We start from the raw sequence: 144179 nt of genomic DNA on the forward strand, positions 1-144179 counted from the left end.
AAAAACCCAACCCCTTGATTAAATTTGTTTGTATCCAATGCATTTCAGCATACCAGGTTTTCATGATACTCTTCCTGAAGTATGTTGATTTACCTAAAAAATCTAAGCCTCATAATGATTATTTTTTCGAACCCTCAAAATTAACCCAGTCAAACCACTGGAAAACAAATGATGAAGAACATCTCAGCAGAGCACAAAATATTTTTAATTTCTTAGCCAACCTTCAGGTACAGTGATTCAAACTGTAACTGTCTTCTCTCCTGGCCACATGCCCACAAGCCAAGGCAAAACACATACGTGTAGGCAGAGTGTTTATGAGTAGGATGGTCTAGTACAAGTACTTGACTCTTTCTATATCTTTGGATAATAAAATTTAATCAAAACATACATTGTTTTTGAAGGAGCTTGACTTGCAAGGGGATAAACTCTGTACTGAGAATTGATTTAAACATGGAGGTGCCAGCAGACAGCATCATTAGGTACCCAGGGTAGAGAAACATTACAATGCTGTTAGGAGCTACAGCCTCAAACTTGTGGGGGAGCAGACAGCTATGCAGTGACTGATCAAGCCACCTGATTAGAGTGTGCCAGTGGAGATGTGTTCAAGTAAGTGGTCCAATTGGCAGTGAAATTGTCAATTACAGTGTCAAGATTAAACTAGTAGTTCAATATCCTTGCAGCATCACTGGTGAGGCACAAAGCCAGTGATAATTCTATAAACATTCAAAGTAGGCAAATGGGAAATTGAGAGTGAGAAATTTACTATGGCAGGTAAATCAGAGCTGTAGAGTGGTCAGTGTATAGAGTGATTTCCACTGTTCACTCATGCATGAACTGTATCTCATTTATGAATAAGAATTGTTATACAGCATCTTTAGGGAATGCAAATCAAAATGCTCCCATAAAAATTTGTTGTGCATATCTGACAAATAATAATATTTTGGCTATATGTCCTACCACAGTGATTTATTTTTTTTTCAAATATACATTTTAATAGACCTGTTTCAAAAAGATGATTGTGTGTTCCTGTGAACATCTGAATGTTTCATGTTGTTATGACTAGGAATAAATTGTCAAAATGTCTTTCAGAGATGATGCAAATCTCAGATGTCTGAGACATCTGCAAATCTCAAAGACTTGCTCACTCTATAGCATTCCGCAAACTGGTACAAGAGTAGGCAAAAAATGTTTCGAGAATATGCAAGTGGGTAGTGCTGTATTACTGCTAATGGTTGATGTACATGCACCTTGTTTTGCACATCCACACAAAGAACATCAAAATGATGGTAAAGAAGAGAAGACAATGTAGTAGGACAACCACACTTAATGAAGGAATGTAGAACCATAGAACAGTTTGAGTTGGAAGGGAACTTAAAGATCATCCAGTTTCAACCCTCCTGACATGGGCAAGGACACCTTCCACTAGACCAAATTGCTCAAAGACACATCCAACCCCAACCAATCTGGCCTTGAAACAGATATGGAGAAAAGAACTGCTTAAGGGAAATGCTTAATAAATTCCAGAATTACAGATAATAAATAGGAAATCAAAAATTAGGTTTTTTTGCTTTTTAAAAATGTTTTATTACAAACAATGGTTAGATGAACACACTTCCACTTCAGCAAAGTCGTGCCTTCTACAACAAAGTGGCTTTCACTACTTATATTTTCCAGTTCTACTGTAGACTTACTAGAAATCTTGTTATTTGTCAGGAGGTTTTGCTGCCTCCTGACTCATGGCTTGACCCAATTGTGCATTATGTACATGTATAAGAGCTCCTCTTCTTTCCTCACTGGGTGCATCTGGAAAACTCACTGACCGCAGAACACTTGCAGTATTACCCGACACCGTCGGCTTTGCCGTCTGGATGGGATGATGTGGAGCTCAACCTAAAGGTCTTCAGCCCCCATGGTCTGGGCCATGGAAAAAAAGATTAAAGGCACTTCTGAGTTCTCAGAAACGGTAAGGTAAATATATCTCATTGGGGTTTTTGCGCTGAGGATTTTTACGTTGTCAGGTTAACTCATAAACTTGGCAAGGTTAAGAGGAAGGTCACAGAAAGTGGACAGCAAGAAAAAATATGTTTCAGCTAAGTGAAAATTTGACTGAAGCAAGTAAGGATGTATGGAATTCCCTGACTGCATGGCACATGCAAGCAGTTTGTCAGAGATGGAAAATGGAAAGTTAAGGAAGAGAACTACTGTTCCTTTCTGCTATTTGTTATTATCTCACTGTGCGTGAACATCACAAGCAGCTATCCATGTGAACAGAAATTTGTGGGTGACACACTTCCTTGGCAAATTGCAACTAGTATTTTTTTTTCTAATTTTACATTTTTAAATTAATGAAAACAGCCATGCAAAGAGGAAAATAAGTCCTGGGGAAAGAGAACACTGTTCTACAATGCACTGTCACTTCTTTCTCCTAGAACAGCTCTTACCTAGCAAAGGACAAACTTCCAGAACATAATATCCCTTATATAAGTAATAGTTTTAACATTTTTCATGGCTGTGGTATCATGATTAGCATTGGAAATAACAGAGCATAAGTGAGAAGAAGCTCTAGCAATGCACTGAGTCTGTCTGGGTAAGAGGAAGAATGCCAGAATAAAACAACCTTGGGAGAAAAAAATCATGTAAATCCATTTAATTCACCAAGCAGAAACAAGGAACTGTCAGAGAACAGTTCTTCTGCATTCCACAGACCTGACAATTATGAGAAAGGACAAAACACAAAAACTCCCCTCAGTAAAAATTTGCTTCACCCATTACTGGCGTAACAGAAATAGGAAGTGGCTTTTCTACATCTTTCCCTCAACTCAGACTACTCTTGGGCTGCCCTTTCTGTTTGAGTTCAGCACACCACAGGCTGACCTACTTCAGAACAAGTGGGTCATGGTGCAATTTTAAACCAGAAAGCCTAAACCCCACTTTTCTCTGTGTGTTTGAGTCAGAAACACTTCCTTCATCTTATCCTTAGGATGATACATTGGCTCAAGAGAGGATTTTTCAGAACCTGAGTTGGCAGGAAGAACCCAGGGTTCCCAAAGGAAGATCTTCATTGTAGCTGCACTGATTTGCTTCACATTGTCTGACAGAGTTCCCTTCAGCACTGTAGATAAATCTACACTGAAACCTTTCCAAGCCTCTTGAATACAGACCAATGACTTTTATAATATCTTAACTTTCTGCCTCTCCTGGAACCTGCTGTCATAAGCAAAAATGCACAGGGAGCAACTGATATATAAATTATCTTTCCAGGCTGATATCATCAATACTTTTGATCTCTGTACATAAAAGATGATTATCTCATCCTGGATGTCTCAGCATTTAATTTTTCTTTCCAGTGTAGATATTTTTGAACTCCCTACAGTGTGCACTCTTTGAAGTTGGCCTTTCATGACTCAGAGGCCGTGTGCACTCTTTAGACACTTAAAAAATAGCAGGGCAACAACTTTGCCCCAGCAGTCTGAAAATATTCCTTCTAAAAGTATGCACTAATTGCTTCTTTCCATGAAGAACAGTTGCATTTCTTTTAAACAGTCAAAGTTTAATGGTATGGACAGGAGCTCAGTTTGCTGTATCATCAGAATCCCTCTTATCTAATCTCCAAGTAGCAATGGAATAGCAAGTCCTTCCATTCACTCCCTCCCCACAGTTTTCCCCTTTTCTGCCTAAAGCCTCCTCAGGTGATCCTACCTGTGCTGCAGCCCTGGATCTGTTTTGTCAGAAGGACACATTGCCATCACTGTACATACATATTGCACCCAGGCCTTTCCTGGGCAGCGCTGTGGGAGAAGCTTTGTCTCGGCACAGTGTTAGCTCCTTGTCCCCACTCAGGTGGTGAGCAGTTTTTTCCAGTGACTGTACAGGAGTGGAGCAAACAAGGCACCACACCAGTGCCTCTCTGGGTCGGCCTGGAGGGCAGGCACAGGGATTGGAGGGATTGACCTCTGCCATGACTCCACTGCTCCCTAATCTTACGCTTACAGAAGCAAGGAGAGAGGTGACAGCCGAGGCCTGATTTATCATCCTCCCAGTGTCATTATTGCATCCTAACAACAGGTAATGGCAAATTCTGAGGTGTCCATGCTCAGATGAAGATTTGGAGCAAGAAAGTGAGGGCAAAACATTCTGATCAACAGGTATTGATGTCATGGAGCCTTGCAGTCTTTCCACTTCCCTCCCCTGTTTTGACTGTTTTGTTTAAATATGACTAAAACAATTAAATGTAGTACTTCCAGTTGGTGTTAAGTAATACTGAAGGTAGCAAAAAAGGCTGCATGAATCTGTCTTTATGATGAACAAATTAAGTTTTAAGGTAAGAAGCAGTGTCCATGCCATGGCTGTTTGTTCATGTCATTTAAGTTAAACAAACAGAAAAGTATTTATATTCTAAATTTATAATCTGGGTGGATAAATGTTATGCTAAACAAATACAAAAAGTTGTTAAGAAACTGGAGACCACCAACATTTGGGGTTGCTCAAAAAGTTATTTTTGAATAGGGTTGCTCCAAGTAAGTCAATTCAGTTGGAAAGCTGTTTGGATTGTTCTCAATAAAAATATTTCTTATCTGCCTCAAGACTTTCCACATACAAACAAGACAAAAGACTTAAAACAAACACATGGGAATGAAAAACTCAGAGATCATTTTGTCCCCCAGCCATGTCCTGAAGTAAGTCTGGAATTGGCCATTGTATTTTATTTCCTGGCTTTCAAAAAACCAAAGGACTGTCTTCAAAGTGAAGCTGTAGGGAGCCATATGGGTGTTTTCGAGAAAGTCACGTATTGTCAAACACTGAGTGGGGCTGTCTTGTATTGATCCAGTGTCAACAATGTGGGCTATGAGATGGGCCAAATGAGAATGTGTTTACTGCTTCCCCCTATTGATGCTCTACAGCCATTTCAGCATAAAGCTTGGCTCAAATTTTTCATGCTATTAATGCATTATCTTCTAAAGATTCCATGTTGGTTATCTCTTTTCAATTACATGTTTCCTTCCTCTTCCTGGTGAAATGCACATCCAAAGAAAGGCAGTGAAACTGATGCAGGGTCTGGAGCCTGTGAGGAGCAGCTGGGGGAGAAGTCAAGAAGGAGACTGGGGGGGACATTTTCACTTCCCCAGCTCCCTGAAAGGAGAGTTTGGCGAGGCAGGGTCGGTCTCTTCTCCTGGGTAACAAGGACGAGAGGAAATGGCCTCAAGTTGTGCCAGGGGATGGCTTAGACTGGATATGAAGATTTGCTCACCATTCCTGGCAGTGTTCTAAAGGCGTGTGGCCCTTGGGGACATGGTTTAGTGGTGACCAAGGTGGTGCTGGGTTCATGGTTGGTCTCTGCTGTAAGGCCTTTCCCAGCCTTAATGATTCCGTGATTCTAAACTGTATTTTCATAGCTGTGCTTCAGACTTGAGTACCTCTTTAAAAAAAATTAAACTGATTAGATTTTCCTTTTTTTTTTTTTTTTTTTTTAATGTAATTAATCGTTGCCCTCTTTCCTCAGTAAGCAACTATTCATTTCCAAAAAGTTTTCTCACATTTGCTACACCGTTACTAGCGGCTCTTTGGCACTTCCAATTTTACAGCTTTTTTAGCGCGCTACTTTCTAGATGCGCTTCTTTCCCCTGAGTGTCGCAGCCCAGAAGCCCTGGCAGGTCTGTGTGGGTGACGCAGTGCCAGCACCGCGGCGGTACCGCTGTCCTGGGCTGGCCGGGCCGCCCCACAGCGCCATGGCGGCTTGGCGCCCTCAGCCCCGCGGCTATGGGCCCGCCGCCCCACAGCGCCATGGCGGCCCGGCGCCCTCAGCCCCGCGGCTATGGGCCCGCCGCCCCACAGCGCCATGGCGGCCCGCCGCCCTCAGCCCCGCTGCCCCACAGCGCCATGGCGGCCCGCCGCCCTCAGCCCCGCGGCTATGGGCCCGCTGCCCCACAGCGCCATGGCGGCCCGCCGCCCTCAGCCCCGCGGCTATGGGCCCGCCGCCCCACAGCGCCATGGCGGCCCGCCGCCCTCAGCCCCGCGGCTATGGGCCCGCCGCCCCACAGCGCCATGGCGGCCCGCCGCCCTCAGCCCCGCGGCTATGGGCCCGCCGCCCCACAGCGCCATGGCGGCCCGGCGCCCTCAGCCCCGCGGCTATGGGCCCGCCGCCCACAGCGCCATGGCGGCCCGGCGCCCTCAGCCGCGCATGCGCCCCGGGCCGTTGCCATGGCCGCGGCGGACGCGCGGGCCCGGGCCGGCGGCGGCGGCGATGGCGCTGAGGCGGCTCCTGCTGCGCTACTTCCCGCCGGGTGCGGAGCGGAGCGGGGCGGCCGGGGCGCTCCGGGTGCTGTGGGGCGGGCGGCGGGGCCGTGCGGGTCATGGCGGGTCCCCTCTGCCCGGCAGGGGCTGGGCGCGGCCGGGCGGCTCCGTGGCGCACCTGCGGCCGGCTGCAGCGGAGGTGCCGCTGTTTGTCCCGGCGCCCGGGTGAGAGAGGCTGCGGCTGTAATTAGTGACTTACTGCAAAGTCAAGCCGGTCTGACTCGCATCACAGTAAGGAGTTTAAAAAGTCCACAGTGACTGTAGCTGACACGGAAAAAACAATATTTGTGTTTTTAAATAGCTGTCTAGCAAAAAAAAAAAAAAAAAAAAAAAAAAGTTGCCACTCTCTACAGCTGCCTGAAAGGAGGCTGGAGCCAGGTGAGGGTCAGTCCGTTCTGCCAGGCAGCCCGTGGGAGTTTGGAAGGACACAGTCTTTAACTGTGCCAAGGGAGGTTTAGACTGGATATTAGCAAGAAATTCTTCACTGAAACTGTGAAAAGGAGGCGGTGGAGTCACCATCACTAAGGTGTTTAAGGACTGGCACTCAGTGCCAGGGTTTGGTTGACAAGGGGGTATTTGGTCATGGGTAGGACTTAATGATCTCAGGGGCCTTTTCCAACCTAGCTGATACTAATTCTTATTTTTTGTCCTTGATTTATGAGTTTTCTGAGCAGAGCCATGCTTTGGAAAGCAGTGCTGCCAGACTGTCCTGGTATATTCAGACTGTGTATTCGGATTGTGTACTCAGGTGACTCAGTGAAATTTCAGAAGTGGAACAAGCTGGAGATGGCCAGCTCAGGATGTATATTGGAATAAAGGATCTTCCTTTCAAATTAAATACTTTTCCTATGAACTTCGTAAAATGCAGAATGACACAGAATTTCATCTCAATTATCCTTTCCCACAGAAAATCAAGGAGCAGATGAGCCCTTTATCAGCTGTTTCAAAACAGGAACTCATATGGTTAAACATTTTAATACTTCAGCGCAGTAGAAGTTGCAGAGGTGCCAGAGCAAACCTAGAAATGTAAAGTGTGGTATGATTCTTGATACATTATTGCAATCAAGCCTTTGCAAACACTAGAATAAATATAACAGATTTTGTAGAAAACATGTATAACATGTTTTCCAGGCTTCTTGGAACACCAGACTACAGCAGGTATCTTCAGGACAGCTTCTTTGAACTTAATGCTGATGAAGTGATGTGAAAAGCTGTTGGAAAAAAAGAGCTTGTTCATTTCCAGAGTAGAAAAAGCTCAGAAATAATATTGTTTAATATGTTTTTTTTCATATAAGCACATCAGAGTTGTTCATGACCATGCTTACCCATGCTTACTCTCAGCAACAGCTAACCTCCTTCCAGCTCCAAGAGCTGGCATTGTGTCTCCTGAAGTCAGTGTTGCTATCAAAGTGGAAGTGCTGCTGTGTACAGTGCACATTATAAAACTCCAGAAGTCTAATTATGACCTGTTTATCACTTGTTTTGAAGGAATTATTTTTGAATACGTAGAAGGTGGTGAGTCAAAGACCAAATCAATAGATCTGCTCGATCTTAGACCTGAGTAAGTATGACATTACTTCAGATAACAGCTACCTTTTTATAGCATGTTCATGTACAACATATTTGACTGTATTAGACATAATTGACATCAGCTATTATGCAGAGCCTATGTGCTCTACTCAGCCAGCTCTGGTAGGAAGGGCTTCAGAAAAATAACAAAGTGCCACCGTTAAATAAAGTTGCCAAATCTATGGAGTTTATTAGGCAGAAAGACATGAAGTAATATGATTGTCTTAATACTAGCATTGATATGGAAGAGGCCTTGCATGTAAGCCCAAGTCAGTAGACAGTGTAAGCTGGATATGCAGGATGAAAAATCCCAATTTAAAAAGTAATAAGTTTTGTCTACCTGGGACTGTCCAGTATAGTGCTGTGGGTAAAACCTGTCAAGTCTCTTTGTGAAAGACATAAGTTGTCTGGTGTTACTGACCAGGAGTATAAATACTGGCAGGATATTAATTTATGGGATGTGGTGGCTCCCATTTAGAAGACTGAAAAAATCCCCTTTAGACTTGAGTAATTCCCATACTAACAGAAATGCTTGGCTTTCTTGCTGAACTGATTTAAGAGTGTATTGTGATTCGACTGCTGGGTATTGTCAACCCTTAGTTTCTCACTGAAAGCCAAAAATCAGTAGTTATTTGATGACATGGAAAGATGATCCAGTTCCACTGACCAGCTGTGCCCCCCTCCCTGGGGCTCCATGGACACTGGACCACTTGGTAGTTACTGTCACAACTAAGAGTTTGTAGAAACAGGCAGAGATTTCTGAAGGCACAGACAGAGATAGGTTTAAGACTTTGCATATATAATTTATCTTGTTACTACTCTGCAGGCAATTTGTTTGGAATTTATGAAATTCCAGATTAATTCAGATGTTTAAACTGACAGTTTGGGACACACATCTCCCATGCCTGATTCTCCATGGAAATCGTTTGAAAAGATAAATTTCTTGCCAAGATACAATTTTTAAGGGTTGAATTTTACTGTACAACTTCAGGAAGAGAGGGAAGGAAGTTTAAAAACCAAGAATGATTTATCCTTATTTCTTTGGGCCTTTACAGGGTGAAATAAATGCCTACCATTTAATTGTTTACTTCAGTTTCTTGGCAAGTAAATAATATTCTTTGGTTTAAATTCATAATTATTGCCAGAGGACGGAATGTGGTGGGTTTGTGTTTGGGATGTTTCTTGAGTTTGTTTTCATTCTTCTTTCATAATTAGCACAGATGTTACTGCCTTAGTAGAAGAAATCCAAAAAAGAGAGCCTCTCATCACAGCTTCCTGCTTGGAACATGTCAAATGTCTAGTACAAAGATTGCAGGAGAAGCTAGGGGAAAAACAGATTCACAAATTCTCTCTTTTTAAGGTCAGAGGCATCTTTAAAATATTTTTGTGTGTTTGGGGGGGTTTAATTTGTGATGCTGTGAGTATGTTTTTACTGCTGTGTATTGTACTCTATGACTGATTTCTTGGAACTATTCAATACTCTCTGAGCTTTCAGAGTAACTGAGTCTGGCCTGGTTTTTCTGCCAGGAATTCTCCCCAAAAGGCTGAAGTATAACTGTTCCTAGGCATTGTTTTTACAGGCTTATGCACTAGGATGTGTTTTGGATGGAGAGAAATCAGCCCTTTATTTGTTGAATAAGAGTTTGTGGGCCAGCAACACCCATAGTTACATTTAAACAAAACCTTTAAAAATAGACTCCAAGTAAATTAACTGTTAGGAAAGGACCAAAATATTTTCGTACACGTGTCTACGTGTTCTTCATTTTGTGAAAATTGTGGAATTTATGCTGTTATTTTATGGGGCTTTATGCTACATGCAGTTGTCATTACAAATCCTGGTTTTCATTACTTTCTGTCATTACTATTATCTTTGAATGTTGATAAATGGATATTTGGTTTACAGACAGCACTTGAAATATTATTTCAAACAAATAGGATTTTTAAGACCGATGATTACAGAGTCCTTTCAGAGCTCCAAATCTAGGACTGAGTCTGTCATACGAGAATAGGTTTAATTGTATTTAATTGTGGAAATGAAAATTTCTTCCAGAGACTGCATGCTACAATCTGACATAGTTAAACGTTGTATCTTTATTATGTCAGCAGATGGCAATGTGTAGCTGTTAAACAATGTTGGTCAGTGCTATGGTGTTTTTTGTTACCTTAAATTAAAAGAGAAGTTTTTTGTGTTAGTTTGTTCAGCTAAAAAATCCCTTACATGTTCTTAGGTATTTGGTTCTTTTGACCAACAATACTCATCTGGGTGAATTCTGCAAAGAGATATGTATTTAACCTTGAAAACAGATCTATGTACCAAGGCATGTTAAATTTAAAAAGTTTCTCTTCCAAGTTATGCTCTCAACTGAGATAATGCCTTGCTTTTCAAAAGCTTGAAAAATTGTTTGTTCATCACAAATACTGACTAATCTTCAAATGCTTGTTTAAACTTGAGTGTAATTAATGTATTTGTTCATTGTTGGGTGTAGTGCTGGGTCTGAGCTTCTGTATTTGGAAATAATAGAAGCAGGCAAATCCAATCAGTGCTGGCTTATTTCCTTCACTCAAGAGTGGTTAGAAGTGTGTGAAAAGAACTTTTTTGATATTTCAGTTCCATTTAAGCCTTCTAAATGAAACACAAGTGCCAGGTCCTTCTGAGATACTAATAAAATATAGGAGATAGGTGGGAGTGAGATTTTTTCTTTTCCCTCAAAAAAATGTTCCGTGTGTGCATTGTTTGGAAACGAATGGGTTTTATTCCTGTTGGACTGGAGTTTAATCTGAAACAAGTGTATAAACTCATCTTTTTGTTATTTCCAGTAATTGTAGAGATGGTGGTGTGTTAGGCAGCCTGCAGAGAAATGGGCTTTTATAGAAATTTCTCAGGTTTTAAACTGTTCCATGGCATGAGATGCTGTAGTGATTTGCAGATTTTTATCTCAGGTACAGCTGTAGCAGATTTTGCAGAACTGAGGTGTATTTTTTCTAATATTGCCTTAGGGTTTGACTATTGTATGATTTGCACAGGCAGTTCTTGCTGGCTCAGAGTTCTGTGGATGAGGCAACTGTAGCACTGGGCATTGGAAGAACAGAAATCTGAGATTACATAAAATCCCATCTCATTTTCCTCCCTTTTTTTCATAATTTCAAAATACCTTTGTTGTTCAGAGCTTCCTGCATGTAGTCCTAAAAATGCTATGGGTGAGATTTCCATAAATTTCCATAATTATTGATTCTCCATATGAAGATGAATATTGTGGGTCTTTAAAAAAAAACCACAATATTTTTGTCATTTCCACATTTTGACTGCTCATTCCCACTTCTGTAGCTGAAAGTACAACTTGTGTTGCTTTCTCTAGAGAGCAGAAATTGCTGTTTCTGCAACATAAAATACATTTTTTGTTTCTCTCTCCCTCTCAGTCCTTCACTTATCAATAGTTATTTCCATTTTGATGAGTCCCTACTCTTATGTGTAGAAGATCTATGAGGCTTTCTCATTTTCCTTTTGGAGACAGGCAGCTTGGAAAACTTGAGATAAGAAAAAGAAGTTGAAGTTCTGGTAATATGTCAGTGATTAAATCTCACTGTTCATAAACCATTTCTTCTTCCTTCTTACACTACAGAAAAGACTGAGTTTTTTTAACATCCCTTTACTTCACTGTCAGCAATTGCTGTGATTTCCCAGTTTATGATTTCATTATGTTTTAGACTTGAGGAGAGGGCAGCTTGTAACAGGTGAAATTGTTCAAGTGCAAACCATGTTTTACAGCAGCCAGTTTATTCAACCACCAACCAGATTATATTATTTTTGGTTCTTTTTAAAGTATCATGGCATGGTGACTTCCATTGCAGTATCTGAAACTATTTTCACCTCCGTTTAATAAACCTTAGTATGTTTTATAGCTACGGGTTCATTCCTATGAGTGATCCTATAGTGCCTGATTAAAGCACTGTTAGCAAACAGTGCCCTCCACAACCTACACGATACATGCAGACATAAAAGTTGAAATTCTGTCGTGGAATTTTGTCTTGCTGAGTATCTTTGTTATGATTTTGCACATCTTGTATAACGTCATAGGACAGACTGTAGCTTATACCTCTTCTTCCTGTTTTCTTTAACAAAGACGTATGCCAGCTGCAAGCATCCCATACACTAAAAATCTCAAATTTACCTGGATTTCACTGGCTAAGGCTTATTGGTGTTGGTTGGGATTTCTTTCATAGTGATCTTACAGTCATGGTCTCCTCTTCTGGTTTTGCCCATTCAGCTCTGGTCTAGGGTTGCCTTGCTGGTCTTGGAGAAGGTGAAGAAAATGCAAACACGGGAAAAAAAAGAGTTCATTCAAATAAAGTATAAAATCGAAATCAATGTTATATAACATCTTCAGTGATAACCTGATGATTAATGTGTGATTTCTTCTCCTCTAACAAGAGGAGTAGAAAAAATTAATCTGTTGAATATTTTGAGTAATTTTGTTTATTTTGGTCGCATCAAATGTTTTTCCTCTCGCTGCCCCCTCTTCTATTTCAGGTGCTTAGAACACACATATTGCCTCTGACTAATGTTGCATTTAACAAATCTGGTTCCCGGTAAGTTGCTTTCAAAGTCAAAGTATGTAACCATTAATTGAAGTTTTGTACTTGTAAATTAAATGGTAAGGAAACTTCAGTGCTCTTATCTTGCTGCAAAAAGAATTCAGCTCTGCTGCTTATAAGCAGCTTTAGGCATAATTGGGATTATATGTCGTGCTTCTGGGAAAACCAATGGGAGATGCAAAAAAGTAGCAGGTGAGACTCAATTTATGTAATTTTTTTTCTTCTACAGCCATAGTCTGTTGACAATTATCATTTTACAGGAAGAAGCACCTTTATGGCAATAAACTAAATATTGCTAAAAGGTAAATGAGTCTTTGACATAAACTCATCTGGGAGTTTCACTGTAGTGAAAGTGTAGCTTTCTTGTTAATTGATTTCACTGTGGACATAAGTCTTACGATCTTTTCCTTCATGTGTTGAAAGCAGCAGCATGCTTTCTAGTTGAAATACATGAAATATTAGAAAAAAGATGTTTTTATGAATAAGATGTAAAAAAGAAAGAAAAAAAGGAACCTCTGTGGTCATAAATCTGTAGTTTTGAAAGAAAGAGGAGATTTAGGGTCTGAAACAATGCTAACTAAAATCTGTGGAAAGAAATAATTTGGCTGTGCATCAGGACCCCTAAGATATTTGCTGTATTCAGAAATGAATTTCTCTTTGCTTTAGCTTTATCACTGGAAGCTATGACAGGACCTGCAAACTGTGGGATACAGCATCAGGAGAAGAGCTCCGTTCACTGGAGGGACACAGAAATGTTGTCTATGCAATAGCTTTCAATAACCCCTATGGGTAAATAAATTTCCTCTGAGATTCTTCATAACTGATAATATTGTTATTTTACAAATACTCTAACAAAGAATAGACTATTTGAAATGGAAAGTGTTCACCTTCTGAGTTTGTAGAGTTCAGCTATAGCTAATCACTGTAGGATGACACTGTCATTATTTGTATGAGAGATCTATTCAAACATGTTTTCTGCTATCATTTTTTAAAATTAAATTTAGAAATTCTAACCAAAATTTAACTAGCTATTCAATCTTGAAAAATATATGAATGAGTCAGTTGAATATATTGAAACACAGTTTATTTCAGTAATATATCCATGACCAGATTGTGTTCTGAATGTTAATCACTCTCTTCTGCCTCCATATAGTTGTATATGGTGTGAGATAGAAGTACTTAGGACAATCTGTGTTGCTTCAGTTAAGGAGAAAGAAGTGGATTTCTCCATCTGCCATTACAAATTCCATATAATTTAGGATATAATTTAGAAATGTCACAGCTTTTGAGTAATTTTTGTAAAATCCACAAGGTGCTGCTGTGGGAATGTCAGATATCATTTTTGCACCTTTTGTTTTTCCCCAGTAATTGTTTGCCCTAGGCTGGAATTGCCGCCTGTTAGGTGAGGGGAATTACATGTTAGCTACTGAGGTTTCATTGTCATTTGCTTCTTGAGGAAGCTGTCATGTGTGACAAAACCATTTTTTCTGTAAAGTTGATAAATGAATTCCTATTTTTCTATTGAATCACATTACTGTTGGATGTCCTATTTATCAGTTGAACAATACAAAGTTAACATCAGGAAATGTTAAAGGATTTGCCCTTACACTATTTAAAACTTCATCTCCTTCTTCTATGTAAAAAGGAAACCTTAGACCCTGCTGTGTCAATGTCTTATATCCTGATACTATGTTTTATGTTAGAAAAGCATTTAATGAAGTTCATTTATGCAGCTTGGTGAAACTAATGACAAAAATCTCTGGAAAGATCAATAAATAGACTGTAACATAAAAGTGAAGAACCAACATACAGCAAGACAAAACCGGATGAGAACTTTGAACTACTTTGATATTAAAAATTTGATAAGAAACACCTTTTTTCTGTTTATCTTTAGGTTTTAGTACATGGTACATTTTCTGGAGACTTGACTTTAGTCTTGCTCTAACTTGCAAATGGTCACAACACTTCCAACTGACTTCAGTGGGAGTAGAGTTCAACTTCTGAAATTTGGGTGAAACTGCAATTTATAATTGCTCACAAACAGATGTATCTGATGAAATGATAGAACTTCCTAATAAATCTGTAAATGCAGCACAACATCATCTCTATAGTAGGTCAGTCATCAGCTGTGAATGTGCTAATAGATAGGCACAGTAGCTCTATTAGAAACTCACTGTGTCTGCTAATTTTTTGCCTGCTGTAACTCATGTTTGTGAAATCCTGCTGCAGGATCTTGTGCATGGGAGCTTCCAATCTGACTGTTGTTTCTCTGGATTCTTTGTCTCTGGAGTCAGAGGGTTTTTTCTACATAAACTTTAGGAATTTTTTTTTCTATTTAGTGACAAGATTGCCACTGGATCTTTTGATAAAACCTGCAAACTGTGGAGTACAGAAACAGGAAAATGTTTTTATACCTTCAGAGGACATAGTGCTGAAATAGTGAGTAGTGATGGATGTTCTTATTCCTTTATGTTTCCTCACACCATCGTTGATGACTGTGAGTTTTCAACTTCCCTGTGAGCTCCCACTGGGAAGGCACAGTTATTGTGGCCCATCTATTCATACATCCAGGTCTTGTTAACATTTCTGCACTACAAGGGAAGATAGTCTGACAGTTCTTGAGATAGAATAAACCCTCATACACAGTTTGAAAATATATTTTTATTTTTACTTTCTTCCAATTTCCCTTGTCTGTTAAATGTTAAAACATTGAAAAATACCGTATCAATTGGAATTTTCGTTTATTGTACATACTTTTTGTTTGATTACATATCACATGTTTTTCTAGCTATCTTGCATTGTGTCTCATATTTGAAGAACTAAATACACAAGAACATCATTGCTTGTGTTGTTGTCTTTCACACAGAGATCTGTACTTCATGTACAGAACTGACTGGAGCTGTGGAGGAACGAATTTCTGAAATGTAAAGTGTGTTAACTGGGAATATGTGGGATGCTGAAATGTCAAAGATCTGTGAAATTAAAACAGTTTAAGCGTAAAAATGCTTGGTTTCCTCTCTCATGCACTAGGACCCCTATCAGCAATAGCAAGTACCTTGATGCACAAATTTCAGTTTAAAAGATCAGGGCAATGACACTAAAACTCTGAATTTCAATGATGAATTGTGTTTTTTGGGATTTTTTAAAGTAGCTGTACAGTCACTGTTCAATGAAATATTGCTGTAAATTGTTTCTGAAAAAAAGAATTGAATTTAATTGTAGATTGAGTGGTTTTAACTAGAGGAAGAAAATGGTGGTTTACCATATAGGAATTTGGGGTTTGTTTCAGTGTGGTTTTGATTCTCTGGATACTCTAAATTACCCTTTAAAATGGAGAACATGCTTGTTTATTGAGAAAGGCTGCAGTGATTTTGCTTCCACAAATCAGCCAGGTAAATGTTTAAAGGCCTCTCATTTTTTTTCTGACTTCTTAGGGGTTAGATTAGTTCTGGAGTGTTATGAGTTATGCTGACAAGTAATTAGAAGAAGATAATTGCCATCAGGAAATGATGTGTTTCTCTGAATCAGACCTGTTTCTGAAAGGCTATTATTGCCTCTGATACATTGCTGGCAAGGGCATGCCCATAGTTACTCAGGATTAAAAAGCTGAGCTACTGTTTTCTTTTTTTCATGGTACCTGCTATTCTTTATTTGCAGAGCAATCACACTGGATAATTACAGAGAATGGGAGGATGACTAGATGATTTTTTAATGTGAAAAATGAATTAAAGTAGTTGTGGAGCTTTTGTTCTTGCTTTTTCTTAAATATGATGTTGTGGCAATGTCCTTGGTAAATGACATTGACAATGACACCTAATAGGGTAAGAGCCCACAGAGTGTGTTTGTGGGTCCACAGAACTGTTTGAATGATCTTTGCTCCAGTCTCATCAAGTAACAGAGAAAACCTACCAAATGATAGTGCTGGGGAGGACTGTCAGACTAGACAGTAGCTGGAGGGTTTCAAAGAGAATTTGGAAATAAAGAAAACAAAGTATGTGCTTGTAAGGAGTCCACTTGGTTTGAGTACTTACCCAGAGTTATGTGGTAAGGATTTGTTGCTGTTCTAGTGAGCTGTTGGAAGAATTCTGCAAGTTTCTGTATGCCATAAAATATTATCCAACCTTTTTCTTATTTAAATTAAGTTATTAATATTATATATTAATATATATATTAATACTGACCCTTGCTTTATTTTTTTTTTTTTTTGAAAATATATGTAAGTGGATTCCTTTGAACACTTTTTCTATCCAATATTTCTCGCTACAGGTATGTTTATCATTTAATCCTCAGAGCACACTGTTGGCAACTGGAAGCATGGATACCACTGCCAAATTATGGGATGTAGAGAAAGGAGAAGAAGTAGCCACTTTAAATGTATGTTTGCATTATGTTTTCAGAGGTATTCCTTGCTATCTTAAATAAATAACATAATAACAGTGTAACCATTACAACTGTTTCAAACCTTGGAGTTTCTTTTAGCTGGTGATCCCATAGTGACTGCAGTTACAAAACAGAGTAAGAAATCTTTAAGGGAATGAGAAAGCTATGGTATTTCATGAGTCCTATTTATCAAAAGACAGATTTTCTCATTGCAGTGACATTACTGCTATAGATTAGAATCGCTTCCATCACTTGTTAGAACCTTCTGCTCCACTGTCAGTTGTGACCTCCTCTGTGTGGGGAGGGTAAACCTGAGGAGAGGACAGCCATCCAGTTACCTCTAGATTGCCATCTCTCTGTTCTCTGCATGGCTTGCTGGCAGTCCCCAGGGTCAGATTGGCCTCTGCTGCTTCAATGCATTTCTCTCACATAAATCCTAAGTCATATGTAGTGAATAAGCTTCCTGCTTGAGTGGTGTGGTTTGTAGTTATTGGGATATTGACTATTCCACAGTCGGGTGGATCTTTCTGTCAAAATTGTGATACACTGGACAAGACAGTAAATAAAATAATGATGAGTTATGGAAGGATTATGCTGCTGAAAAAAGACTACATGTTCAACTGTATTAATTGAAAGGTAATAATTTTTATTCTCCTACTCTTTTTAAAAAATTCTCTTAGGGGCACTCAGCAGAAATTATTGCTCTGTCTTTCAATACCACTGGAGACAGGATCATCACTGGCTCCTTTGACCATACAGTAGCAGTATGGGATGTTGGCACTGGCAGGTACTAAAGCACTAAAAAATATCATTTTACTTTGTATGATTTTGGGACAAATTAAATAAAAATGTTGAGCTGCACCTTACAGAGCTTGTATTTAATTTAGAGTATATGTTCCTTCATTTTGTAATTTGTTACTCCTGTTCTCATTGTTCTTTTGAAAAGAAATGCTGCTCATGAAATGCTTTTGTATGTATTCTTTGTTTTAAATGTCTATCTTATGAGCACTAAATAGGCAGAAAGAGTGGACAGATCCTGTGCTTGTTCCTGGTGAATTCTCCAGACAGGAATATATTTTATCAACATGGAAACTCAAGACTTGCAAGGTGTCTAGGATTTCTAGACTGTTTAGGTAGAAAGTATATTTTATTTTATAAAAAATTATTCTGATTATGTTATCTTTAAAAACTATAGAGGGTGTACTTTTCCTTCTCACCATCCTTTGTCAATGTAAATTTAAAATGTATTCTCCCTTGACTGTAGAGAATAAAAAAAATGCAACAGGTAAATATGAACTTTTATAATACTGACAAATCCACTTGCTTTTTCAGTGAGAAATTCAGGGTAAGTAAAGTAATAAACTGATCCCCCTGATTACTGACAAAGTAGTTTGTGAAGACAACCATTCTATTTTGTTTACAGGAGACAGTGGTTGTGCCTTTTTTTTTTTTTGTGTGTGTGTGTGCGTGTGTGTGAGAGCAAGGGTAATATCTCTGAAATTTATATATCAAAGAAAGTGTGTGTATAGTGCTATCTTGGGATAATAGACAATATATATAAAAGTGAGACTGTGGGATTTATCAGTAGTGTACACATCGTATATAATTTAGAGCTTGATATTATAACCATTGAGTTTATTTGACACCAAAACTTATTCAGCACATCAGCCTTTGAATTCAGCTTCCTTCAGTCTGATGTTCTTGCAAATATTTTTGCTTGAAAATAACTTTTTCCAGTTTATTGTCTGAGCCTACAGTGAAATCAAAGGTGGGGGGGGATTTTCATGTTGCATTTATTTTTCTACGAAATCAATCTGGACTTTACATCAGGGCCAATACCAGGAATATGAAGAAGTGTCTCACTGGCAGCTCTGGTGATTGGCTAGTGGGCAATAGAATTGTTCCAAGGCCAGTAGTCAGCCTTTCAGATGGCACTTGGGCATCAATACCTTTAGGAATAATGGAAAGTTGCAATCAGAAAGACTGTGAGAAAATCATAATTTACTGTTTACAGGTTCAGGTAGATTTACAAAAATCTTGTAGGTGAGGTTTTGTGTGCTTGTTTTTCATCATGTGAATTAGATGAGGTGTACAGCTTTCCAAATTTGAGTTTCTTCTGATTCTGCTGGCTGACCCTGCTGAGCACATATGTTCCTGAGTTTTATTCTGGGTAGCTGTCCTGAACTGCCCTGAGGGAAGTTGATGTAGGGACAAAAAATCTGAACAAAGTTCAAGATTTTTGTCATAAAATATTACAATTAAAAAGAAAAAAGGATGAAAGGGGAAACACACTTAGGTAATTCAGGTCTGTATTTCCATGGCAGATACAGTCTGTCGTAGTTCAGTTGAAGATGTCTGCAGAGCTTCATTTGCCAAATCAACAGCCTGGCCCTGTGTCTTGGGTCAGGGGTGCTGGACACCAGCGTGCTCAGAGAGAAGCAGTTTCTCATTTGCAATTCTAGTCAAGTGCTAGAGCGTCCATAGATCAAATTTCACTTGGAAACTGAAGGCTAAGAAAATACTGTCATGACTAAAGCCGATTGCTTTTAATAAATAACTTAAATGGAATTTTTATGGCACTTCATAAGCCTGTCTTCTGTGTTCCTTCTGTGTATCTGATAATGGTTTCTGTGAGATGTTCTCCAAGTTGTTATTTATTCTGTTTCTTGATCAGATTTTTCTGTCAGACCTTGAAGCCCACATTGTCTTTTTGAAAATTGGAAGTTTAAGCTTTCAGCTTTTAAATTAAAACTTTTTTTAGGTATTACTAGGTATTTTGGGCATTAGGTTTTACAGTAACAGCAGTCTTAATGGCCAAATAATATGTTCATAAAATTAAGTTTTCCTCTGTTATCTGCTTGTTGATTTTTTGTTTTACTGTAAAAAATCTACACAATTACAATGATGTAGACCTCACAGTGTTAGAAAGTAAAAGGAATAATTCTGTAAAATGCTAAGAATGTAATCAAGTATCTGTTAATATAAACAAATAGCAAATTCAAATGGTCAGGAAATTTTCTTTGCTGTTCATTTGGCACATATATTAATTTAGCTACCCTTACATATCTTGTGCAATGAATAAAAACACTGCAGTCACCTAAACTCATTTAGTTGTTTTTCTAGTCCTTAGTTTATCTGTTATTTACAGTCTGCTTCTATTAATGATGTGGTGATATTAGCATTGTGATAATAACCCAATTGGCTAATCCTTTAATACATGTATATCTCAATTAATCTCTTTTAGGCTTTGTTTCCTTATAGGCCATTAATTAATAGGACACAGTATTGGCTAATCATAACCTCTCTACTCAGATAAAGCTGAGGAATTTAATGGGACTTGTATTGCCAGTCTTGTGCAGCAAGAAGTTCAGGATTAATGAGGATTAGAAACCATATTTCAGTTGGGCTGTCATTTGCCTGTTATTTGGGAACATGCTCGCATTAAGTACCTGATTAACTTCTATTTGATCTTCAGTGGATTTTATAAAAGGTTTGGATTATATGGAGTTTTAAAGATGTACTATTTGCAGTTCATTGAAGTAGGATAATGGGAGACTAATGTGAAAAAACTTGCTGTATCTGCTTAGCATGTAGACGAATACAAGGAATCTGTCACTGGAACTGAAAATCATTACATTTCACTGGAAATACATTCACTAAAATATTTTTGAAAGAGAAGGGAGGAATTTTCCATTTTATTCCTTACTGCCTGTTTTTGCCAAAGATAGAAAGTGGAATTGATATAGTGCTAGAATCCTAAATGGGCTGCACCACTCCATTTCATTGCTTTAATGGTGAATATACACTTTAACTATACAATTTTCTAAACTTATAATTTATATGTGTATATAAAAATACACACTATAAATATAAATGATTATTTTTAATTTTTTTGGTAGGTTGTTACATACTTTAATAGGCCACCGAGGAGAGATTAGCAGTGCCCAGTTCAACTGGGACTGTTCTCTCATTGTCACTGGATCAATGGACAAAACATGCATGGTAAGCTGGCTGAGTAGGTAGAGAATACAGCTACTTGACATATAAAATGTGTATTTTTTAAATTGAAGTGCGTTATTTTAAAGTAGTACATAGAATGAATTAGAGAATTTAAACCTAAATGTAAAACCTATAATCTTACTCATTTCAGTGAAGTCCAGTTAAGTCTTGTTTAATCAATACACTGAACTAAAAAATGTATAGGACTCCATTAAACCAACTAAAGAGTGACTCATTATTGACTTGTATTCAGCTTGCATGTCAAACATCAGGGCCTCTGAGTTGCTTTATCGATCAGCTAGATCTCTCTAAGGTAAATTAGTCTAGAGAAGTGATCAATGCCCTGTTTGTGTGTGCAGCTGTGGGACGCTGTGACAGGGACACACATAGCGACGCTGGCAGCGCACAGCAAGGAGGTGCTGGACGTGTGCTTCGACTACGCCGGGCAGCGCATTGCCACCGCCTCTGCTGACGGTGAGGGACGGGGGGAGCTGCAGCATCAAACACCTCTGTCCTTTCCCTTTGGCTCTGCTTTGAACCTAGCTTGGTGAAGAGGAGGACTGGATTCAAAACTATAGATCAAGCAATGTTTGTTGCATTACAGAAATGGGGCATTAAACTTTAAAAGTTTTCTCCAGTGACAAAGTTCTTACTCTCATACTTTAATCAGCTCCATGTGTCTTTCCCTTTTAACTTCAAACTTGGAAGGAAATATTTCACTTGTGGCTGGAAATGTGTTTTAGATGTGTACATAAATAGCTTTTGAGGGGGTTGATTTGGTGGCTCAGATTTAGGCTTAAATTAAAAACGAAGTTGGAATTTTACTAGCAGGCTTTTGCTAGCAGGCTTTTCTAATGCACAGCAAGAGGTAGTGAAAGAAGCAATTTTGTTTTGTTATTGGTATGGGGAAGCTTTGTGTGTTTACTATTTGTCTAGGAGTCACAATAAATAGTTTTCTGTATTCACCTGCTCAGTTATTTATGTTATACTGCATAATGACAATACAGTATTCGTTTTAGATACACATTTTCAGAAACAGGATACCAGACTGGATGGGGAGGACTATTTGGATGTATTTTCCTGTACTTGGTATATTAAGACAAGAGACAATGTAAAAAGTTTCCTGATATTAAATCATTAGCTTATTAAATTATTCTAGATTATGAAATAAAATGAAATTTGCATGCATTCTGAAATAACAGGCTTCAGTAAGCTGTGTTCTATGTGGACCTTTGTGTTCATATTTTAGGAATTTTCCAGGAGAATCCATTTCTGATTAGGAAAGGAAGTCAATCTTTTCCAGCCTGATTACAGATTCTTTTTAGCATACTTTACCCTTGGAGGAAACTCTGTGGAGTTTGCCTTCTATTTCTTCCAAAATTAAACCTGAGGATGAGTTCCTTCTGACCTTATTGAAATGTGCTTACTGAAATCGGTGCTTAAGCATTACAATCACATATGGCTTCTACTGCAACAGGGTCAGCAAGAGTCTATAATGCAGGAACAAAACAGTGCATTGCAAAGCTAGAAGGGCATGAAGATGAAGTCTCGAAGGTAAGTTGTGTGTGGTTTGCACCTTTTTAATCTGTGAGTGACATCCAATCCACCAGCAGTAATTCCATGATGCAGGAATACTGTTAATCATTATATCACCACATTCTTTAATATTTAAGATTGACAGGTCTGGCTAAGAAGTTATCTTTACTAAAAGAACATTCCTTTTGGCTAAAAGCTAAATAGACAATTATTGTTTGCCAATTCCCCACTTCTGAGCTAAGACAATACTGGGTGTGCTACTCCTGTGGGTTCTGAGAGCCACCTCTCTGTGCTGTCATGTCATTACCATTCGATTCCTTAGAATGGTGGCAGCCACTTGAGTCCATCCCTCCAAGGGGTGGACACCCAGCTTTGTTGCCATTGAAATGACAGTTTCCTTACCTCTCTCCTTTTCTTGAATCAGCTGGGTCTGTACACCCACTTGGTCAAGAACAGGGGAGCAAAGAGGGAAATCTCTCTAAGTGTTCTTTCAGTGTGATATTGTTAACAGAGCTCCTGTCTGACCTGTGTTATTCTGCCATTGGAGTCCCACATTCTGTGAGAGAATAAGCACCTGGTTTTTAATCTCCTGTTGATAATCTTAAGGCTGTTGCCTCTAAGGTTTTTACCATCACCCCTATTCCTTGCTTCTACCAGATGTGCTTCTCTTTTCACTTTGCCATTTCTCTGCACACCTGATTTATGGAATGGAACAGAAAAAAACATATTTCTGTGGAAAAATACATGGAGAATCTTATTTTCAAAAGTGCATAAGGAAATTGGAAATAAAAAGTCTATTTCAAGAATCACTTGGTCATGAGGAGTGTGCTCATGTGCTTTGCTTATCTGGCTCAATTTTGAATACCAAGGTTCTGTTCCAAATACATTTAGTTGCTTCCAACATTGTACAAATTTTTCAAACTTTGTTATTTATTGCTTGCAGCTTTTCATTATTCTTTCAAATAGATAATCTTCCCAGCTTCCAAGCTAGTGTGCTGTGTTTGTACTGCTTTTTTGGATGTATTTTGACTTTGAAATATTAATATTTTGAATCTAGGATGGTTCTTAATGAGCAAAACTTTCAATATTACAATATAGTCAAATAGTGACTTACAGTAGTCACTTAAAATATAGTCAAATGCTTTCATTCTGCTCATTTGTCTGTATAATCATTTTTCTGAGAGAACAGTAAGTTCAAAAGGATTGGTCCCAATCCTGAGGACAGTCTGAACCCTTGCTTCCAAGAGGATGGGTTAGAGACAGCTTCCATCAAGGCCTTAGTACCAGCATAATTTCAGTGCTGGGGGAGACAATCTACTCCTCTGGGGGCATGTGGAAAAGGCCATGTGTTTCTGCAGATATTCTATGGAGATGTGACCACTTAGGAATGTTTTTACTTGAAAATTTGATTTCTGGGGAGCAGACATTTTGCCCTCAGTGATTAAGCAATTTGGAATTATATTGAACAAACTGGTATTGTCTGGTTAGTGCTCAAAAAATGTACCCGATTGTCTGGAAATCCATGCAGTTGTGGCAGTGATTGTTTAACAAATATGAAGATTTACTATAAAATTAAGTGTTTCCAATGCAGATTCTGATAGTACAGAGATGTATGTTATTTAATGTAGAACTCTTTAAAATATGTATAAATTTTACATTGGAATAATGATAACATTTAAATAAAGCTGCTACATCTGCTACCAGTTCTGATTTTGGTGCTTGATATTTGGAAGTTATGATCCTGTAGTATGGTCATGGTATATAAGGCCTTTGTAAATACACAAAGTTTTCAGCCACAGAAGTTTGCCAGCATGACTCTAGTGGAATACTATCCTTGAGTTTGGCTAAAAACAGAATGCAAGACTTGCTGCTTTCTATTTTCATCTTTCAATTACTTTGATATGCTGCTTTCTCTAGGCATACTGACTTGCTAAGTAACATAACTAATTTCTTTTTTTTTTTTTAAAGGTATGTTTCAATCCTAAAGGCAATTGCATACTAACAGCCAGTTCTGATAAAACAGCTCGGCTCTGGGATGCTGCTACTGGACACTGCCTTCAGATATTAGAGGGTCATGCTGATGAGATCTTCTCCTGTGCTTTTAACTACAAAGGTGATATAATCATTACAGGTAACTAATATATTCTGTTTTGCTTTACTTTTTATTCCTGGGGCCAAATGCAAGTACCAGCAGTGACTTACAATATAGAACTTCACTTTAGAACTGAGATTTAAGAGAATATGGCCATGATCAAGTTTGTGCACAGGCATGGGCATGCCCTCCCATCTCTCCAGTGGGCACTGACCAGTATCAGAGCAGTGACTAAGCCATTTTCTCACAATGCATTGCTATGAGGGAGGTGTGGATGAACAAAAGGCAAAGGTTTCTAAATGGGAGAACACCTTTTGTGTATTTGGTACTGAACTCTGATCAGGTTTCCTTCATTTCAGTCATGGGATGATCCCTGCTAAAACTATTACCCTAGATTCTGCTGCCTGTTGCTAGTTGTGGAGGAAAAAAAGTATGTGTCTTCTGGGTACACTGTGATGTAGGCATTAACAAAAATGGACAGACTGTGTGAGACACCTAAATGATTCCTTCACAAAGTGTGTTTATTCCTAGGGAGCAAGGATAACTCCTGTAGAATCTGGCACTGACTGAAGAAAAGGAAGGATCCAGTTTGATGTATGCCTGCCTACTTTGTGAGTTTCAGAGTCAATAAACTCGGCCTTTTGGATCTGTTTTCTGTTACTCTTTGTTCACCTTCTGTTGAAGTAGAACAGTTATCTAGATTTGACAGGTTTGACTTACATATGGCATCATAGAACTGCAGAAGTTGGAGGCGACCACTGGAGATCATCTGGTATAACAGCCTGCCCTGCTCAGAACCCTGTCATCCAAGCAGGCTGCCCAGGACTGACCTTGAGTATCTCCAAGGATGAAGACTCCACAGTTTCTCTGCACAACCTGCTTATTATTTGATCACTTGCATAGTAAAGAAGAAAAGTAGGGTTTTTTTCTTCCCTCTTACCTTTAATGGAATAGTTCCTTATATTTCAACTACTGCATGTTCCCTCTTCACTGAGTAGCACTGAGAAGAAGCTAGCCTGTTATTTCAGTCACCAGAGAGAAATCATGATTAGTGAGAAGGAATGCATAAGTTAGCTCAATTTATGTGTAATTTTTAACTAGTAACCTTTTTAATAAACAATAGAGCATTATAGTAATCTCAGTTGTGAAAGGAATGTTGGTATGTACTTGCTTTGAGGACTTTTGTATTAATTTTTGTGCGTGTGTAATAAAATATTGATTTAAAATATGAGTTTTGATTTTTAATACAATGCCCCTTTCATATTGCTGGAGAAAACCAGCAGCCATTTTTGAGCTGCCTTGCTATTAACTATTGTATGCATGCTTGCAGTTAAACTCCCCTTTCATACTTGTCCACATCTTTCCATTCAATCCATTCCTTTCTGCTCAGTCGTCATTCTTCTACTTTGAACTGAATTGAAAAAACTTTAATATCAGTGGTGACTTTAACTTGGAATCCTTGGAATCCTCACCATGATGAAACTCTGCTTACCAAAGACTGGAAGCCAAGGATCCTGGCATAAGTTGATAAGTTGATGAGAAACTCCTGCAGGTTATTTACTAGCTGACAATGATGGCTTACCTCTCCCAAAAATAGGTTTCACCTGTGCAGAGCTTGCTCCACTTACAGAGAGCACCTGGAAGTGCAGTTGCTCTTTGCAGGCATAGTGAAGGAGCAGAATGGACTGGTCTCCTCCAGCAGATTTGAAAGGATGAAGAGGCAAAGAAGGAGAAAGGAAGTGTACAGCAGAGAAAGAACTTGGAGGTATTTTGTTTATATTCTATATCTCTGGGTGATTGTGGACTTCTAAGTGTTGTTAAATTTAGTAGGAAATTACTAAAGCTGATGTGTTGTGACTATCTCTGAGTGCTTGCCAGCATCCTTGTGTGTAAATGAAGAAACAAAAGTGCCTGTCATCACTTGGCAGATTTCCTGGTTATTTCAAGTAGTGCTGTGCTGTGGGGAAGTGAGCAGAGAGTTGCAGATAATCTAAAATGAAATGCTCACCAGTAGGCAAAGTGGCTGATCCAAATGTCTCTGTAATGCCTGTGGTGCTTCCTGGGTTTTTGTGCAAAACTTTTGGATGTCAAAAATGTATCTCAGTAAGCTGAAATTGAAAGGGCCAAGAAGGGCAGTGCTGTTCTGTGTTGGTTTAGAATTGCCTAATGGCCCTAGATTGATGGGCATCTGTGATTTGGGAGATTTCCAGCTGACAAAAATGGAGGAAAATTACTATAATGAGATGTACACAATTACTGCTACATAGTTAAAAACTGAAATTTGACTTGCTGTGAACTATCACAAAGTAGAAAATATTCTTTGGACTGTGATTAGGAGCTGGATTCTCCCCACACCCCCTTTAATCTTTTAGTTTGGTTTTCTTCTTGTTGCCTCTTCATGGTTTTTTTTCTTGTACTATGCTAGTGAATCAGATGTCTGTAATAGCTTTTGGCTTCAAGCTCTTGTCCTATTTTTGCAAGAAATTGTGAGTTGAGATTTCATACAGTAAGCATTGGACTGGCAGGCCATCTGGGTTCTATTTCTGACTCTTCCTAGATTCTTGAGTGTGTAGAAGTGCTTTTCAGGCTAAGTTATCTAAGTTTATTGCTCATATATGAAATACTTTCACATCTGGTATGGTTCACAGCACTTCTGGAAAGGGTACTGGCTTGGCACTTTGTAAGAGCTTCAGTAGTACTCTAGTTACTCTGTGAATGCTTTGATGTTAGGTTCTCTGCACCTTGGTTTACCCATATGTGGGTATACATTAGGAATACATTGCATAAATGTATGTATCTTCCTGGAACCACTCTGTGGGTCTGGAAGCAGCTTTATCCCTTTCTCTGATTCCACTTTAGTCCCTCAGCCAAAATGATGAATGTGTATGTTCTACCTCTATTACCTGACACTTTTTTAATCTGCATCCCTTACACAATCCAAGTGCTACTTCAATCTCTATGTGCTTGCATTACCCTGAAATGCTGACAAACTTGGCTCCCTTTGACCTTACTGAAAAGGATTACCTCAGGAGAGCTGTGAAGTGCTTTAATAAGGATTGTCACTGTAAATATCTTATTTGCTGTATTCTTTCTTCCTTTAGACCTTAGAAATCCTTTCAGGATAAGCCTCTCTGAATATGCAATTCTGGTTTTCTGGGAAAGAAGTTTGTGTCATGTAACTGCTCTAGGACAGAACATACACTTCACAAGGCTGGGGATTTCCATGTAAGCACATGATGCATACTTGGACTTGTGACGTGTGAGATTCAAATTCTTTCTGAATAGGTGATGACAGTAATACTCACACCCACTCATGTTTTAAAAGTCGCGTTTTGTGTGAATTTTTTTTTTTTTTTTTTGGTCTCTTTCACTGGGATCACTTACATTTTCTGGGTAGTTAGTGAAAGGACGTGGAAATATCCTGCTTCTATTTTCTACTTTGCTGCACTTTACTGTCTTATTCTCAGCTGAAGCTGGGAAGAGGATGCAATACCTATCAGCCAGCCTTGTCTTTACTGGAAATTGTTTCACTGAGTTTGCTAGACCAGCTTGTGTAATATAACTGTCTGTCCTGCTAAATGCTGCACAGCTGCAAGTTGCCTTCTGAGGGCCTGTTCCTTGTGATGACTGGGGTCAGAGCAGGTTGGGAAAACTGAAATTGTAGCATTATAGGTTTGCTTATATGCGGCAGAGGCTTAGGAATGGCTGTGACTCAAATTCTTAAATTGGCTAGGGTGGATGTGCTTTCCTTCTGAGCTGCATTTTTTTTTTTAAGTAGGTTTATGTGGGTTCTTTATTTCAATGGACTGGTGGGTTTTTCCCTCTGTCATTTTGAAATCTAGAGTCCAGGATTCACAGTGACATTCTTATGCTTGTTGGTCATGCAGCTCTGCACGAAACAGGGCAAGAGCAACTGTGAAACTGGCCTCTTCAGAAAAGCTACCTACTGAATTTTACTTTTATCACAGACCACAAATAGTTAAATTTACTTGAAGACAATAAAAATCCTCGGAGGTATGAACAAAATTGAGGTAGATGATAGTTTTTCAGCTTCTAGTAACCTCAATATGAAAAGAACCCTAAACACAGCAACATTAAAAATGGCATTTTAAAATATCTCAGTCAAATGCAGAATTGCTTTTTGAAGAGTAGCAGATCTACAGGCCAAATGTTGCTCTTCATGATGTGGGTGGTAGAATCAACCCTGGGGTGGCAATCACCTGCCCCTGAAGCCACCTTCAGGAAGGGGAACACTGCAGCTGTGGCTGCTGCTCCTGTGGGGGGACTCTGATGGCCAGGGCATCCCCTGAGACATCTCCTGCAAGAACTTCTCCAGCTTCCATTTCAATCTGTGTACAAGTCTTGCATCTTCTCATTTGATAACTTCTCATCTCTTTTTGCTTGCTTTGAATCTGGAGCATATGATTTTAATTTGCTGTATCCTAGTTTCTATCAAGAAAGATAGTGAGCAACCACCCCTGATGTTGTTAAAAACCTGCATCATGCTCACGTAGGAGATTTTTACCTAAGGCTGTGTGCTGTTTTAATTTAGGTGTATTTAATACCCACTTTTAAAAAAATGAAAAAAATTAAGAATGCACAAATGCTTTTCTTATTTAGTCAGGGAGGTGATGGCTTCCTCTTCTGTGTAGTGGTAGAAAGAAACACCTGAGGTATCTAGGCAATATTGCAGTAAATGCCCCTGCAAATTTACACAAGGAGAGAGGAAACTCCTGAACTTCTGTCTCCCCACCCTCCTCCTCACTTTTGCAGGTACTGAAAGCAGCCAGAGTAAGCACTAATAGAGGTTTGTACATTGGGAATTATTCTGGGCAATCAGGGTATCACTTCTCTTTATTTTATTGTGATGCTAAGAATGTTATATTTAGCCTTTTATCTCTTGAATGAATTGTGGAACCCAAGTAGCTTTGGCGCTGAGGTAAGACCTGAACCTTGCTCTGGCTTGTTTTGGTCAGAGCCATGGATCGGATTTGTCATTGAGAAGCAGAGTTTGAGAAGCACCAGGGAGAGCAAGCAAATATTTAATAGGTCAAAAAATCCATTGCTCATTTGTGAACTTTTTAGGAAGACAAAGCGGACACACATTATAACATAAATTTATTACTGAATAAATTGCAACATTAAGAACTACTGTACAGAGAAACTGCATCACACTGTTACAACTCTGTCATGGTATTTGTGCTTTGTAAACATTTATTCTATCACAACAAAAAAATTGTACACTGACAACTAACTGCATTTGGTTTAAAAATAAATACACTTTCCCATTTATTTACTTAAACAAAGCACTTTTAAGTCTATAATTCTCGGTGCTTTTCATTAGCTCTCAGCCTCAGAAATGCTGAGCATTCAGAGCTGCCACTGATGTTAGTGGGAGTTACAGATGCTCAGGAGTTCTTAGGGGCTGGCCCAGTGACTCCAGTTATGTTCAGCATTTGCAATAAATTGACCTTTATTTTGACTGTATAGTGACCTCTCCTGTTCTGTTTTACTGAAGAGTTAGATTGAGAATTATTCATGTTATATAATGTTCCACATTAGATTTTGATTCACTAACAATTTGTATTTTGTAACAAATAAGTGATGCAATCATGCAAGTTTTGCAATGGTTTTAAAGATAAAACTGAGAATATGGCTCTTTTTCATAAATTATTTAAAACTACTTCAAATCTTTAAAAAATATTTAGTGCAAAAGGATAGGTATATTTTTCAAGAAATATTACAGAAGTATATACTGTCATATGGAAAATAAAACTTCTCTTAAATAGTTTTTTTGGGAAAAAGCAGGCAGGTATTCTATTCCTCTATTTGGGTAGGAGAGATAAAATTAAGTATTTTCAAAAAAACAAATTGGAGAAGAGCTGTGATGTCACAAGTTGGTTTTACCTTTAAATTCACACACAGTCTCTTTGGCAGAATCGAGAGAATGTATTCCTAAGTGCATGATAGCAACAGACCATCTCAGCAGGACAATAGCAGAGTATATATTATCAAACAATTATAGAAATGTTATAGGAATGTGAACTCTCACATGTATTCCAAACAGTTATCTTTGAAATGAACACATATGTCTGCTGAAATTTTAACAAACATTTTGCTTTCTTCTAAGTTACAAAAATTAACATTGAGAGTTTTAGGACAAGATGGTGCTCTTTTCAGATATGCGTTTCTTTGCCTCATTAACAATTTATTTGATTACACTAAAATTATTAGTGTACTTTTTTCACTGCTTTTAACTGATGCGTAGATTGTTACATAGTGCTTTCAACAGAAACACTTCAGTAACAATTGTACTATCATGATTCCCTTTAGCCAGGCAGGGACACTGAGGCACAGAGGTGAAATGACTTGCCCAAGGTCACAGAGCTGGGGCAGGACAGGGCTTCAGAACTGCCCTGGCTCACAGAGCTGTCTGCAGGAATCTACCAGGTTAGCTATACTGAACTGCACTGCTTCCCAGGGAAAAGGAATCAGTTTTTTAAGGATAGTAACTGAGAAACTGGATTTTATTTCTTTGGGAAGGTTGCAGGAATCAGCTATGGAAGAGAAATAAAGACATGGGAAGAAACTAAAAGGTGTTTTCAGCAGCTTTTTATTGTGTTGTCTAACTGCAAAGGTGTTAAGTCTTCAAAAGCTTTTACCCCTTAGGAGATTATGGGGATTTCAAGAACCCATAAATACTACTTATCTAGGGACAAGGGTGTCTCTTAGTCATTCTGAAACATTCTCTGCTTCTAACAGTTAAACTGCACAAGTATTGGTGTTATTTTAAAACCGAATGTTAGGGTACTATTCCATTTACTTGACTGACTTAATCAAATTGATGAAAATTGAATATATTAGATAATTAAGCCTTTACTGTGTAGTTCATTAATTCAGAAGGCTAAAAATCCATAGTACAGTGCATCCCTAGAGCACAACATGTTAGGAGTCCCTCATGACACAGAAAGACACAATAAATTCGCGTTCACTTTGCTCCTGGGCCAGTTGTGGCATGGACTTGTGCTGTTCTTGTAGAGTTTGTACATCTTTGCACATTTTATTCAGTGATGTTCAGAAATCAGAGCATTACACAAACCACTGCTTATTTAAACTGGAATAAAACAGAAAAGCTGAACCAGCCAACTTTGCTAACCCAATTCAAGTAGCCAATCAAACAGGCTGGGTGTGATCTCTCTGCCCTCCTCGCTGAGCTTGCAGTACTGCACCACGGCTTGGAAGATATCTCCCACCTTCCAGGACTTCCTCTGAACCAACTGCACGACATCTAGAAACTAAATAAAAATAACCACAATGAAATGTACTTGGGATTTGGTGAACATTTTCTAAGGTTTTGTGGAATGCATACACACAAACCCTTGTTAGCCCACCCTTTGCACAGCTGTTATCAGAGAGCGGACACATTCAGTGCACAGAAACATCAACATTCTTGCTATTTATAAAAACTTCATTTCTCAAGTTCCACAGCTCCCCAGAGACTGATGGGCTGTCATGACATTTTCTAAATTAACTGCTTCTGTCAATTATTTAATTGCAATGAAAGTGAAAGCAGAAAAAGTCAGTCTGTTAAAGGATCACTATTTGCCATGTTATCAACAACTCGTTGTAAAATAATGCAAGTGTGATTATCCATCTTAAAAAATATTTTTGCATTACCACTAGCTATATTTTACTTTATGTTTAATTTTCTGTATTTCCATATATATATATCCCATAGTATTTAAAATATTCAAATAGTACTAGGGAGTTGGAATTCTGTGTAAAATTTTCTCAAATGAAGGCATTTATCACAGTTGTGTTTTAAACATAGATAGTATCCGTATCTGACTTTTTTTAATTTCCAGAGAAACCAGAGGTAAAAAATACGTTCTTAAGCAGCTGTAAAAAAAATTCCTGAGTTTTGTCCACTTGTTACTTAATAATGGGCTTCACAGGTCATCCATCTGGTCCCTTTTTCTTTTGAAGCACATAAATGAAAATCAAGGCTTTTCACTTCTTTGAATTTCACTATAATCAGTTTGCTCCTTCTGTTTCCAGTTTTAAGCACAAAAGAAAAGATTGTGTCTCTAGTTAGTGTAGCTGTTTGCTATTTACACACTGCAGCCTAAACTTTTAATATGTATTTTAATGTTATTTAATAGGCACGTGATTTCCAAGAACGCTGTTGTAGGCAGGATGTGCTTCATTATTCTCTAGTGTATTTTTGCAATTGAATTAACTGTTTGCCAAAGCACATGGGTAAAGCTGACAGCTGTTTCTTTAATTAGATGCAATTTGGACTGTTGCTGTTGAATGCATTTTAAATTATGTTTATGATTCCCAAATGCATGTACTCAAGAAAATCAAACAATATCTCTGCTACTCAAAATGATCTTCCCATAAGAGACCAAAATACTGATTTTTAATACTTTTTCATTAATTGACTTAAATACTGACATGTTTTTAAGTCTTAAAGCTTAAGCTCCCTTGCTGATCTTGGAAATGGGTCTCTTTTGGTGTGTCCTGAGATGCTGTGGTTGGTATTTGGTGGGGTCTACAAAGGAGCACCAGCTGATCATTCAGGAACAGAAAGAATCTGCACTTCTTGAGGCTGTTTTGGACTTCAGTGTTGCTCCTTGCTCTGGCTTGGACTAACACCTCAGAAGGTTTCTCAGTGATCTGTGTCTGGCCACTCTTTCTGGAAAGAGATTTCTGCGCTGAAAAGTTGTATCCCCCGCTGGAGCAATTTATGAACAGCCAGGCACAAGTTCAGACTGACCTGAGGCTGCTGTAATTGGTGTTACAGGCAAGGTAGAAGCAGCATAAGGACGGAAAATCTTAAGTCCAAACAATGTCTCACATTATATATCTACACACAAATGTTTTTTAATTGTTATTTTTGAAACCTTTGTACTTAAACTGCATGTAAACCATGTGCAGCCTTTCAAATGCAGCCACATAAAGGACTATGTTAATTCTGCCCTGGTCATTAGTATTTAATATATTGTTGATACATTAGACAGAAGAGAACATATTGTTGATATGAAAAAGTGAACAGATAGAGACTTTGGAGAAGGTCTCATGGTGATATTTTCTTATGCCATAGATAATCTACTACATGTTTCACATACCTTAAGTTCTGATACACCTATCCTCTCATTCCTTTCTCATAAACTGTAAGTAGTGTTGCCATCTTGCTGTAATGTAGATGTTTTTGCATCTTCTTTTAAGATCAATAACTTCAATAAATCACAACTGCTACAGTTATGTAGATGTTAATAGTATGCCCAATTCTGTAAACACTACCTTTTCAATTCTGTTTTCCTGAGATTTCTTAAAATAGATAGTTGGAATTCCAAGTTCAGAAGCAGCTATCCACTGCAGGGTGGCTCGTAGCTCCACATCAGGGCACTCTGGTTCCAGATCAAAATTTATCACCAGGAGGTCCTTTTGACAGTTGGCTGTTCCCACTGAAAGCTCAGAAGTACTTTCTGGAAAAATAATCCCACCAGTTACTGTGCAATTACTTGTGTTGTCTTCAAACTGTATGTTTTAATTGATATGGTTCAACTTACCCTCAGTGTTTTCTGTCTGTTCTTTAAGGAAAACTTTTTCTTCTACTAATTCACTTAGAAACAAAAAACAACAAAGCTTATTAGTCATACTTAGGAACAGTCTACAACATCGCTTCATGATGAATAAACTTCTCCCTCAATTCAAGACCTAGAAAACTGCAAGAAAAAGGTTACATAGGATGAAACAATAAAATGCTGAACATATTTCATTATTTAATCTGTGAATCAGGAAAAAGTGAATTGCGGCATTTTTCTGCAGCAGGATGAAGTACCTGTATTAGTTATGTCATGTATTACATTTCACCAGGATCCATGTATCTTTACAGTTCACATTATGACAAGCAAACGACATTATGGTAAGACACAGCAAGTCTCTTAACCTGGGTGGAAATGCTGAATTTCCAATGTCTGTATTTTGTTGCGACAATTTTCTGATGTCACTGACTTCAGGAAGTTCCCATGTTCAGTATGTGATGTACAGTGTGTATGTTTGTGCAGTGGGTGTGCCCTGGCTGCATAATGACATTCACCAGCTGGCAGCTTGTACCAGGATCTTTAGGCAGGATGTACTCGCACATCTCTTGATAATTGAATCGCGTGTTCAGTAGAAACATTCCCAGAAACAATAGGTAAGTTGTGCTGCGGGCCAAATTATTATTGTTTTTATTATTGCAAAAATGTTCTTGGGGTTTTTTAAGTGCTTTTAATTGATCCTTATTTGTTTGACCTTCCTTGGTACTACAGTAGAGTTTTGATGATATTTGAAGTTATTCAGAGAAGAAGGTTCAATGACAGCAAACTGATACCACAGAGAAGTGTCTTTTAGACAGGCTGGTTGATGGATCTGTGTTCTCAAGAGATCCACCTGACTAGGTTTTCTGGTCATTTTTCACTGTCTGGTGCCCTCACTCTGCACAGACACCTGCATGTACTTTTTTCTGAAACCATGGGCAGGCACAGCAGCAGGTGCAAGCAGGGCTTGGCAGGGTTTTGGTGGCATAAATGATTTGCAGTTGAAATTGGACTAAACATCAAGTCTCACTTCAGTGACTACTTACTTAATCATAGGAGGAGATGGCACGTTCTCCTGATAAATTTCCAGGTCCATAATGCCAAGACTGCTAGTTGTACTGCTGTTGCCATTGCTGACGAAGCAAAAGTTTAAGTATTAGTGCCAAGCTGTGCTGAACATGTCTCCATACATCTTCTAAAAATTTATTTCTGTACAAAGAAAAGCGGGGAGGAGCCCTGTTCCATAAAATCAATTGTGCTCAGCAAGTGGTTCCCTGAATGAAGCACATTAGTCTGCTCAAAGGCTTTTATTAAAATAGTTCTAGATTGAGCATGTATCAAGTGCATCAATGCATCAAGCGATGCTGTTAATTGGAGGAAAAAAAAGCGGACTCTCTTCTTGTGAATGGCTTATGCAATGAACACTTGGCCTCAAACAAAAACTGAGTCTGCTTGAATCCTTGAAAAGATGGACGAGCAGGTACAGAGATGCCCTGCAAGAAACCTGCAAAGATCCAGGTCCCTCTGAACTCGGGGAGTTCAAGCAAGGCACTGGCTGCCCATCATACACTTACCTGTAGGGTGAGTCCACACTGGTAACCAGCAGCAGTTTCAGTGCATTACATCATACCCCAAATACTATTTGGGATCTGATGGAACCCACAGGTACAGAGATGGCCCCTCATGTTTCTGACTACTCTGAAAGACTGAGATTTTAACCAAAGCAAATGCTCACTGAGACCACAAATACACAGAAATATTCTCTTTGGGTTCTTCACAAGGATGAAGTAGTACACTTGAGGAGATTGGAAAAAATATTACCAGTTCACTTTATAACATCACTATAAATGTGACAGTGAATGTTTATGCAGAAATTGTAATAGTCTCATGGACAGATTGTGAATTTGCTGGCTGCAAGTCAATTAGCTTGAACAAATTCTGTGTGGCAAGTCACGGTGAACCACTTAATTTTTACTGAAAAACCAACTAATAGTATTTTCCCCTATATTAGAAGGATTGATTAGACAGTTACTTTCCCCATCAAGGTGTTCTGAGACACTGTCAGCATGCCATGCATTCAGACTTGCTGTAGCAATTTCTGTTCCAGTGCAGAGCTGAAAGGTGCAATACTTCAGCTCTCTCAGACCAAGGACTTTGTTAAAAGCTGATACTATAATAACAGGATGAATGTTCAGCTGCACTGACAGCCATGTTTTGTGCAGTAATTTTGGCCAGCCAACAGTGCTCTCTGACAGAGACTTTCTTTTCCCTGCTTCATTACCATAATGTCTTCCCTCCTTGTCATCTTAATACTTAAGAGAAAGATGTCATTACTTGATAATATTTTAAAACATAGTCTAAGAGCATGTGAAGGAAAAACCTTACTCAATTTGATGCTGTAAAGGGGCTGAAGTCAAACTACCATCGCTCTATATGAACTCCAAGGACTAAATAACATTTGCAAACATTTGTCCCGATTTGAACTGGAACAAAATCAGCACATAGCAGTAGGAGCTCTTGAATTTATGTCTACTCAGGGAAAAACTGGTCATCCTATGTTAATTTGCACCCTTGTGCCAGGCTAAGCAGATCAGGGCTCAATCTTTGTTCTCAGTGCATGGATTTCTGGTGAGAATGGCAGTCTGGTCAATTTTGGCTATGGTGGTGCCTAAACAAAACATTATGCAAACAACAGCAAATAAATCAAAAGACTGTAGCCATTAACTTGTCCAGTGCCCTTTTTGCTGTAGGACTGGGACACTTCAGTGGTGCCAGGAGGTTTATTTGTCTAAAACAAGCTACACACCAACAGCAAAAAGACCTGGCTGAGAATCAGAACGTGGGTCATTTTCTTCCCTTATTAAAAACCAAAGAGATAAAGTGTGCCATCAGGCATTCTTTACAGTATTATGAGTAAATCTTGAGCTGTTGCCTCTCACTGCTGATGCAGGGTAGGCTTGGTGGGCAGACCACACTGTACAGTGAGAAGAGACAACATGGGTACCTCAGGGAGCGCTCGCTGAGCTGCAGGTAGCTGCTGGTGTCATCAGGATTGTCCTCATCGTTGGCAAGCTGGGACCAGCTGCCAGTGCTTTCTTCACTGCTGCTGAGATGGGCTGGGAATTCTTCAGCTGTTTTGGTCTCTCCTATGATTTCAGCATCTGATCTGCTCTGAGGACTGTTGCTGGCAGGGTGACAGGGAAGGCACATTGATATAGGCAAACAAACTGGTGCCACCAATCTTCAGGCCATGCTGCTCATTAAAGTCAACTAAGCTGCAGAATTATAGACATGCAGAAGATTGGACAAGCTTATAATTTATACATAGAGTCCAGTACAACATATGGCCTGAGATGCTCTTAAAAAAGGACTTTCTTATGACTGCTATAAATAAACACAATCCCTGGATTTAAGTATGCATAGAAAAGTTTTAGCTTGTACAAAAATTAGCGTGTATAAAAAACCTGATCATTGTAAAGGTTTATTGCTTAATGCACGTCAGTCAATCAGTGGTTGAAAAATGTGGTATATGTTACTGCAGAAAATATTTCTTGGAAACATATATTGGAAAATATATATTGCTGCAAAATCCCTGTCCTGCTAATGGGTGAATAAGTTTCTTGACAAGGTTTTCTACTTCATTAAAATTGTAGATCCAAAAGAAGTGAAAGTAGCAAAGTTGTGAATCACTAATGACTCTGAGCATGCTGTGTCCTTAGGATCTTCACTGCCTCGGCTGCGGAAGGACAAAATATTGCAACAGTCAGAAACCAGACTGAAGGTGGAGCCCAGAGAGAGTTTAGAAAGTACAAGGTTAAGGGAAAAATGCTTTCTAATTCTGCACACTTGACATATGTCACCATACATGTGTATGCCATATATATGTACACATGCTCCCAACAAACACACACAGAAACAATAACAAAAAAGGAACTATATTTTTGCTAAGGTTTTAGAGCTAAACTGGACTTTTGATACAAAGAAAAGTAAAAATCAATCCCTCCAATAATTATATCACTGTAATGCCAGAACAGCAAGTAAAGCAAAACTATAGTTTTGTTATATTCACTGGATAGTCTGCATTTGAAAATTAGGGATTACAGCAATGTTATGTTCTGTACTGAGAACCTTCTGCAGGATCTCTCTAGAGATCTGCCTTCAGATCTTCATCTGTAGTTATGGTTAAGGCATCTGCCTTCAGTTAAAGCAGGAGATCACACCAGAAATTCTATTGCTCCTGAGTAATTACCTTGATTAGGCATATACTGAGACAATATCATTGTGGGTATCTCTTTTTGCCAAGCTCTCGCTCTCAGAAGTTTCTGCACTAATGCTGGATGACAGAGATGCAGCCTGTGCAGGGAGAATGGGACTTGCTTGCCTGTGGCTCTGCTCCCCCTGGCAGTCAGCTCTGCCAAACCCCTGTGCCTGTCACCCCTGAGCCCAGGACTCTGCCCCTGCACTCTGTGACACGTGGGCACTGAGCAGCCAGGCCACAGGGCAGGGGTGTTCTTCAGGTTCTTAGTACAGGACAGACAGCTCCTGATACCTGGTCCAAAACACAAAAGATTTGTGTGGGTGATGTTTCTTGGCATTTTGGGTTTTGTTTGATTCATTATGCAATTACATCTCACACCAGCGATGCTTTGAACTGACAGTTCCCCACTTGTGAACAGTCACTTGGAACAGTTTCTGTGTAACTATGACAGGACTGCCTCTCTTGCACTGCCTACGTACAAGAAAGAGCTTTTTTTCATTGCTCAAGGCCTCCATGGCTTTTTTCCCCCCCTAATTGACTCTGTGTCTGCTTGATACTTTGCCTGGAGTCCTATGTGCCTGTATCTGAACTAGCAAGTAATTTCATGCAGTAGGAGTGGATCAAAGCAATCTCAACTGATGCTGTTATAGCCACATTATATCTATTTTTAGGTTTTCACCTCAGCCTAGACTTAGTCCAGATAGCCATGCCACAAATGGTTCAGATCTGTGTGGAGAACCACTGGAGGCTTTGCCTTCCCAGCAGGGATAGGGGCACATCTGGAGAGCACTTGGCAGCTTCTATTTGAGATGGCTTTGGAAGAACTCTGCATTTCATGCTGTAACTGGGGCCAGTGGACAGAAATGGAGGCAAGAACCAAAACTGCACCGCATTGCTGTACCAAGATGCTCAGGCAGGTGTAGCCTCTGATTACTAATTCTGCCCTACCAATCCTATTGCTTTAACCATATCACAGCCATGTTGGGAACTCTGCTTCAAAGGCAGACGAGAAGTTATGAAAGGGCTCGTAAACTGCAAAAATTAGTTCAAGCAGTCAAGATTCCAAATAGGTGGATTTCTAAATTTATCTTACTAAAAGCAGGTTGTATTTTAAGGAAGAGGAAGGTTAGTGCAGGAGAGTCAGTATGAAAGACTAGTGACACCATGGTAATTATCCACCTAATTGCTGCCATACACAGGAAAGTATTTACAATCTATCTACTTTCTCACTTCAAGGAGAGCTTTGTCAAATGCCAAAACACAGCATTGCCTGGAATAAAATGAGCTACAAAATGGTTTCTGATGCCAGCACCAGCACTCTTTCTGCCACTGTGAGATAATGGGGTGCTGCAGCGCTCCGAGAGACTGGCGGTTTAGATACCTCTCAAGTAACAGATACAATGAAGTACAGTGATAAAGAGGCAACGCCCTGAGAGAGTGCATTCCCTTCACCTCAGAGCACCCACAGCAATCCTCCACATTTGCACTGCACTCTCATGCTGGCTCACACTTTACCTTAACAAAAGCAAGCTGCAGATTTCCTTACAAAAGGAGTACAGCTGTAAGGAGAGGATGGTAAGCTGTGATGTAAACTCCCTGAAACGACATTAAAATGAAGTGCTCTTCTCTTCCCTATCTAAATTCTACCAGAGAAGTATTGAAATGAAGTGCTCTTCTCTTCCCTATCTAAATTCTACCAGAGAAGTATTGAAAATAGGAGGTGAGGGCTACTTTTATTCTTTTATTTCCTTCACTAAAGAGTTTTTATTACTTGTAGCTCCGGACTGTAAACACAAAACTTCAAGCTCTCAGAAGTCTGGTCTTGTTTCCAGATGCACAAAATGTTGCTCGCAAAGCATAGCAGAGAGCTACAGGTCAAATCCTGCTATCTTCTGTTATACACTAGCACCAATTTTTATTTATCTGTTTTTTAGTTCAGATATCAGCCTGTGCTAAATAAATTTTTGTCCATCTTTTCTGTCTTACGAGAGACTTCAATGTCTGTAGAGAGAGAACTTGTCTGTGCAGCATCAGATTTAAATCTTAAAACCATAATGTCATATTCAATATAATTTTTCTCCAGAAAGTACCACTGTGACACGATTGGGTGATTTTATGCCAAAAGAAACCTGTAGTCAAAACTTAGCCTGCTTATTTCTTTAAAAGTACCACTCTTATCTTCTTCCTTTATCAAAATAACTTTTACTGGGAAAATAAACCGAAGACCAAAGCAATGTGCTGATTTGCTGTTTTGTCACTTACCTATTTACTGGGGAACTGGAAACCATGTGTTTCCCATCCAAAGCTTCTGAAGGCTTTTCTTTGCTTTGATGCCCCTTTCCAGATGGGCCACATGAAGTTAAGGACTCTGAGTCTTTATCTGGCTCATCTCGTTGATCAGTTTCTATCTGAATTAAAGGCACTTCCCTGAGCTGTCCTGCAGGGAGGCTTCCAGGGCTCTTCACAAGCTCTTTTTTCTCATCCAAATTTACTTCCTCCACTTTGGGTTTTGGCTGTATCTGGGTTGTGCTTTGGGGGTGTTTGCTTTCCAGCACATGTTCTCGGCTCCCATTATCAAAGGAATCCTGCTGGACAACAATTAAACTTTTACCACTTTCAACAATATTTGCAGCCAGTCTTTTTGCATATTGTTCCACATGTGGTGGAGAATCACTGTAGAACTGGTCTGCCTCTGTAGCCTCTGCCTCATCTGCTATGATTTTGTTCTTGCGCATCAGAGACTCGATGGAACTGGCCCACGTCTCGTGGATCAGCATGTCTGTGATCTGGTCAGTCTTGCCTCTCTGGTACAGGCACGAGTCAGACTTGCAGAGCCCCGCAGAAGCCACGGTGCTGACGGGCTGGACACTTAAGGAATCTTGGCGATGGTGGGCGAACCCATCCAAGGAATTTGCTTTAATGGGGACGTTCACTGTGAGCCGGGAGCCTGAGGATCGACTGTCGGGCATCGATGACTGCCGAAAGCAGAACGGTGACCGTAGAGAGGGCGCCAGCAAACCACCACACCAGTCCTTTGAATTCCGAGAGGATGATGGATTATCTTTATTTTCCTTTTCGATTTCTCTTAGCATATACCTATAAAACTCTTCTGTTATACTTTCTGTGCTGGACTGCTTGGATGGGCAACTTGGCCTTACATTAAGATGGCCATTTTTCTTGGCTACCTGTTGCAAGGCAGAAGTTAAGATATTGTTCGCATTTTTTCCTGCATAATAATCCAGTAATAAATCAAAACCTCTTCCTTCGTTTTCCATCTGGTTCACCATAAATCTTGAAAATTCATCTGTAATGCTTTCACAACTAGACTGCTTTGAGACAGAACTTGTCTGGCTCAGAGAGTGACCAAAGCTGCTCATGAGGCCCAGGGTATTGAAAGAGGCTTTGGAATCGGAGTCCTCCTCTGGTATGCTCTCACAGCTTGAGGCTTTGGCTCGGCTCCACCTTTCACAGTGCAGTCTGTTCCTGGGGTGGTTTGGACCTTGCCAGATGCTATCAACCACGGAGAGTTCGGTGAGGTTCATGATCTTGGCAGCCACTTCATTTGCAAAGAGATTGACTGAATCTGGTGTGTCCTCAAGGTTTATAGATTCATCTACTACTCGATTCATCAATTTTTCCTTTAGCTCAGGGTGCTCATCTGTTTTTCTTTTGATCTCACTAAGCCGAGGTGCCCTGTGCTTCCGAACCACAGAACCACTGGTATGGGTTTCCTTCTTCCTTTTCATGGTTCTGCATGATAAACTCTGGGTCACCAGATATTCATTGCCTCTCTTCCATGCACAGAACCAGGGTTGCTTGCCATTTGAATTTTCTAGACAAATGGCAGCTATTTCTGTTGCCATAGAGACAACTGTTTCTGCCAATTCTTCGGCAAAGTCTGTTATACAATATTTGTCTCTTGAATTCTTCACCTGCAGCACAGGCTGAGAAGGAAGCAAGACGTGGTTTCCTAACAAAGACAAGCTAAGTTGAACATCATTATTTAGCACAGAATCACACTTAATCTTGGCTTGGTTTTCTGTATTTATGGTGGCACTGGATGACAGCTGTTCTTGAACACCGTGCCTGCATTCACTGTTTGCAAAGGTATTTTCTCTGTCTGAAAATGATCTGTAGTCTTTCTTCTGTTGATGACTGTTACTCTGATTTGGGGATTTGTAACAGTCTCGTGCAGTTCTTTTCAGGTATCTCTTCTTGGGAGAGGTTTTTGCACCAAGTGCATTATGCCCTGTATTTCCACCTGGTTCTGAATTGAGCGTGGAACTTTCATTGCTATTTACGTCTTTGATATTACTCTTGCAAGTGCCTGTGACCTTTTCAAGATCTTTGCTAGTACTGGTGCTGTAGGATGTACCATATGACTTAGCAGCAGAGTGATCAAGGGGGCTGTGTGAAGTTTCACATGCTGTTGCCAGTGTTGGCCATCCTTCTGCTCTTGTTACTTTCTCTGCTTTTGTGCCCTCAGAAAAGAGAGGAGAACATTCTTCAACTTGCCTTATGTCGTTCATCTTCTTGCAAGTGAAATATATTATATTAAAAAGCAACTCATTTGCAGTCTCTGTGAAAATGTCTTGTGTACTTGAGCCATCCTCTGAATGGGCTTGTAGCTGTCTCTTCTTCCTAACCTCTTCCACAGAATGTCGTAGAATAATATTGGATAAGTTTTGTGCAAGTTCGTCCCTGATTACTCCATCAGCACGTGGAATACGTGGTCTTGCTGCTGTTTCAATAATTTTCCCATTTATGGATTCCATAAAATGCTCTACATTTTTGTATGTGTTGGGTTTTGTCAGAATTACGGATGCCTCTTTGAGAAGCGCCTGTGCAATGCTCTCATTCAGCTTCTCCATGCTGCTTCCTACAGCTAAGCTGCAATGCAGAGTAATGGCTGCAGAGGCCTGAGCAGCAGACAGAAGTCCACTGGAAGTTGCAGGGTACTTCTCCTCCTTCGTTTCCCCCAGGCCACAGATGGCTACAGCACTTGCTACTTGAGTCATGCCACAGAGCGCAGACGGGAACGAGTATTCCGTGCCAGCACAGTCGTCAGGGAGCTGTGAGGATGCTGCGTGCACCTCTTCATCAGCAACCACTCCACTCCTCGAGTCCACCACTTCCTGGTCCCGGCAGAACTTTTCTGCAGCCTGGGGACTGGAAATGGTTCCAATGACAGTGGCTGCACAAGCCAGAGCCACTTCCAGTGCACTTTGGTCATGTCCATTTGAATATTCTTCCTCAAAGTAATCTGAACCTTCAGCAGAGCTTTCTGCCTCAGCCCAGTGGCTCAGGCTGGGGAAGGCAGACCCTGGCCAGTCAGGAACATTCTCAGAACTGTCTGGACTTTGCACTATGACGATCTTTGGAAGCTCATTCCAAGATCGGGAAGCAGATACATCCTCTGACTTGCAGGAGCTTCCTACAGAGATGCTGACTGCAGCCTCCTCACTGAAACTCGGTCGAGACTGTGACAGTCTAATGAATGCATCCTGCAGAACAGATTCTGCTAAATTGGTGGCGTACTGACCTGTGGTCGCCTGCTCGTTCTGGGAGGGAGGATCAGTTTTCCTGATACCTGCACAACCTTCCCCATCTGTCTTGCTGCTGTGTTTCATTGTGGGGTCACCCTGAGGCTCCAGCTCCTCTTTAGCCATTTTGGTTACAGATACATCTTCTAACATGAGTGCTGTGTTTTCAACTCCACTAGTCAAATCAGTAGTACTAAATGATGAAGTACCTTTTCCAGCTAATTCCTTCTGCCACAGTATTTCCTGGTCTGACTTCTCTTCAGGTTGTGAGTTGCCATCTTCAGCCACAACATTCACAGTTTCAGAGACCTGAGCAGCTGCATTATCTTTATTAATGCAGTTCCCTTCAAGAATGAATGGCAACCTGGCTTTTCTATAGTGAATGTTTTCAAATCCCTTTCCTTTATTTTTCTTGACATCTGAAGATGCTTCTGAAACATTTAATTTTTCATGACCTGTTAAGAAAAAATACAAAATTAGTTTTTGCAGAGTAACTTGTGACTTTTAAAAGAAAAGAGCAGCACAACTTTGTACTCCATTATGCTCCGTAAAATTACTGCACAGCCATGTAATTTGTCTTGAACAAAAATTTAAAAATATGAATGGCTGTCCATTTTCTAAATTACATATGCATGAATCAAGTGCAATTTCTGTGAGCACTGCTATAGCTGTTCTGCAGTATGAACAACAGCAGAATTATGCTCAGTCCCCCTGCTTTTACCAGCTTTATATTCATCAGCCTCGTTGTCATCCTCGAGGTGCTCGGAGGCCGTGAGGAAATCTTCTTCTATTGAGGACACGGAGCAGTTCGTGTCATCCTCAGGCTTTAGGACACGAGTTTCTATCTGCAGCTGCCTCTCCTGAACAAGCTCAAGTCCAATCAGAAACTTGTTTATTTCAAAAATGATGCAGCTTGCGCTGTTCCTCCTGTCCCCCCTCGCACACTGAACCAAGCAGACATCTGCCAGCCAAGGGCACTAGAGGAGAAAAGAATCTCAGTTATTCAATTAAAAAATAAAACTTATTTTAAGCTTCCCTCTCTATAAATATCTTGGGAATGTTCTGTTGCAAAGATGCAATACGATTTGTCATCTCAATGTTAGTAACAGTGTGCAGTTACATGTATGCCAAAATCAGATTTCTGGGACTGACAGCTTTAGTTATACAAGTGTTTTAGTAGAGAACCCAGCTGTATCATAGGGGATACTTGGCAATTTTGTTGAAAATTTCAAGTTGTTTGTTTTCAATCAATTTGTTGTTTTAATGAAAGAGACTTATTTGATGTTAGTCATCCGACATGCTGTTATTAATGGCCTCACACTACCTGGTATTACCTGTCTGGAGGGAATTGTTTGTGGGCATGATCATTTCTGTTGCAAAGCTTGTTTGAAGACTGCCCTGTAAATACTGAATGGTAAGATTGTCAAGAGCAGATCACCTTTAGATGTTCCAACAGACCATTTTTAAATAGTATTTTATTTTGTTTCTCTGTTGCTCTTCCTCTCATTCCCTCTTTGTCCAAAGCCCCATTATTTCAGGCCAATACAACCTCCCACTGGAAATGGGGCTTCAGTGCACAATGGGCTCAGACTTTATATAAACTGCCTCCTCTAGAGAAGCTGTACAATTAAGTTGAAAGTTGGACAGAAAGGGAGAGCAAGGAACGGTTGTTATCCTCATTTTACTGATATTAGAACAGTTGGACATTTATACAAGAGAGCTGAGTCGATGTCTCTGCATGGGACCACGCTTGTTGTATGCATGTACCCTGAACCAAAGCCAAGCTTTTGGAGCTTGTGATGTTGTGCTTTGAACTCAGGCTCCCAGGAAAGAGCCAGCTTGGGTGGGACCAACTTTGGACTGGATTTAGGTAGAAGTTTTAGGCTATGCAAAAGATACCCTGGACCCCCTGGGCATTTGCACAGTATCTAACATAAGGTGACACCATGCTGGACCTTTCGTCTTTGACTGTGAATGCAAATCAAATATCTACCAATAGAGAGAGTGGGATGAGTGTTACGCTGGATTAACATGTTTATTAGCTTGCTCTTTCTTTCCACCTAAAAAATGTGTCTCAACAGCAAACCAGATAAATTAGTGGGTTAAAACAGAAAAGATAGATTAGATAGCTGCTGTGAAATTGAATCAGGCTTGAGCATGCACTGTATTGTGAAAAATGTTATAAAAAACAGATGCAGCTTTAGATCAGACATCCGCCTGCTTTTTCTCCAGTCCACAGTTTGTGGGGCTGTACTTGTGAAAATGGCTTGAGGGGGAGCAGAATAAAAATCATTTCATAGAAACTCTGCCAGTTACCTTACAAATGAATTTCTCTGAAAGCCAAACAATAGGATGACTTTGGCAATAAATCTCATAATAATCTGGGCAATAAATTTCATCCGGCCTCAATGCAAAGCTTTACTTGACAGAAATTTATTTAGATCCTGTTTGTCTCTTGCCTCCACTCTCTATGAGAGGGCTGCCAATTTCAGTGCCTGTGGGCTGGTGGAGACAGGGGTGACTTGGGTATTCCAGTTACCTTGTCTGGGTCTCAGACACCCCTGTGTATTGCAGCATCTTGGGATGGGGGGTTTGGAGCTCCATCGCTCCACCACAGACTTGTGCTTGTTGCTAAACATTTCTAAATTCAGTCATTAGTCATGAGTGGCAAGAAAGCTCAATAACCAGGTAACTGCTCTCTTTAATGATCAGCTTATTAGTACACCATAAAATTCAGTGATCTTTGCACTACAGCTGTCTCAGGGTCTGCTTCAGGAAGGCCTTTGTACACAAGGTAATTTCAGTGAAAGAAAGTTTCTTGCTTATCTGCAGCAGACAAACCTGCCAATACCTGTGCATGTTTTAAATTTGTTGAGTCAGGTTTGTACTCCAGGGTAACTCTGCAATTTTAATGAAGTTGAGAGGTGAAGATGGATTGGGAATGAAAATGGGAAGTGGCAGGACCACTGGAAAGGGAATCCGTAGGAGTTGTGCCTTGGCCCAGCTCCATGGACAGAAGTGTTGCCTCTTTCTTTTCCCACCTCTGCTGCCCTTCTGCTACTCTTGAAATCTGGGCTTACAAATCAGTCATCTCTGCCCCCAGTGCCTGCCTCCCCTGAAGGATCAAGTGCTAATGTGGCTTAAAGCATTACCAGCTGCAACCCAGACACCTGCAGGGTTCAAGGGAATAGCAGGATCTCTCAGCTATCTTTGTGTACACGGTGTGTGTTCCCCCACCATGCACCACACACTGAAATCTGTCTGACAAAGGCTGTTTGTATGTTCGCAAACTTCCACTCATCTCAAATTTATCTCAGGTCTTTGCTTTCAGGTTCCTTTTTCCCATTTTCCAAATTGCATCCTTCACAGGCATGATGTAATCTTAAGGATGAGTTTGACTCCTACCTGGGGAACCTCATAATCGGCCTGAAGGCTTCCTGATGTCAGTCCACTCAGCAGGACTATTTCGTTTTCCTTCGGTGGCTGTACGTTCATCGAACTGATGAGTTTGGGGAGATTGGGTGAGACGCTGATCAACTTCTGTAGCATGAAACAGATTTTTCTCTCAGGTAGTGAAGTCTGAGTTGCACAGTTATAAATATTAAAATGAAATATCACTTATAGGCATCCTTTTAGAAAGCTCACTTGAAAGTATTATTTCAAGTAGATCAGGGATGAAACTGGCAGCATTAAAATGCACATTCTGTCTTTTGAGACACCAGACAACACAAGGATGACAGTATAAACTTCTGCTCAAGTGTCCAGCAGGACAATCTGCCATCCCTCACATTGTCATGTGCTAAACAGCTTGATTGCATTGGTGCATCAAAATACTTCCTATTACATGTGAGTTCCTCAGGCTGTGAAAACAGTGTCTCTCCCATGGTCTGAAACACTAAAAATTCAGCAGGTATGGTGATGAGAACAGGGCAGATCTTCCTGTTTTCCTCCACGCATGACTAGCAAGAAATCAGTAGAAGTTACCTGGAAATTACCAACCAAATCGATGCAATGCTAAACATGGAACAGAAAAAAATATTGGAGATACATGAAATATGCCTTTCTTTGCTGTTACACTGTGTACTTTCATGACCTTCCATTTGTAATGATACAGTCACTCCCTATGTGTTATGTATTTGTTAGAGGCAAAAGCAGTAATAGTCACAGCATCAGTGATGCCATACAGGAGATCTGAATTTCACCCAGCATGTGTGGGGGATCTTTGTGCTCCTTTGTGAACAAAGGCCAGGCCAAAAAGACAATGCCTACTCTGAGAGTGCAGTTCTCTCTGCCAAGGACCTTGGTGTCATTGTTCTGTGATCAGGGAACCAAGGCTGACCCCTTAGAGCAGGAGCAGAGTAAATACCACTTCCATTTTCTGCACCACACGTGCTAGTGCAGAGCATGTGGCAAAGCCCTTCAGGGAGTGCAGATTTGGGCACCCAACCATCTGCTTTAGTTACTAACCAAGGCAACAATATTTCACTTTTTTCCCTTTTCATCCTCAAAATATTAAGCTTGCAGTAGTGTTATTTTTGCTTGGATTGAATTAGATATAATTCAATAATAAAGTTAAATCAATATTGGGAAACCGTTCACTTTTCAGGGGATTGATCTTCAGATGAGACTAAGTATTTTTATGTGACTAACTGAATTCAGTGCTTCAATTCAGTTTGATGTTTCACTGTAGCATAAAAAGTTCTCATACCTTTTTTTTTTTTTTCCCAAATTATAACCTTTCTGTTATCACAAACACTTCCTGCAGTATCTCTATTTTTCTACTGCATAAATTGCCAGATTTTATCAGATTTCTTAGGCAGGAATTCATGGCATTTTATATATCTTTTACTCCACTTTTTTACTTTTTCTACAGAAAAAAAGAAGTCTGGAAGCATAATTTTTTACATACTCCCCCCAGTTTAACCCATTCCAATCAGTAATACAAAATCCTAACAGTACCTATTAGTAAATCAAGTACCTGCTAGTAAATTCGCATTTCATATGAACAACAGCTGTGCTAACATCTTCAAAATTCTTCTAAGAAATTGTTTCACCACGCCACACGTATATTGTATAAAATTCCACACCACTCAATGCTAATTTACAAAACCTGCTTATTATACACATAAATGGGGATGAGGAAGTTTCCTCTTGGAAAAGAATGCATAGCACCTATGCTAGTAGGGAATTTTTATTACCTACACTGAAAAATGAAAACAGATGTCTAGTTTTAAGAGTGAGGGAGAAACTTTTGGTGTTTCCTCTTATAGCTTTTGCTCCTCAACAAACACTGTAAACAACAATAAAATCACAGCGTTTTAGAAAACAACCAGTGCTTCTGTGGCTTCAGTAAAGTAAAACCTCTCAAGCTGTTCTGCACAGTTAACCTGCTGATTCAATAGAAAAATCATTTTGCTGCAAGATGCCATATTTATTTTTGACAACTGAATTTTCACAGATCCGAGATGCAGAAAACAGCAGAGAAAAACTGTTCCTGCTAACAAATGACTTGCAGGAGCCATCAAGGTGCCAGCACTGGTTGTTCTGTGAGCTAAAAGTGTTTCCAGCAAATGAACTGTAATGGTTTCACCAAGGAACTCCCTGGGTACTGTCAGGAGATCCTACCTGTGTTCAGTCACTACATATTGCTTCTGTATTGGTGTGTCAAACATGGGCACCGAGCCAGGATGATGAAAAGGAACTGATAAACGAAAATATAAGCACAAAACCAGGCCCTTCCTTTAACACATGACTTCTGCAGATTTAAGGGTTTTTTTCTGGAATGGTATGTGTTTTAAATACCATATCACAGTTTGTCTCAGTGCTTGTAAAATAACCAAGGGATTTTATTGCTTTTAAAAAATTTCTTTTTCCCTACCCTTTTAACTTTCAGTTAAACAGAACAAACACACCTTTAGATCTGTTTTGTCAACATCCCCTCCTCAAGAGCACATAATCTACCTATGCGGAGTTTGAGTAAAACAGTCTCAGCTAAACAAGACCTAGATGAGTGGAAGATTTTAGAGGCTTTTTGGGAGTAGGACAGAGAAAGAAATCAGAAACTGGTGGCAGAGCAAGATACCAGAAACTCTTTTTATGTAGTAATATGCCAAATTAAAAAAAAAAAAATGGATGAATGACACGTCCATGTTGACTTCTCTGACAAAAGCAAGAAATCTACTCAGATAACTGCTGTGAATTGAGACTGTGACGATGGGGATGGGAATAAGACTGGGATGGGAATAAGAACTGCTATGTAACATAGTCTAGTGTTGAGACACTTTTAGATTCCTTATGCATTGCTCTCTGTAACACTTAAAAATCTAGGGTTGGCTTTGATTCGTTCGTAGAATTTTAATCTCTGTTTTTACTGGAGAATCTTGGTGGGCCTGAATAGATCCATTGTGGATGTTTTTAAGACCTAAGCATTTACCTGTTTCACTTGCTCATCACTGCAATCATCTCTGTTGGCATCTAAATTCACAAAACAAACCTGCAATGAGAGAGAAAAAGAAAAAGCACTTTGTAAAGTTGTATTAGAGTGGCAGCTACCCTATTAAAGTCACTATATTTTCATTTTCTAGCCTTGTAGCTGAACCTGTGAAGCCTTTTCCTATTACAAGAAAAGTAGAAAGGTTAGTAAAGGGAACAGCAGAGTAGATGTTAAGAAACGAGGAAAAAAGGAGTAAGAGTGATGACTTTATCTGTGCTGACAACTGGCTCATCTGATGAATGAGCAAATGTTGCAAATAAACTGTAATACAGAGGATATTAGTAAAGGTAATGCTAAAAATACATTTGATTACATATCTGATAAATTCTTCATGTCTTGCTTTTCCAATGACTTCTCAGGCACTTGTTGCTAAATGTTTTGTAAGTGCAATTGTGAGTTGCTTTTAGAGTTTTTCTGCATACCACAAAAATATTGGAGTATTTTTCCTAACTTTCCAGAATATCTATGAGAAGTTAAAAACTTTATGAAAGTAATTTTTTAAACTTGGTTCATGAGCCAATATTCAACAGGAAGTTTCCAGCACTGCTCACTGGGCACCACAGGTGCAGAACAGATTAACTGCTGGTGAGCACCTGATGCACCACAAAGTTCCACTTTTGATGACAAGGGGTTTTGCCACTTCTTCGATTATTATAAGTTTCAACGACTATTTAATGGTAGTGAGATTGACTGAAACAGAAACTTCAGATCTAAAGACCATTTAATTGCTGAAGACTTTTGTTTTATTATGTACTTACTGGAAGGCCATTTTCTAATGAGAAATCCCCCCTCCAGCTCTGAGTTAGAAGTAGGGACTCCAAAGCTAGGCTGACTGTGAAGTTTATGAGAGTTTGGTGTTGTCCTCATCTAACCCAAACCTAACACAAATTCAAGGCCCAGCTGAAGACAACACCTGATTCCAAATAAATTGCAGATCCAAAATTTAACATGAAAGAGCTGAGTGGGTTTTTTTTTCTTCTTTTTCAGTGAAGAGGAAATACTTTCTGTAATTCCATGTAAATATCCCATAGAAAGTGAAAATGCTCTATATTATCCCCTTCACCAACACTGTTGTGTTAGGCACCCAAGCTCCTGTTGTGGGCCTGCTTTTACACCAAGACAACCCTGATTTCAGTTTATATATGCACATGCCATATGTACAGATTATGACCATCTGCAATAACAGCCAGCACAGCAGATGGAAAGATCCAGCCAGTGCTCCCATTATAAACCAAAAAAACACCCAGTGAGGAAGAAAGATTTTTGCCCTTTTAAATAGTTTAATGTCATCTTTACATGAACTTACAAACATATTTTCCAGCCCTTTTACAATTTTAGCAAAAATATTTCTGTGCCTGATAATGACAACAATCAGTATATGCCACTGTCATCTGCTGAACTTGTAAGAAATAGTTATAAAAATGTCTAAGCTACAAAATAGTAAAAGTACCCTCTAGTAGCATAGTATGGTGGTTATGTAATGTCCTAAACATGTTACAGTTGATTAGATAAACGCTTCTCTTACTTTCTACTGAGTTTTCACGTGTAGGCATTTCACATATCACTAATAGGAAGTTACCAAAAAAGCATTAGAAAATTACACTCTTGATTTGTACATGGGCTTCCCCACAACAATATGAGTTATGAGTCTGCAGGTGCAGGGAGGTGTGTGTGCTTAGAATACCATTAATTTGGCACCAGGGTAGGAGTGTGGGAAGGTGTGGGGCCAGTTTCAAGTCTTCTGCAGCATGGTCACCCCATGTTGAAAGTAGGGCTGTTGCTGAGGAGTGTTGAGAAAAAGCTGCACAGGAGCAGTTGTGTCTTCAGAGACATTCCAGTTAAATACCTGATTGTTCTGAAAAACCTTGGCTTGCACTTTGCTACCTCCATGGGATGATGGCTCATGACTTTGCTGTGATGAACACTGGCACTGCCACCAGTGACACTGCCTGCCATCCAAAAGGCCCTCTCCAAGCAGCCAAAACAATCATCATCTCTGGTTCAGGTGTGCATGGCACATAACTCACTAATGCCTCAACAGAAGAAACCTCAGTACAAGCAGGAATATCTAGTATTTTTAAGTCAAATTATCTTTTTTTTTTTTTTAGAATTGATTTTCAGAACCTAATGAACTTGCACTATAAAACTTGTGGCAGTATTGGATCCAGTTTCCAAATACACTTGTCCAATTCCATTGACATTGATTTATTACACTGCCAATTCAGTCTTTTAGCGCTTCCTGTTCTGAGGATTTTGCAGTTTTAATTATAGGAAATTTTTGAACAAAACCAGTTTCACAGTAGTGAAAGACACTGACGAACTCATTTACTTTTCCCCTTTGCTGTGGGCAGGAGGCAGGACTAGATGGGCAGGTACTGTAACCATAAATTACCTCTACAGCTCCATCCTGGACTGCTCTGCACTACTGCTTCCTTCTAGGAAGTTCATTGAGAGGATATTTTTGTTGGAGATACTTCACCAGTGGTGCTCTAACAGGAAATGATCTACTATGAAGTAGTGGTGCTCTAACAGAAAATTATCTATTATGAAAAATCTCTCCCTGTTTTCTGCTTGTGCAATACAAGTTTTAAGCTCTCATTAGTTTGTATTGCTTGATTAACTTCCAGTAATTATCAGGGACACCTCCATCAAAACAAAGCAAAACAAAACTAGAGAACAATTCACAATCTTTAGGGTGGAAATATTGCATAAATTATGAAGAAAGAGCCAAGGTCAGGTCAGGATTTGCTAACCTCAATTTAATTGTTTTTTTTTTCTTTATATCAGATACAGCTTAGTTTAGCTGTAACCCAGCCTTCTCCTCATCACGGTATCTTTAAATGTCAGTCCTTTCCCAACCACTTCTTTACACTTCACATCCTTGACCTCCCATAAACACCTTTTGAGTTCCAAAGTGTGTCTGTTTTCCACTTTCACTGATCTACTGTCTGGAGACCATACAGAAACTTCAAGATATCACCTTTTTTTTTTTTTTTTTTTTTTTTTTTTTTTTTTTTTTTTTTTTTTTTTTTTGTCTTAGGAAATACTTATTTTGGAGGGAAAAAACAACAAAATTTAAATGGTGTTGCATAATACAAACCAGAAACAACCTATCACCCAAATTCAGGCTTTACATGATGAGATAGTCACCCACAACTTCCCGGGTAGATGCCAGTATCTACTTTTGGTTCAGTAGTTTTTCCAAGTTTAGAAAACCCATTTGCTCAAGAGAGAAAAGTGCTGCTCTTTTGGTGAACATGTAGCACTGCACTGAAATGTAGAACCAAGCAGGGTGTTACATGTCCCTAAACCATTTAATGCACAGGCACACTGTAAATAGCAACTCTTGCACTATGCAGATTCTTGTACATCAGTGGCAGAGATTTGGGTCTGACCCCCAAACTTCCTCTCATCAAACCCTCCAAGCATTTCTACTCGAAGAGTCCCAGGCAGATTATCATCACAAACTTGCTGAGCTCTTGACTCCTCTGCTGAGAAGAAGTCTTTGCTTTCCAGGATCATATAAAAAACAAAGAGAGAAACTTTGGTTTTGCTTTTTCTTCCGTATTTTGCATGGTAATTTCTATGACTGGTAAGAGTTGAACGGGATAAATTCCATAGATCAGTGAAGTCCTAAACTCTGCTCCTGAGTTGGTGCAGAAACTAGGTAGATACCTCACTTCCTAAAAGAACTACATAGTAAGAAATTATTTTTTATAAAGTGTTTAAGAATGTCACACAGTAAATTTTACCATGTAAGCACAGTATATTTTTCTCAGTGACAAATGGCCTCAGGATATAGTTAACCTGGTAAGCAAAGTGAGAGCCACAGTCCTGTGCTCTGTGCTGTGAAGGACTATGGTCAACACTTGAAGTACTGCAGGAGGTGGGCTTTTTCCCCCCATAAAATCAAATGCATCTATATTATACCATCCTCTCAAAAATTTCAATATCTATGTTAAAAGAAAGGAAGTTAAACTGAAGAGCTAAGACTCAAAAATGAGAACTATATACAGATGGCTTGTGCAACCTGAATTTTACCTCATATGCCCACATTTATGCAAGGCACTATTGCTGTCTGATTCAGTGAACAGGCAGCCTGCAAAAAGGGGGAAAATTATGTAAAATCAGAGTACCGTGTATCTGCCATTTTCTAACATTTGAGCCTATAAATTTGTAACATAAATGACACTGCTAAACACAGTTTCTTAGTTTCTAATCTGTCAACAGCTGGATTAGGAAAAGGAGATAAATAGACTATCTAAATGGTAGCATGACTGTATGGAGGTGACACAAACTGCTTCATCCCTGTCATTCCACCACTGCACCCATCCAAGCGATCCTCAGCTTTGGGCTAGGTGTCACCAGCAGGCTGGGTTTGGTGCCATACACCTCAACAAAGGCTAAATGTCTGTGCAGATGTTTGGATTTGCAGAACTGTGTAGAACTCTCCAGGTTCTGTGCTGTCCTGGTTGGTATGTCAAGATGTAAATGCTGTCTAGAAAATGAGATTATAGAGTCTTTATCTCCCAGGTCTGTGCTGTTCTGCTCTTCCCATCCTCTTCCTGACACATCACTGAGTCAACACATGCCAGGTGCCAATTCAGACACCCCACGAGACACTTAGAGGGAACAACTGGTTTGGGACTGCTCTTTTATCTGCCCATAAAACTCATGTTCAATTTCCTACAAACAGAAGTGAGAAAGGTAATTAGCCCCAGGAGAGATCTCAGGAGAAAGCAGTTCTGAGCAGGCAGCTCCTGGGTGCCAAATTAAAACGGTGTAAATGCCTAAACCTGAGGATGTGCAGGATGTGGGATGGGAAAAGGCGAGCAGCTGCTCTGCCCAGGACTGAAGGTAGCTTTATGTCACAAACCAGTTAAAGTGCTGGTAGGAATGCAGTCCTCACAGCAGAGAGCAGCAGCAGGAAAGGCAGGATCAGACTGTGCTGCCCCTCACAGAGCTTCACCCACGCCCTCAGCAGTGATTTTGTTCCCTTCAGATCTTACCATCTGCTGCTGACCAGAGTGCAGTGGCAGGAGCAGAAGGCAGCTGTGTCCTCTCTGTCCTGGTTTGGGTGACCAGGTATGCAGCTCTCCCAATGGCACTTTTAAATTAACATGCGCCTTGCTGCGCTTGTTTGCATCTTGCCTTGTTGCTTGTGAGTGACACGCATCTTACACCGGTGAAGTGATGTTCTGGTTATCATCTAGCATTAGCCTTTGAAATACTAAAGGGCTGGCATTTTACTTCCACGTTGTTTCCCCTCCATATTTTGGGCAGGTATTGTTTATTCTCAGTGCGTGTGTTGTTTCTTATATATTATTTTTCTAAACACTTTATCCCTTTTTAAATGTGAAGGTAGAGTTTGTGAAGAGGGTGATTGAATTTTACATCAACTGTGATTGCTGTGACAGTTGTTTTAAGGATTTAATGGAATCTTTGACCACAACAATTTCTGCTCTTAGCAATAACTCTGTGATAGGATGGCAGATCTGGAATTCTGAGCCTATTCTCATCCTAATTTCATCTCTGCAAAGCAAAAAAACAATACAGTTGCTCTGAACTTCTATTAGACCTAAGTCTCCTGGCTTTAGAAAGATTAGATCACTGTAATTTCCCCACAGCACAATAACAGAATAGAGCTGCTCCAAGGCATTGCTCAGTGAAATGGTGACTATTTCAGAGAACCTACAGCTGCGTGATGGGCTCCCTCAGGAGCTGAAGTCAGCAGAAGCCTGAGGAAAAAATATTGTTTTACCCTGTACTTCTGAGCCAAAGTAAACTGCAACCCACAGAAAATATCAAAGGAGTGGCAATGTACCAGATTTTGTCCAGAAATTTGCTGTGGGCTTTGTCTCTTTGAAAATGACCACAATCACTCACATATTTTTTGACTTATATTAGGATGGCATAAAATGCCTTTTCCAGCAGATTGTGTCCATACAGTCAGTTTGTGTGACAGGAGCATTTGTTTTGATGGTTAGCAAAATGCTGATCTGCAAAGCTCCCAAAGAGAACTTTGCATTTATTTTCCCTTGTCGTATTTATGCTAATGTAATGGCTAAATAAAACTTGGACTTCCTGCAATATATAGATATAAATGGGTGTGTATATCTATATCTATATGACAGTATATATATGTGTACTGTCTGTAAGGTCTCCTAATCATTGACCTCTCTGTTCTTTAAAACTGCAATTACTTAAAACTTGTAATCCCAATAGAGTTTCAAGCACCAGGTGTTTTTTAGAAAGATAAAAAACCAAATAGTTGTGAAATGATGATTTCTAAATAAATGGTCTAAAATGTCACTTAAGAACATCCATTACCTAATAAGGAAACAAACTAAAAGTTTTGATGATCCTAGGAATTTTTTTATCATCTAGGTCTGGTAGGACTTGTGTGAAAGGAGGCTGACTGTAAACTTTTTTTGGAATCTTTGGTCACTTCACCACGTTTATTTACTAAATGAAAACTTTCAGAACTGATACTTGAGCCTCTATGGCTCTAACTCTCCCTATAAATTCTACAATGTAGTTCTGATTCATGTGCTAAAAACTACTGTCAGGTTTTCCCTGTGACTCAGGCTTTGGAGAACAGAAGTCTCCCCACATTGCATTTTCAGACATTTGTTCTTTTGGGCAAGTTCACTGCATTTGATGGGAATCTTGCTATCAACCACCCTGTGACTGCCCCACTGAATATGTGCATGTTGGGTGTAAAACCTCCTTTGCACAGATGACTTTGCATCCACCAAGGCCAGGAGCAACAGCCAGCCTGATATTTCTACCCTTTGCTTGTCTCTCATCATAATTTCAAAGTTAATTTTTTTCTGTCACCATTTCTATTTATGGACTGGCATCAAAAGGAGTTTTTACTGCAGAATGAATAGAAAGTATTACTGCTTGTGCAAGACTAAAGAGTTAATGTACATTTCTGTAAAACCTTATATGCCTGCATTAATCTTCTTAAATCTTTTTTGATAGGTCTTATTATGCTTATTTATTCTCTTTCTTTCTGTATCCATTAAAATGTTAAATAGACTCTCAGAGGACTAGATAATATAACTGTGACAGTTATCTGATTTCAAGGCCAGTCCAAATAAAAAAATGATAAATATAAACCAATAAACCATAATTGAGACCATCATTTAGCTTTGTTCAAGTTAATCTTGACTTTTTCCAGTTCCCGTATTTGGAAATTGTTGGTATGGAAAAATCATGGTTCCATCAGACCGTTGCAGGAGGTGGTATTTTAAAGGAGAATTTGCTCATGAGCAAAATAATAAGTAGTAACCTGAAATCAGTTTGTGAGTTGCTCAGAAGCCAGTCCTGCACCTTATCCTTTTCCTGTCTCCCCTGAGCTCCTGCTCAGCAGGGTGGGCCTGTTACTGAAATACAAGCACAGTCTGCAACAATGGCTCAGTGACCAGGCTGCTCCAGAAAGAAAAGGACAAAACTTCATAAAACGGTACTTTTGAATTTTAGACACTTCCAGGCAAAAGATTTCACAGACACTGTTGAAACTTTAAATTGCCAAAATGCAATGATGCAATAAAATTTTAACTGTTGTAGTTAATGATAGGCCAGACTCAGCTAAATAAAGCAGCAGAAACAGAGGTCAGTCCCAAAAGGTTTTGTTTAAAATGACTGAAATCATCACTGGCTAAGAACGCTGTCCCAAATACACCAAAGAATGTAAAATATTTAATGGCTTTGAAAAACAAGCTATTTAACAATGAAACCAAGGTGAAACACTGACTCCTTGAAGCCCCAAATTCTGACTGTTTTGGCAGTCTCTGCTCAGGCTGGTTTTGGTAATCCAAGAAATACAACTGCCTGCAGTCTACAAAGCCAAACAGATGAATTCTTTAATCCTATAAGCAACTGAAGCAGGAAATTATGGTGACGTTTGCTTTACAGGAAAGAGCATTCATGGTACATTACTAAATGAATGCTCAGATTTCTGGGACAGTTGAGCATTTGCTTACTGTTTTCTTTAATGCACCTAGATACTTTTATCTGGTACAGCATTGCTTTAAACTACTATAAAAAATCAATTATTTTTCTCAAAAACATTTGTATGGCGAGTAGAAGCACAAAACGAGATAAAAGCGTTATAAGTACTTAAATCCATTCTGCTTATCTGTACACAGCAAACTGTTCTGTGGTGCTCTAAAGGATTTTTCAGCACTTGAGAAAGATGAGGAAGTCAATGTGGCTAAGCCTAATTAAAAAATGCAAATGATTGTGCTAAACAAAGATGCCAAGTGAAAATACTCCATGGCAGTGACTATGAGAGACTGATCAGACTCAAGTTTTCCTGCTCCAGTCTCTGGGGTGTCACGATGAGCAGGTATTACCAAGGTGTAAGTGCAGCTATCAGCAGATAGAAGAGGCAATTGTGCATTACACAACTAGATACAGGCTGTCAGATCAGCAGCTAAAACACCAGTACCTAGAACAGAGGGATTTGTTTTGAGTTTTTAAACTGAGCGACTTCCTTACTTGCCCCTTCTACTCTAATAACATTTAACACTTCATTATAATACAAAATAGGCCACCCACCCCATCTTTTTAAGTAAAATGCTAGTATGCATAATAGTTCAGACTGTGTATCTCATTTTTGTTCTGTTTTTCACACAGTGGGGCAGGTCTGCTGTCTTTCTCAGTCTCCCAGACTTTAGGTGCCTTTGGTTCTGGACTACATTGGGGGAAGAAGGAATGGGGAGGTGGCACTTTGTAGGGCAGCAGGGAAAACCAGCAGCAGAGTTGTCACACCTCATGAAACTCTTCCTGATAAATCTCTACTCAAAGCTTTCTGTGAAGGGATTTCAGGACTGTATCCAGCAGATCAGAAACTGTTGTCTCCAGATGAAAAACAGGCCCCTTTTTCTCATCTGATTAAAATTTCTTTACTAAAAGCAGATCATTCTGTGAGTTCTCTCTGCTCTTCAGAGGCTGGGGTGAGAATTAAGGAAGGAAGCATGAGGGTCTGATGATGGGGTTTGATTGAGCCCAGTCGTATGATAAATATGCACCATTATATACCGTAAGAAATTAGGACTGTAAAATCTGATCTGGATAATTTCTTCAGCTCTTCCTTTTCTTCACCAGGCCCATCCTGACCCCAAGCTTCTTCTTGCTTCCTGGCTCATAAAATCAAATTTTTAAACCAAGACCATTGTGTTTTCTCCCCTTGAAAAGGATTGTTCCATCCTTCCCTTCACAGAATTTAAATTCAGCTACAAAATATCCAGCTACTTCTCAGCACTGTTACAAGCAACAGATATTACAGCTTTGTGATGGATAAGGTTTGGTGATAGTGATGGTTTTTGTCATTTTTAACCAACCCTTTTGGGACTGACCTCTGTTTCAGCAGACGTGTACAGCATCTATCTGCTCATGCATGCTCGACAAATTGCAGGGCAGCTCTGCCCCAGCTGTTAGGTTAAAAATAGGTAGAGCTCTGAGGCAGCAAGATTACTTGAAAAAGGTACAGGTTCCTGTGCTTATGAGTCAGTCTGGAAAACAGCTGGCTGCCTGACTGGCTGTGTGAGTGCTGAGATTAGAAAAGTCTGCTTATCTATGTATTAACATCTTAAGGTTAACTTTTCACCATGTTTATGTGTGAGCACTGCCACTTTCCTCTCACTAGACTTTAATAAAGTGTAGCTCTGGTTTCTCTGTTGTACAAGGAAGGTTTGAGTTCACATCTTTACAATTTCTCAGTTTCATCTGTATTCATGCTGTAGGAACTCTGGCTCTCAAACCTCTGGCCTGATGTCAGATTAGACAGATAATCATCCAGTAAGCTCAACAGTGGGCTTGAAATTATTTCACTTGAGCCTGAAATTATTTCTGTTGGTAAAAAGGCAACCAGAAACTCTAACCATGCATCTTTACTGAGGCTGTAATCCTAGGTGTCCTTCTTTAAAAAAAAAAAATTAATCAAACTAATTTAAATTTAATTCAACTGGTTTGTCAAATTGTTTTTATTCACACAAACACACAGCTGCTTTGGGAGAATGTTTTGCCTAATCGCATGTATTTTTTGACAGATTTAGGTCTTTCCTCAGTTGAGGTCTGTTTTACTGAGTCCCAGAATCTAGTATGAAATAGTAAAGCTAAATAATTTCATCTAACAGAGTTCTTCAAGCAGTTTGAGGGAACTAAAAAACAGAGTGCAGGGTGGATGCATGGATCTGGAAGGACTTAGCTTACCCTGTTCAACACACTGTTCAAGAAGCAAATGGGGAAATTCTTTAAACTCCTCATAGTAAATGAAATTATTTTAACTGGGAAAATTAGTATTGGTGGATTTGATACTAATTCTTCCCATACACCTAGAAAAATTACTTAAAAAATATGACTACCCACATTTGCATACTGTAAGTTAAAAAGGGCATGGAATATCTCAATTAAACATCTGCTGAAATCTGGAGGAGGTGGCCATGACATCAGAATTACTGAATCCATCTCTAAGCTCTGTGTGTCAGGCAGAAATACCTGTACTTCTGCATATTCATCTATTCTCACAAGCTCTGCATTCCCAGAGCCAGACCACAGAGCTGCTGTAATCATAGATGTTTTTCTACTAAATTACATAGCAGCTGACAGAAATAAAGATCTATCAGTGAGTCAGTCGATTATTAGTTTTATCGTTACTATTTTTAAGCTCTGCAGTTTAAAAAAAAATTAGTTGTTTGTTCCACACGCTTAGCTGCATACACGGTTGGAGAAAAAATACCTGAACAACACTTCTGAGGGGTTTAGAACAAACCCCTGGAATAAAACAAGAATCTCCTACCTTTCATTTTCTTGCATCTGAAATATTTCTGTAAAGTTGGAAATTAGAAAGGTATTCTGGTCTAAACTTCTTTCCCTAGACAACTTTCTACCGGGAAAACATCTGCTTTCTTCATGGCCACCTTAAATCTGCAGGTCCAGACTCATGTTATAGAAAGGGGCCCTGGAAATCCTACAGTGATGATTAAAACCAGGGCTTCTGTAGTCCCCAGTCTCCTTGCAGAAGACCAAAGAGATGAGAAATCTTGGCATCTACTTGAGGACTGGATTAGATCTTTCTGGAAAAGGAACTGGAAATCTCAGCCTGAGCGAGGTTCCTGCTGTACTCTAAGGAGTGGTGGTTTTGGTAATTTCAGTGACACTGAAATGTGAGGTGAATTCTGTTGGCTCTCTAACTTACAGATGTTGTATGGACAGCTGCATTGCATCTTTCAGTTGATAGGGCACATGGACACACCCCTTACTACACAAGGTCCTGAGAGAAGCTCTCTGGAGAAGAGGACACCTGTGGCAAAACACTCAGCTGCAGTTAGGTGCAACCTACAGTGGAAGCTATGGTTTCACACTAAGAGCACAAAGCTCTGCATAAGGACTTCCACCCTGGTGTGTTCTTCAAGTTCTCACACTGTCATGGGGCTTCTGTGTTTATCTGTGTGATAAGCAACTGCTCATTTCACTCAGGAGGAACTCTGCTGCCACAGCCAGCAGAGCCTCAGCTGAAGCAGAGCAATTAGAGATCTTGCCTGGGGGCACATGGCTCCTGCACCCACTCAGCCCACTCCCAAGATTTCTCAGCTATTTAAAGATGTAACTTCATGAGTGTCTGTGTGTGCAGTCACACACAGACACTCATGAAGAGGAATGAGGATTATCTGAAGCAGGAGTGTGCATGTGGCTTTCTTTTGCATAATGCCCAACATGTCACCTTCATTCATCTTCCTTCTGGTTTTATAGTAGGCTTTAAAATGCCTTCCTTCAGAGCAGTGAGGCTTGTGACACTGCCATTATAAAGCATGTAATGGAAAGACACTTTCCTATAATATCTGGGAAAGAGAGATCTCAACCCTTAACAAATTACTAGCTGAAATGTGTGGGTTTCAGGCAATATTCTTCAGAGTGTTCCTTCAGAGCGTTCTCCTACCTTTTTTCTTTTCTTTCTTTCTTTCTTTTTTTTTTTTTTAATAATTACTATTATTTTGTCTCCTGTTACTCCACCTCAGAGTAGTTTTGGGAAGCAGGCAGGATTTTGTTTCATGCCTTTCTATTGAATTGGTGTGCTGTCTTGGGATGGAAGAACGCAATCATGTAAAGTTTCTCTTTTTCCTGAGCACACAGAAAAGTATCTACTGAAGTATACATAGTGTATATAGTATATAGTGCTTTAAGGATTGACATATATTTGTGAAGATCTGCAATGTTATAAGAAATAAGGAAACTGAACATTACCAGCTGTTGCTTTTCTGTTGCAGGTATTTGGTTTTAGATTAAAATTTCCTTTCTTCCACTGAAAAAATTCTGTTGCCTTATTTTCACTGCCATTGGCTCTCATCACTTCTGTTTGGGGTCATCAGCAGTTATCACTAACATGCAGAGTGAACGTTTTTAGTAGATAGGAGATCAGGAATGGCGTAAGAGATGTAGCTGTCTCCTCCATTCACAGTAAAATCTGACCTTTTAAATGGTTAAAGAGGATCTTGAGCTGGAGTATGTCTTTTATGAGGTGTTTGAAATAGTCTGATAGTGACTCAGAATCAAAAAAAAAGTTTCTGGGAGACAGACCTAATCATCCATTAGCATTTGGATGCAATGCTTGTCTCACATTAATTTCCATGCTTGCCAAAATGATTCTGGCAGAGGAACCAGCTGTGAAATGTAGAAATTAAAATATTAGTTTGGAAGTACTAGATATGCCCTTTAGCTGCTTGCAAAATGAATGAAAATGTGAGGAGCATTATACAGGTGGGAGAATTTCTGTCCTCCCTTTTCTCCTTGTCTCCCCTGCTTTCTATGCTGAGCACGAAGTCACATCTATGGAGCAGCCCTTGGGCCAGCTGGGGTCTCCTGTCCCAGCCTGCTGTGCACCCCAGTGAACTCACTGGTGGGAGCAGTACAAAGGAAAAGGACTTTATTCTGTGCAAGCCCTGCTCAGGAATAGCAAAAGCATCTCTCTATTATCAGCCCTGTGTTCAGCAGAAATCCAGAACACAGCTCCATACCAGCCACTGTGAAGAAAATTACCTCCAGCCTTGCACACAGCAGTAACCTCAGAGTACGAAGCAGCTCAGGCCCATCTTCTGTACTACAAATAACTGAAAAGGCTTCATGGCAGGTATCCCTCAGTGGTATACAGTAGTACCTTCCTTATTCTTATCCAAAGTCAGATCAGGCTATCATCAAAAAATCCATTTGTGCCAAAGTAGGACCATGGCACTCTACTGACAGTCTCTCTGCCCAAAAACACAACAGGATGCAAGGCAGAGTGGGGAAACATCAACTTGAAATGAGGTCTGAGCCTTCCTTCTGTTGTGCGGCCCTCGGCATGATTAGAGAGAGGCAATTGCCATCTCTAGTTGTGAGTGGGGGATGTAATTTTCTGATTCTTGCCCTACATTTTCATTGGGATGGCCACAAAAGCCACATGACTCCTTTCAGTTTTCATGTAAAAATCTCTCCTGTGAGCTGCACAACTGCTATCTAACACGAGATGAGTTTTCCAACCACTCTTCTTTCAGGCCTCAGTGGAGTGTTTCCAGAAGCAGACAACTCAGTGCGTCTCCTCTGAGTCACTCAAATTCACCTAAATAAGGTCCTGACATGACTTCCCCTTGTTTCTCCAGCCCAGCCACAATTTTCTTGTAGGTACACACCTTGCATGTTTTCAGAAGGATGTGTTATCCAGCATTTTTACAGTAATGTGATTGAAATTTAGTACAAATTATTCTTCAGAAGGTCCTTATCTCAAATGACTTGGTGGATTTATGGTTCTTGATATTTTAGAGACTATCCCTATTTTAATGGCTGAACTGCATTAATGAATCTTCCCAAGTTATCTCTTCATAATCCATTGCCTCAAAACCAGCTGCGAATATTTTCTTCCCATTAAAGCTTATTCCTTTGGGTTTGATGTAATTAATTGCCACTTATGACTTAGAGAAAATATTCCAATAAATATTTATGCCACATGCACCATCTACTCTCTCCAGTGTCCTGTATACTTAATGTTTAACAAATTTCTGTGAACCTCAGCCTGCAATTAATGTTAGAGGGAGCCTGTGGTTATAACAGCAGCACAGTCACAGATGTCCACTCTGGAGGTAGCACAAGAATCTCATTTCTTGATAAAGCAGGTCATGGAGGTACTGAGAATATGCCAGAGTGGAATGCTGGAGAGGATACAGCTGCAGTGCCAGGCTTGATCCTCCCAGTGCTTATTTACAGCTTGGTCACAGTAAGGTTAAGCACCTGCTTCTCTTAAGCACAGAGAGAAAACCACTGCAGTGCTGAGACTGTCATGGAGGGACAGGAAAGAAGATGGCAGATCTAGACAGAAGATTAAACACTGTCCCAAGTCTGAAGTGACAGGAAAGAGAAGAAAATCTATTGTCAATCTTCCACACTCTGAAATTCATGAGACAGATTTGACTGCTGTATGTTCTGTGTGTGTGGTACTGAAAATGTGGAAACAAGGGCATATTTGAATTTAGGGCATATTTGAATTCTGTCTTAACATTAGCTCATATGCAAAGACATATTTTTTGGAGCCAAGTACATACAAGAGCAGAAAGTGAAACATATTTTACAGATTATACAAGTAATCCTTTCAGTGGTCTTTTAAGCAAGTTCTCAGTCTGCCTGCACTGGGCTCCATAAGGCAGAGAGCAACTGGTGAAGAGGAGGGGTTTTATTTCCTTGTGCAACCCAGAGAGGGGCTCTCTGGAAGGTACAATTCCTTACCACAGCAGCATGAACACCCACACACACCTGAGAAAGGACGACAACTCAGTGCCACAACTGAGCCTGCTGCTGTTGATTCCTGCACCTTGTCAGGATGTAATTACAGTATCGTCAAGCTGAATAGGAAGATGAGACTTAAACCTAAAAATATCTCCAGTAATTATGGTTTAGATCTGGAAAGCAACGGATGGATTTTGATTTCTGAAAGAGACAATGCTGTTCCTGAAGATGGTTGAGTAATTATGGAGTGAAAGGTAAAATAAACAGCCTTGTAATTCCCTGTCTATGACATAGTGCTGAGATGTGGAAGCAATCCCGTGAGGGCAGAAAAAGGTGATAGGATGTAGATCTGGTGGTTTTAGGCAGAAAAATAGGGCTTTTCTATGTTTGCTAGAAAATGTAAAACTTCATTCAAACACAATAAAACAAAGCACCTGTTTCAGCTGTGCATGGTCACTGTTCAGGAACATACATGGCTTTGTCCTAAAACAAGGCAACAAACAAAAATCTCCTCCTTTGGGATTCAAGACTACACTTCTGAATTTGCCTGTAAAAAGCCTTGTTGACTACTACCAGCCCTGGGAATAACCCTTTTTTCTGAGCTTGTAAAACTACACTGTCACTCTTCAGTGAGGATATGCTCTCATTCTTTGGACACTCTGAAGAACATACTGGATACAGGGACCCTGACTAAGGGATAGGAAATGTCCCTGACACAGTGTCTGCACTATTGTTAGCAAATTTCCTGGAAGTAATCTAGTATCAAAGATTGATAAAAAAAAAAAAAAAAAAATCTGTGTATTTGTACCTAAATATCCAAAGATATGTAGTGCCTTATCTTTAAAAAGACTTCAGTGAAGAAAAGAATGAAAACTACTCATGATGTACTTTAATTCAAGTGAAAGCTTCTGTCTTCTGTTTCATCAAAATACACCTTGCCAAAGATTTTTTTCCTTTCTGCATATGTTATCATTCAGTTTGAATTAATTTGTGGGAACTGTTTCCTGGATGTTTTTGTTCCATCCTTTGAGTGAGCACTGGCATTTATCTGACAATATGGTGAGATGATTCAAGGAAGACTTGGCTAGAAAAACTAATTTCTTAATTTCATAGTTACTTTTCTCTCTGAATTGATTTACTGCATATTTGTACAAATGCCAGGGCAGTAAATGAGAAGAAGCAGGAGCTGGAGGAGGAGGTGAGACCACAGAAGCCCTGATTTGACCAGCTCAAATTAGTGCATAATGGCATCCTTAACCTCCTCCTGAAGTTGTTTGAAAGCTTGATGGCTAACCTGCAATTAAAGAAGATAATGCTGAAATACCTGCTCAGTACTGCATACCTGTGCAGTTGCAAGGCAAGCAGCCAGTTCTGAAAATCCAGCTGTTCTGATAGTTAAATGACATTCTTCTCTATCTCAGTTAACACTGACACCACAGACCATGAGATCCATCATTACATCACTTCTTTCCTCTGGTAGTGGTCTGGTTCCTCTCTCACTTGTCACTTCACTAAGGTAAGCATTGCTTCCCTTCTTTGAAAAGTTCAAGTTTGTCTCCTAGGCTAGGTATGTTCTGCACTAAACTAACCAGTTTATAACCCTAAACTGTAATCTTTCTCCTGTGCTGCAGATGGATTAGGGTTTTTCCACACGGCATAAAACCACTCAGTGGTTGCTGCTGTCTCCACAGTCCCACTCCCCCAGGCATGCTGTCCTCCACTCTCCTCTGTGCTTCCACCATCATCATCATCATACCGCTTCCCAAAAAGTGCCAATGGCACAGGGGCACAGAAGAGCAGCAATCAGACAAGAGGGTGTTTTACCATGACTGAATTTGACTGAAGTTTGGGCGGCTGTCCTTGTCCTTTCACTCTTCTCTGGCCATGTGTTCCAAGTGCTCCCTTGGACTGGATCTAACCAATATCCAACTGCCTATATCTATGCATACATCAGTGAGCATTTATGTGGTTACAGAGTAGGAGCACTTGCAAATGGAAAAGCTGCTGGACTATTTCAAGAATGTTTCAAAACCTTTAACACTTTATTGAAACTGTTCTCTCATCCATCTGCCTGCAAATTCAGTTTTTTTTCTCAGCTTTAAGGAGATCGAAAATAATTTAAAATGAGCCCTTGTCACATCCTGACTCTTTAAAAAGTGTTATCTTATTATGCTAAAGTAAGAAATTATTTCTTACACTATTTCTTAGTGCTTTGTTTTAATTGAAAGGTATTTTCCACCTTCCATACCTATCACTGCCATTTAGGGGTGTATAGTTTGTGTGTCTCTGAGATATTTGACAAGAAGTTTGCAGGATTTCTGCCAGTCTGGAAATCCACTGCCCCTCACACAAAGGCACACTGCTTGGGAAGGAGAGGTTCTATCTTCCTGCATCAGTGGTTCTCAAGAACAATTCCTTGTTAGGCTGTGTGGAGTGGGAAGGTCTTTCTCCCAGCCTCCCTGTTGGGACAGGATGGTCATCCAAGGAGTGATGGGGTGTGATGATTTTGCGGGGAGATCTCTCCAGCCTGGGTCCATTTTGAGAGGATTTTTTTTTCCAGTGGAAATATAATTTCTAATGGCTTTTTGCTGGCCTTGAGCATGAAAGGCCAGAGAATTTCTTGAAAATTCACTTATAAACATCTTGAACCAAACAAATGCCAAGTGTCTCGCATGACTATACAACTACCTTTTTTCTTCATTTAGTTTTGTATCCTGCTTTTCTCCTAAATAATAGTTTTGTGACTATGTTCATGAAGAATCCCTAAAAGAAAATTAAGTTACATCTTTAGCAGTGTGGCAATACCACCTTAAACACGGAGATGCTGTAAAAGCATTGCAAAGAAAAGTGTTAAATCTTAGCAACTGCTATGATAAAGTCATAACTGACATTTTCCTGTGCAAGATGAAGAGATTGTGCTTTAGGAGAGTTCAATGCTAGAAGAAAACTATAATATAATCATCTAATAAAGCAAGAATTTAAATTTCTTAACTTGTACAAATATAAACCAACCACAAATATTCAGCACTGGTAATTAATCTAGATCTTTGGAGAGAAAGTAGGAACAAAGTACCTATCAGTTTTTCTCCTCCAAAAAGCTCTTCATAAAAGCATGTCCAAAGCAGGAAACATTTGTTATAGGTCCAGAGAAAGAAAACTGGCAATACTAAACAAAGGTATATATTTTTATGTGAAACTACTTTTATTTTATGAGGTCACTCTATGGGGTAAGAAGAATGTTACATTACAGAAATTTAATTGCATTAACCACTATGTGGAGCTTATGTGTGATTACGTCTCATGAATCCATGTATTTTATTCTATTAGGTGGATTTTGATTAAGTTCTCATTCAGTAGAAAGAAACAATACAAGACATCCATAATTCAACTACTTTCAAGATACTGCCTGATTATATTAGCAAGAAACTATGTATTCTAATCTCAGTGGTAAATTGCTGCTAAACAGTACCATTGTTAATTGAAGTAAGGTTAATGAAATGTTTAGCAATTAGACAAATATCCTCCAAAGAGAAAATAACCTCACTTATAGTATTGCTGTCGAGGAAAAAGCTCTTTGAGGTAGTTTAACCTTTTAAAGCAGACAGCATGGCAAAATCAGACAATGTTGCCTGAAATAACAAAGATAGCAATGGCATAATCTTTCTGTAACAACTTATCTTTGCTAGGCATGTCCAGCCTATCAGAGATAAATATAATTTCCTCTAAGAGACTATGGAAAATTAAGCAAAAACTCAAAGCTCAACAGGTCAAAAAGCAAGCCATAATTAATTCTTATATTATTATTTGAGGTAATAATTTCCTCTGAGAAAATAAGCCTTATTTTTAGGATATTAAATACTAAATAGTAAAATTAAGTGGCTGTAGTCAGTATGTTTTGCATTAAAAATAATCCCTTCCTATATCAAAAAACAAGGATACCAGTGATTATCTGCCTGATGAACCTGCCCTGGTTAAGATTGTGTTCAGGTTCTCACCTCGTCAGGTTGCTCACTTGCACACTGGGATTAGGTGGTGTAGTTTACTCACTCTGCCTTGTGGAAACTGATAGACCAGTGTGACTCAACGAAGCCCAACAACCTGTGACCATATTCCCAAATGCCAGGACTGCAGTGGCACTGCAGTGTCACTCCTGCTGCTCTCAGGCACCCTGCACCACCCCAGGCAGGACGTGAAGCTCCAGCCACCACCTCCATGGGGTGGAAGTTCAGTGTCCTGGCAGCAGCAGTTGGGGCTCTTCAGCTGGAGCTGAATGTCTGTGTCCTTGAGGGAATCCCAGCAGACTCCATGAGAGCCCTCAGCTGGTCTTTAGGTTGTGTGCAGCACAAGCGGCGCTGGAAACCTTTTACCTGAGATAAAGATTATCTTTTCTAAAGCCCTTCTTTGCTCAGTGAGACCAGGCAATAGCATTCAAATAGGATTCTGAGGAAAGATCTGCTCTTCTGAGTCCTTCATCAAGTAAAAAACTATTAAAAACATAGCCATGTATTTCCATCCAGTTTCATGTGGACAGTTTATAAAGCAACATAACTCCTATTTATTCATGCACATTGTTAAACAAAAACTGATCTTAATCACATTATAACCCATAATAAAGAGACTGAAATTTAATTTCAAGTGCAAAATAATTCTGTTTGAGTTCTTCAGCAGCATCTCCTCATCTAACATGGAAAGAGATTTTTCTCTTTAATTGTGTAAGTCTGCCTTCAGGAACGCTGAGCAGCCTTTTAAACATCTGCTCTTTCCAACCTGCCACTTAGCAAGTTATGGTTCGGCATGATTTTCTCTTTGGCTTGTTTTTCTCTCTTGTGAGTTGCAGATTATGAACATAAAAATACAGAGAGCCACCAAAGTCTGAAAGCCAAATGTGGGGAAACCTCTGCACTAGTCTTTATTAATGTGCTCTGCATAGTAATCTGTATTTTCAGTTTATATGTTTGCTTTTAAAAGAAAGTTGGAAATTACAGACCTTTTCAGTTTAACATGTACTGCTGTCAGCCCCACACCCGACCCAAATAACTCTCAAGGAACTTTTTTCCAGAGGAGGTGGCAGTGAGTACTTACTGAGGCACAGTTGCTTTCTGACTTGTCTTCTAGAAAGCCAATTTGGCATGGTGTCCTCTGATTCTGCAGCCAGTAGTCTGTCGATTCTAGCAAACTGTTACTGCAGAGAATCTGTTAAAACAGTTAAAAGTAGTTAAAATAATTAGAAATTTTTCTGACCCCTATTGTTGTAACTCAATGGAAATTTTGTTGACAAAACTGGGGGGAGGGGGGTGATGGGAGAAAGATGGACCAGACAGACACGTGTGGTTTGGACCTATCCAGTTATTGCACCTTTAGTCAAATCACCTACACGTCCTATGTATGAGCCTATTTTCCTCCAGAACTGAGAGTCTCTGGAGACAGATGCCTGAAGGAAGTGCCTAAACCCAGTATTTTTATTGGAAAATATTGGTATGAGTTTTGTTCTGCATTAAAGTGATAAACAGATGCGTTAGGAAAATTATTTAACTACACCAGAGTACTCAAACTTGCAGCCTTTATGATGGACTGTATCTCTCTCCACGGTAGATCAGTACTAGTCATTCTGCCAGCAGCCTCATTCCTGGGATTTCCAAGGCTTCAAACTCCTTCTTCTCAAACAAGTTTTCTGTTTCCTGAGAAGCTGAAGTACTTTGGATGTTCTGTAATGAGTCCTGAGGTCAGTCAGCACCCTGAGACCAAAACTTTAGGTTCAGTCTCTGTGTTGACTCAGCCCTACAACTTGTGCCACAGTCCCCACTCAAACCAAACCAAAATGGGGTTACAGAGATCTGTAGACTTCAAAGAGGCAAAGCCAGTTTGCAAATCTGACGCTTAGATTAAACAGAATTATTGACTTTCTGCCTCTGTACTAATATTATACCATGAAAAAGAGTATCTTTAAAACTGATAGGGAACAGCAGGAAAAATACTGCTGGACCATTGGTGCTACTTACAGAACATTTTCTGTGGCTCATCATCTTCCCTAGGCAGCAATGTTAAGAAGTAAGTTCGTGAAATAGATGTATATTTTATTTGAACCTCTTGCAATTCTTTTACTACATGGAAATAGCCTGTACTCTAATTTTTTGACTTTTAATAATGATATTTTAAAATACAAATTTGTTGCTATACCTGGAGAAAGAAAATCTATCTGCAGTACTTTCCTTTACCTGGATGCATGTTTTGTATTGACAGACATCTGTCCTACTTCAAGCATACTTGATCTCTAAGCCCAAATCCCTTCTTAGGCAGAGAAGTGAGAATAACTTGTGAGGCCTTCTCACTTCTCAGGGAAGATGAATGTGGAAAGCTCATCCGGCCAGTTGACACAGTTTTCTAGTACTTGGGGGCATCCAGAAGTAAGCTTATTACCACCCACAGACTTAACACCCACTCTAATTTTTATCTTTCTGGTAGAAAGTTGGTTAAACTTAATATTTCACTCTCTGTATTATATTTCTATTGATTGCTGAATAAAATTCAGCAGGACAGAGATGAGGAAGTAATGGGGAACACCACAGGCCCTGAGCTTGGCTTGCTTCAGTGCCTTTTTTCAGTGCCCTCCATGGAGACTTTCCACGTTTGTGGTTCCTCAGTACACCAGCCCTGCTATGGGTTTTCTTCTCAAGAGCTTTAAAAATACAAATATAAGGTTCACAAAATACTCAGAGGAAGTACTGTGCCCAAAGATTTTCTTCTGAGAATGCCAAAGGCTCATGAATGCTTCACATGAACACCAGCCTCTTCTTGGGGGCTGCCATAGCTGATCTTGTTCACCAGTGTAACAACTCTGCACTCAATAAACTTTATAACCTCCCAGTGCAAAATGTTTCCTGCCATCATAACTAACTCCGAGACTAGATGGGGAAAATAATATACTCCATATCCCAAAGAAACCATTTCCTGTTAGTGTAATAAACTGTTGTGTGGGCTTGGGTTTTTTTGAGGAAATGTTGAAGCATTATGAACTGGTTGGTAAAATCTAGAATTAAGCATTCTTTTCCTGTTTCTGAAAAATTACCATTCTCTGGGGCTTTATGAAGACAACAGAGAGCTGAACACATACAAACACAAACACATATTTATATATATGATTTCAGATTTAATTAGATTCTAGACATTCTCATCAAGGGATGAAGTTCTAATAACCTGTTAAAACATAATTTTGCATACACAGGAAACAAGGCTTTTTAGCTCAAATAGCTTTTGCTGTAACAAGCAATCTTGTTTCATTTCTTTAAAGATTACAGTGAATTTTTCTCCAACCTTAATCACGTTAGATTTTCTTTCCCAAAACTCAGACAGTTTCTGAGAAACTGTGATAGGCAGAAATTTATCATGCAGAAATAAGCTGCAGATATTCTTGGGGCTGCTCGTCTTTGTCTCAGAAGGACTTGGTGTGCATTTCAGAGTAGTCTGATCATAGCAGATGTATACTGTACATGAAAAACCCATCAACTGAGCTGGGCAGTCCACACTTCACCTGCTTTGTCTCCTGGGGGATGTTAAATGACCCTTGGTAGCTTTAACTTTCTTTCAGAGGATGTTTTTATTAGGAAGCAAATACTGGTAAAACAGCCAGAGAAGGAATAACTCTCCTGAACAAATGTTTTGGTCTGGTCAGGTCAGGTCATGGGTGCCAAGCTTGAGTCACTCCAGGGTGGTTTACGAGTTCCAAGGCTTTATATAGCATTTAGTTTTTTGTATGCAGCTTTTCATAACATACTTTGAAGTCAAGGGTAGAAATGACTACATGGAAGTTTTGGACAGCATGTGATTTCTAAGTAACCTCAGGAAGATGAACACCATTAGTAGGATTCCCTTTTTCCTGGGGCAGATTCTGCTCTCCTGTGCAAAAGTAGTTCTGCACCCACACTTGAGGATGTATCCAGAAGTGTGAAGAGGGGTGAACAGGTGTAACACTTTTAATACCGGAGGTTGGGGGAAATCATTTACAGCAATTTGGATTTGAAAAAGACAGGTAAGAAAAACAAAACCAGATATCCTTGAGTCCACACAGCAGAAACTGGCAGAGGTCAGCTAGTCAGATCTAAGGAACAGAGGCTGGCTTGAAGTCATTTGAAAAGGCTCCAGAAACTACTCTGAAAAGACAGCACTGGGGAACGGGGGAATGCAGGAAGGTGTGCCAGAGGTGTCCTTGCAGATGGTTTGGTTTTACACAGGTCTGAGTGGTGCTCAGGTGATGGAGGTGACAGTTGTGTCAGTGGTGGCAGAAGTGCGGGGTAAACCTTGGATCAGTTCAAACTCCATCTTGTGAAACACAAGTTCTGGCACTAATACTATTATAGACATGATATTGCTTGGAGCTTTCCCATTAGTACTTCTGTGGAGGGAGGATAATTTGGGCCACCCTGCAATGCTGATAACAGGTAGCGTTACACACACCTGCTGTGCAAAAATGCATCTCTAGAAAGCCACGTGAACTTTTGGGCATATTTCTTTGGTAACAGACAGTATAATGGTGGTCCAAGATATACATATGGTAAGAATAAATGGGGTATTTCTTACAGCCTGTTGCTATTGCAAGGCAATTCTCCCTGTTAAACACGTTCATGTGTTTAGACAAAATGGGAGTTTGCGCATGCACAAAAACTTGATGGGATATTCATGCTTTTAAAGGAACATACTGAAGGCCTTATAGTAAAATAATATATGACTGCAATGATCAAAGTGTATAAGCTTGAACGAGTTGATCCAAATTAACAGAGCTAGCTAATTAATCAAAACAATGTGAGAACTGGTATTCTTCGTATCTCTACCAGCATATTACCACTGTCATTCTTCCATTTAAGCATTTTTTTCAAAATACACTGAGGTGATCTGTACCAAATGACAAGACAACAAACCCTCTTCTCTTTCAGCTGCCAGTCTGCAGTCCTGCACTTTAAGGCAAACAATACCACTTGCCAAAATTTCATCCTCCTGTCTTGTACTTCTCTTCATTCTTATTTAACCAAGACAAGTGCAGGGCCAATCCCACTGACACATTGTTAAGATTTTTGCTATCAGCTGAAAAACTGAAAGCAGAATTTGATTCATTGACCATACTCATGTGACAGCTGCACACACTATATGGCTGTATATCTGGTTTGGAGCAGGATCATCACTCTCAGAAAATAATTCAGGATGAATCTGCATCATGCACTAAATGTGAAATCAGCAGTAATTCATGGTTCTAAAAAAAAGTTTTCCACTCTCATCTAGAGACTCAGCCGTCAGCATTACTCAGTGTGTTGTGAATCAATGAACTAAATCAGCCTCTAGCAGAGTGCAGATTAGAAAAGTCACTCTTTCCCAGAGGAAAATACTGCATATGAGTTTAGTGTAACAGCTTCCTGCTCCCTGATTTAGATCACAAGACATTAAAATACAGTAAATATCTATAACCGAGACAGCATTAAAAAGGCTCTGCTCCACAAATGAAACATCTGCATCTTTGTGACTGAACATCTTAATTGCTTTGGTTAATTACTACTCATCAAAAAAAGATAGGAAAGTGGGCCATACAGAATAAAACAAGGTATCAGGAGGCACATCTTCTGGATTCGTTTAGGTTGGTCTGTGTAGTAATAGGCTACATCTCACATGGTTCCTGACAGGAGCCATTTGTGTCAAATATAACTACTCAAACCTGCAAGTCAACTGTATAAACTGTTCCCTTGCAGCAGGAACTCACAGCATTTCACTCCACCACTAACTACACATCTAACTTCAGAATCACCTAACACAGGCTGGAACAGAATTCTTCATCCTTTTCCACACACACACACACACACGATAAACTTTCTCTGACAATGGTGTAAAGAAGCCCAAAACATCCTGCTGTTTGTCAGAAGTATTGTCAGAAGTAACTTCTTTTACTGCGCTGACAATCATAAAATTGACTTGTTTTACAACAAACAGCTCAAATATATTGGACAGGTGAAGCAGTGATACTTCTAAACGTGACCAAGCAGGAGCTGTTTTTGTAATGGTAGTGGTGGCACTTAATGTTGTGCCACTTCCTTCAACTCTTACATAAAGTAGACAACTCTGAGATTAAATGAAAATTTATGCTGTTTTCCCACACAGTAGATTTTCTGTGTATTTGAGGATTCCAATTACAGTCAGCAGCATTTTTAAAACCCAAGTGTTATTTTGCAAATTTCACCTTTGATCAAGTGAAATATTGACATTTTATCTTTTAGCTATATTGGGGTGAGGATGAGAAGCCCAGTCCCAGCATACACATCTGTCTTACCGAGTTCACTTTTATATCAATGACATTATATCTAACAAAATTTCTGCGTGCGGTTTTCAGCCTAAGGAAAATAAATCTTTGGCATCTATATGTTTCATCCCTCACTCTTCTTACATAAAACAAACAAAAATCTCCAAACCCAAAAGGAAAACATTATTAAAAGTCAGAACTATGAGAAGACTGAATGAACTGTGAAAGTTTAAAATGAATGGCATCTTTTCTAGAAATTATGCTCTAGAATTATGCCTGTGGGAGACAGTAGAGCTCTGAGGTGTATTGTAAGTGAGAGGGGAAAGACATCCTGTCCTCCTCAGCAGTCTCTGGTAGTGCCCCCTTCCCTCAGACTGTACTGCCATAACAAGCTCTTAGAAAGGAGGAATAAAAGGTCTTCACCTTTGTATTATCAGTTATACTGAAATTATCTACATGCATAAAATTACATTCTACCCCTCCTAATGACACATATACACACACCAGTGTCCCTTTTTTCCCCCCACATGCTCTAAATTAAATTATTACAATTAAACCTGGGGTTAGTGAACAATAACAGCAGTCTATACCACTTGTACAAATCATTCCAGTCACAGTTTTTTTATGAAGGACTCTCCATTGCATTGACCTGAAAGAAGCAAAGCTCCATATGGGACTCAGAAACTTGTCATTTATTGAAGAGCAGTCGTGAAGGTATTCGTGCTATGCACTGCTTTTATTTCATATAATGAAATGTCAGATAATGAGGTAAATTAGAAATGATCAATGGGAATTTACCTCCCCTATATGTACAATGTATTTTGGCACCAGACAAGTACAAACCAGGCAGAGAAAACTTGCAAGATACCATAACAGCGCCAGTAAATTATTTTTCTGTATCAAACCTTTTCTAAGTATCACCTAAATTTTGTATTCCTCACTAAAGCTAAAAAGCAGAGCTATATACATACTGGACTTTGAATACAATATAAACTTAAAAGTTACCTTCTTACATGCTGTGACAGAGCTTCCCAAACTGCTTGCAGAACTGTCTGTGTTGCTGCCTTGGCGCTCTGGGACTTCATGCATCAGTGGAGATTCAAAGTTGCTGAAGAACAAAAAAGAAACAAACCCCCAAAAATCTCTCCAGTGACTCAGCTACATAAATAACTCAAATAATATCAAAACACAGGTCAGTAAAGAGATGTAACTTAAATTCAAGATGCTGTCCATACTCTCCTAGCTGATGTTACTAGTCTATTTATTGTTAATTTTCCTTTTTTAAAAGACTATCCTGAGCTACACACTTTGGATATAAAATAGCAAACTGATGTCTTTTGAAGACTAGAGGAAAGTATAAACTGCCTGCAACCAGACCTGTCTGTCTTGAATGCCACTGTAAAAAGTGCTACTAGCTTGTTTTCATAAGCAGGCAGCTTGGAGCAGCAAATAAAATACTTGCTGCATTAATTCTGCTTGGTAAACAACAGAAATATTTGCTGCATTTTCACCTGCCAGGATGGAAGTAAAGGGGTAGTGATTAACAAAGTAAAAAACACAACAGGAGAGGCAGCACTCTGTAATCCAGATGGAACAGTTCGATACACTGTAGGTTTGGAGCTAAGGTAAATCGTGCACATATCCTGTTTTGTGACTCAGTGCTATGCAACAAATATGTTTACTTTAGGACTGTGTACATGCGAAGTACAAAACCATAAAAACAAGTTCCACCAGTCAAATTATTTGCACTCACAGCAAGAGCCAACCCTCATATTTTTCTTTTGGAATAGTTCAGGCCAGTCTTCAAAGATCTTCCATTGTACAATAATCACATTGGTCCAAGATTAATGAAGCTTCTCCTTCTGGTCATGGCATGATAAAAGTTAAAGGCCACACATGTAAAGGACTATTTATTCAGGAACATACTAGGGGAAAAGTATCCTACATAATCATGTTCTGCTTCCCAGACTGGGCCTTTGGAGTGCTTTTAATTATTGCAAGTCACCTATGGGAATATGTGGAATATGCTGTGATGGACCATAAAGAGTGACTGGGTTACCACGGCTCCAGTAATAATCTCTCACTGGCTCCAATGGGGTAACAGACCGTGAGCAACTTCTTCCTAAGCCCAAACCTAAAGTGCACTTTCCTCAGTCACCTTTACTGGAGAGTAAACCAGGATGTTTAGAGGACACCTCTCATTTTTTTTTTTCCTGAAATCTAGAGCCAAGCACATCTAAGGCCACCTTTCCCTCAAAGATTCATGCATGTACCTTTCACCTGATATTGCTTAGGACTAGCTACGAATATATGCATTCCCACCAGTAAGGAACTTTGGCAGTAAGAGTTCTACTGATGTGTGTGGTGCTATTCCATAGTAATTTAAAATGTATCTAGGTGTGCTGGAATTAGAAGAGTGAATAAAAAAAATAATTTATTACTTGTTAATTGCTAGCTGGGGGGAAGTTTCATGAATCACATGGGAGGAGTGAATATAGATGCACAAGAGAGACCAGAGGGTTAATTGACTTCACTTGGAAAGTATGTTACCACTTAATACTCTGGAAGATACCATCATCACTTGTACTTAGAAAGAAGACTTTTGCCTGCTTACAAAACTCCACCTCATTGCTCAGATGATATAGATATGCTTTGATATCTCTGGGCAGTAATTTCTCTGGCATTTGACACAACAAGATAGCATTTTATAGGCCTTACACTGAGTTCTTTACCAGAATAAGGGAAATTAAACACATGAATTCTGTCTATCTCCATTCAAAGTAGGAACCTCATATTCAGAGGGTCAAATAGTTAAATCCTCCTTGATAACTCCACACTGAGATGCAGTCTTTGGACAAGGTAAAACTCACCACTCCCAGAAGAAGTTGTGCACTGCCTCTTTATAAGATGCTTCACCTCTGCAATCTAAGAGAAAATTACAGATCAAGGCTGACCTGCAGGTTGAAGTACAAGGCCTGTGGTACTGTTTTCTCCTGCTCTTCACTGAGAGGAAGACTGAGGGGCTCTTCCACAGGGAGCTGACGGGCTGCTAATGACTATTCGCTCTCAGTTCCAAGGTGTGCAGGGAATTGAACTTCAGTGCATGAAGTGTGCTGAGTCTAACAGCAACAAAGGTAACAATTTGACAACTACCTGAAGGCCTTCTTTGGGACTTAATTCAACATTACAAATAGAATATCACATTAAAACATAGCAGGAAAACGTAGTTGAAAAGTGATATTCTGGAGTAGCAACAAATCTGTGCAATCCCTGGACAACATTTCAGCAAGGGGTAGCACATGACACATCCCATACAGAAGTAAAGCTCTCCAAGTCATGTGGAAAGTGAAATGATCTGTAAAAGCTTCTTAATCCTTTAAAATCTGTGTTCTTTTCAAAGTAAGTCCACTTTTCACTTGTAAATATAGAAAACCTTGTTAAAAGCACATGATCACTGAAATAAATGCAGAACGCTATTAAATATTTTAAATGAGACTAGGCTCCCATTCAGACTAAAGTTCGGACAGGAAACCCAACTGCTTTTGGTGTTCCCAAAATCTAGTAAACCTAAATCCTCTTGTCACCTATCCCAGTCCTCAGAGATGTATTTCACACCCAGCTGATTACTTGGAGCACAGGAAAAATCAGCAGCTGTGTTTCACAGGACAATGGACAATGCATTTCCAAGTATCTCTAACTCTTTCAGAGCTTCTTTGTTGTCTTAGGTTCACATCTCCTGTTCTGTAACTGCAGAGCAAAACCCCTATTGTCAGGCTGCACTGCAGTTCAGCTCCTGAACTGTGCCAGGGACAGGAACTCTGAGCTCCCACTGCTTGCAAACAGCTTCAACTGGTCAGGGTTCAGTCACTGAAATGCAGAAAAACTTTAACAAAGAAGTGCAAAACAGGAGAGCTACGTACAATTTTAGACTCCACAGCTTTTTCCTGATTGAGTTTATGGCTACACAGGTTCTAGAAGCACAGGAAACCCCCTGGGCACTCTTGCTGGTTAGTCAGGTACATGAGTCCCTTTAGAAATGACACAAAAGTGATTTGCAGCAATGCATGCCAACTGATGGGGAAATGAGCACCCAGCTGTGCTTCTGCAGGCTGGGAATTCAGCACCACAAATGTCAGCCTTCCATTAGCCAGGGAGGTGCAGTGTGTGAGGTGCTGCACAGATACCTTCAGGGGCACAGGTCTTTCTTCCAACATGGAACATGGAATTGGCTTTTCAACACCTCTTTTTCAATTATCTCAACTCTCAATCAGGGCAAAGTTTCCTCTTCTCTTTATCCCACGGGTACCCTCTCTAAGGTTTCATTCTCAACAGGTGTTTTCTCAAGAGACCCTCCTCAGGCCATACAGCACTGCCACCCTCGCTCTGTAGCAAAGGCAATAATAAAAACCTATCTTTCATGAACTCTCCAGGGAAAAACTATTCTGCCTTTGAGAAGCTTCTGTTCTCATTAGTTCCTCAATAGCAGGAAGCCAAAGAAACTCTTGCAGAGATGCAGCCAGCTCATCATCAAGTGATAGCTCTGCACTCACATACTATGCTCGTTATTTCACATTAAGAGCTTACACCAAGTGCTGGACTTTCAAGACATCTGGCACAGATTAGAGCCTTTTCACTACACGATAAAGAAAGCTGCTGGAGATTTTAGGTCTCAAGTTTTCTTGGCTCCCTTGTTTAGTATGTGACAGAGAACGCTGATCCGTGTTAGACGTGCTCATCTGACTTGGAGGTATCACAAGAAGCCACAGGCATAGCAAGCAATCTCTGCTAAGGGATGGCTCATTTTGAGACTTTTCTTTGGTGTGGAAGATTCTAATCTATAATTCAGCTTTTGAAACTGAAGTTGGGAACCTCGACCTAAGACTTGGTGTTAAGTGCACCATTTTCACTTTGGTATTTACATTAACATAGAAGTCTCCACACTCATCTGCCACCAGGTGCTGTCTTACTGATTCATGAATTGTAGCTGATGATTTTTTTCCTACAAGCTATATGCACTCACAAAGAATACAAACAAATTTCCTGGCAATTAGAGGACTGTAGTAAATAGCTATGAGGTTTATATCACTAACTGTAATACTAACACATCATGTATTACTGTCCAAAATGCAAACGAATTGCTTCATCTTTCTTGTGTTGAATAATTCAAAAATACTGACCTCGATGACTCAAGACTTAATCAAAAAATCCACAGCTGCTCCTAAAAATAATTATCTCCTTTGCAGATGTGGCAGATGGTGCTACATCAACTAAGATGAGGTAATTTAAAGAATTCCCCAGGTTACCACTAAAGAAAATTAATCTTCTGAAACAATATCAAAAACTTAAATTTCCTACCATCTCGAACAAGCATAACCAGCTTCCCAAAACTTGCTGTTGAATAATCATTCCTAAGGAACAATCTTAATAAATAATATTACATATTTATTTTTAAATACATTACATATAATTTTTGACTATTACATATATATTTTTTTAATCAATCATATTACAGCCCTCTGCCTTTCCTCTTTTCATTATGACTCCTAATCTTGGCATTTTGAACACAGAAAATGTACTGATCCATGAAAAAATAATCTTGAAGGAAGCAAACTGAATGAACACAGGGAGGTTTCTCAGTGCAATTAATGCCAAGCTATAGTGAGATACATTTCTGGTGTTCTGTTAATATTTGTAGTGAACATCATGAACAACAAAAAAGGGATTAATCTCTTTTTGAAATAAAAATATGAGAGAAGTGAAAGCAGAGCAAAATACCTTTTGCATCTTCTTACTTCTACCTTCCCAAATAAACTGGAAAGCTACTAAGCAACTGAGGAAGGCAGCCAGCTTAATCCAGACCTTAAGCAAGAAGCAGTTTCGAAAGGCATGCAGTGTTCAAATAGCATCTCTTAACTTCAAAGCCTTTTTGAAGTGGACAGACAAGTCATACTCTTCCCTCATGCTACCTTTCAAATTTTACAGTTTTAAAATTTACCTTTGCAAGTAAACAGGTCAGCAAAGTCACTAGGAGCAAAATCTTTTGATGCAACAGTGTCAAAGTTACTATTTTAATCCATATAAATGGTTTTTATTCAGTCTGGACAATGTGTATACTTCAATCAGAGCGCAGATGGTTAGTCAAACAGATGCTCTATAAATACCTCAAACAAATGTCTTTCTGATTTTGTTATGGATTTGGAGCCCAAGTACAGAATATAATCACAGGCAATATCAGGACTGCATCTTGTAAGATATTCATAGACATGTCTCAGTCTCCCATGGCTGCTATTGGCTTCATTGGAAACAAAAATACTGAATACTTCCCTTCATTGTCTGTGCACTCTAACAGGTATAGGATTGGGTTTTACAGATCAGCACACTAAAAAGACTAGAAGTTTAAATGCTTCGTATTCAGATTGCTTATTTCATAGTGTCTATTGGGTGCTCTTGATTTACATTTCATTTTTATGAGTGATACAGCTGCCAAAAGACCAGGTCTGTAGCTACATGCTGATGAAAAACAGATGCAGAGAAAGGACAATCCATGCTGGGGTACACTTCACAATGCCCAAAGAGCCCTGAATGACCTTTATTCTGCTCCCAATTACACCAGTAAATAAATCTGTAAGTCTCTGTAAGCAATAGCAATCATCAGCCATATTTTAAATCAGGTCTTTATTATAAAAGAACAGGCAAGTTTTACTGAAGAATAAATGTAAACAAAACTAACTACATTTTTTATGATCTACTTAGAAATATTCCTTCCTTCCTGAGCTTACTGATTGAATTACTAAGGGTAAAATAACCAGGCTTTATGTACAAGTCTGACAAACTCCTCCACATTCAGTAGCTATGGCAGGATATATTCAGTTCAGAGAGCTGACAATCAAATCAGAGAGCTGGCACTCGGGCTGAACGACAGATGACTGGGTTGGTGGGGTTTGGTGGTGAACTGAATTTCAGTAATTTACTGACAGAGAGTCAACCCAATATAAACTGGCTCTTGCACACAGCTGATAGGCATCCTGCCTTTTCCCTACCTTGCCCTAGATTTGACACGGCTTTAGGACATTTCTAGACAGACCTTTGTATTGCTGGCAGAATGGGTACTTAGTAAAGAAACGTTCCAGAAAGAACAGGTATGGACCTTAGTCAGAGGAAACTACAGAAAAGAACAGGAGGAACTGTGAGATCTCTTCTGGTGTGAAATGCCCACAACAGTTCACAGGTAACAGGAACTTCTGCTGAGTTCCTGAGGTGGAGGGTGTTTTAGAAGTACGAAAAGATGACCTGGATCAACAGCTAGAGACTAGCAAGGTCTGATGAAGAAGAAATGACTGACTTGGAAAAGGTTATGGAACAGACCCTTAAATGCAGGGAAGGCTAAAAGACTTTACCTTATGAAGATGCACTGAAAGACAACTCAGACTGCTTTTCTGCCCCAAAAGCAAGGAGTCTGTACTCAGGTCTGGAGTGCCAGCCAGTGGGAAACTAAGGCTCTGCTGAGGGTTTGACTGCAGGAAAGATAAGAAATCTTGTTAAAGGAAGGATTCTTTGAGCAGTCAGTCTGCATACACATAACTTAAGTGAGCAGTGCTGATTGGGAAGATGATTTTAGAGAGATACAGGCATAGGTATCACAGAAACATCAGAATAAGGCAGTTTCATTTCCTCTAGAGTAAAGCATAGAATTGCTACTATTTAAGCCTACTAAGGCAGCAAAAAACAATATAATATCTGAAATTTTCTTGAAAAGATGTGCCACAAAAAGTTTCTTATTCACTTAACTTATGTAGGCATACTGTACAATATTACTTGTCCTTTTTCTGTGGAAAGGAGGACAAAAGAGGGAATAATTGTTTCTCCAAATGTTCATGACTGTGTATTTATTAAGAAATTTATATTATTCTGCATTTTTTATGACAATGTCTACTCTTAATAATAGGGTATGTTGTTAATGCACCACAATGCAATAGTCCAAATTTATGATGTTATCTGATCCTCCTTTAAAAAGAATGGAAAAAACATTGTGACACAGCTGGCAACTGGTGAAATTTGGTCCAATTTAAATACATAACAAATGTGCAAGCAGCTCCCACAGATTTCATCTAGAAATAGAAATTCTCAGCACTTTTCGGGATGAAATCAAAGACATTGAAAATTAGGCTTTCATGCCATAAACCACTGGGTAATTTTTCACAGCCTGTTTTATATGATTCTTGTATCTAATAAACAACTTGTGTTCACTGCCTGCTCCTCTCATCCTTTTGCTGTGCACAAACTGTCAGCTGGGCATTTCAGGACAACCAGTGCAACACGACACAGGAAGACACCAGTGTTTTTATATGGAGGATGTAAATCTTGCTTTAACTCATTCATTAAGTATTTTTGGCATCCTATTTATATTCTATAGCCAAACACCACAGTCAAGCTTCTCAACCAGCTTTTTTCATCAACAAATGTGATTCTCATTCAGAGCATCAGAGCAGTAACAGTCAAGTACTGACAAAACAAGCCTCAAAGCATAGCACATGCAAACAAGTATTTCATTATCTAACAACTTTTTTTAAAGGCCATCCTCTAAAGATCTCAAATTTAATTTATAAAAAATTTTCAGTGATTATATTCAGATATTGAATATTTCTAAAGAGTAATGTGACAAAGATGTTCATAACTTAGCAGTAAATGCACATGTCATGATTTTATTTGAATAGAAAATGCGTGTAGCTAATCAAAACTTGCTAGCTGCTCGTGTGTTTTCCTTTTTAGATTGATTACAAATCAAATAGACTGTACAAGCATAATTGAAATGGGGTTGGTAGTCAGGATTACGTGCGTGATCAGAAGGTGAACATCACTTTCATCTTTTGAATGGCATTTTCCTAATGTTCAGCAGACTTTCTGAAATTCTTTGTACCACCTCTCCACAGAAATAGTAAGTCTGGCTTTGGAATTTTGAGATAAAGAAAGGGGACTTATACCAAAATACAGGTATTTAAAATAGGAGCTTGGGAATTTCCCACTGCTGCAGCATCACTTTCAGCTACTTTTAAGAACATAAAGGGCAAAACTATTAGTGAAAATGGACTACTGGCATGGGAAAACCAGCTTTTTCAACACAGAATTTGAATTGTTCCACAGAATGGAACATCTTGAGGTCTAGGAAAAAGAAAAGTATGAGTATGACAAGAAAAGTATGAGTATGACAGTATCATGATGTACAGTGGTTTTTATTACAAATAATGAGAATTGACTTCAGTGTAGTGAAGATGCACCTTTCCATATCACAGTTAATATCTCTGAATACTACAGGAAATTGTAACAAAATATTTGTTCCAAATGCCAGAAGACTCCCCAGCCACCAGTAAGCCACAGAACTGACAGGTAAAGCATGACTAGTTCTTTTTTCTTTTTTTTTTCCCCTTTTATCAGGGGGGATGGAGGAGAGAAGCATTTCTGTGATCTAAGTCAATCAGAGCAGTGGGAGGAAATATGGCGAGGTGTTCAGGAATTCCTGTTATCGGGAATCTGTAAGGCATGCACCAGCTGAACCAGTGCTAGGCCATGCCTTTTGTGACACAGGGACAGTGACACTGCAGAGCCATCCCTCTACCAGCAAATAAATAACGAGGTCAGTCTGTGTGGATGTTCTCAGTCACGAAGGAGGGAGTGCCTCAAGTGAAACAGCCAGATCAGCCTCACCCTCAACACAGTGGTGGCTTGCAGGTAGTTTTGAAGCCACCAAAGACATTTTGATCTCCTGTTTGGCAGAACAGATTTAAGCAGGTGTTTTGAACCCAAATGCTTGAATTTGTCCCTTTTACTCAAGCACAAGAGAAGCAAGATTTTGCTGCTGTGAGCAAGGTCAGGAGATTGGACTGATATTCTTCTAAGGAGAGTCTCCTCTTCTTCCTCTGCTCTCAGTAATAACACTGCCCAATTGTAGCATCATTTCTACAGCTGTAAAATGAAGGCAATTTGTAGCCTATTGTAATTAGTTCCTTTGGTCAGGCACCTATACCAACATATTTATGCAGGGGAAAAAAAAAAAAAACCAAAAAAAAAAAAAAAAAAAAAAAAAAAAAAACCACCAAACACCAAAAACCCAAAACTGGTCAAAATGACACTATATAGTTGTTATATTGGTCCCTACTAAACTCAATTTAATCATGGTAAATATTTTACCTTAACAGTATCTAAAGTACTTTCAAAAGCACCTATCCAGCAAATGTAATATTTCTAGTAAATGTTTTTCTTTAACTCCATTCTGTTCCCCAGCCCTTTCCATTTGCAAGAAAGCCAATTTGGTTTAGATTCCTGCTAAACCTTTCAAAATATTGTCTAGGATTATAAAAGAGTTCAGAAAGCAATATGTTTTTACCTTGACTAACAATACTAGAAAAGTAAAACAGTAGTCTAAAAATAAGTGTTTTCATCTGAAATATTCACAGAAATTTCCTATTCTCTTTAATCCAGTATTGTTTCTATGACCACCTGCACTTGCAATCATAAATTATCTAGTTAAAATGTCAGGGTACATTCTGTTTATTTTAATGCCAAAGAACACATTTTGTCATGGCTTATTCACAACAAATCTTATTTTAACATGTTTTACATACCTGAAATACTCTTGAACAATTCTAATTTGCTACCAATATCCCAAAGAAACATAAAGCTTATCAATTTTGATGCTGTGCGAATGTCAATGAGTACAATCTGTGATTAGACAGAAAAAAAAATCTCAAAACTAATTTGCTTAAAAGTATTTATTTTAAAAAATCATAATGTTGTTGGAGATGTGAACAAAATGAAGCTGCTTCTAATCAACTTGGCTTTTAATATGATAAAACATGTTTTTGTGCCATTCTGTTAAGATACTGCAAACACTCTATTTGGTTTAACTTGCTTCAATTTGTGGAACTCTTTTTTTCCATGGACTGGAATGTGATTAACGGGATTTAGTGGTAGGTGAAGGCAATGTTCACAACTTTTTCTTTACTTACACCTGCCTAAAGAAAGCATGAGATTTCAGTCCAAGAAATTATGATGGTGCTTTTTTGGCAAGATGAATGCTTCTTTCTACCCTCTCAAATCTACAGCTTTTCATATAACGAACACGGGACATGATCTTTGGGAGTCTAACAGTGAGTCAGGTCAATGTGTTAATAATTTAGTTAATTCCTAGGTGGTACAATGTACATAAACTGCCACTGCTTTGCAATGAACTTCAGATTAATTATGAAACTGTTGTGATACTTGAGCTTGACAGGGTTAACTTGCTCCCACTGGGATGCACAAGGTCCAGCAGGACAATCTGCACCATGGACTGAGCTCAGGTTAAACTCTCAGACAACTTTATCACTGCCTGCAGTGTGATTCTGTGAGTACCTGCCAAATGAGCATTCCTACATTTACACCTAATGAAAAAAAAAATATAAACCAGCTCTTCCTATTAACTTCATTAAGAGTAGAGGTTGCCTCTTGTTTTATGCCTTTGTGTGTGCTTAAATTTTACTCCCATCAACAGCAAGCTCTTTCAATTCAGAAGAACAAAAAAAGAAGTCTGCACTTAAATCCAGGTTTCACCAAATTCCTGTTGTTTCATTAGTGGGGGTCACTGTAACAATTGTAGCTACAGAAAGAAACAGGTAACACAGAGGTCTGGTTCAGTGTATGCAGAAGCAATCCAAGCAAAGTAAACCCAGCCCTACAGCCTCTTTGTTTATTTCGTTACTGGATTTGGACTAGTATTTGTATTTATATTACTTGTTTATGGTCTGTCACTTTTTTTTCAGTAGTTAATTATTTTTCTTATATGTGATGCCTTAAAAGCCTTGCCTTCTTAATCAGAAAATCACCTGCTGCACTCAACAAATACGTACTTCCCTACGAATTAATTTTTCTGGTATGAAATAAAAATCCGCTACTGTTGCTAGTACCAAAAGACACCTCTCTCTTATAGTCATCTGCACGGTTCCATAATGTAGAGATTTCCAAAAACAAGAAGGATGGGATATTTGTAAAAGCACCAAAACTCTGTGTTTGTTAGCTACACTAACATTTAAATTACATCATCCAAACACTGATACAGGTCGTATATGCTACATTTGGGAATGTGGACAACGTGACCATTGGATTTCACTGAATTTATGGCATGTATTATGTTTAGGATTGAAGGTCTTGGCAGATACAGTGTGACCATATAACTAAATTCCCTAAGAGCTGTGCTATTACTTCTGTATTTTTCAATATTTGAGAAGCATTTTTTAATTCCAGTTGAGGGGAAGGCCTTATTCCAGAGTTTATGTGAGGATAATGGGTTTTCATTTAAACACCACAGCATGCAAAAATCTTTTCCTTTTAAAAATAAATGACCTGTTCATTTTTATTAGATGTCTACAATGGTAATACACATTTTTCTGAGGAGGAGGGTATTGCCCTGACAACACAGAAGAGGAACAATCTATAAGTATGTTGTTGAAACATTACCCTGCTGATTTGATCTCTTCCCTTTTCAAATTGAAATAGCACAGATAGTTACAAATGTGTCTTAGGGGAAATGAATTGGGACCTAATTTAAACACGGTTCTGAAAACTAAGAGACACCATTTCTCCCTTTAATATTCTGAAGAGCCACTGCATGTAATGAACAGCTCTGCTGCTGACTGACTGTCTGTATATGAAATTCTGATAACTATGCAATCTCATGGGGACTACATGAGGACCACACATTTTTCACTGCTGAAAGAAAATACAAGTCCTATGCATGTAACTCTGTGCATCTTTCTGTTTAAAAAGTTTTAACAATAACACAACAATGTATTCATTCAATGAATTTCAGTTTCCCGGGAAATTCATGTAATAGATCAAAACTTTTCCAAAAAACAAAAAGCTCCCATAATACTTGGAAATTATTGCAAGTGCATGGAGTCTTAAAAGTGACTGCTTAGGGTTATACAGGACTTGTTGACCAGTTCTGAATTTCACTAGCAGTGAAGTATGTACTCCAGCATCAAGTTCTGTGTTAGCAGTTTTAGAAACAAACTTTTTCTTTCAGTTAAAAATGAAATTTAATCAAGACCTACGAATGAAACTTTCTCACACAGCACTCAAGAATAATTTGATATAAAAGAAATTGTGATGCCACAAACAAGAGGAAACATAACTTTGATAAAACCTATTCTGTGTCATGGGCACTTGCAGTAGCCAGATACTTAATAATAAGCAGGCAAGTCTTGAAGTGAAGGAAATTACTGAGGGGAAACTAAGTAGATTAATGAAAAAAACCTAAAGGTTTACAAGAATGAAAAAAGAAGTTTCAAAATTCATTCTGGGCAGCAAATAAATCCCAGATATCACAGTTAATCTGCACATGCTAACCTTGTAGTTCTGGTTAAAAGAAAACCAGAAATATGCAATATGTTTTTTTCTCTCTGTTTCAGAGAAGCAGGAGGAAGGGACACTGTACTGCACAAGCCTGAAGCACAATCGAATCCAATGATAAGCAAAGAAGTTGTTAAAAAATTGGGAAACAACCCCCACAAATTTCTGACACTGAGCTCCTGAGAGATGTGAAGTTTTTAGAAGTGCCTCATCCCCATGAGTGCCAGGCAGGTGTCCCCTTCCTGCTTCTCCCCAGAGAGCACAGCCAAGATCCTGTACAACACACCAGGAGAACAGGAGCTGCTGCTGCATTTTATCAAGTGAGCTGGTAATTAAAGCTATTGTTTTAATTATAATTTTAATTAATTTTCCTTCTTCTGAGAAAAAAAACTAAAGCTCCCTGCTGCACTTCTGAGTAAATGCTCAAAACTACATGGCTATTAGTGCCTGCATTTCGGGGTCCTTCATGTTGAAACAGCTTCTCCTGTGAAATCAGTCAATACTGTGTCTGAGAGCAGCTGCAGTGAGTGTAATACAGAGCAGTGAGCCTGCAGGGACCACTGCTGGGATCCTGCCATCCCGGGCTGGTATCCTCAGAGGAGGGAGCTCTCTTAGCCTCCCTCTGTCTGCTCCTGCTCATCAGCACCTCCAGCACACCTCACTGCTGTCTGCATATGCGACTTCTGGCTGTTCAGGTGCCAATCATGGCTTAAAACACTGTTCTTTAGAGGGTGTTCTTACGCTCAGGTTTAGGGGAGGTCAGCTGCATGAGGAGTGACCAGGGTGCATTTTCCACAGTGCAGATAAAGGGTCCCATGAGTCCATGCCTCCCTCCCCCCACCTTCTCAGGTAGCAGCTGAACCAACCGCACGTAACAAGAAAGAGTAAAGTGATTAATGTAGGGCTGAGGAAGGAGATGATAAAACCCTGATTAATTAGTGAGTGTGCCTACAAAGATTACTAGAAGGAGGTCATAACCTAAATCATATACAAAATGAGCAGCATAGCAACAGGATATGGATGAACCAAATTATCACTGATAGTTGTAAGTATTTTTCAAGTCTGTCTGGAGAAGGAGAGGACTGAATGAAGGAGGAGAAGGGTTGGTACCCACAGGAAGACTGTGAACAGAGTGACTGACACTACTGCAACTACTGCAGTCAGAAAGGGGACAAGGGATGCAAGGGATTAGAGCCAGAGCTGAAAGAGGAGATTAATGGATATTTTCAGGAAAAGAGTGAGAAATTCATGTGGGAGGCTAGGGTAGGCAGGATTAAAGAATTCAAAACAGATGGGATTGGTTAAATAAGGAAGAAGTGGAGATGCCAAGCCTGGACATAAGCAGTATGGTTTTGTCACTGTAGTGTGCAAGTGGGTTAGTGAAACAAAGCACAGAAATTTGATAGCTAAATTCTTTACTACTTCTACAAGTCTCCTTTCTCCACCCACAGTCCCATTCCTCAAGGGATCAGATTCCTCATGCACAGATTTTTGACCTTTGACAATTTAGGTTCCTTCTTGTTTTAGCTGATTCTTCTCTCTGCTGACCTCACTGAAGGAAAGCCTCTCTGAGAATTTTGTCTATGTCTAACGACACAGGTTAGCCAGGTTAGTGACCTGCTTGAAGTAACTGCCCATGAAAACAGGGCATGGCATGTCATTTCAGGAATGCTCCCCACTGAGACTCAAACTAACACTGGAAGAAGTTAGTGAATAGTGAAGCTTATCAGATAATTTTTCTGGCTGCTCCACTCATATCTGGTACATTCATCGGCTAATTTGCAAATAAAAAGCATACCCAGAAAATATTAAACTGATTCTTCTGGTTGGGCTGCAGTACTGGTTCTTGCATGAGTGCAGAAAAATTCATCCTCATATGTGACACCAGCTGCTACTCTTATGCATGTGGTTTTCTGACAATGGGAGTTCTGAAATTACTCACTTGTTTGGGGGATTTATTTGCTCTCTTTCATTTAAATAAGATTTGTAAGACATTTGTTTCTCCTTTACTCACAGAGGTGGAAAAATATGGAGAACAGACCTGTAAAATGTGATTTATGTGGTCAGTCCCACCAAACATTACCCCTTGCTCCTCTTCACTTGCATCACTTCACTCATCACTGGTAATTTTTCAGAATGAATTTTTAGTATTTATTTCTGTTTATGTGTTCCTTTTCTGTTTGTTTTATTTTTGTTGGCATTCTCTTTTCTTTAATGATTTACTCAAATTAATTGTTATTTGTAGCTTAGTCCCATGGCTGTTGTGGAGTCTTTGCCTGCAATCTTGTCTCCTTAAAGGATCAAAGTTTTATTTCACTCATTCCTAAAAGCATCTTAGTTCAAAGCCACCAAATCTGTTTTCTCTGTTATACAAGATCCAGGCTGCTTTGCTGGAGCACAAGAGCAGCTGTCAGCTCTGTCTGTGACAGTGTTATGGTGTAAGTTCCAGTGGTACTGAGCGTGTGCCACATGCCTGCTGCCTCTAAGAAAGCTCTGATACAGCCACAGCTTTTGGGTCTCTTCTCAGCTTTAAATATCTTAACTTACCTCTTCACATCTGTGGTCAGCCCCAGCATGTTCACCAAATGTAAACAGTGCTTGGTTTCCCTCAGGATCCTGTAAAACCAGAAAGGCTTTTCCTCGCCATTCTTTGTGCACTATGTGCCTCACCAGGTATTTCTGAGATGTAGCAAAGATCATTTTCTGTTGGTGATACAACACTTTTTTTATTACACGCAGAGCAAGTTCTCAGAAACAGCCAGACTTTCTTTGTCTTTTCACTTTTTAAAATGTAGAACATGCTACTTCTCATCTCTGTTGAGTGTACAGGCATTTTGATTTTTCTGAATTACTATTCAGTCTAACGTTGTTTCTAAGCTCCACTGCTGTTTCCAATTCTGAACTGAAGAACACTTTTAATTCCTCCATTTCTTTCCAGTATTTACACAAACGGTGTGTTGAAAGCAGGTGCCAGTCCAAAAGACACATTGGAAGACTTTTATTTGGCAGCCAATATTTCTTTCAGACACATGACTAGCCAAAAACTGCATATGTTTATAGGTTTGGTTTCATAAGCTTGAGCAACTGCAGTTTTACTGAAGGGGCTGGTTGTATGTCCTTAAACAGCAGTGCAGCAGCATCCCAGACAGTCACTAACACAGGGGCGAAACACAAGGAGGTTCCTGCCTCATATGTAAAAAGTTCAAGCATTTTTCTTCCTGTGTCCCACCTGATAAGGCAAAGTGCAAGCTGGTATCTTTAAGACTTTAATGTGGGGGTGTTTTTCCTCCACCATAAAATAACCCACCAAACCAAAACCAGCCACTACAAACAAACAAAACACCCAAACAAGAAATAGATCACATTTCCAGCTCCCCAACTGCAACATGCATCCAAAATGTCTTTTAGCTGCTTGAAGGAAAAGCAGCAGCTACCAGTTCTGTGCAGTTCTCTGCAGCTGTTCATCTGACCCCCAGGCTAAGTGTTCACTGCAAGAAGCTGCTGCTGGAAATGTTAAATTATCAGCTGAAGCCTGAAGGCCACTTGCCTGCTCTGCAGTGACTGCTGGCATCCCAACCTAGGGCTTATGGCTTTGTTTTCAGCTACGGAAGCCAAAGGAAGGGAAGGTACTGAGCAGGAATTGATGTGCACCCTGAGTTTCTGTTGAACTCTGTGAGTGATGGTGATGTGTGATAGTCAGCAAGTGGGCAGAGCTGCGGCCTCGATTTAGGAAGATCTGTGCAGATGACTGAGACAAGGCATGAACAGTCCCAGAAACAAGTTAATGCCTGAAGTGATTCTGTAAGGAAAATGAAAAATACCTTTGATTGTAACAGTTTGACATTGAAAATTTTCTTTGGTGAGGTCAGTAAGCTAACTCCTAAATGCTAACATTCAAAATTTGTACCTCTCAACAGCTGCTTTAACTACATCTCAATTAAAAGTTGCCTAAATATTGTATGGTGGGCATAATGAGCTGAAGGTGTACGATGACAAGCCATCTGTCCCATGTTTTCCCAGACATGCCTTTTTTTTCCCCCCACAAGATTTCCTGGTGAAGACAGGAATGACCTGAACAAACTACTTGCTGTTCTGATCACCCTTCCTGGAGTCCTGTGATCCTTACCCACAGACAGAAAGCTTACAATTAAAGCTTCAGCAAAGAAAGTGTTACCTTGACTAACAAATAACAAGCAGATGTCAAAGGTGGGCCTCAGGAGATAAAAGAGACGAGAGAACAGTAGTTCTTGGTGTAGGGAAGTCTGACCTGCTTAAGCTCTGGGAAGAGAATCACTTTTCAGGAAGATGAAAGAGATACCTTGCTGACATGCCTTGGCCTTGCTACAGAAATAGGCAATTTTATCTGGGTTAATAGTCCTATTGCAGAGGTGAAGAGATGACCAGATGGCAGAGCTCTGGAATGGAGCGGAACTGGCTTCCTCAGTTTCTAAACACAGTGATGAAAATCTTATAAATATGGAGTTGGAAGATGGCTGTAGGCTTATGAGGAGGTAAGTTTGTAACAATGAGAGCAAGACTGTAGGCAAGGAAAGCAGCAACTTGTCCAGTTCTTGACACCTTTAAGACTGTCCTGTTGGAATATGTGTTTATCTTGCAGTTAAGATTCCATTCTACCCAATTTTTGTAAAATGAAATGCAAGATGTCACATCAGATAATGTAAAAGTCTCTCTGGCCTTAAAGTCTGCATCCCTCTCTCAGATTGTGACTTCCCACAAAATACTAAAGTTATTATAATCTCTTTGTTATTCATAGTGTAAAAATGCATTAAAATTGCTTGCCACGATTAATAACAAAAAAAAAAATAAAATTAAAAGCTAAATCCTTTTCACTTCACCCTGAAAAGAGAAAAATTAGGAAGGACTATTCCTAGATCAGGCAATTCAGATCAAAGTGCAAAAGCATTACTAAGCTTTGGTCAGTAAATATTTCTTGATATGAAACGCTATTCAATCCAGTGTCTCTAAGGGATTGTGTTAAAGCTTTTTGTTTCCTTCTAGTAAACAGAAGCAATTTCTCCTCACAGTAATTATCACCCACTCAGGTGTCGTTGTCCCTCTCTCCCCCAGGTAGCTCCTCTTGTGTGTTTAGGTAGTTACACATCGTTTCACCATCTTTCTTTTAAGGCTGTGCGTTCTCCAAACTTTATTTCTATCGGGTTTTTACGACTCATTGAGTTACACTGCCCTGGGAGCAACTAAACCGAAACGAATTGTAATAATTGACCACACAATGCTTTTTATCTATGACAGTCTTAAACGGTACAATGCCTATAATACTTCTGTCTGCCTGCTACTATCAAAATGCAATTTACTAGTGATTGTTGAAAATTATGTTTAACCACATCTTGCATCTCCGGCAGGCTCCTGCTATCCGCGCATCCATTTCCGTCTTGCAGGAAGTTTTGCGCTAATCGGTTCTTCACGACCGCTATAAATGCGCGTTTGGCGGAGCCAGGATCACAGAACTACAGTGATTTTTTTAGGTTTTTCTTCCATCGTGAAACAATCTAATTTACGCGGTAGCGGACATGCGTCGAAGTGATTTAAGCACAACGTCCTAAAGGTATCATTAAGCACTAATTAACTTACCGACTCTCTCGAGATGCTACGGCATGAAAACCAGCTGTTATAGAGCAAATTTAGATGAAAAGGTCTATTTTTTTTCTTTCTCCTGTAAGAAAACCCCCTCTAATTCCTGCTCTAGGCGTAGGGCCAAAGCCGCGGCGAGCGACCGACCACCTCCAGGCAGGTGCAGCCCGCCGCTCCGCAGCCGCCCGCGAATTCCCGGAGCCGCTCCGCGAATGCCCGGCAGCGGCTCCGCTCCGCCGCTCCTCCGCGGCTCCTCCGTGACCGCTCTCAGCCCGGGGCCCCGCGGGTGCAGAGCCGTGCCGGCGGCGCTGGGCAGCGTGGGGGCCCCGCGGGCTCCCGGCGCCGATACTCACCCGGCGGCAGCGGCCGCGCTCCCGCGGCCCGGAGCGCGCAGGCGGCGGCGCGCGGGGAGGGGCGCGGGCCCTACCTGTGGGCGGCGGGCGGGGGGCGCCCGGCCATGGCGGCGGCGGCGGCGATGACAACGGGACCCTCCGCTCCGGCCGTGGCGGGGCAGCGACGGCGCGTCCCCGGCGCTGCGGCGCCTCCCGGCCCTGCCCTCCGCCTCACTCCTCCCCCGCCCGCCCCGCCGCCTCCCCCGGCCCTCCCCCGCGGCGCCCTGCGCTCCCCGGCCCGGTGCGGGGCTGAGGCTGCCCTCAGGGCAGCGCCGTGCCCGGCGCTCCTCGCACCTGCGGAGCGCTGCCCGGCAGCCCGAGCCCGGCCGGGACATGCGGCAGGCGGCGGCCGGTCGGGAGCTGTTCGCCGGAGCGATGGACGAGCGGCCGCGGGAGTTGAGGACGGCCGCAGAAGTTGCTGGCGTTGTGCTCTGGCCGCAGAGTGGGAACAGGGACGTGACAGCGAGGTGCTCTGACTCCGGAGAGAAACGGGCGATCCTTGCCGAGTCCTCGTTACGAATGTCATGATGTTCTTGGAGCCCCAGCCCCGTAAACCATGTGATTGAAATGACGGGGATTTCTGTCTGGCTGTCTCAGATGTGACAGACGAGCATTCAGAGAAGGAGCCTAGAGTTAACTACGAGTTAGGGCTTGTTTTGAGCTCATTCAGACTGTTTTATTTGCTTACTTTTAGCAAACTTTTCCTGGTTTGTTTGCTTTTTCTTTTCAGGAAAATGCCGAGTGCGTTGAGGCTCGGCTCTATCGTGTTTGCATAACCATGTCAGAGAATCTATGCAGTGCAAATGATTAGAATTGGTCTTTAGTCATGAAAGGAGAGATTAAAAGCACTTGAATCACAAGTGTTGGATGCACGGTGCAAACACTGTTTTGAACCTAGAGCCTCCTGGGTTCAGCAGGAGTCTTTTTACCTCAGGTGTGAAATTTGGAAGGCTGGAGATGACTGGTATCACCTTGTAGTTGCTGGCAAGCCTCCACTTCTGCTGAGATTTGTTTTCAATAAATTTAGTCTCAAGATCTGCCCTGTCCAGTTAGTTGATGAATATAATGCTTCTGTTAGTTACGTAGCAAACACTTCTCAACAGGAATCCAGCAGTAAAACCATGGGAAGAACTTACACAACCTACAAATGCTGCTGAAAGCTTGACACGTATGGTGAGCCCTGCTCTTCAATGCTCTGTTCAGAGATTTGTTGAGCGAATTCAAAGACAAAGAGGAAGGGCAGGGGACAAGGGTAGTAAATCCATTTTTGAACACCTTTTTTTTTTCTTCAATAAAGACTCAGTGTTTCTCTTCTTTAAATACATCATTGCTTTGCCTTTTCTACACCTTGCTATTCCCTTTAGTTGGCATGTGGTTATGAAATTGTGAAGTTTAATGAGTTTTGGAAGGGCCTGGGGCATGTGGAGGGAATTATTTTATATATTAAATCAGGTTTTGTTCTCTATTCCAATTTACAGTGTGGAAATTTCTTAGCCAACTTTGGCCAGAGGCACAGTATCATTTAACTACTGAATAAACACTTTTTGTTGTTAAGAAGGGCTACCTGAAACCTGAAGGGTTTGCTCTTGTGGTGACTTGCTTGTAACCAAGAGGAAGAAGTTTCATCTTGGTTTTTAAGCATCTCAAGATGGATATGGATTACACCTTCTGTCAACATGTGAAGTGCCATAAGTGACAGAAAAGCTAGCAGCTATGTCATGGTCACTAAAGTTAAAGGTAAAGCAAAGGGAAGTACCGTGTTTTAAATGTAAAGTGGAGAAGCTGAGGAAATAGAGGCACAACAGCCTGTTGGGGAGTTTGACTAGATGGTCTCCAGAGGTCTCAGCCCCTGATTTCTGTCACACAATCTAGGTGTCTCTTACACTGCATTTAGGCCCCTGATTAAAGCCAGTCAAGGTCTATTTGCTTTCCAGATATGGTTTTCACTTTTCTTATGCTTGAGTTTGCAGAACAGCTTCTTCAGCATTATAAAATGTTTTGCTTCTGTTGTGAAGGGGAAGGACAGACAGACCTTCAGTTAGGGACTGAGAAAGGAAATGACTGTTTTCTCTCAGTGATGTTGTCACTCCAGAAGTTCATAATAGGTTTTCTACTCTCTAATTTCAGATTTTTTGCTCTTGTGATTTGACAGAAGGGAAGAGCTCTGAGACAGAAAAAGATAGGAGAGGTTTTTTCCCTCATTAGGGGTGGGACTATATGTTGCTCAGTCTCACCTTTATGTTTGATTTTTGTTCCCTGATGTGATAAGGCTCTGAACTCTTGTTTTTCCATCATAAACACTGCCATTTATCAGTCCCTCACTCCAGCAGATAGCAGTGACATTACCAATGTAGTGGTTCTTTATTTGATTTTTATCATATCCTTGTGGATGATGTGGAGCCCTCTGATTCTTCCCATGAAATTTCATTTCTTCTCTTTTTTGTTTTTGCATTGGTAAATCTTAATTTTCCATTTCTGTTATCCTGCAAGAACCCCACAAACCTGTTGCACAGATGTGTCCTCTTCTATTGCTTCTTCTCACTATTTCAGAGCCCTTCTTTGAGCCAGCCATTACAACTTGACTTCTTCACAATCCACCAGAATTGTCCTTTTCTCAGATAGCCACAGCCCTGTTCACTGAAAGCCCATAGTCTTTATTTCTGAGGGATTTAGCCAAGTACTGCTTTGTGCCTTTGTTCTTATTCCTTGACAATGTTGGCACATAGCCTAAAAAAACCTATTCTTTTTCCTGGAATCAAGCTTGACAGAAGAGAACTGATTACTGTCACACATTGACTTGTTTCAAAGCTGTCACCAGGAGTGTATTTTTCTCTCAGCTTTTAGATATGAATTGGCAACAGGAAGAGAATACTGTGGCATTTTAGTTAGCTGTCTTTTATGTGTCAGCCTAGGACACTGTTCCAATACTGGATGACAGAAGGTTATGGGCAGAGAATACAATATTCTTACGTTTTAAGGGTACAGACTATTCCAGTTGTTAAGATTTTGCTGATTTCAGCTTTTATAAAAACCCAAAGTGCTGCTTAAAAACAATTAGTCAGCTCTTCTGTTGGGGAAAGAAGCAGAAGAAACTGCTGCAGAGCTGTTTGAACTGACAGAGACTGAAACAATAGCACCAAACCGAGCTGACTGTTTCCTCAGAAAATGTGTCAATCATTCCTGAAAATGAGAGAGAGCCAAACTTACACTAGGACTTTGATTAGACTTCAGCCATTCTTTGAGATATTCCAAACCCCATCTGGACATGGTCATGCACAACTTGCTCTAGCTGACCCTGCTGAGCAGTGAGGTTGGACTAAGTGGTCTCAAGGGATCTCTTTCAATCCAGAAGAATCTGTGCTTCGTATGATTCTGTGCTTCAGCAAAGTTTTGTTCACTTGCAGTGAAAAACTATCCCCAAAAACTCAGCTTATGCATGACTTGGTTTGTCTCAGGAACTCTACAACTCTGTACTGACCCTGTAATTGGATGGTATTTTCAGGAATAGACCAACATTTTAAGGGGCTGGAGGAAACAGCATCTTTCTTTGCTCTTCTCTTTGCTTGTCCTTGAGCTGTTCTGTACAAAACTCTCCTAATTAAAAGTACAGAGGTGGAAAGCTTAGCATGTTGCAAAAGCAGGATCAAAAACCTGTCAGCATTTTGACATTTTCTGGACCTAGGAATAATATTTCCAGAATAAACGGAATATTGTCAAATCCTGAGTACAGGGCCATCTCTCCTACATAATAAAAACTTCTGATGCAATTAGGACAAGCAACATCTAATTCTAATAGGGACCTGCAGTAATTCCTGCAGTAATGCCTGCAGTAATGCAGTTGGCATTGCAGGTTACTGTTTTGCTGGATATTTAGTTAGTCCTTTACAACTAAACTGTATCCTTTTCCCAATGGCTGTTGAAGGGGTTTTCCTGTAGTTACTGGGAAGTTTTTGAAATATAAACCATCTAGCATGATTTATATTTGTCTACTAGATGTTTGTTTACCGACATGGATATTAAAGTTGTATTACCATGTGTTTGGTTATTGTGCATAAGCAATGAGCTTGTGCAGTCAGGTTATTGATGAGGTTGCATAATTCTCTTTGTGTTGTTGCTCAATAGATTGCTTGAGCACTGACACTGTAGAGGGACACGTCTTTTACCCAAAATACCAGATGTATTTTTTTTTGTACAGTTGCGTTGCTTAAATTGTTTTCACTGAAGATTAGGTTGTTACTTTCTGTATGTCAGTATGTTTCTGACAAAGTTTGTTGTCCAGTACCTTGTTTGTTTGTTTTGTTTGTTGCTTTGATTTGATGTAGGTTTGGAATTTTTTACAGTTACAAAGTTTTGTTCTGTCAATCAAAGTCTTGTTTCCTTTGGGATGGGCACCTGGGCTGTGACTAAAGCACCCTCAGTCAACAAACCAGAATTGAAGAGCTGCCATAATATGTTGCAACGAGTAAGTAGCACGACTTGCTTTAATTTATATCAGAACAGATCTGGCTGACAAGATTCTTACTGACAGTGGCCAGGAGCTTTAGAGTGCGATGGTCTGACCAAGACAGTTGTTGAATGTAGTCAAAAGAGAATGAACAGTTGTTTGTTGCTTCACTCCAGACTGGTGACACGGCTCCCCGTTTAACAAGAGCAGCTCATTGCCATAGGGCAGGGGTGCGAGATGATTTCTTTTTCATCTATGTACATATCTGCAACTTCAAAGAGAATTTTTTGTAACATAACCTCATTTTTTTTTTTTGAGTTAATAGACAAGTTTAAATATTAGACCTACTCTGTCTGTCTGCCTGCCTGTCTCTCTTCTAGCTCCCAAACCTTCACTCTGTTTTCAGCCTACCTGCATCCCTGGGTTAGATAAGGGAAGAGAGACTGCTTTTAAATTCTGAAAGATAAATCAAGAATAATAAGTTGATCCCAGATTTTTGAAATTCTGAATAGTTTGTTGTCACTCTCATTCCAGTAAACTAAAAAGCTCCTATAACTGAGTGTTCCAGCTGATCTCAACTGTATTATTCCACAGGGAAAGGAGCTGGTGTTTGCAATAAGCTCAAACTGAGACATACAGTTCCTCTTAGGTCAAAAATAATGCACTCATTTTATTCAGAATTGGGCTAGAAGATGATAATAATAACCAGCTGGTAGGCAATGAGCCATCATGTGTAGCGTTAACTGAAATCTTTTAGGCATCTGAAGGTGATGATGCATATAGAGTAGACAGAAGGTGACACATTCCCAAACACTCTTTGAGTTCATCTATGCTGCCCTGGGTTTTTTTTATAAAGATGAAAAAAATGCTTTTGGCTTCCCTTGTTCTCTGAGCATCCAAACCTAATGTCCCGTGAGCTGTGAGAATGTATTGTACAACTGCTGTGTGCTTGCTCTTGCCCCTTCCTGCAGCTCCAGAGGTTGTTCAAAATGCTGCTGCTTACTTAAAAAGCTGTGGTGATAAGGGTCAGCTCTGTTTTCAGAATACATGTAGAATTTTTAGATTATTCTGAATAATTAATGAAAATGGGATCAGGAATTCTGAGTCTTCCTGAAAGTCACCGGGATTTTTTTATTGCTAAACTATTTTTGGAAATTTTATCTAAATTCTAGCTGCCATCCTCCAACGTGTTTCCCTCAGGCTTCATATTTTTGGTTGTTCTCCTGGGTGAAATTTTCAACTACTGGGAGCAGTTAGATTTTAAATAGGTATCATATTTTGTATGTCCCTAGAAAAAGAAGTCAAGTCAAAAGATTTACTAAACAGATCTCGTAGTAGTTATCAATAACAACTATCCATTTCCCCTTCATGTCAATAGGCAGGTAGAAAACAAGAAAGTATGAAAGAGGTCAAAAAAGAGGCTGAAAAAGAAAATTCAAATACCAATGTAACTGATAAAGCAGAATGTTTGATTTGATAGGGTTGTCTATAGCGTTCTGTGGCTTGTAAGATTTCTATGTTGAAGCATAGAAATTGCATAGGTGGCATGAGCATACAGTTAAAATGTGAAGAATAAAAAAGGCTTTTGGTAGGTTTTTCATCTAAGAGTATACCAACTGCTGTGTGCTAATTTTCTCTGTGTCTTATATATTCATGAGATGCAATGTGAGAAATTGCTCATGCAATATATTTGAATAAATGACAAGATATGCTGACAATAAAACGCAGGTGTATGAAAAGAGCGGGACAGTTACTACCAGTGGGGGAATAAAATCAGTCCTTCACTCTTATTTTATAATCTCTGGCTGAACTTGCAAGAGAATAACAAAAAGCTAGCAACCTTTTTACAAACCAGAAGGACTTATTTAAGTGTGAAAACCTGACCTTTCATGTTTTTCATACTTTAGGCTGCTAAATTACCATGTACAGTTGTTTAAATAGCTGCAGGAGGGGAGACTGTAAAGAGGTGCCTACAGTCACGTACAAAATTCAATGGAGTTAAAAGTTTCAAAATTACTGTGAAATCAGTTTTCATCACCATAGTAGCTAATGGTATTTCTAGAATCATAAATAACCAGTTGTTAAAGTGAAATTTGTATTTCCACTGTAACAGGTACACAGGCATGAAAACCCCTCTGCACAGCCCTTTTATCATAGTCCAGACCTACTCTGTGTTCTGAGGGAATTTAAATAATGCCCAGCATCTGTAACCCTCCATATTTTCTCAGTAAGCTTGTTAAAGTTACAGGATAAATTTTTCGGATATCCATGAGACCCAGGATTGCTTCAGAGCCTAAGTTTGTAAGGGCTGTAACACTTTTGAATGAAATTTTGTTTGTAGGGAAACCTAAGGATAAGACAGATAGATAACAAGAAATGAGGCATGCTTTGAGAAGGTTTCAAGTAGGCAAAGGCAATTTCCTTTATAGTTCTGAACAGAAAGAGTTTATTTAGATATGGGGAAAAGACAGGAGTGTTTACAGCTTGATGACATTCTGAAATAATTTTCTGATTTATGAGAAAAAAATTTAAAATTAAGATCCTATAACTACATGTGAAGGCAGGCAGTTCATTCCACAAATCTGTTTTTCAAGATATGCTTTTTGACTTCTGTCAGTGAATTTGCACTTCAGTGTTCAAGTTATTTACATTTTGATATAGAAACAGTAATAAAAATGAAGGAAGCTACATGTACTTCTGCTATGTGTCTGACTTCTAATTCCTTAAATCACAATTAGCTGGAGTCAGAGAGATGCCTCATTTAAAAAGGTAATTGAAGATTCATCTAGGGAATGGTATATTTGAGAAATGAGTGTTTCATGTGGATATGTAATGCAACTTCACTTGAATTGGATGAATTGTTTACGATTGGAAGAGGAATGAGTAAAATAAAAAGGTTTTCCTTTTAATGAAAAATTTTGAAACGTTTAATTCCCACCCCCCAACTTTTTGTAGGGCTTTTAAAATACAAGTTGTAATAGTTTGAGAGCATTGTGTTCATGGTGTACGTTAGGAGTTTGTGGAGGACAAAATTCCAAATATTTCTGGCATAGTTAAGTGTACCCAGAATGAGCAAACATGCAGTAAATATTTAATGAGTCCTAGTTTGGTGATGGTTAAGAGTTTTCTAGGTCTGGTCTGCTTTTATATTTTCAAATTTTTTATTTGTGGTTGCATTTAAAGCCTTTTGAAGGTCTGCTGTCATGGCAGATCACAGTTCTTAGGGGTTTTTAGAGTCTTAAGAAATTTGGTTTAGATAACAGCTGGAGATTTATAGACAGCCAGTCACTGAAAATTACTGTGGGATCACAGGATGCTCTTGGGAATGGCTGGGAAACCATCAGTAAGGAATGAGTTTAGCTACACTGAATGAGTATATTAGTTACACTGATACTACAATATGGATTTGCTGACTTCTTTAGGTTCTTGCCAGTACCAGTGTCTGTATGAAACATGAAAAAATTTGAAATTAACTTTGTTTGTTTGAAGAAAAACACAAGCAAATCCAAAGCAAACAAACCCCAACTACATTAGCAGAAAAATGGATCACACTTCAATGATCTCTGCCATGAGATTATCTTCTCATGCTGCTATAAATGAAGAGTTTGGTTCTGACATTGTACAGTAAACTAATGTGAGGGAAGGATCGGGCCCTTACTGTGTAGGAGTTATGATACAAATTGGTCCAGGTGAGTAATACTATTAAATTTTAATTCTGGCAAAAGGATCTCTGCTACTAAGCTATTAAATTATAGAAATGTATTTCTTGCACTGTTTTGATTATGATATTCCGATGTGAAAATCAGGAGATGGGAATAAATGTGGCTTTTCTGCTGTAAACTATAGTTCATATTTTGTGGTATAGTAAAATTTTATCTGCAAATTTTATATGGTTTCATACAGAAAACTGTTCTGCAAAGCCTAATATTTACAGGTTGTTTTGCATTTGGAATATGTTTGTGGGCATATTTTGTGTAGTGCTCAATTTAAATTTTGATAAACGAAATTTAATTGAAAATTCGTTTTTGAAGGCCTCATAGAGTTATAACTGTAGGCTCAAAGATACAATATACAAATAGAAACATCTTGTGAATAAAAGGCATGATTAGCATAGGAGTATGGAGTGCGGTGAAGACTGTACTTTCTCAGGTGAGTTTCATTCTTTCTGCTATTTTTGTACCTCATTGATTCTCAAAATCTTTCGTACAGAAGAGTAACTTCAGCATTGGAATGTGGAGTTTGCCAGCTGAGGCTGTCTGGGGTGGCAAAAGCATCACCTTGACAGATTTCTTTTATGGCTCTGAGCCTAGTGAAGAATATTAGACCCTGGTCTTTTTTACTGTTCTAATTAGCAGGTTATCATATATTCAAAGATCACACTCGTTTCTTAAGCTTCATCCACTAGGTGTGTAGCTGTGTTAACATCCTCCTGTTTGCTTGGAGGAAGCTGTGCACTGCACCACCTCCTCTGTCTGAGTGCCTTGTCAGAAAAGTGTGAAAGGAGCCTGAATAGATCAGGTGAAAGTGAAGCCAGTCTCATGGGTGGTTGGTTCCCCTGGAGCATTGCCAGGACTCACTTCTAGATGTGTGTGCATTGATTTTTGCCTTGGAGTCTCCCCAGACTGTTAATTCTGTCTGCATGGATTCACCATTTGTCCACTATCTCCGTATATTAACTTGCCAGTCCAACAAGAACTGCTGTACTGAGCCTCCCTGTGGCTTCTGGCTGCTGGAGCCCCCAGGTCTTCCTGCAGTGCCCTTGCTGGGAAGCCACCCAGTGTGTGGAAACATTTAGGTAACTGAAAGTGCACTGTGCGGTTGATTGCTCCATGCAGAATGTATCTGATGCATGGCAATGTTGGATATGGAGAGTGCCCAGACTGTGTGCACAGCACAAGCAGGGAGTGGTGGCTCTCACTTGGAAGGGTTTTGCATTTCTGCTGCCTGCATCAGGAAATTTCAGCTGGAAACATCACAAGCTTTATCCAGCCCTCAGTTCCCACAGGTTACTGAGAGAACACATTAATGCAGGCCCTCATACTTCAGGGATGACTACAAGAGTTACAGCCAATATTTAGCCCATTTTTTTGTTTGTTTTTGAAGTGAAGTGCTAATGTTGAATATAGCAAAATTTGCTTATAGGTGAAGTTTTTCTAATTGTTGAAGATAATGTGACCAATTTTTTCACTGACTTATACTAGCTGGTTATTGGTAGTCCATGTAAAGTAGTCATTGGACCTTGGAAGTTTCTCTAAAGCTATTTAAATACATTGGATTAGATTCTGCACCACTGCATTTCTAAAGTGCTATGACATAGCATCTCTGGTCCTAACGATGAAGAAACTATTACAGAATTTACAAAATTACAGTTGCTTAGAGGTGAGAAAATACATATGAAACTTTGTTTTCAAGAGCTAATCCTTTTTTGGTTGTTTTCCAGAATGAATTTTGTTGTTAGCATAGAATTAATAAATATTGAAAAATCAACATTTTGTTTAACATCAATGACCTCCAATGGAAAATTAATTTCTGAGTTCATATTCATAAACTATTTATTAAGATGACTAACTCCCACTTATGCTTAAGAATCCAGTTTGTTTTCTAGTGTTTTAAGAATCCAGTAATGCTAATACCATTGTTAATGGTAATACTCCCCCCAGATGCAAATGTTAGAACTTGGTGATTCTGCATTGGCAGACCCTGGTTAATGCTTTCTGTTGCTGCGGAAGGGGATTTGTCATGGTTTTGAAGACACTGGTTTGCTGCAGTATGAACAGATAAGATAAGGCCCACAGCTGGAGAAAATCTTGAAAATATTGTCGTGTTTTATTGTAATTTGGAGATTTCTGTAGTGCAATAGGAATAGCTTGTGTGAGAAAGGTTGAAGAAACAGAACTCTGAAACACAAAGCTCTTGGAAGCCCTCTTCAAAAATTCTTGATAGAGATCTATAATTTTAAAGTAATTGTTTATCTAGGCTTTTTTTTATGCTCTGTGGGGCAGCCTCCTGAGCAATGTGTGAGTAACACCCCGAGCTCGAGCTATGCCTGCTGCACTTTAGAGAAGGCAGTGCTAATCTGAAACTGTACAGCTACTGCTTTTATGTACTTTTAGCACTTCTGCTCTCTTTGAAACAAATAGATCTGTCAGCTCGTGGTAGTCTCTAGAGGCTCATCACCAGAGTAGCCATGTCATTAAACTTTAATCAAGCCACAGTAATTCAGTGACAATGAAGATGTGTATTAGGATAACTGTTCACTCTAAACAAATGGACACTGTCTCTGTTTAAGGACCTACAGAAAAGTGAAAATGATTATTAAGAATTTTATTATTGCATGTAGATATTCTGACAATGAAAGTACATAATATGAAATCTTTTCAAAATGAAAAGATTTTATCATACTGATACAGATTTCTTATATGGCTTAGATTTCATGGTGTCTGTTACTAACCTTTCAATTTTTCAAAGCTGACCCATGTTTACTTACAAGTAGATAAGTAATGGCTAGTTATTTATCTTATTTTGGAACAGGAAGTATTAGAGTTTAGATGGTTTTACAAAAGCCCAAAACATTAATTACTAGGTACTTCTTCTTGAAAAGTATTTTGCAGAATTAACTGAAGTTAAGACCAGAAATAATAGTAGGATGAATTTGTAAAACTATCTGTCATGGACATCTCATTTTAAGTCTCTTAAAATAGGGCAGAGGTTTTGCCAGTCTTTAGTTAGCTTGAATGTAGAATGTTGCAGTGTTGCTAGTTACTGAAGTTTGTAACAAGTTACTGCCTAATTAATTTGAAAAATTATGATAACTTAAAATCTAAAAAACACTGCCAAGTCCAGTTTGTTCAGTTTTAATGTCTCAGAGGAGTTGTGCGAAGATCCTATGCAGACCCACAGAATTCTCCCACACTCACATTTTGCACTGAGCATTTATCACTTGTACCTTTGGCTTTTACTGACATACCTAATGACACTCCCTACATTTCCTGGCAGTATTTTTCAAACCTTTCAGTGTTATCCATACGGAATGTCGCAGTGCACCAGTGGGATTTTTAGGAGTCCCACTGTCAGTTAGTAATTGATAATTCAGTAAACTTCAGTGAACTGCTTCATCATTCTTCATAGATTTTTCTTTGTCATTCTGTCATATTTCCTCTCCTGATCACCTAAGAGCAAGAAAAATACTCTGCCAGCTCCACTCCTTTTTTGCAGAGTGAAGCTGGTCTTTAATTATAACCTTCAAGACTGGAATTGCCGACTAGTTTGGAGTCTGGAAAATGTTATATTCCGTGCAGGCCTTTTCATAGGCACAGCAGACCTAATTTGGGTCCTCTGCAGGATTAACATTTTTCTTCTTCATAAATTTTACCTGCTCTCTCTCCTGACTGAATCTCCAGCACCATGAGTTCTCTGTGTATGTGCTCTGTATCTGTACAAGAGCGCAGTACGTGCATGAGAAATGTAACTTTTTCCAAATGTTGAATTTCTTCCTTATGTGTTCTGCTACACTCATGCCAGCAATTCCTTTTGCACTCTGCATTTCCCCAGGAAAGAGGAGTTTGGGAATTCTGGAGTTTTTTTTAAGGAGACCAATGTATTTTTATGTATTACCAGCATAACAAATGCAGTCTACATCTTCTTCCCTGAGTGCTCTTGAGATGGTTTCAGGGAAGAGAACTGAAAACACAGTCTCATTTCTCATTGTATTCTCATTGCACTTTAAACCTGTCCTCATAACAGCCACAGTTTGGGTTTGTGTGCATGTACATAAATATGATTTTGGGCTTTTTGGGCTCAGTGACCATTCATCTGCTGGGAATATTTTCGCCAAAGTACAAATTCCTTGAATAGCCCTTGATGTTAATTATTGTGTATGATTTTTGAGATTTAAATCGTGATGGTATTGCAGAAAATTTTGCTCTAACACCTCAGGTCTCTGAGGCACCTGTAGTCTTTCTAAAGGCATCTGTTGCTGGGGGTGGTTGAGCAGGGACAGTGCCCTGATGCAGGGCCTGTTCCTTTCTTGTAATCTTCAGTGCCATTCACAACTCCTGGAAAGAGCTGGCATATACAGCAGGAATGACCTTCTAGTTGATTTTTGCAACCTTTTGGCTTGCCAAAATGTTTGTACTTCACAAATAAATGGACTATTTCACTGTGCCTTTACAGGAACCCAAATTTCAATTCACTGGTTGGAGAGGGAAATGCAGGAAACCTGGATGGGATTATAAGAAATGCAGTGTGAGTAGTAGTCTGAACCACTGGGCACCTCTACTGATCCCTGATCTCTCAGGTTGCATGTTCTCTCTTCTCACTGGAGTCAGTGGCAGTTTCTTCTGTTCCTGTTCAAGTTGCAATGTACCACCTGCTTTTGGATTCCTAAAAGTCATACTCAATTTTAAGCTTTAAATTTTCTGCCAAACACACCAGAGATTCCACTCATGCAGCTCTGACATCTGCCATGTCAACAGCTCAGCATATTCCTGGATGAAATTCAGACAATCTGAGCACCCACCAAGAAACTCAGACCTCCAGCAAGCCACAGTGGAGCCCGAGTGAGAGGAGGCTCAAACTGGTATTTGGGCTTCAAGTTTCTGATTTAGGGCTCTTTTGTTTCCTTTTTAATTTTTTAAAGAATCTATTAAATCAGCCTTCAGCAAGATATTATACTGCTTATACAGCCCTCATTAAGGGCAGTCCATTCTAACAACAGAAATATATTTAAATAATTTCCTGAATGTAAGCCCTGCATTTCAGTTTTGGTTTTGGTACTAAAAGTTAAAATGGAATAACAGTAGAGCCATACTGAAGCAGCTTCGTCAAACTGAGCTTGTATTTCAATTATTTAAGTAAAGCCTGATAATATTAGACCTACTTTGATGGGAGTTTCCCACAGCTCTCAATTACAGGTTCTTAAACCCTAGGGAAAGGCAAAGCTGTTGTATTGTGACTTGCTTCTCTGAATGCCTCAATTTCTTATTTTATGCCATACTGAACTGGTATAATTTTGGTTGAGCTTCATGTATGCATAAAATATTTGGAGTAGACTCAGGAGTATGCAATCACTCACTGCTCCATGGTACATGCTCAAATTGCTTCCGTCAGTCTTCCAAGCTGAAATCCCTGCAACCATTCCCCTACTCTTATATAAAGCTGAATACTGCATAATGCTACCAGGCCCTGCACTTATTAGGAATATTTTTCTGTTGCTAAATCTGCTTTAACATCCAGTCTTGCTTTCTACAGCAATGAGGGCAGAACTCTCTTGCATTTTCCTACCACAGTTTGAGTCTTATATGTAAACACTACCTGCTTGGATATATTGGACTGCTTTATGAAGTGTTTGGGACAGCTATACTGTTCATACTCCACAGGCTAAATTTAAACAAGTGCTGGGTGAGGAGGGAGTGGACAAGTAGGGTAATGAGTGTCATTTCCCTTCCTTCAAACACCATTATGATTGCATGTTAATATGTAGTATTTTAACTGAATGTCACACATTAGTATGTGTGTAAGATTCTGGATAAAATATAAATATTTGAATGTAAACTAGTACATATATACTATCTGATATCTTGTATAGTTATCTTCAAGTCCAACATTTATGCAACGACCTTTTCATCCTTCTTGGTACTAATATTTCAGCTTGGTTGCAGTTTATTGATCTTGTTTCACAGTGGAACATCAAAATGTCTTGTGTGTTGCCTAAACCCTTTTAAGTTTCAAAATTCTTGTGTTGAGGGGCTCTCCCTAAATATTTATGCAGAAAAGGGCTTGATCTTCACCTTTGATATGATATTAAAGGGTGAGATATTGCTCAAAGCATGTTTGCTTGGGTTTTGGTGTTTTCTTTCCATCTAAAGGACAACGGGGGAAAATAAAAGCCCTCCTTATATTCTAGGTGTAAGCCAATGGCTTTACTAAATGTTGCATCAGGAATTGCCAGATATACACACACACACAGATATATATATATATACACACATTTAAAATCATCTTATTTAAAGGATGAGAAAATTTATTTGTTTGTTTTTAATTTATTTTGGTTTGGTTTATTTCTATTTTTGTTTAAGAAATCTAAAGGCAAGCAATTTCTGGTTGATTTACAGAAAAACATCAGGAAACAAACATAAGACTAAGGTTAAGTTTTACACTGTGTGCACTTAGTTGATTTGTCATTGGAATACAAAGACTACTGATACCACGGGATTTAGAGGGAACTCCTCCTCCTCTCCTCCTTGGCATGTATGAACAAGGTCATATGAACCTCTTAAACCTGACAGAGTTCTGTTTTGTTTGAAGCATGGGGTTTTGCATGGTTTTCACATCTCAAGTCAGTATTCACCATCTACAGATTGTTCTTAAACTAAGAAGTAAGAAACCAGAAATAATAATAATAATGATAATGAGGGAAAAAAATACAGCTTTGGAATATCAGCTATGTAGTCATTAAATTAAGGGGGAAAAATAGAACAGCTTTACAGCTTTAATGGTGTTTTGGATGTAGCTAGTTTTTGTCTGTCACCAGAATCTTCAGATATTCTTGTTCTTGCCACAAAGATGTTTTCTTCTCAGAAAACACTTGCTAAGAAGCAAATTCTAGATAAAGAAATAAAATTATTGTGTGGGTTTATAGCACGCTATAAATGCATGTGAATTGCACCATGGATCAAAAGCTCATTTATACCAACTGGTAATGAAGCTAGTTATACTGAAGATTGAACTCTAGAACAGTGATTTTTTTTCTAAGGTGTTAATCTCTTGAGGCTTGTTTCTTTATTTGTGTGTTGAGATCTTAGGGCTGACTCAATGTATTATATACTTCTAATCCATTATATATAGGGAAACGTGTTCACTGCTGCACAAAATTAGTTACATAAAAGTTTATTGGCTGTAGCAGCCAAATTGTTGCTTCTACTGCAAATTAAAATCTGAACAAGTTTTTTTTTTTTTTTCTTTGTTGCATACATTCATCTGTAAATACAGTTCAGTCAGATGCGAAGGTCTTTCAGAATGGTGAAACACTTTGGACAAATTCTAAACATGTAGAAGTGTCCACCAAAATCTTCAGAATGTGGTACTTTCCAGAGCAAAAGAGAACAGCTGAGAGAAATAGAAGGGGCCTGCAAACAGATCATGATATGTGTGCACACACCAAGATTAAGGGTAAGAAATGTGCAGTACAAGAACCATGGTTATGTGTAGGCATGTTTGTCACCAGCCTCCTCTATAAATTTCCACATTTGATGCTTTGACCTCTAAAATCACCTTGGGGCACAGAGGAAAACAGTGGATCTATGGCAATCTATACAGCTACCCAGGGAATTGGGATAAGTCAGGCTGGAAGGAACTTCAGAAGGCCACACAGTCATGCCACATCCCAAGATATGTGAACTGCTGCTGTTTTATAAATTTGTACTGTGGTTTTGATGCTGGTATGCCATGAAATTCTACAAAACGGGTCTGGAAAAACCCATGAAAGATAATCCCCTTTTCTGAAAGTAATGTCAACTGGAGTTAAGCAAGTGTCAGAAGCAGTTAGTCCAACATGTTCTTAAAAATTCCCTCTGCTAGACATTTCCATAAGCGCTGTAGGTAATCTATTCCTGTGCCTCAGCATTACTGCAGTGTCGGATGCCCCTGTAGCACAGGTCACAAGCACAGAGCACTCACTGAGTTAAAACAGCAGGAGACAGATAGGTTCAACTTCATTTGTGTTAACTATCAGGTTCAAGATACTGTCTCACTTTTGGGTTCCAGACAGATAAATTCTACTACATCTATACGGTGCTTTGAACTCTCAGTTGTCTTGGTAGTCACAAGAATATTTATCTTGGGATGTTTCAGCTGGAAGCACTTAAACTGAGCCTAATTGAGAGAGACTGAAAAAAAACTGTAATAAGAGGAGTGATCTGAAAACAATTAAGAATATACTTGGATAATTATGAACCTACATCAATTCAAGGACTTTTAGAAGAGGAACTGAGTGGAATTGTCTGGAGGATTTGCTGGGTTGTGATACAAATGCTGTTATGCTTGGAAGTTAGGTAACCATTAGCTGAAGTAGTTTGTAAATCTGTGAAAAAAAAGCTAAGCTAGGCAATTTATATTTGATCAGAAGAACACAAGGCAAAGGCTGCTGAATGATACAAAAACTGTGAGAATGTCTGCATGGAGGCTTGGATTTTGGGAACAGAAGTGTGCAATTTAGACCATTAACCCCGTGTAAATGAGCCCCTCCAGGCTTTCCAGAGTAGTTCAGTTAACACTAGCATTTTGCTGAAGGAAGGTTCCTCTATTATGCTGAAAAATGCCAACTGATTTCTACAGAGCAGCAGTGTAATGATGTCAGTAATGCTGCAAAAGCCTCTATGTGAAAGTCTCATCTTTAGTCCTTGTTGCTGCTAGAGGTTATCACGACTTGCTACTTTGATGATGTTCTAGGAAAAAATATGCACTACTAGATTATCTGTTATCACTGTCACAGCCCAGCCCTCTCTGATGCTAACATAAAATGGAATTATAAGCATCAAAGGGAAATGAAAAATCAAATGCAATTGCCTACTGAGTGACTCAATTGCATTTTCTGTTTATTAGATGTGATGACAAGATAAAATACCATCATTCCTGGGCAGTTCAAAAGCAATCACTGGCAATTTATTTGATAGTTATCTCTTTAGGCTCTGCCTTTATTTCCAATCTGCACAAGAAGAAGTATTTATCTGCCTAAATTTAGCCATTTTCCGTGGATGTCTGTGTTTGCTGGCTTGTCTTCTAGTCTGCCTAGGAGAGATGGAAACACCTGCAGAGGATTTTCGAGTAGGTGTAGAAGTCTGAATCACTGTCTGGGAGAGCCCACTGAAGCCTCTTTTTCCGTGTTTTGTTGGGCAAGTTGCCTCCTTTATGTAACAGTTGCAAGTTGACAGTGACTAATGTGACCCCTCTGTGTGAGCTGAGATAAACTCCATGCCGTGCTTCCCTCTTCTTCCTTATGCTTGGGACTAGGGTGGGTATTCAGGAAGAAAAATCAGTACAGGCCAGCCTTTGGGAAGAATAAAATAAGATGATTCAAAAAAGGACTCCATTAGATATGCTCTAGGATCTGTCTAACTGAGGTCTTTTTAAAATCTCTGTGACTTCACAGACATATTACTTGTTCTTTGTGGCTTAAAGTTACTTGAGGGATAACAGATTACAGAGAGATAATAGCTGGTTTTAAGTTTTAATTTTTTTTTAATAAAAACCCCTATATCCCAAGGCCCTGCCTCCAACAGAAATCAAAAGCAAATATCTAGGATTGAGAATGAGAACAGGACAAACATACATACATACATATATCTATATATATCTATCTCTCTATATATATATCTCCACCATCCTCTAGTCCTTTTTGTAGCCCCAAGTATTTTTAATACAGAAACATGTTCAAATAATATTATTTGAAGAGTAACCACTGGCATGCATCTCTTCCACAGATTTGTCTAGTTTCTCTTTAATAAAAAAACTTATAAACTTTCACTGTTATATGCAAGGGGATCCGCAGCTTTACTAGTTTTGCATGGAAAAAATAACCCTTTTTGTTTGTTTTGAATTTGGTTTTTGGTGACCTCATTTGAGGCCACTTGCTTCTTGCACTGAAAGAGATGGTGAATGGGCATTAAATCTTACAATCTCCAGGACATTCACAGTGTTGAAGATCTGTTTCATTTTCCTGTTTGCTTTTCTAGATTTCAAGTCTTGGACATTATTGACAAGTATTTTCCTATCTTTTAGACAACCTTGTATTCTTCTCTGTAAGTTCTGTCTAACTCTAATTTTTGAGAGGAGACCAGAACTTTCCACAATATTTCCCACTGTCCCTCACCCTTTTACCTTGTCTGACATGTCCCAGGGTTCATTGACAGGACATTTTTCAAAGTTGCAGTCTTTGTTCAGATTTGGAACACATAGCACAGAACATATGCACAAACGTGCTACTCTTCTAAATTTTAAGCTCCTGTTCTAGATAGTTTTATTTTAATGGCTATTAGACATGTTTCATGTTGGGATAAACCTTGAGAATGGTTGAAACAGAAAATGGAAAATTTCGGCTGTGTGCAGAGTTTAACAGATTTCTGTGTAGCTGAATGGAGGTTGTGCACTGAAATGTGCCACCAGAGGCACTCACTGCTCTGACAGGGAGCTAGCTGCATGTAGGGATGAGTTGCTAAATGCAGGTCTCCTGCTTACTTTGTCAAACTTCTTGGCTGCTGTCCTTTTTGTTCAGTGGGTCAGGAAGCTGGTGAAGCAGTTTTCATGTTCTCCCTCTTTCATGTTCCTGCAATGCAATTTGAATTTGCTACAACACATGCTTTTTACAGGAACAGTTATCATGTTGATATGATCTCATGCAAATCAATGCTGAACCTGGCTAGTCTTCATGCTTTTGGACAAGTATTTGAAGGACACTGCAGTGAAACGATACACCAACTCATTTTCCTTCAGTAAAAGCCCTCTGGGCTGAATTTACAGGGCCCCTATGCAAGCTGCAGCAGAAGAGTAAATCCTATTAAGGGATTTCTGAAACCAAACTGAAGAGCTGACCAAAAGATGGGTCAGTTCAACTAATCAGCTTTGTAAATGTATTAACATTTCATTTAGGAGAGATGACCTAGAATGGTCAGTTGCCTGCAGTGTCTGTAGGACTGAGGACCAAGCTGCAGAGGCTGTCTTTGCAGGGGTGTGGTGTTGCTCTGTGCTGATAAGCTGCCTGTTCACATCCCTGGGTGATGGGCATGAGAGGTGAGCACAGTGACTTCACCGTTCAGTTACACTCACATATCTTGCTTTATGCCATGATTAATCTGAACAAGCATCCCCCAAAGGATTTTACCCAGTGATCAAATTGCAGAGGGTCTATGTGAAAAATACCTAGTGGTTGACAGATGCGTAGCTGATGTTGCTGATTGTAGCACAACTGCAGCACATAGCAGGCAGCAGCTACTGTTTTCACAGAACAAATTTTTGCATAAGATGGCTACAAGCATTCTAATGGCTCTGTTGATCAGACCTTCTCTGGTGAAGTAGCAGAGGCCCTGATCAGGCAAATTTTGGTGGTAATTACCTGTGTCAAAACCAGCTTCACTGAAGTCAGAACAACCACTGTTTGAAATGAATGTGTTTGTGCAGAGCTGGAGCCCAAGTGATTAAAAAACTACAGGTTTCTCTCCTAATTGTACTTCACTGTCTTTCTGGGCTACTGTCTATGAATTTAAACAGTGATTTATTAGATTTTAGTGGCTTTACAAGCTGGAAAAATGCGTGCGAAAGAGCCCTGATCCTGTTATTTAGAAAATGGGAGTGCCAAGGGTTAATGAAAAAGTGTTGCTTCCTAGAAGCAGCAGGTGATACGCAACAGGCAAGTCCTGAGCAGCAATTCCCAGGTGCATAAAAATGGTCTGGTGCCTGCAGTGATGATGCAGGCTCAGAGAGAGCAGAAGCTACTGCTGCTAGTGTAAATAGAGATGTCAGTGAGACAATTTGAGTATACAGAGCATTTATTGGATTATTATCTGTGTAACAGCAAGAAGGCCCCGGATTTCCACAGCCATGACATTGTCCTTTTATTTAGGCTCATAGCAAAGCCAAAGGGAAGTATGACTTATGTGAACAATAACTAATCCTGGGCAAGAACAAAGTGTGTGTGTTTGGTCTTTTTGGGGTTTTTTTTTTGAATGTGGCGGGAGGGGTGAGGGGATTAAGTATCAAGTGTTACATAATCAGACATTTATATAATTGCATTGACTCATTGTTTTTGATGCACTGAGGGTTCTTTCCAAATGCATTGAGACGATCAAGGTATATTATGTAGCAAATAGAAGTTACAGTGGGTAAGGTGTAGTGAGGAATGGCTCTGTGGAGTTCATTGGTCTTGGGAGAAATAAGAAGGAAGAATGGGTTTATATTGTAGGCTGAGTCTGGTTATAGCTCGTGTTAAAAATCTGCTGCTTCAACATCATAAATATTAACGTCAGTCATGTTAGTTAGATACCTGGGGTGCATGTGCATTTCCAATGGATTTTTGATGCCAAGATCTAAAAGGGATTTCAGTGCAGAATAACCATTTCTTTCTTGATTCATCATCTGCCCATGTATTATTCCAAATGATAGGAAGCCATTTCACATCTGCTAACATCACAGCTATACCATAGAAGATGGTTACAACTAGAAAGAAGTTCTATTAGGGATACTTGAACTAGCATTGTTTATACGTTGTTACTTTATATTGAAAAGTTCTATTGAGCAAGGACACCAAATATGATATTTTTAAACTCACAATGCTGCAGGTTCCTACATATGTGGAGTTTTGTACATGTTCACAGTAGTAGATGAAGACATGATTATGCAAATACTTGTCTGTTAAGTCAAATGCTGCATAGATAAATATAGACCAAGAAAAGAAATATTGTAAAACATTTGACTTCACAAAACAAAAGCTATGTAGGGGGGCAGTGAGGTTACAAACTTAGCAGTCAAAGACAACAGAAACAAAAAACCTGAAATTTACTTTGTGCTTTTGGTCTTTCACCTGCAGCTTTCTTGTTTCTGTCTGTGCTTTTTTCCAATCTCTCATCCTGGATCTTGTCCCAGCTGCCAGTCTGCTTTCCTTGCCATATCACCTGGGTGAGAGGAGCAGAAGCATTGAAACCCGGGAGTGAGAGAATGTTTCTGCTTGGGTTTCTCTGCCTATTGCCTCAACAGCCTGGGCTCTCCTGCTGATGCCAGGAGGATGAGCATTTGTGAACTGCATGGCAACAGCTGAGTAGTATCTTTCATAGAAATGGTGAAGAGTACATTCCTGGTGACAGAGAACACACATACATTGCAAGATGGTTTTTAAAAAAAATAATGTTGTGGATATTGTTAACAGGAAAAGAAGAGAAGTTTCTACTATAACGCAAATTTTGACAAATCTTCAGTTCCATTTCTTGGAATATGAGAAAATCTTAAAACTGCCTAATATTTCCATTATGACAGTTATGCATTATAATGGTAGACACTGTAATGGTACCTGTAGGCAACATTGCTTTCTCTGATTATTTTCATTTACATGTGTCTTATAATTTAGCTCCTGGGCTTTCCCAAAGTTTTTCAACTGCATGAATAGCCTCTGTCTCACCTGGCTGTTCCCAGGCTGCCCTGTTTTTTCCTGTTGAATTGTCTCTACTAGGGAAAATTTCTGTGACATTGCAGTTTGTTGCATAGATCTGACCATTGATGAGACCATTGTGTGTTACAGTAATTTCTGTAAGGGTTAAGGTTTAATTTATTCTAAGGTAAGGCCTTAGAATAAATTAAATAGGTTCTTATAAGGAATTATTTGTTTACTGCTATTTCCTGACTTGTTTTTAATCAAGAATTTTGGTATTAGAAAATGAATATGATTACAGTTATGTCTCTCTTGGAATGTTTAAGAACATAGATTACTCTGTACATGTGACCATATCAAACTATTTGTTGAAACAATACAAGGTTTATTTGCTAACATTCTCATGGCCAACAAGACAAAAATAGCCAATATGTTATTGGTGTAGAGTCTTGTTTTGTTTGGTTTTTGTGGCAAGCTGTTGCTTTTGGCAGTTTAAACCACTCTATAAACCTTCCTTTGGATAACTGTTAGAGCATGTTGTATTCATAACATAAAGAGCTGTGCAAAATGACAAAACTTAAATTTCTGCAATAAGGTCATCTGCACTGACCAGTGGATTGATCTATATTCATATTAGTTCTGATGGAAAAGATCTGCAATAAAATTGCCAAGTACAAATTTCAGTATTAACTACTCCAAGGATTAAAAACTCCCACGTAAGTATACAATGGCAGAGTAAAAAAAAGCAAGGTGTTTTTTTCTTGTTATGTTTACCTCTAGATTGTCTTTGTCTTTGACTTCTTTTTGTCTCAGTCATGAATATTACTGTGGTTTTTCTTTTTAATAGAAACTGAGCTTCTCAATTAATGCCTCATGTCAGAACTTGACCCTTTCAGAAATAAACTAAATAGCACAAAACTTGAAGCAGAATAGAGAATAAACAATGCTGTCTTGACATTGCACAGAAATGTTTATTAAACAACTCCATCAGTATCATGCTTCCAGGCTTGCTTTACGGTCCTGAGTTACTGGTGTTGTTTGAGACCTGGAGTTTTGAGCAGTTCAGCTGTATTTATGTTTAATTTGCATAGAATTAGAACAATCTCGCTTGTATTAAATGACTGCAGTATGAGTTGAGGATTGCAACAACAGATGTTAAGGAAAAGAGATATTTTAGCAAAGGTCTTTTTCACTCTGTTGCCTACAACTGAGGCTTGTCTCTCTAAGTGCAGAATTCTATTCTAAGAAATGACAGTTAAAATTCAAAGCTTTATATTTAGATATATTATATTTAGATAACTGGCCACCTCCTCAGAATACCCTCACACACACGATTTAGTTTGTTATTTAGGTTGGTTTTACAGACATCCAAATCCTGTTAGGCTGAGCTCCAGTCTCCTCCAGCTTTATGGAACGTTTCCATGTCTCAGTTGCTTCCACCATTACCTGGTCTCAGTGCTTGGTCATATATTCACTTGGCACTTTTAGATATTTAGGTATTTCTTCTCTGATCCTATTCTGAATTCTTGATCTGACTAATATTTTCATAGTCTTTTTGGGTATGTAAACTTACAGAATCAAAACCAGCATCTACTACAGCCAACAGCCAGAAAAAGAGCTGCATATCTCTCAAAGCAAAGTAGTTTGGTGAATAATATGACTTTTAAGCTAAGATGATGTGTCTGGGAGCTGAGTGAGTCTCACCTGTAGTAAGCTGGGCTGCCCAACCAACTGGGCAGCAGAGGCAGTAGGATTGAAGTTGTAGGTAAGTTTTGTTTGCTGAGGAATCCAGAAGCTGCTTGACTCTGACAGTGCTGTGTTTTAATTTGTTAATGTTAACATGGCATCTGGGTTAACAAACATTTAAAAATTACTCCAGAAGTGTTCAGCTCTTACTTGTCATTGCTGTGTGGTGCCTTTCAGAATGATCAAGATCCCCTCACCCATACGGAATCATGTCACCTAGAGAGTCAGAATTTCTAACACTGTGCTAAATTCCCCTTACTACATCCCTGGCGGTCTTAGAGCTGGGATGTGGCAAACAAAAATACTCCACAGAAGCCACTTGCAGCCCCTTAACCCCCAACATTAATGTATGTGGACCATACATATGCTCCTTACTCCCACAGCAGTCTGATGGCTGCCCTGTTCTGAAGCATTTCCTGACATGGCTGAACTAAAAAAATTGGGTTTAAAAGAGCTTTAATTAAAACTATTTGTTTCAGAGCCTCCTGCTGACTGGAGCCCTGTAGTGCTAAAGGTGGACTATACTATAAAAGCTTTTGGATGTAATGGAAAAGAACCCCATGGTTTGCAGCATGTGATAGATCTGGTGAGTGTTAAATATGGTATAAAATAAATGAATTTAAGGTACAGTGTTCTTACTAACTAAACTAGTCTAAAAGTCTAACTGACCTATTAGAATGTTTGAAGATGTACACGTCAGTTTGTTTTCTCAGCAATTTCTTGGGGGTGTGACTATTTAAAAATTGATCCAGTTTTCATTTAAAATTTGATGGTAGGGGTTTTTTGTTATTTATTTTTTTAATCTCTTACTTTCACATGAGCTGGGCCATAAAACAAAACTCAGTTATTTGCATGGCCTTTCCTTCCTTGCCCACTGGTCTCCTCCCAAAGGTCCTGCCCTCAGCAGAGCCTCATGGCACCAGGTCAGCAGGATGTGGATGTGCAGGTCAGCAGTCCCCTGTGCCAAATTACAAATTCCTTGGCACAGCCCTCAGGCCCCTTCCCTGTGCTGGGGCTGGGAACGGCACATTCCTGGGCTGGTCCTGTGGCTTTGCTTCAGCAAAGATCTCAAAATGGGATCCCATACTCCCAGTTCCCTGGGACAGGGGACAGAGAATGACTGTGGCTGACCATGCTGGAAAGGGCACCTTCATCAGAAACCAGCACAGGCATCACAGAGGTTGGTTGTAAGTTCATGACCAAAATTAAGGTGCAAAATTGGGGCCCTCAGTTCCTCTCAAGGGCCACATGGGGCCTGAGCACTGAGAGTGTCCCTTGCTGTGGGTCTGGAGGATGTGCCTCATACATCCCAGTTTATACGCTGATTTCTGGAATATCAGTCTTTCTCTTCCCTGGAAATGAGTCCCTGATTGCTTTCTTTGAAACAACATTATATTTCTTTTTGAAATCTAACTTAGAATTGCTTATCCAGTCTCATGGAAACCTGTGAGGAAGCCTGCTTTCCCTGAACCACCAACAAATCAGTGTGTGGATGAAAGGCCTTATTTAGACTCTTTTGTAAAACATCAGGAGAAAACCCATATAACATAACATTGTCAGAAAAGGCTTAAAGTCTGTGGGATTTTATTGCAACTGAAGGAAACATGGTTGAATATAATGACAGAAAAGGCGTTAAAATGCCTTTAATTGTGGAACTATTTCTTCTTGTCCTTCCTCCTGCGTTGTATAAAGCTTGCGAATATCAGCAGTGTCCTGGCGAGGAAGCAGCTGTGAGGGGCCTGGGGGCAGTGGCTGCAGGAAAACATCATGGCACACAGCAGGAAAACACCATGGCACACAGCAGGAAAACACCATGGCACACAGCTAAAGGATGGGGAGCAGTAAACTAGGATCCGGGCTAAACATCCGCCAAGGACTGCAGCTTGTGTAAAACTTCTCTCAGGTAATTTCAAGGGCTGGGAAGGCAGATGACTAATACTGCTATGAGATAAAAATTCTGCTTTTCCACTTCAGAAGACTCCAGGGATTCAAGTATATCCTGGCAGGTGTCAATACTAAGCTGATGACTTAACCTTAACTTTAACACAAAAATATTTTAGACTCCATTCCCTTGAAGCTTAAGGGAGATTTTAATCTCTCATATTGGTCCCTTCATCAGTAAGCATATTTACTGGAAGTCTTTCATTTGGAGTCAGAAATTACCTGATACAAGTCATACACTGAAACATCCCCCAGGCCCAGCAGTCTCCAGCCTTGGTGCCTGTGGCAAGTGTTGCTGTAGAATCTTGCCCTTTTTTATTTTAGTTCTATAAAATATTGGTTTTGTTAAGTGTTTTGGAGTCTTATCAAAGGAAATAATCTTAAAGACAAAATAGTTGTTATTTTCTTTGTTTTTTAATGGTAGGCTTTGGCACAAAGTTACACGATTTTACAACCTCAAAAGAGCTCAGTAGGCAGAGTTTAATTTTTTTAATGCAATTTTGTTGCTGTTGCTGCAATAGACAAATCTGTTTTGTTCCACTTATCCAAAGCATGGCTTCTGGCTAGCATCTAAATCAATGTCAGTTTGGGATTTCAAACCGGACTTCTTGTTCAATGTCTGGAACTACTTTATGAAAAAAAAATCATACCCATACATTCAGCATTAACCTGTGAGACCCTTCAGTCCTTTATTCCTCATTATGCAGAAAACCACTCTTTAATAGAGACATTTATGGCTTTTTATTACTGTAAATGATAGATCTGTCTCTGTGTTCAGAGTATATCTCAGCTGAAATGGTCCCAACCAGCTGCTCTAAGAATACTTACCCTTTCAACTGTCTAAATAAAACCGCAATTTCTTTATTTTGATGCAGCCCACACTTTCAATGAAACAAACTGATGGCTTTTTGTGACTACCTAAAAATAGAGGCCAGACAAAATCAAGGGAATAAAAAGTTGTTGGTTTTTTTTTTTAAATTCAGGTAGATTTAGGGCAGACGAAGCCTCCCCAGAGGCTACACCCAAAAGTGGATGATGGATTTTCATAGTTTTATAAATTTGGTCCATTTGCATATTGGGGGTTAATCTTCCAATTACAGCTCCACGTAATGAAGTCATTTATCCCAAGTTTGCTCCCCCCCGCAATTCACTTTTATTTACATTTCTTGGGGCCTGAGACAGTAAGGTGTCCTTGATTCTCAGGTCTAGAGAGGAATTTTTTGTCTGACTGAAAAGGGAAAACAGTAGGTAACAGTCTATATGGAGTTTAGAGTTATATACTAAAGAATTGCAGGATTACAAATATAAGAAAAATATAAAAGATAACATCCTAAGGCATTAATTATATTCCAAAATTACATAAACATACAGTTTATCACTTGTTTTGGGGCAGCATCTCAGACAATGTTTGTGATACTTGCACTTACTGGGTATGCAGGATGATCTTCAACAGTCAAGTGAAGGAGGTCAGACACACTGAAGATTATTCATGTTCTTAAACAAGAAGCTGCTTCAGCAGAACCCCTGACAGTGGTTCAGTGTATTGGAATATATCACGAATACAGGGTTTGTCCAGAAAAAAACCAACATTTTTCTTCAGAGGTTGGACACTGATGGATTGAACAAAAAGCGACAGTGATGGGGATGTGTGATTTCTAATGTAAGGGAGGAAATAGTCTCAATATAAAGCTCTCTAGCTGTGTGCAATTCATGCTGGTAAGATTAAGAGACATTTTATTGCTTTATAAGAGAAGAATTGGATTTTGGCATGCACTAGAGAAATCGGTTTAGCTGCATCAAAAACAAATATGGTTTTATAGGTCTAAAAAGGATTTCATATATTCTAAGGCAAGTACTAATAGAAGAGCAAAAAAACAGAATTGGGGAAAAAAATCTCTTACCAACAGGCTGAAGCCATGGCCTTGGGCAATCCAGGCAGGATGGGAAGGAATCTTGGTGTAGAATTCTTCCTGGCAGTCAGGCATCCCATTTTTTTTTTCTTTGCTCAGATATGGTCAGCTTGGTCCTATGTCAGCAAGGCCCCTAAGTGCCTTAAGAGCACTCTGACAATAGATGGAAGAAGTGCTTGAAAGGATCTCACAGGCAGTCTTGGAGATTATTTCCATAGTGCACCTCTCTTTTTTTGGAGTGGTATGGTGGTGAGACTAGGAGAATATCTTTGGTGCTTCTCCTGCCGAAGCAGGTGTAAGTTCCTGAAATGGCTTGTGTGACTGGAGGAGGAGGACCTGTATTTTACAATATTTCTCTCATTTTTCCCTTCCAACCTTTAACTCTAAGGATGCAGTGCAGAAGGACGTGACCTGTTAAGCATCCCCTTGCTTCCTATACTGTCCTGCTGGGGATTGTTTTAAGAACTGCATCAAAAGGGAAGTGATATGTTTACCTCATAACTGCTGTTGAGTCATCATTAAGTATCAATTGCTTCTCCGTATTGAAAGTTCTACTTTTTTCCTGATTGAGTTAATTTAATTTACACATGTTCTACTTGGTTTAACTGCACTTACAGGGGCATTTTAGCATCTGTCTGTGCCTAACGACTGCAGGAGAATTTATATGGTTCTTGTTACAGCTTCAAAGAAACAAGATAATACAAGTTGATTTAAATGAAAATATTATTGCGCTAGAGAGTTGCCTCTACAGAATTTGCTGTGACTTCTCTAATCCCTGTATTTTTTCATACACCTACTTGCACATCATTTATCAGCATGTTCAATGTAATCCTCAAAGGCTATAGTACTTGGATTTTTGGTTGTGAGCGTGACTTGAGTTTCTGCTATTACTTGGAAATCAGTCTGTACATAATTTCTTTAAATTTCTTTCTGTCAGAATCAAATGTATCATTTTAAAGGAACAAGTCCACAGGGCTTCCATATTTTTGTCAATGTGCAGCAAGTAATTTCATGAGATTTTTTTTTTAATATCAAATCTCTGCATTGGTATTTTAATACTCTCAAATTTTACTGTATGACACAATAATATTTCTGACAAGAGTGATTACATCTTTTGCATTAGGACAGAAAGGGACAGGTCATGTTTTCTGCAGTATTTATCTGTTATTCCCAGCCCAAAAGGGACTTTAACATGCTCTGTAAGGCCACTTAGGAACTTATTCATTTACTTGTGATTTTTAATTTGTAAGAATGTTAAAAAAGTGCGCTTCTTCCATGAAGATGTTTGACTTCTGCTAGGAATTTTTGCAGCAAATACTGCAGATACTCCTTCTGAATCTTTTTCTATTGCAGATCCAAAGGGATCCCATCTGTCATAGTTTGCATGATAAAGATTTGAGCTTTTTTACTTTGACTATTCAAAAAAATCTGCAAAATTAAAAAAAAAAATCAAGACTAAGTGGTTGAAATATGCATGCTTTCACCTAAAGGCACTCAAATCTGGACTGTGTGTCTGGTTTATTTTTAGAAAGTATCTAGTCTCCTGTGGATGTCTTTGGAAGATAGGACTCCACAGCTTTTAGGTCCTGAACTCCCTTCCTTCTTGATGGGTTGTTAACCATATGTTAATGGTTATTATACTAATTCTAGACTAATGTACCTACCATTTATTTTGCCAGCATCCAGTTTGCAAAATGTACTTCACTTCATGCAGAAAACTACTTGTTGAGCAGCTAGAAATTTTGGGGTTCCTTGTGTCATGTCTTACCACCACTGAGACAAAGAGAACTGCTGCTCTGCTCTAATTTCAAAATGTTATATTGAGGACTAAGACCTTATTTGAGCAGAGGAGGCTAAAAAATTGGAAGAGTCATCGGCACAGAGGAATCTAAGCCAAGCTGTGGGAGAGTCAACAAAAGGCTGTTTTGAATTAATCACTTTTGCAGGATAACTCAGGTAGAAATGTTGCACAAGACCATGTATATCTGGAACACTTAAATGCTTCAAACTCTCCTACAGTGACCTTGCACATAGAAGATAAACCTAACTAATGTGTTTAATAATTATGTGACCAAGTCCAGCACTTGGCACTTGTAATATTAGTAGAGAAGACTGCCATTTATACATTGACAATGTTATAGGAGATTTCTACTGTTCTTTCCTTTTCCTGCAATATTTGAGGGACTCAGTGTAGGGCAGATGGCATGAAGGAAGTTGGAGTGCTATTTTTCTACAAAAAATGTAGAAATATGTTCAGTATGTAGCACAACAAGCTGCTTACCTACTAGATCATGTGCCTCTAGCCACATGAGCCTGGTGTTTCCTGTACTAATATTCCAATCAAGTGCTCATTCTAGCCCTTAAGGACAAAGCAGGTCATGTATAATTGTAGTGCTTCCTTGAATCACAAAACACTGGCCACAACCCCTTTTTTTTAAAAATTTGCATTTATCTTTGTCGATCTGCTGACTCACTCATGCATTTCGTTGGCATTTTGTCTCTCTGCCATGTTGCAGGTAGGAGTGTTTGTGCAACTTTTAAGTTGCACAAAGATGGGTGCTCAGTTAACTTTGATGGCTAGCTCTGTCACAACCTTCTTTTCTTCTTAACAAAAGGAAAGCAATTGCCTTGAGTAATGCATGGAAATTGGCAGAAGTTACAGATGGTACTGTCAAATAGTGAAAGAAAAAATAATGTCCCATCTACTGTGATTTGTCTGGCAGAATTGAGGATGCTTCTGTCATTTCTCTGACATGATGCTATACTTATCCATGGCACATGGACAAGACTTGTCATTTAGATAAGAGCTGAAGTGAACAGAGAATGCAGAGCCACAGTAGATTTATTAGCTTGGATTGAATTCAGAAGAAAAACTGCTATTGAGAATTTTGATATTCACTTTATGTGATTCTGCACTTGCTGTAAACTATAGCAGCTTGACCCAGTAAAGATGTTCCTGTTTTTTAAACATACCTTTGTCTGAAGTTAAAGTGCAATATGTCTCTGCATACCTTGTAAATGGCTCATCTATGCTGGTGATAAAATTTGTGCAAAACTGTGGTATCAACCTTGTGTCATTTTTGTTTTTAAAAGCCACCAAAATAAATAGAGCAATCCTAGCAATCTGTATTGTTACATGCACGGAGTCAGTTCCCCAGCTTCTAGCCTTTTAAAATGCTCTACACTGTGTTCTGTACAGCAGCCATATGTCATTTGAAACAGTGTGTTGCCTTTTCAGGTGTAATTTGGTTTACAACATGTTTATTCTCAGCAGGATTTCCTCTGGTCTGTGAGTGACTCTGAAACTTCAAGATGAGTTGCACAGTGTGATAAACTTCAATAATAATAATAATAATTAAAAAAAACCCCAACAACTTAACTAAAAAGACTCCCAACAAACAAACCTAAATCAAACAGAAAAATCCCCCACCCACCTAACTGAGAGTAAAGTAAAAGTTTGCCTTATTTGCATTGGAATAGATCCAGACTGTGTCAGTGGAGGGAAGTATTGAAAGAACTTGTGAAAAAGGTTTAGTTTGGGTGAAGGAAATGGGAACTGGAAATCCCAGAGATAGGCTGTTAACACAGGTATGAGGATCCACCCCTCATTACTTGGATTCTGTGCAGTCCAAGCAACTTTGAGGAACTCACTAGTTCTCTGTGCCTTTTGCTGCCTCCCCTCTGTGCTCTCTGTATTTCCAGCCTGGTTTTTCAGATGCCCACACAGTGAGAGGTCCCTGTGGCACTGCTGCTCTGCAGGGTGGGGTGAGCTGTGCATGTCTTACAGGGCTCTGCTCCTGCAAAGCCAGCTCAGCACCAGTCTGACAGGAGAGGAAAAGATATGGCAGTGCCCAGAAAATGGGTTGGTTTGTTGTAAAACCTGGCAGCAAGTTTTTGACATGCAGGGCTTGGTCACGTGTTTGTGACCTTGGCAAGGTCTGTTATGAATTACCTTCATTTTCTGCACCCAGGATATTGACAGGTGTTTTGATTTAGAGGATAAGTTCAGGAGAGCTGTGTCTTCAGAGGCATACTTCAGAAAATTGAATAAGTCACAAAGCCTTGGTTTCCCAGCCATGAATGGCTGGTAAAAAATGGTTTGGAGAGGAAATGGTTTGGTAAGTAGTAGAATATACTGAATTGTTGCATGAAATTTCTTGAAAATTTTCTTGGGTTGACCCAATGGTGGTGTCTCTCCTAGGAGGTACTTCTTAGACACAATAACCTTGGATGCCATCTTGTAAGAACCATGTATTTGGAAGGAATAAGTGACTTTGAAAGAGTTCTGAAGGCTCTCCTGGGTGCAGGCTGTTTATGCTGTCCTGGAGCGGTGATGGGGGGGAGTTTCCTGGGTATGAGAGGTCCCTGTGCTGGCGCAGAGTCAGTGTGGTCAGGTGGTGCATCTCCCATGTCTGTATCTCTCCATGAGGAGGAGGCAGTCATGGATGGCTTGCAACAACATCTTAGGAACTTTATAATGTATGTTAAAGGATGGAGGGGGAGAAGGGCACTTGTGTTCCTTACCAGTGTAAAGAAGCAATGGAAACCTTCTGTGCTTCCCCTTGCGTATGAATTCAGCTGTAACTTGTGTTTTCCTATTTTCCAAAGAACTTGCAGATTCTCTTGATGTTTTCCTTACTTTTTCATTTGTTTTTGAATTTGTAAAATACTAACTTCCTAGAGCTAAAAACTAGTATGTATTGGTAGGTTTGGTCATAACAAAGATGGGAGCTTGGAGAAATTGTGTAGTGAGAGTGGAATTCATTCACTATAGTTCAATATTGCAAACTATAAAGGGAGTAAATATGTAATGGGACATATCTTGAGACCAAATCACTAGTAGGAACAAATATAAAATTATGAGGATGCAAATCCAAAAACTCCGAGAAAACAGAAAGGAGGCATCAATCAAGCAACTTAGTTGCTAGATATGACACTACTCTTTTTTCTTCTACTGCACTCTAAGGGACAATGAACATAGTAAGCAGCTGATGTGTGGCTGTATCTTTATTTAGAGTGCTCTCTCTGGAGTCAGTGAGAAGTAAAATGTATATTAAAGGCAGAATTTGAGATAGAATTCTCAAACCTTTACTTAGATTCATTGAAACATATCACTGCAACTAGAATAAGTGACTCAAATCAATGACCAGACTTTTGGAATAATGTCAGATTATCTATATTTTCCCCACATAAGATCGAGTATATCCATACAAATATTAGGATTCTAATTAAACCTGGTGGGGAAGGACACACCACCAAATAGAATCATGTGAAGGTTGTGTTTCAGCCACATGCTTGGTGGTAATAATGACATAACTGCAATTCTCTATTGCTCTTCGGAGCTAAAAAATTGGCTAAACAAAGGGCAGGCATCAGCTCTCACTGATATCATCTAAGTTGTGACTAGCATCTCACATGCAAATTTGCCAGTTCCCCTTTGTGTGTTGGGGCATCCAACAGACTGATCCTAAAATTGGATTGAGCGTGATCTTAACTGTTGTGTTGCCTAATAAAATACCACTCCCTGTAAGGCTCCACTGCCAGCAAGAAATACTTCCCCTATTGGAAAACATCAATACTTTTATGATCCTTCTTTTCCTTGGAAGGCATTTTTTTGTTTACCAGAATGTTGTAGTACTTCCAGAAAACAAGCCAAACAAACAAAACCCCAAACAACAACAACAACAAAAAAAACCCACCCAAGAAATAGAATAGGAACAATTTGACCATGTCAGACCAAAATTCTGTTTAGCCATCTTTAGTCTTCAGCTATAGCAGAAGTGAACAGATATAAAACCAGGATAAGTGCAGTGATCCATTTCCATAGGCTGTGAAAATCTGCAGTCAGAGCATTACCCAAGTTGAAGACTGCATTAACTGTGTTGGTGTCCATCAATGGAGCTATTGTCCATAAATTGTTTAGTTCCTTTTTGCACTTGCTTGTTTTCCTGATCACCCCAGTCTTCTGTGGCAACATGATCAATGAAGTACGTAAAAATATTTATTCTCCTATGCTTTTAAGAGCAGCACTAAATAGCAGGACTGGAGTATTTGTGGTGTTCTGAGAAACAGTTGATAATCACTTCCTATTCATCTTCTCCACATTGATAGAGATGCATGAAATGAGCATACTCCATCTTCATTGTCATGTTTCCACTCTGAAGAGTCCTTTTCTATTCAGTCTCTATTTTTAGAAAATCATTTTGTCTCTGATCATCCTTTGTTGCCCCTTTCTGCTATGTGTGTTATGAGGTTACTAAAATTGCACTCATGACTCAAAATGTGGGCACCCAAAGGATTTATATAAAAACATAATGATGTTTCATGTTTTTTTCTCTGTTGTTTCTCTAAAAATTTCTTATTTACATTTAGACTGTTGGGCATTGAAATGATATTTTTATCAAAGTAACTGTTATTTTTGATCAATATCAGAGATACTATATTACATTTTGAGTAGGAAAATATAATTTCAAGCATATAATTTTGTACTTTTGTTTTTCACAAGGATATTTCTTCATTTATTGATAGTTAATTTCATCTGCCTTTAAATTACTTATTCAGCATTGTTAAATCTTTCTGGAATTCATCTGCGTTTGTTATGGTCTTTATTACCATGACTAATTTATCATCAACAATGGAATTGTTTATTCTTATAATCTGCCTTCTATCCTTTAGCAAATTATCAGTCTGCCAGGGGATGTTCCTTCTTATCCAATGACAATTTATTTTCCTTAGAGGTCATTGAGAGACTTTTCTAAATTAATTTCTTCCAGAAGATCTAGCATCCTCCATGGCTGGACTATGCTACTTTGTTTGCAACTTCATAAACGTAATAAATTTGAAATTTTACTTTTATTGGAAAAGGAGAAAAGTTGATTTGTTTTCCATTCTGTCTTATTTTTGAAAGTACCTAGCAAGTTTATTATTTATTTTACTTTCCACCTCTCTACTCAAGTTAAAAACTTTTGTCAAGGTTTATAGTTGCTTGGATCAACTTTGCCAACATTCATCCATGTCATATGGAAGTCAGTTTCAGGGAAAGGGCTTTATAGAGTAGCAGGTAGTAGACAGGCAATTTCATTAAGAAATTCTTTTAAACTCTTGCTGAATATTATCAGGCACGTTGTTCAGGTGTTGAGTTGGCTTTATTAACTTAATTGATTTCAATAATTAAGCCTTCTACAGACACTGCAGATTTAATGGATTCTTAGATGTGACCTGGTGATTCTTAGGAATGCTCAGGTGTGAGAAGGTCCCCACAGCTCCTCCTGCACTGTGATCATCAGCACAGAGAGATCATTGAGCTTGATCCTATGGTTTCAGTTCACTGAATATTTTGCCTGCCCTTCAAGCATTATCCAGAACAGACCCTGGCTTTTATGTCTTTAGCAAATGTTTTCTTTAAAATCTCTGTCTGGTCGTGGTAGTTTCACATTCAGCTCTAGGATATTTTGGTTTAGTTTGGATTTTTTCTGATTTGTTTTGTTTTTTATTTCCTTAAAGACTTCAGCTTTCTGCTCAATGAAGAATCACCCCTTTAGACTGACAGGTTAGGCTTAGATTAAATATTAGGAAGAAATTCTTTACTGTGAGGGTGGTGAGGCCCTCAAAAGGCTGATGAGAACCATGGATGGCCCATCCCTGGTAGCGTTCAAGGAAGGCTGAGTCTGTCAGTCTGGGCCAGTGGAGGGTGTCCCTGCCCATGGCAGGTGGGCTGGAACTGGATGATCTTTAAAGTCCCTTTCTACCCAAACCCTTCTGTGACTCTAGCTGCCCTGCTGCCCAATGTGGACTGAAAGTCTACATCAGCTGAGTGTGGAAGAAGTTCCAATTGAAAAGGGGGTTTTGGCAGAGCTCTTTTATTTCCACACACGCAGCCTGTGATGAATACTCACAATTCAGTCAGTCTCCAAAATACAGTTAGGGTAAAAAAAAAAAAAATTACATGTCACTTCAGTAAACTGATCCTTCCTAACAGGTTTGGTGTGGTTAGATTGCTCACAAGAGAAACCCCTGAAGACAAAATTTAGGCAAATTACCCAGGCCAGTACTGAGTGACTGAGAACTGGGAACTTTTAATTAAGTTGATATAAAACATTTATATGTAAAGTGTTCTTTACTTAATATTGGCTGCATAAATAATTCAGCTGAGAAAAAAGATGAAGATTCTTAGACCAGTAGATTTGACAACCCAAATTGTGCTCATGAAAGTGTAGACAGAGCTTAAAAATGATATGCTCAGAACAGGATCCTAATGTCACCATTATCACAAGTTACTGAAATGGAAGAAGAGCAGCCTTAGCTTTTATTTGCTAATAAAATTTGGCTAGTAATAGCAGCAGCAACAAAACCAGCAGGTGCTCTGTGCCTATTAGTCAAATTTATTATATAACAACAGTATCTGATTACCAGACTGATGACTTGTGAAGTGCTTCTGTGTGTCTGTGAGCACAATCCAGAGACTGATGCAAGTGCCTCATTGCCAGACAGATCATGTTGGGTTCTTTGGGTTTCACTCCTAATTGGATGAAGCACTTGTGCAAATAATTGCTTGCAGTGAAAGTCCATTTGAGAGTCTCCCTGCTGGAACCAGAAAATACATTTGGTTGTCTTTTTCTGTCTTATAACAGGGGCTACACATAAACTATCTGAAATCACAGCAAACTAGTGTTTATCAACAGTTCTTAAAAAAGAATCTTTTTTTTTTTTTTTTCATTTATCGTATTTGTTAATATTTTCTACTGTTAATTTTGCTACTGGAGTTCATGAAAAAGGTTAATCCACATCAGAAGTCTGGGGGCTAAAAGACAGTGCCTTCTGCAAAACATTGCCGAGCATGATGCTAAAAGTGTATCTGTGCAGTCTGTGTCCTAAAACCATTTTTATAAAGATTTCTGCCTTTTTCTATCTGGCATATGCAGGCTTTGGCTTTATATACATATGGTTAATTTCCATTTGACTTTAGTGAGTGCAAATTAAAAACAAATGCCAAAAGTTTGCTAAGTAGAGGTCCGGTTTTGCAGGAAATTTTAGTAAGGACAACTGCAGGAAAAACTTTTTCTACTAATTTGAGAGACTCTCACTCATCCTTTTATCTTGTCAGAATCTGTAGGTGGAAGGGCTGATATTCTGCAAGATGTGGAAGACCTGAGCTGTTGTTGAAATCTGCTGTAATTTGGTGTATCAATTGCAAGGTCAGTGCTGATTGTAAGATTTCTATTATAACTGTGTTTTCTTCTGCCTTTCCCTCTCCCTGAAATGAAGCCTAAGTACCTTTGACTTCTTGCTGTATATGTGTGGTTTTGTATAGAGCTTATTTGTGGAAAAACATGCCTACAGTTGGAAAGCATCAGCATTACCCACTTCTCTTCCCTTACAATGCTGTGAAGCAGGGCTACCCTCCTGCAGTGTTCTGTCGCATTGAGTTTCAATGCCTCACTGCAGACCACAAAATGGAATGGCAAATTCACATCTACATTTGTAAAAGAGTATCCCTGCATCACTTCTAATTCCAGTACTGCTTGATCCTGCTCTCCTGGTACCCTGAATTGGAAGGGATAGTTGGAAGGTCTGTACTGCACAGTTCTTGATGTAAGAGTCTGTGCCAGCAGGCTGACGAGGAAAAAGCTAGGGCATCTGAGATTTCATTGCCTAAGTCTGAGTTCAAAGCCTACTAATAATTTGTTACAGATAGTTGCAACCCCCCCCCCCAATCCCCATCTTTTAGTTGTATTTATATAGTGTCACACTCATTTTATTCTTCCTCTGTAATGTATTTTTATCTGTGAAGAATTCTGTTAACTAACAGATGTGAAAACCATGTGTTCTTTGAAATTTTTTAACATGTTGTTACAGGTATATATGTTTGCTTACATCATATTTCTGACACTGCTTGTGTGGTTTGAGCTTAGAAAATGTTTTGGGATACCATTAGTCTTGTAGCAGTGTACAGGATGGTCATGGAGGAGTGTTTAACCTCCCACAGGGCTCTGTGTTGTTTGAAAAGTCAGGGAGAGAAGTTATTGAGAAGAAGGCATAGAAAGGCCTATTATAGGCAGTATTGCAATTTTCCTATGATGTTAGATTGGATTTTAATATATATACAAGTAAACTGTGTTCAAGGCCACATATTGTGAAAGACTTGGAAAATGAAGTCAAATCTTTCATCTTTACCTGTGACTTTTTTTCTGAAAACCACCTCAGTTAATCACTTCTAAACTATTTTCCTTACTCTTACAAGTTGCAGTGGAAGACAAATGGGCATCTGCTTTGCATTTCAGTGTTCTCACTCTTACATTAGTACGGTGCTAAATTCTCTCTTTTCACAGGTTCATTTTCACAATTTTTTTCTTTTTGGTTCCTTTCCTGATCCATGTCACAGAGTATTATCCTTGCCAATGAAAATAGCATTGAAAAGCCATAAAATACCCAACCAGTTACGGTGGGAAAGTAAAAAAGAAAAAAAAAAAAAAAGAAAACAAACAAACAAACAAACAAAAAAACCCAAAAAAAACCAAAAAAAAAACAAGAAGCCCAATTCTAACAACAAGTACGCCTCAGTAGTGCTCATTCAAAAGATGCCAATTTATTGGTATATTTGGATATTCTGTGTGAAAGTACATAAAGGAATTATGTGCTTGTGTTTATAAAGCTGTAAAGTTTGAGGACATAGACTCAAAATGGAGATGTCACAGGAGATGGAAAATTACAGGGAAAAGCTACTATACAAATATTTGTATCAGTCTCACCAGCTGTCTTTACTTTTGGATCAATTTATAAAGTAACTTACCCCCTTCGGTTAAGAATAAATAAATCATTAAGCAGACTATGAATCTTACTAAAAACCCAAAACCAAACAAAAACAACCCAGAATAAAGTCAACCAACCCCCCAAAATCCCCTCTACAAACTGAACTAAAAAAATTAACAAAATTTAACTTAATCAAGTTGAAACAAGTTGTATGGCCATCTTAAATAGCTGCAATATTTCAGTTTACTTTGACAGGTTTATACCAACCTATCTCCCTGGGATTCCATATATTTTACTTTTCTGCATGAAGCCTACTGACTTCTGTGGGAATAATATAAATTATATGAAAAGCATATCAAGCACCAAAGCCTATAAAGCACCACAGGCCCATACAGATAGGAATCCCAGTAGTTTCCTTGCATCCCTAATACTGCTTTTTTATAGCTGAAAATATTTCATTTTGAGTTGTTTCTTCTGTTCACCAGTACAGCTCCCCTCATTCACTCTGTTCTTCCCCTTGCTGTGCTTACTGTTAGCACTCAATATTAAAGCATTACGTATTTGGAGAATTCTTCTGTGAGAAAGTCCATTGGATTGATCAGGCCATTTTAGCGTAATGGAACACTGAATATTTGTGCCTTGAAAAATACTAAACCTAGCTATTAGTAATAATGGCTGTTGCAAAAGTTGCTCCTTTTCCTCTTATGTTCTCTTTATAATAAAACCATCTTGATTCTAAATGTGTCCTGGGAAACCCGTTCCACGTAACATGAAAATGAATTGTTGGAACAAGTTTTTTCCATCTAGATGGAAATGGCACAAGCAATGAAATGCAATGGGTAGATAGGGTAAAGGCATTTCTTGTGCTCGTGTCAGAGGAAGACACAAGAGTTGTGTTGTATGGTGGGAGTAACTCTTACAGGTGCCTGTTTGCATGCCCTGTGTGTACATCCAAAGAAAGAAATATTTGATGTCTTATTAGTAAGAACAATAATTTTTAAAAAGCATTCTGCTCCTGAATATTTCTGTCTTTCTCTATTTAGGTACTTTCCTTCAAAATTCAAACAGTAACTTTCAGTGTTCTAAAAAAAGAAAGCTGGAATTAGCCAAGGTTCCCTGGGAATATTCTTGTCAACTTGCTCCAATCTCGCTCCATTCTAGTTTGTCACTGCTTGTGACCTATGACTTCTTCTACTCTTCTATATATTTTGTCCCTTAAATCACGGGATCTATTTATTGTATCACTGTCTCCAGACTATATGTGTATAACAGATGACTAAATGCTACTAAAGCCTCTTGGATGTGAAAGGCAGAAGAGCCCAGAGCATAGTCCAGGACAGAAGCAAATAACCATATCAGGCTTGTAGTGCCAGGCCTCTGAGCACAAGAACTGAGAGCCACTTCCATTAAACTGGTTTAGCAAGTCTGCAAGAATATGTTTTTCCTGATACTGACTCTGCTGCTCTTTTGTATGATCTTCAAAATTCCTGGATTCCTCTGCTTCTGAATTCTGTAAATGACCTTAATGATGCATTAATATCAGGCAGGACTTCTGTGAAAATTTATGTTGGTAAAGTACTCTGAAGGTGTGAAGAGCAGAATTCTGTAATTATGACTATGTGATATAATATCCTGTTTTATTTCGTTGGTCTCTGACTCTTTGCTTTTCTTAAGTTAAATTCTTGTTTGTCATTAATAAAGTACTTTGTCATTGTGACAAAATTAAGAGTATTCTTAAGTAATTTGAGCTGAAGTACATTTGAGATTCAATAGAAATCAAGTTGTTGTTCAGATTTCTTGACTTCTTCATGAACAGATACGCTCTGGTGTGCAATGGGTTGGACTTATAAAACTAGAAGAAGATAGCTGCACTTCCAAAAGGGCAGCCAGACTTGTGTAATGTTATGTGTATCTTCTAGAGAGAATTGACTTCATAAAGTACATAATGATAAAATAAAAAAAAAAAAATGTGCAGAAAATATTTTGCCATTATGTAGTTTATAAATGGCTAAGAAATTACGAACAAGTTTTGTAGTCATCCTGCTGGAAAAATGAGGAATTAATAGAGTGGGAGGGGTGTGGAAATTATGCTTTATTCTTTTTGTGCTTTGTCTTTCGTTATATCCTTCCAATACTATAATCAAGTTCATGCCACTTTGCTGTATGCGAGTAAAGCTAATGTCTTCAATCTGGGGCTCTCCTTGAATTTTAAGGTAAAATTGAATCCGGGGGTGTCTTTCACTTCTTTGGTAGCAAATCCAAACAGTGGGATTGAAAGCAAATCTCTGAGAAGTTCTTGATACTGGTGCTTCCCATCAGTCTCTTTCCATGCTGATGTCCAGTCCTAGGGTTAAAGGAGATGAACCCTATCAGGAATTATTCCCAGTCCCTTTGACAAGGTACAGCACATTACCTGAAGCAGGAAAATCCCTGTTGTCCCAGACTGCCTCTCCTTTCAGCCTGTTCTAAAGGAAGGTGTATTGATTTTTCCCCCCTGCTTCCTTGTCTGGGGCTAAAAAAAAGTGATATGTCATCAGTACAGATACTAAAACTACCAGAATTCACGTCATACAATGAGCTAGAGTTCATTAACAAGCTCACATCACAAAGTTTTAAGAGGGCTGCCTGAGGAGCTGTGCAGGCTATTGACTATTGATCTGTTTAGCTCACTTCAGAACACTGAAAGAATTACCTAAAAGTGAAGGAAGCTAAAGCTGTTTGTGTGATGGCTGAAGGTAAAGAAATACAATCAGTCATTGATTCCGTGGGCAGTTTTTGAGTAGTTGTTATAAGATTCAGTACCAAATAAGTGTATTGCTAAACAACCAGAAGATCATTTGTTTGAAAGAATCTGTCTCTTCTGTCTGGGTTACAAGTTTAACTGATGCAGGCAATATTGTTGGTGTAATTATTTTTACAGAAAATATGAGCTGTTGATGGTCAGAATTTTCCCTATGAAATGAGAATGATGAAAAGCTCACCAGTACATAAAGAAAGGATTAAAACTTGGTTAATAGTCAAGCAGCAATCACCATCAGGGAGCTGCTTTGTTGGTGTGTGCCGGCTGTGATATTTGACATTGTAATTTTCAAAGTAGTTATTAGAACTGCTAAAATAACTATTAAAACTTGCATATGAGCAATCAGACAAGGTGAGAGGACAGTGGGAAGTTCTGTGTCAAGATCTGAAGCCCTTAGTGAGCTACAGTGAAGGACTAACCCTTAGCTGTAGAAACTGAGGGCCTTTCCAGTAGGAGGAGAGGGTATCCTTCACAATTTGCAGTTGTCTCAGTTTCTGGAGCACCATATCAAATTCTGAGGTGGTAGTTCCAGGAGGGTCTCAGTAGGTAGAACGTTCATCTGTTTGGGGCAGAGAACTAGAGTGATTTCACAAAATCAACTATTGTAGTTTAGCAAATCACTCTTAAACTTTTTCCTTGACAATTCCCCACCCCCCCCTTCCCCATGTTGGGGGGTGTATTTATTTTTCTTTTGTTTTCCTCTTTAACAGAGAAAAGATATTGTATCACTGTAACAACATCCGGGATGAGGTTGATTTCCATTGCTAGAAATTTGTGGACAGGTAGTCTTCTCTCTTTTCCAGTTTTTTTTTTTTTCATTTTTCTGAAGATGAATGTTAAATTCCATTTGAAAATTAGTCTTAATGTATTAAAACTGTGTTTCTATGTTCAAACTCTCATCTATGTTATTTGGGAGAGAATATTATTCATTAACAGTGGTACCCTATATCTTTTACACCAATGTGAGCCTCCCCAAACTCAAAAGCAGCAACTCATTTCTTCCAAAAAGAATAAGGTTCAGAAATATGCCTAAAGGTGAAATCCCATAAATAATAAACTACTGGCTTCTGTCCTTTCGTCAACAAAACATATAAAAATGCCCTTTCTTTTGACTTTATAAAGTCAAGTTATTACAATTCTGTTTGTGCTCTCTTGTTTCCATGGAAACAGTCAGTCTAATTTTAGGGAATACTCTTCACTCCTACCATTCAATTAAGTGTGACATAAATTTATGTAGTACTGCTGGTGTCTCTTGCACTGTCATCAAGAAAACTCAAAATGCTGTTGGAGGCAGTATACACATCAGATAAGGAGAATGCAAGTGAAAGTTTCCCAAAAGAAGAAAAAAACCCAAACCCCAAAACCAAACAAATGAAAAACAAAAACTGAAAAACAACAAAACCCCAAAAACCCCAGAAATCTAATCTGTGTGAGCTTTGTGAGGTACCACTGTGGTAGATTAAATGTACTGTCTCTATTAATAGTATTAAAGGAAGAAAGAGTTTAGTAAGAAGTGGATTATATTTAACTCAGATATGTAGCAGACCTCTTCCTTCTGGATATTTAAATTTTAAAATAATTTAAATATGCATTGTCACATGCACACATAAAAATGAAGTAGAAAAGCAAGTTAGAAGAGAGGTGGAGAGACAGTGCTGTTCAATTTCTAACAACTGGATAACTTAATTTGTGTTTATAATAACAATGAAGCTACCTAATAATATAACTGATGAAATGTCACCAATAAAGGCCATGATGCCTATATTAAATCGATAGCACCAGTGTCTTGCATTCAACACACTAAGGAGTAAAAATGGGGAAAAATTTCGTATCTCAGTTGTCAGCAGAGTACCAGCAATTGAACAGAACCATCTAACCCATGGTCACACCCAGGAGCAAGACCACTGCTTCTGCTCACACTGAAATAGGGACTGTCAGAGCAGCAGGAGCTCTCAGGAAAATTGTGCTTCCAAAGATTAGGGATGCATGAGAGAGGTTTAAGAATTACAGCTTTAAGAATGGCTGTGTCTCGTGATTTAAGCCAAACAACAGTTCTAGAAATATATCTATGCTTTAGCAGAACCAGTGATATCCAGGACATTGCACTAGGAAGTGCATAGAATATGTCTAAATTTCTTAGCATTGAGATGTATTGAGAACGAAATAATCTATATTAATGAATGTAAAAGGAACAGATTGTCATCTGCACAAAATTTTATTCAAGGAGATTTAGTACCATAAAGAGTAACTTTATTTAGTGCCATAAAGAGCCAATTATTGACTCTGGTAATTGTAGGAGGCCTAAAGAAATTAGTATGTGCATAGAGCTTGTTGGTTTTTGCTCGTGGCTGAGCCCCAAACAGCTCTTTCTTGGAACCCTGAGTGTACTTACTTGGGGTGACTTATCTCAGGCAGTAAATAAATGTTCATCTATAGCACTGCATGCCTGTGTGCAATCATAAGAACAAAGCTCCATCAATTACTTCTCTAACAACAATAACTACTGTAGAAATAAAATCACAGACAATGGATTGTTAATTGTCATGTCCTTAACCTAATAACATCATTGTGGAGCTAGCAGTGTTTGTCTTCTCTCTTGTTCTCTTATTTTTAATTATATTATGACCTAAGAAGACTTTTAATGAATTGAATGCGTGAGTTTGTGTTTTCTTTTGGCTTTGGTTTGGAAATATTATACTACATCTATAAATATAAATGAGAAACCTATAATATAGAAAGTAGCATCATAGAACATGCAGATGGAAAAGGATCTTCACAGAAAAAGCAATGCTGCTTTATTTAAATTGGCTAATAAAGAATCTGGGATAACTTTCACGATATGCTTGGAGAGTTAACATAGATCCCAAAACACATGTAACAAATTATTCTTTTCCTTGAGTTGATGTGAACAAAATAGTTTATTTTGATTTACATTCAATAAACTGGGTAGCTTTAAAATATTTCAGCTATCGATTATTTTGCCGTTAATATTAAAGATATTGAAGACATTAAGTTTCTCATTTGTAGAAGTAACTTAAGCACTCAAGGAAGTGTATTTCCCATTTAACAGGAGTCTGGCATATTTTAAATATTTCACCATGTTTTTATGAAATGTGGCAAAATATTTTGAGAGCAATGACTCAAAGTAATTAGGCATCCCATACCCAAATTAGAGATTCCTTTGGTTTGCAGAGACATGAAGTAGCATGTGTGCCATGATCATTGTGCTGTCTTCACTTCTATATTAAGGTCATCTCTTTGACATTTCTCGTAGAACTCCCACATAACTGCATTTTAAAATTAATTTTTAGCAGTTGTTCTGTTTCTAGTTGTATATGTCTGGTGGCAATGAATCTCCTCCTCCTTTCTGCTCATGCTCTAGCAAACACAATTTTTCTGTTCATGTCAGGAGACCTGTTGCGGTGCTTTAATTTGTAATTTGTGAAATGCGTCTTGTTAGAAACAGAAAGAGCTACCCCCAGAAGAGTACAGTTGGTGACAGTGCAAGCAAGACAAAGGAATTGGCAGAAGAACAACACACTGCTGGGAAAGCATCTGTGCTGTGCTTTCAAAAGTAGTGTGGGGGGAGAAGCAAGAACAGTGTGAGAGGTAGAAGCTGTAGCTCCTGGCTTACACCTCATACCAGGTCAAAATAAAAAAATTAAAACACTATTAATAGATTCAATTCATTTACTCAGTTTTATTATTTTTTCCTATTTTGACAGGGTTAGGAGGAACTGATTCTTTCTGAGGGCTGCCAGAGATGTACTCAGGCTCAGGTGCTCATTGAAGTCTTTAGACCACCTGCTAAAAAGCCTTGTTTGTGTCCTGACCCACCCTGTGTTGCCTTCTGTTGCTCTTCTGACCAGCCATACCCTCTCTGAAGTGTATATATAACTCTCAGCAAGACATAGCTGGATGTTTGATCTATTCTGGTGCCTTCATTCTTTTTGATGCTTCCTGACAACATTAATGGAAGCTGCCTCCTGTAAATTGATGTGTTAGCTGAAAGAGGCAGGTCTGCTTGCTTTTTGTCTAAAATTTCTACATGTGTGGTGGGTTACAGTTAGAGGGCTTATGTGGCTTTGAAAACTCTTGGCTTCCCAAAGGGCACTGTGTCAGAGAGCCTTGGTCTCTGTGATGACACAGCACACTCAAAGAAATGCTTCTTGAGTATCCCAAATACTTATGAGAAGTCCAGCATGGAGTGGCCCCATTTGTGCTGTCAGCTTTACAAGTGAAAGGCAGGAGTAGAAACCGTTATGGAAACCAGAAAATAGGCCTATGGCTTTTGGCTCTCATACAGAAGTGTCCTACAGAGAAACTATTTCACAGCCTCCACCCGCCCTGCTCAGTCTGGTACTTCGGCTTCTTCAAAAGATGCCAAAAAACCTCAACTGAACCACTCTCCCAGTCCCCACAAATTTAGGCGAAACCAAGCAGTTTCGCCTAAAATATTTTTCAGAGAAGAAAAATTGGTGAATACTGGTGATAATTTAAGTTCATAGGCTTTTCTTGGCTTTATTCAGCATGAAATTGGTGTACGGTCAAAGCTGAATCTAGATTTCCCTCTTATAAAAAAGAGAAAATAGCTTTTTAATTCAATTTAAAACCTCCAAATTTCTTCTTTTGTCTAAGCTGACAATGGAAAAAGTGTGATTTGCTGCATGTTCTAATGGCTTGCAATAAAAAATTGAGAGCAAAATTAAAAGCCTAAGAATACATCGTAAAGAAATTTTTTTTTGTATTTGTTTAACAAGTCCGCAGTTAAATTCAAAGTTACCTGTCATTTATGTATAAAATGCTAGACCATTTTACTATATTTTTTCTCAGTAAGTTGTGCTACAACTTTTGACATATTTTTTAGGTTTCCAGATGAATGATGCAATCAATTTTACAAAAAGATACATTGTGCATCAAGCTCAAGAAGCATGAAATGGAATAGTAGTAGACAGGACAAGAATGCCTGGCATCAAGTGCTATTATTCTCTTAAGGCCACAGCTCATGGTCACTCTAGCCTGGTTTACAGATGTAAGAGTATTCCTGTGTTAAGCTGGAGAAGTTTCTTAGCAAATTCTGTTAAGGATCAGAGAAACTGTTGCAGAGCAAAGATCTTACTGTAGTTGAAATATCATCCTGGTAAATTTTTCGTTGCCATCAAAGAAAAAGCCAATAGTTCCTCTGAAACTCTCACTGTCACTAAGCACTCATGACAGAGAGTTCAGGGAGCTCATGGGCTGATGCTGAGATGGTGCAAACCCTCAGCTTCTCCACAAGGCTCCCAGCTTTGGTGCCAAAGAAGATGTAAATATCTCCGACTGTGACATTTTATGCTGTGAAGGACTGCAGTTCAGCAGACATCAGTCTGATTCTGCTGGAAGAGTTAAGAAGATATGTGTTTCTGATAGATATTTTGAGGTAATTTTGTTATACCTGTACATGGGCTGGTATTTGGAAACATTAAGTGTTGTTGTCTGTGCTGACCTTGCCATGTGCATACTAAGATAAATAATACAGTGCAGGATGTCATCATGATTTGTAAGGCTCTTTAAATACCAGGTGCTTTTGGGTGCTTTCTTCCAAGCTATCAAACATCTACAAAACCAAAAAGATTTTAATATGTGTATTTCTTGTCTTTGTAAGTAAACAAACAAATACTTTTAAATTATGCTTCAGTAGTGCTGTGATTGTGTAACAAATTAATAGTGTGGCATGTGATAAGCAAAGACAATCACAGCAAACGTGGTGTCCCTTACAGCTAATTTCCCAGCAAGATTTGTTTTCAGCTGGAAGGTTGGCATTCAGCTTTCATCACAGTTGTCCTGATGCTACAGGGATGTTTTGCATACGTTGTATGAGAGCTGACGTGTAGGGAAGCCAGCTTCTACTTTGCCTTTCAGCAATCTTTTTATTCTGTGGGGAAAACACATGCAGTTTTAATCCTTTTTATCTATTCATTGCAAAGTGACAGTGCATATTATGTAGGTGAAAGGGAGAACAAAGTCTTTCTTTATTTAGCTTTCCTGCATGTGGTTGTTTTTAAAAAAATGCCAAAAAGACTACTGAAAAGACTACTGGTTTTGACTGTCTTTATCATTTAAGGGTTTTTTTAAGCAGACTCCCCAGTTCCCTGGATTAAATCAAATAGATGTGTTTGAAAACGTATGTGTCATTGAAATGATTCTGTGATCGTATTTTGTATTGGGGTGACTAGTACATGATCTGTATTTACTACAGAGGCAGGAATTATGCTCACATTTAGCTAATACTTGTCTCTGATACGAACCTTTAATGATTAGTTGGTGGGGATTTTTTGGTTTTGTTTTGTTTGTTTTTTATTTTACCTGTAAAGCTTGATTTCATATTTCTCACTTAAATGGTACAGGTAATTTCTGCCCTGTGATCTTTTTCATGGCAAGGTGGGCTGGTTTCCAAGTTACTCGACAATTTCATGTGAAGTTATAATCCTTGCTTTTCAGAATGGAGAAATTATTTCATATACACCTTTTGTTCTGGAAAGACTGGCTTTTGTAAGAATATCCTTCTCTCTGGATACACCTTAGTGGATAGAGTCAGACAGACAATGCCAAGAGCTGTCCCTGACTGACTAGCCAGCCATACATCTTAAGAAAAGGTACTTCTACAGTCCTCAGAAAAGTACTTCACTAAAGTGAAGTGAGCTAGAAAGAAGCCCAAATATTTTTAGGGTTTATTTTTACATTAAGTACTGGAAAACTCTAAGCGTGTGAATCTGGCTATTAAATAAGTTATTTGGAAAAATTTAGATACAGTAAAGTGTTTATTGAAGGAAATAGAAATAGGTTTGGGTTTTTGCCTGTTACAGTCTTCATGTACAGAGCCTGCTCCTCCATATCAACACAGTTAATCTGCTCTGTGTTGAAGCTTCCACAGTTTGCACATGGAAGCCCTTCTGACTGCTGAGAAATTGGTAGGAAAACTTTTGGAAAACTCCTCTCATTACTGAGTGCTTGTTCCATTAACAGTTGAAGCAAAGAGTAAAGTTCCTCAATTAATGGTTTAGCAGACAACTAATGACTCTAAATTAAGAGGCTGTGCTTTCCGAATTCTTTTGTGGAAAGTCAATTTTGGCAGTTTTTCACTAAAGAGAGAGTATTGGTTCTGTTAAAGTACATTTTTAGGTTATAGACACTATGTTGTGTTAGAAGTGGCCCATGGAAAGACTATTATATTTCATCTCAGAATTTGTCTCTACTTAGATGCTACAGCTAAAACCAGTTTGCTCTTTTTTGAACTAAAAGCCTATGAAAAGGTGAAAAGCAAATCTCTGAGTTACCTGAAAGCCCTACTAGTTTAGGGGTTTTGTGGAGTTTTGGTGGGGTTTTTTTGTGGGTTGTTGGGAGGTTTTGTGATGGTGGTGGTTTGTCTGGAGGTTTTGTTTTCATTATCCCCCTCCCAGTTATGTGGACAAGAACAAACTCAAGTTCAGTGTTGTATCATGGAAAATAGATTAGGCTTTCAGAATGAGACATGCCATGTGTCAAAAGGGGGGAATTTTCATTTTACCAGATTCTCTTTCTGAACTAATTTTTTGAAAACAAGTTCTTTTCAGGGAAGTATCTGTGATGTTGTCCTAAAGAACACAGAACTGTGATTTCTATAGAAAAGTGCTATGTAAGTGCAGAGATAGTCTACAAAAATAACAATTAAAGTAAGATAGAATATTACAAGGTTGGGACCAGCAAAGAAGGTTTTTTTCTTTCTGATTACAGGATTTGTGCATGTATGTGTTTGAGAGAGAAACATTAATGGGTTTTAAACATGCTTTTGTATTTCTCTTTGGTTATAATTGAAAAGCAGGATGATGCTAGCCTAGGATCTCATATACTTCTTTAAACTAGTGTTAAACTGCTTTTTGCAAATCACAACATTTATTAATTTCTATTTGTATAACTACAAGCAACTGAAATACACAAAAAGTATTTTTCTTGTTGTGTATTCCTTTTGATTCAACATAATATATAGGTATGGTTATATAGCTTAAAAACCCCAAAATGAAACAAGATCTCCCTATTTACTTGCAACAACTAGTACAATTTTGTCTGGCACAAGATGAATTTCACAATTTCCTGTTGCCAGCACGTTAAGACATGGAAATCCCAAATTTTGCATTTGCATTATAAATATATATATATATATACATATATATATATATGTATTTTGCATATTTTGTATTTGTATTATATTAGAATACCTCACATTCTCCACAAAAGATGTGAGATAGGAATACTTTCATAATTTTAGAATATTATGGCATAAATAACTCTTCTCCAAAGGGTCAAGTCCACAAAAAGAGGAGGAAAACTGCATTCCTATTTCTTTGATGGAAGGGGGGAAAATGATGTAGCACTGTGTGATGCTTCTGCCCAGTTGCAAACTAAAACCATCACACACTGACTCTACAAATTTATAGAGGAGCAAAAGCAGAAAGACACATTAATATAATTTCTGAAAGCTTGAGAAAAGCCAAATGGGATTTTCAACTACTTTTTGAGTCAAATGTCCTAAGCCATCCCAGCTGACCTAGAAAGAGAAATGTGGGCTTGTCACTGGTTGGTAATAAATAAAGAAAAAATGGGAGAAGAATCTTTACTGCATGTGTGTGTGGGCAAAGTGAATCCTGCTATTCATCTTCTCAACAGGCTATAGGATA

At 39.1% G+C, this 144179-nt stretch overlaps 2 protein-coding genes across 2 annotated transcripts; one reads left to right on the forward strand and one right to left on the reverse strand.

Annotated features, from left to right (window-relative positions):
* Positions 1-6873: 6873 nt before the first annotated feature.
* Positions 6874-25650, forward strand: DAW1 (dynein assembly factor with WD repeats 1). The gene is made up of 13 exons (XM_066326510.1): positions 6874-6877; positions 7780-7852; positions 9076-9220; positions 12389-12447; positions 13120-13242; positions 14793-14892; positions 16720-16827; positions 17514-17620; positions 20733-20835; positions 21192-21306; positions 22310-22386; positions 24337-24499; positions 24992-25650. Exons 1-13 carry the CDS (start codon positions 6874-6876, stop codon positions 25024-25026), a joined length of 1212 nt encoding a protein of 403 aa, XP_066182607.1. The 3' UTR covers positions 25027-25650.
* A 4536-nt stretch (positions 25651-30186) lies between these two features.
* On the reverse strand, positions 30187-76481 carry SPHKAP (SPHK1 interactor, AKAP domain containing). The gene is made up of 11 exons (XM_066326303.1): positions 76386-76481; positions 70187-70297; positions 50282-50341; positions 47254-47388; positions 44570-44825; positions 40568-44303; positions 37052-37231; positions 35094-35180; positions 34036-34088; positions 33767-33951; positions 30187-31755 (listed from the first exon to the last, which is right to left on the reverse strand). Exons 1-11 carry the CDS (start codon positions 76467-76469, stop codon positions 31612-31614), a joined length of 5031 nt encoding a protein of 1676 aa, XP_066182400.1. The 5' UTR covers positions 76470-76481; the 3' UTR covers positions 30187-31611.
* Positions 76482-144179: the final 67698 nt, after the last annotated feature.

Source organism: Sylvia atricapilla, chromosome 10 (genome assembly GCF_009819655.1).
Source record: "Sylvia atricapilla isolate bSylAtr1 chromosome 10, bSylAtr1.pri, whole genome shotgun sequence".
NCBI classification, from domain to species: Eukaryota; Metazoa; Chordata; class Aves; order Passeriformes; family Sylviidae; genus Sylvia; species Sylvia atricapilla.

Excerpts from the sequence above, each read along its gene's own strand:
- DAW1 (XM_066326510.1), top strand. Across the intron at positions 9,221-12,388 it reads ACAAATTCTCTCTTTTTAAG|GTGCTTAGAACACACATATT; the intron begins GTCAGAGGCATC and ends CTTCTATTTCAG. Across the intron at positions 24,500-24,991 it reads AGGTGATATAATCATTACAG|GGAGCAAGGATAACTCCTGT; the intron begins GTAACTAATATA and ends GTTTATTCCTAG.
- SPHKAP (XM_066326303.1), bottom strand. The coding sequence starts at position 76,469 with ATGCATGAAGTCCCAGAGCGCCAAGGCAGCAACACAGACAGTTCTGCA. Across the intron at positions 47,389-50,281 it reads GTGATGAGCAAGTGAAACAG|AAGTTGATCAGCGTCTCACC; the intron begins GTAAATGCTTAG and ends TTCATGCTACAG. Across the intron at positions 44,304-44,569 it reads GGCTGATGAATATAAAGCTG|GTCATGAAAAATTAAATGTT; the intron begins GTAAAAGCAGGG and ends TTTTCTTAACAG.